The sequence below is a fragment of the Hoplias malabaricus genome, chromosome 14, assembly GCF_029633855.1.
Source record: "Hoplias malabaricus isolate fHopMal1 chromosome 14, fHopMal1.hap1, whole genome shotgun sequence".
In the NCBI taxonomy this organism is placed as follows: Eukaryota; Metazoa; Chordata; class Actinopteri; order Characiformes; family Erythrinidae; genus Hoplias; species Hoplias malabaricus.
In genome coordinates, this window is record NC_089813.1 from 28920041 (window position 1) to 29064219 (window position 144179).

The window sequence follows — 144179 nt, forward strand, 5'->3', positions numbered from 1 at the left end:
GTTGGTTTAACTAATGTAAACTTGGGTGTATAATGGAGGGGATTATTTATGATGTATGTTGCAGTACATTCTGTAAATTCAGACTATCCTGAATTTAACAGGATTCTAATGAAAGCACACTTGTAAAAAACATTTCTAAAACCTAATTTCTACAAATGTAGCTGGGCCCCTACATGTATGAAAACATAGCTAGTGTTTCTGACAGAGCTTTACACTAGAAATCCTAGCCTCTTGCAATTGTTTGCTGCAAGCTGGAACAATATCAATTTCCAAGTCCAGATATTAACAAATGGGAATCAAACATAACCCTGTTATAAGTGCAGAGTAGCAAAATCTGTATGAGGTCAAAACATGGACCACAGCAGCTGTAGCTTCCCTGGAAATTGATATCACAATAATATGTAATGTCATTCTAAAACAATTTACACAGAAATGCTGGAGGTAAGTGGGAGATCTTGTTTGTGAAACTGAACAGTGTTCTAGTGCCTACCAGCCCAGATGCATTTATATAAGAATGTACACAGAGATACACTACCACTCTCTGGTTCACAGCTGACTTAAACCAGACCACCTCTGGTCCTCACAGACACCAAGCAGACTCCGGCAATGCAGCTGTGATCAGAAGAATGGCTTCTAGGTTCACTCATGCTGCTTATAAAGGCCTATTAGCAGCAATTAAAATGGAGATGTCACACGGGACGCAAAGTACATTGAGAACTCATGCTGCTGCTATGCCTGCTGATGGTGCGTTTCAGAGGTGGCTGACTGCTCTGTCACATCATTACACTCCCATCAGAAAAGAGGCAGCCTGAAACCGACAGTGCTGCTCAAGTGCACATGCTAATCAGGCAGGCTATTTATGGGTGAGAACCAGCTTTCAGCAAGGCATGGCTCTGACATGCAAGAGCTTAATCATTTCTACATTTTTTTGAAGATGAGCAAATATTTGCAGAGCCTGTTCTCTGTAAAGATCAAGATGACACCATGAATAGACTAAAGGAATTTCAATAAGAAATCAGCATTAACAACACACATTTAATACAGAGTTAGGCCCAGACTATGGCCATATGAAATTATGTGTGCTGTTGGCCATTAACAATGAGCTGAAACTGGTGCTATAGAAGAATGTACTTCAAATCCTACAACATCCAATGGATTAATAATAATCAATAATGTAATGAAGACATTAAATACACACCAGTTTTCAAATAATTTCACTTCAATTTTTACTTAGTATTGTAGTAGTATTCTGATTTTATTGTTAAGTTTGAAACAAATGGCTTAAAAAAAACAAAAGAGATTTGTCCAGTCAATTATATTCAAGTAATCCCATTACTTTATGTTGCATTGTTATTATACAGTCATGGCCAAAAGTGTTTGCACTCCCGCCCAGAAAATTATTGCAGTTACATGTGTTTTGTTATACATGTTTATTTCCTTTGTGTTTATTGGAACAACAAAAACAAACAGAGGGGGAAAAAAGCCAAAACTGATATAATTTCACACATTTCAAAAATGGGCAGGACTAAATTATTGCCACCTTTTCGAAATTGTGGGTAAATATCTTTGCTTCAAGCATGTGATGCTTGTTTAAACTCACCTGTGGCAAGTAACAAATGTGGGCAATATAATAATCATACCTGAAACCAGATGAAATTGAGAGAAATGAACCCAATCTTTGCATTGTTTATATGTGTGCACCACGCTAAGCATGGAGAACAGAAAGAGGAGAAGAGAACTGTAATGTTAAGGTTACAAGTCCATCTCCAGAGATCTTGATGTTCCTTTGTCTATGGTATGCCACATAATCAGTTTACAACCCATGGCACTGTAGCTAATCTCCCTGGACGTTGACGGAAGAGAAAACTTGATGAAAGGTTACAATGAAGGCTAGTTGGGATGGTGAAGCAGACCCAATCATGTTCAAAAGAACTTCAAGCTGTCCCGCAGGCTCAGGGTGCATCAGTGGGGACTCAGGAGGACCCCACTGCTGACACAGAGACATTAAAAGCTAGACTGCAGTTTGACAAAATGTACATGAGTGAGCCAAAAACCTTCTGGGAAAACTTCTTGTGGACAGATGAGACCAAGATAGAGCTTTTTGGTGAAGCACATGATTCTACTGTTTACTAAAAACCTACAAAGGAAAGAACACAGTACCTACAGTCAAATATGGTGAAGGTTCAAAGATGTTTTGGGGTTGTTTTGCTGCCTCTGGCACTGGGTGTCTTGACTGTGTGCAAGGCATCATCAAATTTGAAGATTACCAAAGGATTTTGGGTCACAATGTAGGGCCAAGTATCAGAAAGCTAGGTTTGTGTCCTAGGTTATGGGTCTTCCAGCAGGACAATGACCCCATACATACTTCAAAAAGCACCCAGAAATGGATGGAAACAAAGTGCTGGAGAGTTCTGAAGTGGCCATCAATGAGTCCTGATTTAAATCCCATTGAACATCTTTGGAGAGATCTTAAAATTGCAGTTGGGAGACGGCATCCTTCAAATATGAGAAACCTGAAGAAGTTTGCAGAAGAAGAGTGGTCCAAAATTCCAGGTGAGAGGTGTAAGAAGCTTGTGGATGGTTATAGGAAGCAATCGATTGATTATTTTTTCCAAAGGGTGTGCATAATAATCTTCTGGGAGAAATAATTTTCTGGAAACATTTCAGGGGTGCAAACATTTTCGAACATGACTGTAATTAGCAAGTGACAGCAAAATCATTCATTGTCTGTAACCACTTATTCAGTACAGGGATAGGGTGGGTCCGGAGCCTATCTGGAATCACTGGGCACAAGGCAGGAACACACACTGAATGGGGCGCTGGTCCATTCCAGGGCACCAAACACTCACACGTTCACACGTACGGACAATTAAGGATGGCCAGTCCACCTACCAACGTGTATTTTTGGTCTGTGGGAGAAAGCTGAGGCACCTGGAGGAAACCTGTGCAGACACGTGGAGTTCACATCAGACAGTCTCCATCACAGACAGTCTCCCAAGGAGGGGCTTGAACCCACAACACCAGGACCCTGGAGCTATGTGAAAGCAACACTACCTGTTGTACCACTATGCAATTTACAGTGAAATCAGCCAAACAATTTTTGATTTACAATGATTGAGCAAACAAAATCACTACTGTAGTCTTCAGGAATGTTGTATATCTGTAAATTTTTATATTTTTGTTACACAAACTAAAGGCCTATCTCTAATAGTATTGGTTCTCCACTAACTTTTACCACACTGCATTGTAAAGACAAAGTGTAGTAACTATGCTAACAAGGTACCCGAGAAAAACAACTTAACATAAGATTATTGTTGTGTAGACACATGCTTTAAGTGATATTGAACTGTTAAACTGTTTACACAGTTACTGCTGTTTTCATTTGTGGGACAGAACAGGTGTTTTGAGTGGCAAGACTTCTTTATTAATAGAAACATCGCGATTTTGACGTGCCGATGCTTTCTTCGACCCCAGAGGGTTAAAGATCAGTAAATTTGGAAATAACATGTCTAATGATGTCTAAAGAATGGCATTCAGAGGTCATTTACTGACAAGGCCAAAGCAGCCACTGCTGCTGCTGCCCAGCCCTTCTATTGATTCTCCAAACACATCTGTCTCAGCACTGGCAGGGGAAATTACACAGCCTTTCTAACAGACCAGAAATCAACCGTCATAGCGTGTCTGAGCAAGTTACTCGCCTTTTGCTAGAGTCGTCTATGATTGGAGGGGAGCCACAACATAACAGTGTGGCTGGATAAGATACCATTCAGATTTTAATTAAGCACTGTTTTGAGCCAAAGTCTAAACACTAATGAAGGAAGGACACCATGTGCATCCTTAAAAGGTGCTTTACTACTAAGAAAAAAGTCATAAACAATGGAACATTTTAAGAGCTGTAGACAGGATATTTATGTTGGACTAGCACTAACAAAACAGAGTTAATCATTTCTAGGAATTGCAAATGGCAGCAGATCTGACTACATAACTCTTCCCAGTTCTCTTTATTTTCATGCTGTTTGTCATTAAAAGTCACAGCTGGTGGGGTGGGTGTGTGTGTGGGGGGGAGGCATTCTCAAATATTCAAACATAAAAACTGATGCTAAAATTCTACTGAAGCTGATACTGGTCTTTGAATACAGACCAGTAATCTATGTTGATACTGTACAGGTATGCAGCTGTCTTATGAACGTGTATTTGTGTTACCCATGTGTAATTCATAAATGTTTATGTATTATCTCTGCACATGGTTGTGCCAAAATGTTTTTTTTTTTTTTTCAATTTCTCCAATGAAATTGTCCCCACAAATTATTTAAGAAATCTTATTGAACCTGTAGGCTTAGCCATTTGTAGGAGTAAATGAAGAGAGATAAATGACATTGCTTACTTGTATTTATCAGCTTTTACATTAAACATAATCTACAGGGATCATACATAGAACAAGGATTTGTTTAATACACAATGACCAAGGAGTCAGACTATTATAAACCTTGATATCCTGGCTCAGGTTTGTTGTAAAGGAAAAGAGGACCTGCAATATCTTGGAAACCTTTGGTCTGCAGTATGTCAATGCTCAGGATGTAGAAAGGTGCAAAAAGCATATTTTGCTATTTTGTTTGTATACAGATTTGGCCAAGCATTGCAGACATTTAACTTTTCCATTTCCTTTTACCCAAGAGATATCTTGAATTGTGATAAGTGAATGTTTAGGTTACAGCTGAACATTGCTAGCATGCCTATCAAATTATTAAACGGAAACACTGCTCATGACTAAGCTCCCTAAAATTGTTGATATTCAAGCACATTACCAGAGGCATCAGCAGGAATTTTGGGCTTCCTGAAAATTGAACATTCAGTTCATTTGATTTAGCAGAACCTATCAAAAACAGTTAAATGTATTAATGTTATAGCGCCATAATTATAAAACCTAGCAGACAGACTGCAGTGAATATGATAATAAACAGCATGAGAGCAATCAACGGTGTGCAACTGGCAAAACGTTGATAATAGCATTGTGTCCTGGGTCTGCAGTGAATCTTGGCTCTCAAAGCAAAAGACTATTATGAACTAAAGTGTTTCATCATTATAAAATACATTCCATGTGCAACTGGCTTCTAACTCATTCACACACTCACATACATACTCAATCATGGATAGGAATTGCACCTGGGTGCTACATGTCACACATATTTAGGGACTGCTCCTGAAGGGGGAGCTTTTTATCATTGACTATTTGTGTCCTTGTTTAACACAGCAATATTTAGACTAAACATGAAACATGCAGTTTATTACACTTAACCAAAACATTTGAATTAATCTGCACAATATTTCCCTGAATCAATTACCATTATGCTTTGAGTTAGAATCCTGATTTGTGCCTGTAGCCTTGTGGCTGTACCTGTGCGGATTGTGGCATCAGCTCCACAGGAAAAGTCTCCAGATGTCAAGAGGAAGCAGGTACCCTCTTTCTTGCCCTTGTCCCGGTTGCGTGAGCGGCATAGGGACCACTTCTCACTGGGGGAAAGTGGCTGAGTCAGACTGCAGCCCTCCTCATCTGACAGAGCAGCATTAGCATCCCCATTTTGCTTTGAATCTGACAGAAAAAACAAGAAGAAAAACACAGGGATGTCAGTGTTAAAGGTTATTGTATTCATTAAAGACAATGATTTCAGTTTCATGGGTGTGTCCTATATTTGATTATTTTTGTAGGGGTTAATTTTATTAGAATTACCTGAACGGTTCCTCACAAGGATCTCTTCTGGCGCGAGAGGGCACGTGTCACTTTGTGTGCTGTTCCTATGTGAGTTGCTCTCTGATTTTCCGAAGGAGGCAGAGTCCAGCACTTTGTCAGGGTTGGGTTGGTGTTTCTTCTTTTTCTTGGGCAGCTTCTGCTTGGCCATTGCCAAGGAGTAGTACATTCCAAAATTGTTCACAATAACAGGGACAGGCATGGCAATAGTTAACACACCTGCTAGAGCACACAGAGCACCAACCATCATACCTAGCCAGGTCTGAGGATACATGTCCCCATAACCCAGTGTTGTCATGGTGACCACTGCCCACCAAAAGCTGATTGGAATGTTCTTGAAATGAGTGTGTTGGCTACCGCTAGGGTCATTCGGGTCTGCTCCGATACGCTCAGCATAGTAGATCATGGTGGCAAATATGAGGACTCCAAGGGCGAGGAAGATGATAAGGAGACAGAACTCATTTACACTGGCCCGTAGGGTGTGGCCAAGCACCCTCAACCCCACAAAGTGTCGAGTCAGCTTGAAGATCCTCAGAATCCTTACAAAACGCACTACTCGCAGGAACCCCAGGACATCTGCAGCGGCTTTGGAGGACAGTCCACTCAGACCCATCTCCAGATAGAAGGGCAGAATGGCCACAAAGTCAATGATGTTCAGAAGGTTCTTAATGAAGACTAGCTTGTCAGGACAGCAGATAATGCGCACCAGGAACTCAAAGGTAAACCATACCACACAGATGCCCTCTACCTGGTTCAGCACAGGTTTGGTCACCACCTCCAGGGTGACAGTTGTGACATTGCCATCAGGAGTCTTTTCAGTGCGGTTTTGGAGATCATTGAAAGCCTCATGGGTCTCTAGGCAGAAGTTGGTGATGGAGACCAGGATGAAAAAAAGAGAGACAAAGGCAATGACCTGCAAGACACCAACAAACTAATGTTAGTTCAAAATGTCTCAATGGACTTAGAGATACATTTTTTAAAATTATGTTAGAGAAGGGAATTTCAAATTTTTCATATCAGAGCTTTCCTAAAGATGTTCAAGATGATTTTAATGTTTGTTAAAATGAATGGAAATAATATAATAAGGTGAAATAGTTGCCATTTAATATACATGGTTCAAAAGGATCAAATTTGACTTCAACATTTTTATTCGCAGACAATATCTGAACTCTACAAACAGATGACAGAAAAACACATAAAAGAATTTGATATCCTTGTCCGTTAGCATTTTCCAGATTAAAGTTTGCATGAAAACTTGAACAGTCTATTTTCAAATTGAACCCTTTAGTTTACAGTCCTTTATTTAACAAAATCAGTAACAGAGTCTACAAAATTGTATCTAAACTAATTATTGCAGTAACACATTTGTTGCCATTTGAAACAGTTACAGTTAACAGTTACAGCTTGGTTAGTTTGGTCAGGTATAGCAGGTAGGCCTTTTTTTCAGCTCAACAACAACAAAGACCACTAAGACAAAGAAACAGAAATAAAGAATACAGACAACAGATGGCAGCCAAGTGGCTCTTTGCCCTAAGGAGAGAATCACATATAAAAAAAAAAGGCTACTGAAAAATTCAGGGGACTTTTATATTTAAATAATTTGTCCTAAAAAACAAGGAAATGAATGAAAGTTAATGTCTTTACCCTGAGGCCCTGTAGCTTTGGAAAGGATAGTTAAGGATAGAAGTGGCACTACTATAAAAACCATATGGAGCATGAACAATATTAACATCATCGGAATAATAATTTGAATCTTTTTTTTAACTCCGGCAAGAATATAGAGGGAGTTGTTCTTGGTGAATGCACATATTTAAACCAACTACCACAAAAAAAATTCATACACTGTTTACAATGTTAAAAAAATAAAACGGCACACAATATTATAGAAAATAAGGTTCAGATATACAAAAGAGCAGCTAAATGAGATCCGAGTGAAAGGAGCCAACAGAGATGTGTACATAAGAGTAGTACTGTCATTTACAGCATATCACAATCTGATACTGCACAAAAAATTATGTGATCATGGTGGAGCAGTGTATATCTTATTGAATCACATAAACATTCAGGGTATGTGCAAATATGCATTGGAGGGTTGTTAGACAGTTGTTGAAAGTGTAAATGGTGGTTATTTAAGCACGAGAAGTGGAATTAATGATATTTTGTTTGTGAGGCTAACACTACTAGACTGATGGTTTCAGGAAATAGCAGCCATTACTCATTTCTAACTAGGTTAGCATGCCATGGCTAGCTCTCTGTATGACACTGTTAGCTGTGTGTAGAGACATTAATGGATTTTGAGAGAAGAATGGGAGAGGTGGAGTGCATGAATGGAGGGGTGGGGAGGAGAAAAGAGAAGGAATCGAGAAAAGAGGGCCGTGACATTGATTCTTGTGTTTCTCAGCAGGAGATGCTCCTCATAATGAGAGCATTGAGCCCATGGGCACCACATGGAGCTCAGTGTGTTGGAGTTTGTTTATGTTTACACATGTCCACAGCCCAAAGCCTAATTGAAAATCATGGTGACAGAAGCACTTTAAATCTGTCAACTCTTGGCCGATTTTATAGCCACCCCACCCTATGCAGCCTTGATTCACTTCCATTGTGGGTTTGCTTTGAAATAGATAGCCTAATAGAGCATCCATCATTCTACTATTGACCATGTCATGAACACAATACCTGCAGCTCTATTCTTCCGCTCTCGACAGCTGTCTAAATATACACTGCCATTCACATTCACAAATTTCACAAAGTCAAGAAATTTGTATTTGAAAATCCCAACTCCAGAAAACACTTTTTATTGTGCATATATAAGTATATATAGAAGGAACCTGAGACAGTGAGGTCAGTTGTGCTGTCTGGAAATCTAAGCTGTAAGGACAATCTGGAGCTCAGTGGCAGTATTTTGACAAGCTTCAAAATTGTTGAAAAGGACATTTCAGTATTCTAATGAGCTAGAGCTTGTCTCATCTGCTTTTATAGCCTTATAAGTTTATTTCTAATGACTTTTATATTGTTTATTTAAAGGACTATTGATATTTTAACTAAGGTAAAGATTTCTGTGATCAGTTCTTTTCAAGTCGCCAATCCACCTACCAAAGTGTGTCTTTGGACCGTGGGAGGAAACCAGAACACCCGGAGAAAACCCACGCAGACACAGGAAGAATATATTGTTCTACCACAATCAGAATCAAAAATATTTAAATCTGTCCTGCACAAGAAAAGTTTTGTTTTTGAATAATATTCATTATGCATAGCAAGAAGCGATTAATCAGGTAGTACCAATTCAACTGTACTTAGCTGAGAAAGTGAGTTTGTTTTAAAGGTTTGCTCGTTAGTGTGAAAAATTCATCCTGAGTGGTTTTCCTCATTACTGTGAAAAGTTGTATCCTTGGTAATTACAACATATTACAAAAAGTCTATATACTCTAGAAAACAAGAAAAAACCAAAACAGTACCAATATATCAGAATTAGCAGCTGTTATTACACAGAACTTCATCACACACACACACAGACACACAAATGCACACAGAGAGAGAGTCTGGTCAAGGTCAACATGTCCAGATGTTTCTAATCTGGGCTCAGTCATCAATACAAGGGCTAGCAGAAATGCACACAGAAAAATTGCCCAGAGCAGAAAGTGACAGACAAAGCACTGTGTGCGTGTGTGTGTTTTGGGTGGGTGGGGGTTGTTGGGGTAGCTGTATCAGCTGATCATTACACCATCTCTGTACCTCGCACTGCCACTTATACAGATATTACTCAGCAGGTTAAACACCTGCTGCTCATACTGTGACAGCTGACTGTGCTTAAGTTAGTCTTTATAAACCAGGCTTCACATTTATTCATTCATTCATTATCTGTAACCGCTTATCCAGTCCAGGGTCGCGGTGGGTCCAGAGCCTACCTGGAATCATTGGGCGCAAGGTGGGAATACACCCTGGAGGGGGCGCCAGTCCTTCACAGGGCAACACACACACACTCACACCTATAGACACTTGAGTCACCAATCCACCAACATGTGTTTTTGGACCGTAGGAGGAAAGGGGAGCACCCAGAGGAAACCCATGTGGACACAGGGAGAACACACCAAACTCCTCACAGTCACCCAGAGGTCCCTGGAGCTGTGTGACTGCGACACTACCTGCTGCACCACCATGCCGTCCAGGCTTCTAATTCGAAACTTCAATAAAAAGCTGACTCTGGACCAGCTGTGAATGAGCCAATCAGAACACTATACAGATAAGACAAATCAGCCACGCAACCTCTGAAGTCATGTATTTGTTCTGTTGCTGATGTTTTTCCCATAGGAATTCCAGGTATAAACTGTTTAGAACCCTAGGGCTGTGTGTCAGTGACCCTACCAATTGAACCACCTATGCCCTATATACACTAAAATGACACTTTAAATAAAAGTATAGACCACAGCCCCCAAACCAACTTTGCAATATGTTTGACAATGTTTGCTTACGTTTGGGTGATATTTCGTTGAGACGGTCTGTTTTATGATTGTTGCACCCATACAGAAAACCGGCTTAGACCCAGAGTTCCTAATATGGGCATGATGCTGACTACAGAATAATGAAACATTAGCAGGTTACATCCTCTAGCCTCCAGCAGCACTTCTGTGTCTGATCCATTCGTACTAGCACAACACACACTAACACATCACCATCATGTTAGTGTCACTGCAGTGTTGAGAATGATCCATCACTCACCTCATACCTGCTCTGTGGTGGTGTTGTAGGGATCCTAAGCATTGAAGAACAGGGTAAAAGTGGGGTACCAAAGAATGCAAAGTAAAACATGAAGTCTAGTCTGTAACTGTAGAACTAGTAGCATTTCCGAGCAGTAAAGGTAAATTAAATCTCAGTTATTTTGTCTGTTAAATAACTGCTTCATGGGGTTGGGCATGGTAGCTGCAGTGGGTCTATACAAAAAGCATTTTTAACTTCAAGCCTATGGACAAAACCACTAGTGGTTAACACACAAAACTGTTTCTGTCCTGAACTCTAACTAATAAACTATTAAGAGCTGTTTCATTTTGAACAGTTTGTTTGTTTTAAGTGGTGTGACTCTGCCTATCAGACCTGTGCACTATGATGAGCGTTAGTACTTGGATGAGTGACACACAGGTAATGACTCCAGATGACCTGTCCTGGGGTCAATATCAATAGCCCAAAGAATGTGATTAAACTTATTTTGGGACACTTTCTGGACGACAGTGTTGGCACCGGAGGAAACGTACGTGGACAGAGGAGAGAACACACCAAACTCCTCAGAGTCAATTACCAGGAGTGGGACTTGAACCCACAACCTCCAAGTCCCTGGAGCTGTGTGACTGCAACACTACCTGCTGAGCCACTGTGCCGCCCCTAGAAATAAGTTGAATAATCTTATTATATACTTACAATACATTTCCAAATGAGTAGTACTAGTTATTTAGACTAGATTTAAGTAAATTTTACTTGCTTAGATTTAATTTTTTGCAGTGTGACTGAATGTGCCCCCTCCAGGCTTTCGCCCAGTGATTCTGGGTAGGTTCCGGACCCACCAAACGGGTTTAAGCGGTTACAGACAATGATTGAATGAATGAATGTTTTATTTGTAAATTTTATTTGAAATGAGAAAATGACATTTTATTTAGAATATCTGTTATTATAATTATTCATAAATCTTGAAATATATTGAAATTTAATTGAAAGTAAAATTTGACTTGACATTCAGTTGTTAACTATATAAAATGAAGTTATAATTATAAAGCTATTTTAATGTACAGGATATTGCAATGATCATAATGCAAGTTATACATTATGTTTCGGACCTTGGCGTGGGAAACTTCACTAACTTGACCTTAATGAATTTTAATTAATTACCCATGCTCTATAGAATAGATTTATAATGGTGTCAAAGACATTTTATATCGCAGCTGGATTATTTAAAAGTGAACTCTATCCAAATGAATACTGTGAGAAAGTAAATAGAAAGAAAGGAAATGAACAGAATTAATTATCTTTTGATTTTTGCATTTTTTCCGCATTTCTCTTCATGTCTGAAACCATGCTGAGTCTTCCACAAAGCTTATGGAAATATAAATAACTTGTATTTTCCATTTGTGCATGGATTTTGTTATATAACATGTAACAGATTTCTCAAGCTTGCCTGTTTATTTCTATAGATTTTTTATCTTTTACTCAGAACAAACCCAGCAGGAAAAACACCAATATAATTTAATAGTATTAGTAAGAAAACAGAAATATAATGCAAGTGTTGTTGTTTATTTATATAAAGGTAAATGCCCTTACAGTTCAGTGCTAAATCTGTTAACAAGAAAACATTTACTGGCTTTAAGATAAGCTACACTTTATCCAGATTACTAGCTGGAGTTTTTTAGTACCAATAGGTAGAATGTATAAACGACTAATGGCCCCAATAAGAGTAAACAGTGAGATAGGATTTTTTTTTTTTGCAGTGGGTGCTTAAAGAACTGTTGCACAGCATACAGAGCAGCTGCGTCAGTTATGGAGTGAGGTAGGGTGTGGTCACAAGATGAAAGTCTGCGTTTATCCAACCGCCAAATGGATTATACTAGAACAGACAGGGGGGTGATGCCCACAGCATTTCCAAAGCACTTTGTGAATGATGGACAAATGTTTGGCACAGCAAGACGACACCATCATCATGCTCATAAAAGACTCCTGCAAGGACTAATCATAACATACAGTACACAAAGAGCTGCTCATGCTGCTTCTGGAGTGTTTGTGCATGTGTGTAATTATACATAAAGATGACTTGAAAGAATCATTGGGACAGTTGACTGTGTACTCGTGATCCTGCCATAAACACTTCTGAGGCCCTAGCCGTCTTTTCCACTGTGTACTATTATATGACATTACATTTACAGTTAGGAATTCAGATTCAGATTTATTCTGGTCTGTTGGTCTGTCTACAAATATGAGAGAATATCAAAATCAGGCCTACAGTTAATCCAGTGTAAGGACCAGCATATTTTCATAGAATGAGTCTGGATGGCTTCTATGGAGGAATATTAATGAGCAAATATATGTAAAACTGTAAAACTAAAGAGTGTTTGAAGATATTTTCACCATATTCACTTCCCAATTGATAAACTCTATACAGGGAATTGTTTTCAATTCACTGTTTTGTGATGTCACAAAAATGACCCCCTTTACACAAGTACAGTAACTTGGCCCCACACATTTTAACACATGAATGAATACCATTTACCTAAAAAGGGGTTTGTTCTAAAATGTAAAAGTTCCACCTTCATGAGGTTTTATTTTTGGTGATATATGAGAATGTTTACATGCTCCAATAACTGCAGAAAATCTGATTTTGTCAGTAATCTAGTCAACATGTATACATGCACTTGCGTAATCAAATCATGGAAAAAATCTGGGTTTACATGAGTCAGGCAATAATTGGATTTCTCCTTTGCAACCAGCCAATGATTTCACAGAAGAATGCGATGTAAACTTCAATCTTCCTGCCATGGCCTTTAGTAAACATGGAACCATTTTACCTGCAAGTATAGATCTTAGTTTTTTATGGTTTCCTGTCATCTAGTTGACAAAGAATATTTAATTTCCTCATTTCCTCTAGTATGGACTAGATTTCAGAGTCTACCCAAAAGCATTTATTTCTGCTAGTCACTTACAGGGCAGCACTACACTTAATCTGGTGTCCACACACTGAGAAAAGCAAAAGAATCTTGGTAAGGGTAGACATGTGCTGAGAAATTTTACTGCTGAGCTAAAATACCACTCTTTTTATCTGATTTCTAAATCTGATTTCTATGCCTTTTAAACCATGTTAAGTAATCTGATTGTAATCTGATTAATAAAGCAATGTTCACGATTTTAAACAAAAACTTTTTCTAAATTTCTGAGCGTATATCCTCACCATTTGTTAGCTCTCTGGTCTATTTGAACGCTGGAAACCAATTTGTAATTTGTTTATGAAGCCCCAGTGTCTTAAATGGATAAAAAAAAAGGGTCTCTGTCTGACATGCTAGGCTTTCTCTTTCTGCTCATAGCCGAGAAATGGTATCTGGAGGTGTTTACACAGCAAAGAGACCTACAAACATTGAAAATCGTGATTAAGGAGGATATTGTTCAAATCCCGCTCTATAGGTGGATAACATTGGCTTATTTTTTGCTGTTTTGGATAAAATTAAGGTGGAACTAACTAACTAACTACATTAAAGTAACCACAGACCGAATGCGCACAAAAACTAAACAACAAATATTTACAAATTACACAGTTATTTTACAACTATTAAATTGTTACAAATTAGTTTCTGTGGTAATTCAGACAGTGAATACAAACTTACAATTTAAACTTCAGCCACAATATTCAAACAACAGTCATTTTTTTATTTCAAACATAGGGTTCCATCACTGAATTATTACTGTTTTGGAATTTACAAAGAAAAGCACACATATGTCATGAGTGGTTTTCAGGGGAAAACCTTATATACCACAAAATAGATGACATGGTCCACTCTCCCACACATCAGTTCAACAGTGTTCAAGGAGGTCTGCACAATATGTTCCAGTGTTTTACTGATATAATAAGTTACATCATTTCTAATTTACATTCCATTTTCTTTAGAGAATGGTATTATCCTCTATAGCTTGGTGTAGAGACCTATTATTTTGTTCTACAGAGTTCCGATCACAATTTACCACCAAACTCCAGATACGAAAATTCAGATGCTCCTCTGTAGCCTGATTATATAGATCAAGTGTGTAAATAAGAGTTGAAAGTCAACTGTGTATCTAAGGGCAGTGTTGGCCTGCTGTTAGACAGCAGCCTTGATACTGGATGATGAGACTGAAAATCTCATAACGGTAGACAGAGAAGACGTTGACCTGGCTCAAAGAAAAAGTCAAAGCAGCAATGCCAAAGGCTTAACTGCAAGCTGAGTCATGACTGTTGTCCACATGAACACAAGGAAACTTTATCACTCACACACAAGCTGTTTCTCAGTTTTCAGAAAACCACTTGCTTTGACACTAATGCAGAGTTCATGCAGGTTACAGGAGCAGAACATTTCTTCATGTTTGATGCTCAAACCTCCGTATGATGCATTCCAAATGGTGCCTTTTAACAGCTATACACTAATGTTTTCCCTAACAACCTAAGTGGCTGGTAATGACTTGAAATGGACTTATGGTATACCATGCATTGCTGCCTGTTCCTCTCACACTGCTATCTACATTCATGAAAGCATTGCTCTCATATTCCCCAGGGCATAGAAAAGCACTCTGAACACACAATCCAGATAGGGAGGAGTGGATGATATAGCCCCAGCATAAACTTTATACTTTTGTTGTGGTCATATAGATCAGTTTTAAAATCCTGTCCTCAACTATACAACACAAATGTCCATAGGTTTAAAGACATCTCATTTATGTCTTTAGAAATCAAGGGTATCAACTAGGGTTAATTCCCCTTTGCATGCAGTAACAGCTGCTACGTTTCTGCAAAGACATTACTTTAGATGTTGAGAATTTGCTTTAGTGATTTGATAGCATTCAGCAACATACACATTAGTGTTTTCAGACACAGACTTTTGATGATTAGTCCTAGATCAAAAACACTATTCCAATTGTTCCCAGAGGAATTGGAGGGAACTTTATAACTCCAGAAAACACAATTCCACTACTTCACAGCCCAGTGTTAAAGGCTTTATACCACACTAGCTGATACTTGGCACTGAAATGAATTGTTAGTTTAGCTAACTGACTAAGCACTACAACACCTTATACTAGTTATTTTAAGCCTTGGTCTAACTAGCACTCTATTTAAACTTGATATATCACTATTTTGGGAGATTATAAACCATGTTCTTTATTTGGCAACCACACCATGAACCAACAGTGAAATTATGTGTAATTTCAGAAAAGGGCTGAACATGTCCCCTTGCTCTCCCTAATATTGTATGAGTGTAAATAGCCTTCGTAAAAGCAGCCTGGAACAGTCTAACAGAGCAGCCATGTTAATTTGGGTTTGTGTTTATTACAGATAAAAGGAGCTTTGATGCCAATAAATGAAGCGCAACAGGCTATGGATTCTTTCATTATGCTGCAAGCAGACACCTGGCTCAGGATCCTTTCAGTGTGGCAGAAGAGCAGTCAACAGAGCAGCCAACGAGAGAACGTTCCTTATGCTGTAGCCAATTACCCAGCCGGTGATTAATTACTGCTGAGCCAAGCCATGAACACAGTAATGATGAGGTAGGGCCAAAACAACAACACACGCAAACACATAAACAATTGTGTAGTATATCTCACTAACATCAGCTGTTGAGATGGATCAAAGTCACCTGCAGTAGAATAATTGTGACTCATGCACTTTACAAAACCACACCTGGTTGCAGTGAGTCCAGAGTCTATGCGGAATGAATGGGTGAAAAGCACACTCCGGACAGTGTGCCAGTTATGATGGACATCACATACTCACCCTGTCACTCAGACACGCCAACATGTGGAGAAGTTTACACAGCCATTTAACCTACCAACATGTGTGTATGGATTGTTAGAGGGAATCAAATCACTCAAATACAAACGTAACACACACATATGGCGTTTTAAAAATGTATGACTTTAAAGAATCTCTTTAAAGTTTAAGGAATCTTTACATTAGAAAATGATTCTATACCAATTAACATTATTTCTAGACCTATACAAACAAGCCAGGAGTGTAAAAATATGTTATTGGTTAGTTCACTAGGAGCAGAACAAGCTTAAATCTGGATAAAATTGCTTTCCAATTCATTATGTAAGCTTTCAGTCAGGACGTCTTCAATAAAATGTTTTTATTTGTGTCTATTATGAATAATTATAAATGTTTATGTAGTTATCTAGACAAAAATAAAGCATAGTCTAAATCTAAAATCTGTTGTACTAAAATAAAGCCCTGGATCAGCATTTTTAAAAATGTAGACACTTATAATCTAATCATCCAGTAATAATCTAATCATCCAACCCTTGTCTGCATCTGGAAAACCAAACAGTAATATTTTTCACCATCCTCGCTCTGTATGTGCAGCTCTTTTTTCTTCATCACCTCTCATTTACAACACTTCTTACAGACTGATTAACCTCCTGAATTCTGCCTCTAACAACATTAGACAGACTGAGAAGCAGCTATTCAAGAAATATGAGCCCTCTGGCCCATAATGCGCCAGCAGTGAATCTGAGAGGACCAGAGAGCCCAGCAGACAGAGCTTCCAGACTGGACCCAAGTAGAAACTGAGCTACATCTGTTCCCTGATATTATTGAGAGATTAGAATACACACTGGCATTTTATATATCACAAGGGCTCTTATCCGGAGAAGTGAATGTATTCTCTCTCTCTCTCTCTCTCTCTCTCTCTCTCTCTGCTTGATTTCATGTGTTTCAAGAGGGCTCAACCCTGCTGTAAACTGTCATGCTTGCACACACAATGCCTATATTAATTAATTAGGAAAAGAAAAACACAGGGAGGATGATTGTGAAGCAATGAATAAAGTGTGTGTGTGTGTCTGTGTGTGTGTGTGTGGTTATGTGCTTAGCTGTAGCACTGCTATGAGAAAAACACAGCATAGGAAAGAACCCCTAACAACTGCACCATACCTGGAAGTCTAGATTAAAAAAATATTTAAGATGTAAATTTCTGGGTAAAAAATTTAACTCAGCTTTAGCTTCAGATCTGAAAACAGTCAATGTGTTACTCTCCATCCTTGCACTATTAGAAACCAACTCAATGACAGCAGTCAACAGCTCAGAACCCTGGGTCTGATGTGGAACTGTTGTTTTTTCTTAAAATAATGAACATCCCACTCCAGAATCCAAAGCACATAACTGGATGTATTTGAGATTACTTTCATTCATTCATTCAATTAATTCATTCATTATCTGTAACCACTTATCCAGTTCAGGGTCGCGGTGGGTCCAGAGCCTACCTGGAATCATTGGGCACAAGGCGGGAATACACCCTGGAGGGGGCGCCAGTCCTTCACAGGGCAACATACACACATTCACACATACGGACACATTTGAGTCTCCAATCCACCTATCAATGTGTGTTTTTGGACTGTGGGAGGAAACCGGAGCACCCGGAAGAAACCCACGCAGACAACACACCAACTCCTCACAGACAGTCACCCGGAGGGACAACCTCCAGGTCCCTGGAGCTGTGTGACTGCGACACTACCTGCTGTGCCACCGTGCCGCCCTATTTGCGCTTACTTGAACTAGAAAAACAAAAAAGTAACCAAATTCTAAGCCTTTAGAGATGTGGAAAATATATCTTGCAAAAAATCTCATGAAAAAAGAGGAAGCTGTAATGAAGGTGAAGAATACATTCTGAAAAATGTATAATTAATTGTCAAACTTTCGAGATATAACTTAATAAAAAGTGGTCTCTGCCTTTTGCACTGTAGGATAATATATTGTTCAGGACAAAGTTAAATGAATGAATGAATGAATGAATAAATAAATACATTGCTGACTCCTAGGGAGCAAATGATTAAAATATAATTTTTAAACAGATGAAAGTTTTATTTCATACAAATCTAATCCAAAATACTACGCTCCCTGTAGCAGAAATGCATTTTTGTGCTCAATAAAAAGCTTTCTGACCTGAAATTGTTCTAATTCTAATTTGCCTTTAATGCAATTTGATGCAACTGAACCCAACCTTGAAATTTGTTTCAGTGTGCTGTGTCTTTGACGTGAATCCATTAGATATGAAAAAAGCACACCCATGGGAAATCTGATTCAGGAACCAAAAACACTTCAAACTGTAATGCACATTTACTCATAGAAATGTCATATTATCCAGTATATAGATGGACTTGGCTGTGTTTGCAGCAAAGGTCTGGCATGCTGCCTACTGACACACATTTGTTAAAGAAACAGTAAGCAATCCATTGCCCAAATAGTATGTAATTAAATATATAAAAGAGCCGTACTGAGGTGTAGGTACAGAATACAGAGAAATGAATTGAGGCATCATCAAAACTAGAAAAACTACAACAAAGGCAACAAAGGACGGTGGCAATGATTTATATCACAAAAGCAACTGTAGAGGCCATCGTATGTGACAGCTCTGACTTGTCTCAATCTGATAGACTCAGAGGTGTCTGTACAGACACATTACACGCACTATCTTGCCCTTTTTCTCTCTCTCACTCTTTCCCTATCTCCCTCTGTCACTCACAACTGCTCTTTGCTGGCTTATGAATACTCATGGCACTATCTCAGCAGAATGTCGATTGCTGAGGTGGAAACTCTTTAATTTACCACAGGGGAGAAATCCAAGCCCCAACCTAGGGCTGGTGTAATGGATTCTCTATGCACTTCTATACAGTGACTGATTAGTTTTACCTTGTACATCGCACAATGAGACTCCTTCAGCATGTGTATCATTCATGTGGGCTTTTAAAGCTGTATAATATCAGTGGACCTTTTAAGCCTGCTGATATGACAGTTATTGACAGGCATTCTGTCATCAACCAGCATCAGTATTTTAGGTCTAAGAAAATGATCATTAGGATTCTAAGATTGTTTTGTCAGTTAAAAATCTGCCTGTCGTATATGAAGACAGTATAATTATAAATTTTACAGGGTTCTTTTATACTGATATTTAAAAAAAACAATACAGTGTTCTGGGTAGAGTGCTCAGCGCCTACTGTACCAACAAAGGATCTAATGATTGGACACCTCACTAGCAGAACACTTCTGTAGAGAGAAAGTTTTCCATCGTGTGGCTGAAAAATATTTAACCAAGAAAAGAAGCATTTTGCCTTTAGCTAAACTTATTTAGCTAGTATTTTTTATTTTATTTTATTATTATTATTGAAATGTTTTGACATTTCTGACCTTTTAGATAATGGAATTAATTACTTATAGCATTAATCTGAGTACACTGTTGCTCAGACTGCTTATAAATCTCAGTATAACTTGAGCTGTTTGAAGGCAGCTCACATTGTATCTGTGGAATCAGATTTTTACAGCTGTGAACTATGCTTGACAGCTCATCTGCCTCTGTGCCTGATTTCTGTCCAGCAGCTTTAAATAGTTTTGTGCTGGATGGTGTTTCAATTAAACTGTGATGCAAATACAAATAATGACCCTTTATATTTACTCTAAGGCTACTCTAAGAGTTAGGAGAATCATGTTGATGTTAATTTGAACCTTATTTAATCAGCACTATGGAAAAACAAAGATAAATTGATTGAATTTTCACCTGATATTGTTAAATTGTCAGACAGATTAATTGTCTGTTTCATTTCAAATTGCTCAACTAAATTAATCAAATGAGCTTTGGGAACCTCTTTGATATATTTCATGTATTCAGTTATTATGTGTGTAGCTATTAGCAGCAGGAGTGATCAGGAGAATCTCTGTTGCACTTAGTTGCATATTGGTTGTGTCCTTTCTAATCATCTAACTTTGTGGAGGTTGGCTAAAAAAGTGAAAGCCTACTAATAAAGCAAGTTCATTTGGGCAGATGTAAATTAAAGGAATGCTACATGGCAAACTAGGAGTTAATTAATGAATATGTTTACAATGTTACACCAATAAGAGTCCTTGGGCAAGACACCAATCACTACATTGACTAACATCTGTAATGGTTACAATTTAAAAGTTTTTCAAGCAAAGAAAATACACTACAAATGTAAATGTGGAACTCAATTCCTCCATAATTAATTATCTAAAGGTTATTATTATTATTATTGTTTATATTTTTTTGTGGCTTACCCTTGCAGCTCTAGAGCTGTAGGGGTCCTCAAAGAGAGCCCATATCTTGGGCTGGCAGCCAGCAAAGCGTCCTCTGGTTCGCTCAGGTGTGTCCTCGATGGCCAGACGCTCGTCATCATCATCAACCTCATTGTCAGGTTCGGGCGGCTCAAAGATGTCAAGCGCCTCCTCTGCATCGCGATGCTGTCGGTACGTCATCCAGCAGCATGGCTCCACATCTGTCTCATCGATGTCCCAGAAGGCAAGCTCCTCCTCAAACAGAGGCCCACACACATCGGCCGGACAGTGAAGCTTGCCCGTGCGGTAGTAGTTGAGCACATAGGCGAAGATGGCTGGGTGGCGGTCGAAGAAGAACTCGTTGGAGTTGGTGGTGGTGGTAGAGGTGGTGGTATTGTTGGAAGTGGTGCATGTTCCCCCAGCATCCCCCTGGGGATCAGTTTCTGCAAGCCTTGCCAGCCGCGTGCCCGGCAGGCTCCTAAGCGTGCTCTTGTACGTCTCGTGGCGTGTGCCGCCCACGTTCAGGATGATCTTTTCCGAGTCCTCGGCCCTGGCCATCTCCTCCTTCAAACATGTTTTGGATGGAGGTTTGTTGCCCGACTTGCGCCCGCGGTAAGATGAAACACACACCGAGCTGATCATAGATTTGGAAGGGAGGGCCGTAAGCCGATGGTGAAACGTGCACGCTTTCCAACGTCTATCATCTGCACGAGTGAGAAGAGCCTCTGGCAAGAGGGGCCGAGAAAAGCATTAATGGCATTGTGTAATCTGCAGAGAGACTCCAAGGGTCACGAGGGATACAACACAAAAACCACCTAATGCTCTCCAGTTGGTAGAAGAAGATTGAAGTGCCGGAGAACTTGTAGACAACTTTGAACTTTAGAGATCACATTTAAGAATGATAAGTGACCGTCTCTTTCATGGGGTTGGCATCCAAGGTCATATAAAAAAAAGTTTCCCAACCTTCAGTTCAGATGCTCCATTACGTGGATTTAAGTATCCTAAAGACCGCAAAGATATGAGAGAGTTTAAAGTTTCATAATACATTAACAACCAACTTCAGAGTTTTAGATGTAAAGCACTTAATGGCCCTGGCCTTGGCAAAAACACCCCATGCTTTCCAGTCAAAACACTGGACAAGTTGGAAACTACATGAATAAAATGCAGGCAAATGATGATATTTCATCATAGTTATAATTAACAAGATTATTTTCTAAGCATATGGTTGATGGTGAAAAATGTTATATGCTATTTTCGCCATAGTTGAAATATAGTCCTACCATCATAATACATTCAGAATCTAGCTTTTTTTATATATTAACACTGAAAACTCAACTAATATCAGAACCTAATCAGAAGGAAACTCTAGATGACCTTATATTCATAATTAGAAATGGGTAAAATGTCAATAATGATTTTTATGGCAGTTTTAAAGGCATTTACACTACAGTGATACTATTACAAGCAAACATATACATTACATGTGTCCAAAAGTTTAAGGGCACATGCTCAACCTGCTCATTATAAGAGTTTGTTCCCTTTGTCACACTAACAGACTTTACGTTTTTTTCCTAGAAGAGCTTTACACCAGATTTAGGAACGCCTATATGACTTTTCCATCAGTGAAGTGTGGTACTGATGCTGAATGATTAGTTTTGGATCACAGATGCCACGCCAACTCATTCCAGAGGTTTTGGATAATGATCCATCACACTAAAGAATGCAGTTTCACTGCTCCACCTCTGTATGCTGAGGGACTTATAGCCAACCCTCATGTGACCTGAGGCTCATCTGCTGCTCCAGATTACACAAGCTGTGCATGCACAAGTCTATCCATAATAGCAACACCTTAAAGTAACGTAATTCACTTATTATATGGGTATGTGCAAACTATTGCATATAATGTACTGTCTCTTTCTAGTTGTGTGCTTCAATAGTCCATATAAGGGGATATTTCATGACCTCAGAATCTCCATCATGTAGTTGTGTGTTCCCGAAAAACATAAAACATTTCTATGGTGAGAAATAATCATAAATAAATGTTAAATAACTGGTAACCTGACGCACTCCAGTTGATCAAACCTGAAGAATGAACGGGAAGAAACTTGTGCTGAATCAGACGAGGCAATATCACAATATTTTATTATCAATTTTGTTGTGATAACCAATAACCTTGCTTGTCTGACCAGAACTTCAAGAACACAGAACAACTTAATGACCTTTGTATGTGAAACAGTATATAAAATTCCTGGTATCAACAGTTTGTGGTAGTTTATTTTTTTTATGTTTTGCATTTGTAAAATACCTTGACACTCTGATGTATGACATTAAGTATCACAATATTATTACCATTTCACCCACTCCTACTCCAGAATATTTCGGAATTATTGTGATTAAAAAATTCCTATATCCACCTGCAATTCGCTTCAAATGTCCAAATCGAGGAATATTTTACGACCTTGGGCACAAATGCTTCATCATGTAACGTTTACGAATTCTCAGCCTATTTTAAGCCTCGTTATTCGCATTAACAGTTCAGCTTTACTCTCTTCAGTGAAGGAAATCTTCGTACATCCAACTTCGTGCGTTACAAAAAGAGGATAAAAATAATGAACTCTCACCTCAGTTTCGTCTGCATCCCCTCTATCGCCCTCAAATATGTTTGTACGTATATTAGGACACAGCGGGATGAAAAAACGAGAATGTCGACAGCGTTGCTGAGAATTATCCAGGGTTTGTGTACCGGCGGAGAACGAGACGATGGCAGTTTGTTGGGAAAAGATCTGTTGCATCTCCTGAAGTATCCTCCCTCAGCTCGGCCAGGAAACCAACCAGCTCACAGAAACGCCTTAACCCTTTCCCTGCTGCAGGAGAACCGGCAACAAGCGGCCAAAATGTTAGCTCTGAATTTCTGCTGCTTCCATTTTGAGAAAGTCATCTCAGACAGAATTGTAGAGCTCACGCGCTTCTGCTTCTTCGGATATTCAGGAATATTACAGTACGTTTTCAGTACATATTGATTTCTCTGGGAACGTTCAGATGTTTAAAGAAAACAGAAGGTATATTTCTCCAAACATCCAAAGTTCAGTATCAGAAGTTGGTCGCATTTTCTACTTCTGCCAAGTAACAATACAACACTTTCAGAGACGTTGAGGTTTGGGCTTTGGGCTTTGGGGTGCTCAGTCCATTGCATTTATTTATTTATTTATTGTCTAGATCCTTTTCTCACTAATAGCCTTTTGACCAATACACATTCTTTCAGACCCTATAATTCTTCACTGTAGAAGAATGGACTTTTTTTGTCAGATTTGCAAGAGAAGAGCTTTATTTTCTTACATCTCTCAAAGACAAAAGCTTTAACTGCTGTTGCTGTGATGGGGCGTTTTAGAGGTCTACCACAATTTTAGGAGACACCTTTCTTGATATATTTTAATCATTTCTAAAGTCCAGTTTTGGAAACTGCTGGTGAATTCTTATTGATGTCCAATCCAATTAAAATATTTATTATTAATATTTCTTCAATGGTGAGGAACCCAACAGAGTAAGTTTGATTTGGGTGGTGGAACATTCTCAATGCTGCAGTAACACTAAACTGATGGTGGTGTGTTAGTGTGTGTTGAGCTGATATGAGTAAATAAGACACATCAATGCTATTGGAGTTTTTAAAGAGTGTCCACTCTATTAGGTAGTTGGTCTACTTCGCAGATGTAAAGTGAGAGACAGGAGCTCATCCGTTTCTGCAAAGTTTGTGTTGATTATCCTGGGACTATTTTCACTCCAGTAGCAACATTGATTGGTTTTTAAACACCAGCAGAGCTTCTGTGTTTAATCCACTTGTACTTTAACAACACACCACCACCAGCACACCAGTGTCACTGCAGTGCTGGGAATTATCCACCTACTAAATAATATGTGCTTTGTGGTAGTCCTGACCGTTGACGCAAACAAAGTATGCAGAGCAACATGTGGACTAAGGTCTAATTGCAAAACTACACTGTCAGTGGAGCTGAGACAACTGTGAGTACAGAAATGAGGTGCTTACAATGTTATGGCTGATCAGTGCACACACACACACAACAGATCATATTTAATGTATGAATTTTATAACTGGACACACCCTTAGTCCTCCTAATGTAAAAGAAATGTAGATTGGATATCTGTATTTTGCTGAATGAAGATTCATACCGTGAGAAGAGTATGGAAATTTACTTAGATGTATTCCACATTTCTACTCATAATTTGGCGTGAAGTCCAGATTTACTTTGAAAAGAATATTTGTTTGGCGTGACAAGCGACCTCTGTCTTGACATTTGTGTACGCCTGGTGCTATTATACGCCCATTTATTGCCTTCCAATACCGTGAATCTGTTCTGATTTACTTTTCTGCTAATGTTTTGGTCTGAAAAGGCAAAACTGTTGAATCCTCCTGGAGTCCTCTGAATGTTTTATTGAATGTAATTTTGTTGTAGGTAATATTTTGTGATACCCTGAATATCCAAACAGCGAAGGAACTACTTATTATGTATCTATGAAAACGTAATATACTTATATTATTAATAGGTGTATTACGCTGTACTACTATCACCTGAGTCCTGGACGCCTATGTGACATTGTGTTCAACCTGTCCTGTATTGCCCTCTAGTGTAGAGAAACGAATTGTAGGGCTTTTATATGACTTTTATATTTTATATGACGATGAGTGAGGATATGTTGTTTTGGGTATTGATTTATAGTATTTTACATTTGTATTTTACATATAAAAGAATATCATAATTCCTATGTAATTCAAATCTGTATATGTGTGTGATGTGGTTTCTTGCTATTTTCAGAGTGTTATAGGATGATGGGCTAAAGTTTGTTATGCTTGACTTCGGTTTAATGAAATATTTGTGTATATATTAAATTAATTTAGGTACCACAAAAGGAAAATAATCTTTCAGTTATTTTATTTCAAATATAATATTATTACAAAAATACTCAATTAAGTTAGTACAGAGAAACATTTTTACAAAAGGTATAGACATTACGTGACAGTGCAAAATGTGTTCACTTCATCAGTTAACCATATCATCATTTGATTTGGCACCAGAACAAACAATTTTCTAGATCAGTTCCCTTCTCGTCTTCTTTAATCCACTTCTTCAATTGTGGGGCCGTCTGTGCTGGGCTCTGCTTGGGCTCCACAGCTGCCCATAGGCGGCATTCCTCCCTGATACAGTTTAGAGAGGATAGGATTACATACACTTTCCAGTTCCTTCTGGTGATGCTCATACTCTTCCTTCTCAGCCAGCTGATTGTTCTCCAGCCATGAAATAACCTCCTTACACTTTCCAAGGACCTTCTTCTTATCATCCTCGCTGATCTTCCCTTTCAGCTTTTCATCCTCAACACTGTTCTTCACGTTAAAGGCATAGGATTCCAAGTTATTTTTGGCTGTGATTTTCTCCCTCTGGATCTCATCCTCTGCCCTGTACTTCTCCGCCTCCTGCACCATCTTTTCAATCTCCTCTTTGCTCAAACGTCCCTTGTCATTTGTGATGGTGATCTTGTTTTCTTTGCCAGTGCTCTTGTCCACAGCCGACACATTCAGGATACCATTGGCATCGATATCAAAGGTCACTTCAATCTGCGGCACACCACGTGGTGCTGGGGGGATACCTGTGAGCTCGAACCTGCCAAGTAGATTGTTGTCTTTGGTCATCGCTCTTTCACCCTCATACACCTGGATCAAAACACCAGGCTGGTTGTCTGAGTAGGTGGAGAAGATCTGTGTCTGTTTGGTAGGGACGGTGGTGTTACGTTTGATGAGGGCAGTCATGACTCCTCCAGCAGTCTCAATGCCCAGTGAAAGCGGAGCCACATCCAGCAGCAGCAGGTCCTGGACATTTTCAGAGGTGTCACCCATGAGGATGGCAGCCTGCACGGCTGCCCCATAGGCCACAGCTTCATCTGGGTTGATGCCTTTGTTGAGGTCTCTGCCGTTAAAGAAGTCCTGCAGAAGTTTCTGGATCTTGGGGATTCTTGTGGAGCCGCCCACCAACACAATGTCTTGAATCTGGGACTTGTCCAATTTGGCATCTCTCAGAGCCTTTTCCACTGGTTCCAGGGTACCTCTAAAGAGCTCAGAGTTTAGCTCTTCAAAGCGAGCTCTTGTGATGGAAGTGTAGAAGTCAATACCTTCAAACAGGGAGTCTATCTCAATGCTGGCCTGAGTGCTGGAAGAGAGGGTTCTCTTTGCTCTCTCACAAGCTGTGCGCAACCTTCTGACTGCTCTCTTATTCTGGCTGATGTCTTTCTTGTGCTTCCTCTTAAACTCATCCACAAAGTGTTTGACCATTCGGTTGTCAAAGTCCTCTCCACCTAAATGAGTGTCGCCTGCTGTGGCTTTAACCTCAAAGATGCCATCCTCAATGGTGAGGATGGACACATCAAAAGTGCCTCCACCCAGGTCAAAAATGAGGACATTTCTCTCCCCTGTCTTGCCTTTGTCCAGCCCATAAGCAATGGCAGCTGCTGTGGGTTCATTGATGATCCTCAGCACATTCAAACCAGCAATCACTCCGGCGTCCTTCGTAGCCTGTCTCTGCGAGTCATTGAAATAAGCTGGAACGGTGATGACAGCATTGTTGACGCTCTGCCCCAAATAGGCCTCTGCAATCTCCCTCATTTTGACCAAAACCATGGAGGAGATCTCTTCTGGGTAAAATGTCTTCGTCTCTCCCTTGTACTCCACTTGGACTTTTGGTTTGCCACCATCACTAATTACTTTAAAAGGCCAGAGCTTCATGTCAGTCTGAACTATAGGGTCATCAAACTTTCGACCAATCAGACGTTTGGCATCAAAAATAGTGTTGTTGGGGTTCATGGCAACCTGGTTTTTGGCAGAATCTCCGATGAGTCTCTCAGTGTCTGTAAAGGCCACATAGCTTGGGGTTGTTCTGTTGCCCTGATCGTTGGCAATGATTTCAACTTTACCATGTTGGAACACCCCCACACAGGAGTAGGTAGTTCCCAGGTCAATTCCAATGGAGAGTCCTTTAGACATCTTGTTTTTATAATGTATGTTGCCTGAAATTAATGTAGAAAAGAAATGCATAAACATATAAAAAGAAACATAATGTAATGGTTACTCAAATGCTTTATGTGAAATGTTTAATAAGTTGTGCATACTTGTCACACTAGTTAAAGGAGACATCATTTCGAACTATTGTGTATAACCTTTGTACTGCATTAATCAGCTGTAGAGATGTAACCCATTTTCAGTGGTTTCATGATACAGGTATATTTTATAGGTGCACTATTAAATTCTTTCTGGGGTCCTAAGATGCCAAATCCTGAAAATAATCCAGTACAGTGATAATCCCCTCTTAGTGCAATTAATTTTTTAACAGCACTGAGCTGAAATCAATTGGGAGGCGGATAGAGGGCATATGCTATGGTTAACAATGATATATGCTACGGCTAAGAAATCTGACAGTCTATAATAACACGTCCTCGCTGTGAATCTCCTAAGGACCAGTGTGGAGCACTACAATAAACATTAGACTTACAGATGAGGTGAAGTTGTTTTCCCGCGTTTCTGAGAGTAGCCTCTCCTTTAGTCCTCGCTTCTCGCTGTCGTTGAACTTTCCTGTGTTCGTGTGTCTCTCAGTGTGAAGCTCCATTACTTTTATACACTCCATGTTGTTTCTAGAAGCTCTAGACTGCTCTCCGCTCTGACGACACCGATAACTTTAGAGTCTGACAGGGCGGGCTCCTCCAGAAGTTTCCAGTTGAGCACAGCTCTCAGTGCGGTGAAGGTGCAGGACCAAATTAGAGCAGTGGGCGGAACATCCACACTTATTGTCCAATCAGAAAAGAAAGCCCCGAAGCGCTACACACCCAAGTTCACTCTCAGGTTGCTCCCTACTCCCTCTGTTGTACAATGTGTTTGTCTCACAACACTGGCGCCTTCATTCAAATTCTGTACTACAGGTCAAACACAGACCAATTATAGATTTCTCTATCTGTCTAAAATCCATTCACGGTGCAACAAATATGAGTTAAATCTCAAACAAAACATAAATTTACATAACTATATAGACATAATAAGTATATATAGTATATATCCCACAACTTTGGCTAACATTACCCAAAATTCTAATAAAGTTTTACAGAAAACATTTTAGCCTAATTTTCAAAGTGTGTTTTATGCTAGTTGGTGTGTGTGTGTGTGTGTAAAAGTTTACATGGGTATTTCAGACAATGAACGAATGCAGCTTAGAACAGAAGAGACGTTTAATGATATAACAAGGCAGGGAAAACATGTCATTCGACAAAGAGAGGCATAATAACAAAGATTAAATATAGATAAGATAAACAGGTAGGCCTACCTAAATGTCTGCATTCACAGTGATATTTATTTAAGACTTTTAATTATTGGTTTTTATATATTAACCAAAATGGGTGTCTAACCAGGCCTGGGAAACACCTATTAATCAAAATCTCCTGGAACACAAAAATTAAAAAGCTGAATCATTCAGCTAATCATTGAAGGCTATGAAACCCTTCTTAATTATCATTGCATAAGCTGATACCTAGCTCATTTATTAAAGTTCTTTTTAAAATGAATGAAATGAAAAATTCAAACAAAGGCCACTGACAAAATGTAAAACAGACAAACAATTAAAGCATAGAGACCACCTGCCGGTGTCTATTGGTATAAATATCATGCCAACTACTGACTGTGCTGATACTCCCAGATAAGTGTTTACAGAGTTTACAGGATCTAGCTTCCAGAATATTCTAGCCCTTGGGAGTAAAATACAGTACACACTGCAGCTTCAGTAGCAGAAAAAGTAGGCCTACATTCATTTCTTCTTTAGAGCTAATATTTTTATATATACTTCTGATCATTTCTCAGGAAGAAAGTGCAGATTATTATGACAGAATATAAGGAGCTGTTCAGTTGGCATTTTGTGCGTTTAGCCAAAGACTGAATTAAACAGATGGAAACTTGTACACTGAAGCATGCTCCCACGATAAGGATTTGGTCAGAGCTCCATCAGTGAACCCACTGCAGAAGCATAATTCAACATACAGGCTTTTTTCCTTTTTCCAAAAACAAAAAAGACAAAATCATGTAAGAACCAAATAAAACAAGCACTGAAATGTATGACCACAAAGATATAGTACACTTACCCCTCAAACGTTTCACTACCACCAATATATGGCACAATTTCAGACCTCTAGACAATGGTCCTCTTATAATGTGGTTAAAATATAAGAAATACATACAGTATAATCCAATGAAGTGCTAGCAGAATATAATCAGGTCTACATGTGATAAAACATGTATTTGGTCACTATATGTTAATAACACTATAAATAAGAATTCACTTAAAGTCAGTCTCCTTTTAGAAATTTACAGTAAATAGAAAATAAATCTCTGGCTTCTCTTGGTTAACGTAGATTTCTCCATTCCTGAAGAAGGTCGTTGTGTGTCTTACACATTAATATCTGTGAAAGTAAACAAATGATTATGATCACTGTAATATTTAACATATAAACAAATACAAGTCAGTGATTTGTACATGTTTTTATTAATATTCCATAAATTATTAACTCTTTTATTATGATATGGAACTAGAAAGTCCTTCTTTGACACATGCAGGTGGTAAAAGTTAATTATTTATAGAAACACTAGAGGGCGACAAGTGCTTTATTTTTCATGTTTTTATCTGTGTATTATTATTATTATTATTGACATGTTTTAGTTATAATAAAAAGAACTAAATAAGACAATAAGCCAATGTATTAGATGCAATTACTTGATATCCACAGTCATTATTCATTTAACACGTCCAGTTAATCTAGATGCCCTATATACATCTACAGCTATGAATTGTTATTTATCTCTATTTCCTTATAATTTATTAGACTTCCTTCACTCATTAAACACATAACAGATAGTGTTTCTGCAGTGATCACTACTTAATTGTACAGCTACAAAGTGCAGTCAGACTCCACCTTTCGTTTTTTAAATTTCCAGTGAAAATGATCAATAAATACGATTAATCATTTTTTCAGAAAATATATAGCATTTGTCAGAAATTACACAACAAAAGTTTCAAAAATTAAATAAAATATCAAATCTATTAGTACGGTTAGTTCTCAAATCAAATATGAAATAAAGTCTTAGAAGAGAAGTTGGTTATATTTTTTGCTTTTTCATAATCCATGTAATCACAAACATATTCAGTGATGCTGATCTTTTCTCTAATCTTCCTTTCGAAGTTCATATGAAAATTTAAAACATTTGACTGAACATTAATTGAATTATGGCCCTTTGCTTAATAATGGTACATTGTACAGTAATGTAAAAGCTATCAAGGTTAACAGACAAGACCTAATAAACATATCACCTAATAAAGTGGCCAGTGAACTATTACCTGTAATAGTTTGGTTTGAATGGTCCATTTTTATTAAGGCCCATGTACTTGGCCTGCTCATCTGACAGTTCTGTGAGGTGAGCGTCAAAGTTGGGCAGATGCAAACTTGCCACATATTCATCTGAAACACAGGCATACACAATTTACTGTTGGACATTATGTATTCCAAATTATGTCCATGTCTTTAATGCAAAGGACTATCCCAGTGTGAGTAAAAAAGGCTTACCCATCTTTTTGGGCAGTAGGTACACATCCTGTCTGTAGCGTCCCTCTGGTGCATTATAGAGCTCTATTAAAGCCAGGGCCTAAACAGACAAACAGTAGCATTAGAATCTCTTAGTTTTGCCAAGTTTTTACATATAAAAATTGTCTTTATTTTATAATTAAAGAAGACAGCAGGACATGTGCATGCTTGATGCAGTATGTAACAGTGTGGAGTTGTGGTACAGTATATTACAGAATTATTTGAACATCGTACTATTGTGCAAAACATATGTTAGAACAGGCTTTGATAGTCAGCAGAGCATTGTGAAATATCACATTTTTACACCAGTAAGTATGATGCAAATTTACTGTCATCATGCAACTGCCTTGTCATGCCTGATCATGAGTGGCTTAAACAGACTTGTATATGTGGTTCCTGACATTGTACGACATACTGGTCAGGCTTCAAGCTGACTGCCACTAGTGTTTTTAGCCATTTGTTATAGCTTTACCCATTTTCAGCACTCTAGATAACAATATGCCATATAGGGTCAGTGTCCACCACATATAAAACTCTCAGAGATTTCTTCATATCCTGACGCAAGTTTAGGCAAGTGACAATTTATGTGTTTAGCTTACAAAATTCTGGTGTAAGTGGTGCAGTAAGAATCCACTACTTGTTTTCTATTTTAGTGTAATTTGGAAAACATAAAACACTTTGTTAATCAACAGCCTATGGAATGATGGGACAAGTTTATATGAGGTCATTTGCACCTAAACATTCTAGAAAAATGTTCATATAAACACACCTGTGTAGTGGCTGTAATGGAAAGCACAAAGGAGGGCACTGTGGAGCAGCTTAGGTTCAGGAGACGGCCCTGAAAACAGAACAGAAAAAAATAGTGTTTTGTGACAGGCTTTATTTGACCATTTCCTACTGACAAAAGGGAACGTGATGAATCACCTCTGCCAACAGGATGACCCTTTTCCCATCAGGCCAGATGATGTGGTCTACCTGAGAGCGGACCCTCTCCCAGGTCAGCTCTGGGGTCCGCAGACTTGCCTAGACACACAGAACATCCATGAATATATGGAAACAACTGCAAAGCAGTCAAATTTCTAACTAATAGAAAACACATTCATAAAATGCCTACACAAAAATACTCATATACTTATGTATGTCCACATAAACCCTCTGTTAAAATGTTAATTATAATACCCTTGAAATTTGAAACAGGCAGTTAAGAGGCTTTAAGAATGTTTAAGTAAAGCCCCTCAGTCCCATACCCTCACAAACATACACTGCTTAATTCATGAACATGTTAAAGCAGCCTGCAGTTGGAAATAGCTTAATTACTTCAATTAAATCAAATAAATACATAAGGTAGGCTTTTATTCATGAGATAACTTAAGGTAAAGAAGGAGAGAGAAAAGGACAGAACAAACATCGAGTGAAACTGGGAGAAAGAGAAAGAGACAATCACAATGGGCTAAGGTATGGGATCAATATTAGTTCCAATAATAATCTCATTAAATTTGTCATATGTCCGGCAGATGTGACCAGTTCACATTCAGTACTGTCTCTTAATCAAAGTGCTTTCAAAGTTTTAACCATAATATTTTTTAGAATGTTATAAATATAATGTGTACAGTCCCGTAAATGAATGTTGGTGAAAGATATACAAATGGGTGAGCACTAATACCCTTCGTTTCAGAAGAAATGTTGAATAAGCAGATGACCACAAACTATTGACCACAGTGTATTTTAATTTGCTAAAGTAGTAAAATAAAGAAGTGTAGATCCTAAATAGCAGCTCCAGAACTCACCACATCAATCTCTGTGTTGGAATGGCCCATATTACACACAATACAGCCATTCTTCATACGATCCAAATACTCTCGGGTAACCACGTTTTTGTTCCCTGTGGAGATAAGGATCACCATTCATAAATTAGTCTCTGGATACTGTTTTGTATCCTTCAAGTGCATAAAATCAGTGCCATAGTCAGACTCCATTTAAAAAATAACTTTTATAACAGTTTTCACACAATTCTATCAAGCCAGGAGGGTGAAGGTTAATACATGCTTCCTCTGAAACATGGTAAGTCAGCCAGAACCACTTCCAACACATCAATGAACAGCTCAACACTCTTGCGGAAGTACATGAAATTCCCATTTTTGCATATGCTAGAAAACGGACACCTGCAGTGAATACCCCTGGACTGATGGGCTGTGTAATAAGTGATGTGAGAAAGAGAGAGCCAATCTACACACACAGAGAATGGACAGTTTTACTCTCATAGACTCCTGGTCATGGATGGCTTTGCCAATCCTAGGCACTGAACTCGTAATTCCCAGATGAAAGCACTACTATCTATACGACATTTATAAATTCCTGCTGCCCTTTATATTGTTTAAATTTTTTTTCACAAATTGCCAAGGAGAATGGCAGCACAGTGTTGCAACAGATAGTCACACTATTACACAGCTCCAAGCTCCAAGAGTTGTGGGTTAGAGCCCCGGCTCAGGCCACTGTCCGTGAGAGGTTTGGTATGGTGCTCAGGTGTCCTCGCACAGTCCAAAACACATGTTGTTATGTGGATTGGCCATTCTCAAATGTCCATATGTGTGAGTGTGTGGTTCCCTGGGATGGACTGGCACCCCAGGAAGAGCATGCTCCTGCCTTTTTTCACATGTACAGTAAAACAAATACAAGGTGAGATTATGAGCACCCACTGATTTATATTCTGGAAAAAATGACATCTAATGATTATGTTCTCAAGCAGTCACTGTACAAACAGCAGTCACCTTCTCGGTCACTTTCACACTTCCTGACACACTGATTCATAACACATGGAGTGCAAACATTGGTTTTCCCAAGACAGTTCAAACAAGTGCTGCTAAGCGGCTGGAAACAAGGGCATCAGGTGTAATGTTTGAGCTCTGATTAGAGAGTGAAGTCACATGGGAGGAGTGCTTTGGAAGCGGATCCGGCAACACTTGGAAAAACACAAGCTGTTAACATCTGGAGACAGCTACCTGTGCAGGTTATCACCATGTCCATCTGGCGGACCACTTCATTCAGCTTCACCACTTTGAAGCCATCCATGCTGTGGGAGAAAACATGACGTGGCTTTAGTAGATCCTAAAAGTTGCACAGGTAATCCGAAATCTCATGATGACTTGGACAAATTAAATATTATTTAAATTAATTTGATTTCAGCTGCGGGCGGCACGGTGGCGCAGCAGGTAGTGTCGCAGTCACATAGCTCCAGGGGCCTGGAGGTTGTGGGTTCGATTCCTGCTCCGGGTGACTGTCTGTGAGGAGTTGGTGTGTTCTCCCAGTGTCCGCGTGGGTTTCCTCCGGGTGCTCCGGTTTCCTCCCTCAGTCCAAAAACACACGTTGGTAGGTGGATTGGCGACTCAAAAAAAGTGTCCGTGAGTGTGAGTGTGTGTCTGTGTTGCCCTGTGAAGGACTGGCGCCCCCTCCAGGGTGTATTCCCGCCTTGCGCCCAATGATTCCAGGTAGGCTCTGGACCCACCATTACCCTGAATTGGATAAGCGGTTACAGATAATGAATGAATGATTTCAGCTGTGTATTTTACCAACACTTCAAATGAGTGATGCTACATAAAAAGACGTTTATTGGGAATATATGGTCTTATTCAAATGTCTGATAACCCCTGATAAAATTAAACATTTTGTTCATTCAGTGAAAATAAGTTCTTCTGTGAACAAACTAACATAGGACATGAAAATCTGGAAATATTAGTGAACACATTTTTTAATGAGTTAATCATCTTGGCTAAAATAAATGAATAAGAATAGGTTATGATTTATGCCCCACCCAGGACTTGTGTATGAAATTGTGCAGATGCCTGTTTTGCATATAAGACATGGTTATTTTAGAAATTCAACAAAAAGTCATTTGAACAGACTGTGGCTGTAGATATGATAAATCTGTTTCTATTATTGTGACCACAAATTTTTCATTTGGGCCAAAACAAAATGGACATGTTTGCTTGAATGGCTAGTGGATTTATTTTTATAAGGCTACGCTGTTTGTGCTGCCATAAGGATATTAAATAATATTTTTTACTAAGCAAACCATAATATTGATCAGGGTCACATAGATTGGCATGAATTGTCTGTCTTTCAGAAAGTGTTAGAGAAAGAGAATGTGTGTGTTTGTGTTTGTGTGTGTGTGTGTGTGTGTATGTGTGCGTGTGGGTGTATGTCTCACCAGGCCTGGAGGGCACAGATAGGGTCAATCTCTGTCACACACACAATGGCTCCCAGAGCTTTCAGAGCAGAGCAACAGCCCTTGCCAACCTATATAACAGTAGATATCCACTTAAATCCTCATTCAAACCCAGTGCAAACGAGACACACACCATCATCACTTCACAAAGAAATCCATAGAGATATTTTTAAAACACAACACTTTTTATGTCTACTTCTTCAAAAGATCTGACATTGACCCACCTCTCCATAACCACACACTACAACCTGCTTCCCACCAAACATCACATCTGTGGTTCTTTTAAGTCTAAATAGGAAATAAAAACAGATCATAGAGATATGCTGTCAGCACAGAGCCTTGACTGTGTGAAATCATGGCAGGAATAGATGACACGCCAAGCTAAAAATAGCATTGTAGCATCAGTGGGCCTCACCCGTCCAGGATGGACTCCCTGCAGCAGTAGAGGTTATCGAACTTCTGCTTCGTGACAGAGTCATTAACGTTCATGGCAGGGACACAGAGCTTTCCAGCCTTAGACAGTTGGTAAAGCCTGGAATCATGAGACAGACACAATTAAATCTAAATGTGAATAAATATACGTGATGTAGATGAAGACATGCACGGTTGCTGCATGTTATGTCCATATATAATCATGGAAATTAAAATGACTGCGGAAACCGCACACACTGAAAAATAGAGGGTTTTAATGTAAAATGCATACATGTCAAATTGATGTATCCCAGTATATATTTGAAATTATTTTGTGTATATAAATTTTACAAGCATTGTAACATATATCCATGTTTCCATCTAAATATATCAATGTTTAATTTAGCATTAGTTTGGCAGCTGAATATGCAACCAGTTCATTCTGATTGCTGTGATGTAAACATACAGTTAAAAAATCTGTAGAAAATATCTGAAGAAAGCTTCAGCTATTGGCTCCTCAGATCTCACCTATGAACTCCAGTGACACTCTCCTCCACAATCCCCTGAACCTTCTTAAATACGCTGGGGTACTTCTTATAAACCCAGTGAGTCAGGTCACCGCCATCATCTAAGATCTATCAAGACAGCAATAACAATCAGTTATTAATCAGCATGCTTCATACTACCAAGTCTGAAATGCCATCATGTCTTCCAAGGAAGTTAAAAACAACATTTCAAAGTCCTCAAAGTCCCCATCAATAAAACATTCAGGGTTGTAAAATGATTATTTGAATTATTCTGTCTGGTCAAAACAAAAGCTCTGTGTACCATGTTTGCCTGCCAGCCTTCAGTGTTCACACAGCGGTCAATGCACCACCAGAAATCGTCTTCAGACTCTCCTTTCCAAGCAAAAACCGCCACACCTTTATAAACACACAGAGATCAAAGGGAGGTTTATTCAAGCATCCGAAGTTGGCCCTACAACAAACACCTGGTGACCAACATCTACCTCTGAAGTACATGTTTAAGGGGCACAAACATGTTTCTTTATCCAGGCCTAAGCACTGGTTCGGATGGCTCTGGCTACTACTTGCATTCCACAGATGCTTGTACGCATGTGTAGGGGGTCTCTCTGTAGAAGAATTAATGTGTTATTGGGAGCAAAGTCATAGAGCTTGGCAGTGTGTACTGTTTAATTTGCCCTAACACAAATAAAACAACTCTGTTATTGTACACTTCTAATCAATTTGACCGTGCTTACATTTTTGCTCATGTGCCTGGTCAAATTAATCATGATTTATCATGTGATCATATGATTAATTATTCTTTTCCAGTTAAATGAGAGATTTCTTTTTTTAACATCCAAGAGGTCTTCTAAAAAACCTCAGCCTACACTGTAGTGCATCAGCAGGAGGGAAATATAATATTAACCCATAGCATTAAATGCCACCTCCACCCCACATATCTTCTAGCACAGAGACCCTCATAAATGCAGTATACTTTCTTATTCCCACTGATTTTACAGTTTAGATAATTAGCTGACAAATCTCTGCAGCGCTGCAGTCTTTTAGTATCGCAGGCAGACACTGGTGCTTTATGGTGGTTTATAGATTATTTTACCAAACTCTGCCAGGGCTGCGGCAACTTCATTCTGAGTGGAGTAGATATTACATGCTGTCCAGCGACACTGAGCACCCAGAGCGACCAAAGTCTCAATCAGGACCTGAGTGAAACCAGCAGTCAATCAAATATGCAAAAAAGCAGAAAAAAAGAGAAAAATTTTTAGAGATACATTCATACATCTATTTTTCTTTTTAAATATGTCATAGTACAAGACAAAACACAGTGACAACACAGTAATAACTAGGCTGGGGAAACATAGAATAGACCCCTTTAACAATGTCTTGTATGAAAATAAAACTGTGAGTAAAACATTTAGAAATACCATTTGTTGTTTATATTATTTTGATTTGTAATATTACTCCAAAGTCCAAAGGAATAAAACACTTTTATTTATCTTCAAAAATAGAAAGAAACCTGTAAAAATCTAAAGCATATAAGAATATTTATGAGCAGAACTTACAGCGGTTTGTGCAGTGATATGGGTACAGCCCACCACTTTGGCTCCAGCAAGTGGCTTCTCTCCCTGAGCTCGCTTCCTCAGAGAGATCAGAGCAGACATGTCTGAGGAGAAATCAGAGAGGAGGATTAAAACTGAAGAAGAGGACCAGTTTACCACACTAATATGCCACATCCGAGAAAGCTAAATATAATTGTAAAAGGTGTAAGGAAACAACAGAGCCAAATAAATAAATTAAATAATAAAAAAATAAATAAACCTCCCACTGACTGGTGCTGCCATAATCAGCAAGTAACCAGTTCTGGCAGCACAGCAGAGAGCACTTTCTGTCCAGACATCTTAACAGACAGCTATATATAGACATGCAATAGAACTTTCTTAATAGGCTTTATTAAAAATGTCTGATTGTGACAATGGAGATTTTCAACAGGGCTATCCATCAGCATCATTAACAGAGATCCAGAAACTATGGCCAAGTGCACACTGTTCTGAACAACTGTGGTGGGCCAACACCTTACTAAGAAATGTAAGGGGTGTTTTTTTGTCACCCATCCAGTGCTTTAGTCTTTGTGACCAGTCACTTTTACAACAAACTGGTATACAGACCGAAAGTCAGAACTGTCAAAGACGTTATCTGAAAATTTAGGCAATCTGTGTGAGTGGGTAGAAAATGAGGTCACAGGTTGTTAGCAACCACAGCTATGTACTACAAGGTAATGACAACCAAAACTAAGTAGGACCCAAGAGGAGATCATTTTCCATTTCTCTTCCTGGGAGAGCTCCTCTCACCCTGCTCTGCGATCTCAATTTCCCTCCGTCCAAACTCAGCCTGCTTTATGTTCTTTACACAGAAGTCACTGCTGCCTTTGGAGTTGACCTGAGTCTTCTCTCGAGGAGACATCTCATCGTCTGAACTGTCCGTATATGAGGCAGCTGTTCGGCAAGAGCGCGCACACACACACACACACACAATATCTTATTATAACAGACAATAATACTTCATCCAATAACTATATGCTATAATCAACTCAGATTTTTTGCTCAGCACAAAAGCTGTCTGATTTTTTTTTTTCATCAGGCACATTCAATATTTTGTCACTGTCGTAAGAATACTTTTACCTCTCATATTTTTTCTGTATGTTATTTTTATTTTATCTCAGCTTTCCTTTACACTAGTCGTTAAAGAAAAATATATTTTTTTACCTTGTCACCTTACAATGTGGTTCTTTTAAAATAGCAAAATAAGCAGTCAGTGCCTTGTTTCAGCAGACAACTTCAGTGATCCAAAAACAGTCTAATAAACAAGAATTTAGAGAACCTGTGTCTCATACCACAAACTAAAGAAAATTATCCTGTCAACTTGCATGCTGGGCCATTCCAGGTAAGCTTCATCTGCAAGTGAGTGGCAGATGTGTGGGTAGAGATAGAGGTGGCGACAAACAGCATATTCATTAAAGAGTTACGGCTAAGCAATTTTCAAATATACATATATTTATTTTTATCTTTGTAATAGCTTCTAAATATGTCACTGTGATTAAAAAGCAGAAGACATTTTGGGGTTTAATCTATGACTGGAGGGGGATTTTCAGTGATGAATGTACCAATCCCAGTTTTGTAAAATTTTCAAATTATTAAACAATCAAAGCAGATTAAATCCTTTATGATATATTCTTATGGGTGATATTCGTTTGTTGTTGTCTCTGCAGCTAGTAGCCAATCAAACAATAGCCTAACAACCTCCTTTAAGATTCATAAAAAAATCTGTGCATCAAACTTTACTTTTAATGTAATACTGTTAAACTACTACTTTTAAATGTCTAACACCCTCCAGGTGACTTTTTATCCAATGCACAGTGCATTAGGAGTGGAGAATGTGAGAGACCTGAACTGTAGCTGTCGGTGGAGGACTGGGATATGGAACGGGACAGGGAACGGCGGCCCGTCTTTGTAGGAAACTTGCTGAACTCCTGTTTGTCCTCCTGGTTGGCAAACTGAATCTGCTGCAGGGTCAGAAAAGAAATAGCAGTTAATGTGTGTCTAAATAAGACATTTAACTATTAACAAGCAACAAAAGAGCCATTACAGAGAAAATACTACATCTTATTATAGTTAGTCATTGACAGCTGGTAAATTAACTACCAGCTATAGTTGACTAACTTCATGGAAAACGGTGTTTAAAACATGGCCCTTACATCATTTAACTTTAGTGGCATCTGGTGTGTCCAGTGTGTAATGAACTGAAATGAAAACTGCAAATAGTGGAGATTCTTATAACTCGATTTAGTATTCATGCGTTTATAAAGCCTGCAAGATTTCTATAAATAGACCAACTCTCAGTGGAGCTGGAAGTTTGTACTGTTATATAACAGACTCTGAGAGAAAATCCCATCGTACAGGGGCTTCAGCTTTCCCAAATATATCATTTAAATAATGCACAACACAGATTTAATTAATGATGAGGCCATGAAAGCAGAATGCATTTCTCTGGAAATGTGTAGCCTGACAAAAGCATATGGTTTGTAACTGCTGTGCAACTGGCATTGTGTTTGTGTTAGATTGGTTTGTGCCAGTGGTTTCAGTTCCTCTGAGAACACAAAAGCGCATGCTTAGAAGTAGCTGCTTCTGTTTCTCTGCTACATTAAAATAAGGGATGGGTTATACCAGACATTATCATTTAGGACCAATGCCAAGTAAAACCATGGCTAGTATTCCCACACCAGAACAGAAACCAATGTTTTTAAAAAGCATTCCTTTGCACAAAAAAGGGGGTTAACACTGAATGCTACAGCAAAACCCAGAAATGTATCATTGCTGTCTCTGGCCTCCTTTCAATGGCCAGTGACGGGAGGGGGGGTGGGATTTTTGCTATCCCTGCCCAGCGGTGCATAGTTACACAGCCAAAACTCATCAGGCAAGTCATTACATTTGTTGGAAGGTTACAAAAAAGCATCAATCTTTTTAATGAAATGATAAGCTGAATCATGCTTAATATGAACTGGCAATGTATATGGTCCATTCTGATTTCAGGTTGACTCTAACAACTACATAAACTGTTAAGCGGAGTGCAATTACAGAGCATTCATTTCTCAGTGTAAGAAAGTCTGGGTTTGTTTGTATGTGCAAAAGCAAAGAAACGAAAAAGGGCTATATCTTATATTTACTATATTTCTGACTTTATCAGCATTAAAGACATGTATAAAAAGTGAGGAATGATTCTCAAAAAAGAAACATCCTTCAGTATAGATCAACTCATTCCTACTAGAAGAAGCTCAGTGACCCCTGACACAGTGCTCAGGCACTGCTTCATCTCCTCTGGGACCTTTCCATGTTTGCCCAGTCTTTGCTCTGCAGTGAGAGTTTGTCTAAGACCATATCAATGGGCCACAGTCCAGCCTGTTTCTCTGGGCTCAGTGCTAACTTAATGCAAGATCAGTGTGGGTTAGCACAAGCTCACATTGCCCAGAGTTAGTCCAAAGTAGGCCAGCAGAGGTATGCTTGCCTAGGTATATATATTTAAGAGAATGATTAAAAGTTTTGGGTTTTTTTTACATTAAATCTAGTGTGCATTCACTCGACAGTTATAATCAACAGCATTAAACACTTTAAGAATCTTACAGTTGACTCAGAGTATTAAAGACAGCTAGCTACAAATATTACTGGTTAGCTAGATACTCTCAGTACATTACTTTAGATTAAACAACAATATTATATGTAGAATTACAAATGCAGCAAGCAGAGGACTGAGCAATCTGTCTAGAGTCTGTCTTTGTGGAAGTAATCACTTCTGGCAAAACCGAAGGAATATGATTACGAAAAAGAAAATAATTCTAGAGGAACTTAGCTTCCCTTCTTTATGTACCACATATTGGCTCCTTTTTCACAAAATCAGTGGCCCATGCCTTGTGTTTTCCCATGGAAAAAGCACATTTACAGAATGGTGTATTCCTTCTGTGGGAGCCCCTGCATTGAAGAATCCTGTGACCTTATCATTTGACCTCTAACATAACTTGACTTATGGAAAGGAAACAGCAGATAAGATGAGTGTGTGGTTTCCAGGGGCCAGCTGTTCGTATCTTATCAATGACCATATCTTTACTATAAACAAAGCGTAAGCTCAGCATTGCCTGGAAAGGCAGTGACTCCATAAAATGAAAATAAAACCGGAAGCTCATTGAGTGGAGAAAAACGTTTGGACATTTGGGACCTATGAGATGAGATTGAGATGGAGAAGGCGTATACTGATTATTGATGCTGAGAGACAATAGGGACGAGGTGGAATTGAAAATGGTGGTAAAAGTCACAATTGCTCTTTAAATACAGAATGAATGTTGGCCTAAGGCTTTACTCCAGACAGCCCAAAACAAGCAGCCCAGAGACGTGTTTTGAGTAAAAACGGCAAGATATGCCATGTAAAGTTGACACAACATGCTGCTGGTGGTTGAAGGATACTGCCGAGGAAAAGAAAAAGGGAACTGATCCCTTCAGGGCAGAGGTCCGATGTTTCAGATTTAGAAATATATATCACTAAGAAGATGAGAAAAGTTGTATCCTGCTGGAAAATGAAACTGGAAAATGTCCTGAAATATTTTACCATGTCCAGAACTCAAGTTTAGTTTAAGACAATATCTTTTTGACGTGGGAGGAGAACTTGATATGTCTATGAAGAGTTACTGGAAATGGAAAGCCCTGTTTGAACACATTCCAAAAGAGGTGTGGAACACAGCCTAGTGGGAAAATCCATTTAACTCTATAAAGTTGTGACTCGTTTGGCTCGGTGAGCTTCGTCTTAATGAGTTCTTGGCGATGTAGCGAGATTAAAATTCCTGATAACAAAGATTTTTCTCCTAGATCTGACAAAATCTTTCCAAATACGCAGAACTAAATATCCCCCGCATGAAACACAAACTCTTGGCCAATTTTGCACTATGCACTTTTCATCAAAGGTCATAGAGCAATCCTAGCCTGCACATTGTAGCTGTGCAGGGCAGGGGTACTCCTGGACCAGTTGGAATTCTCTACTCTATGACAACATATATCAGATGCTTACCCTTGAAGAGTCATAGCCATCCATTATGCCTGCTTTCTAGCTCTAGCTCCTGGGCTGACCTCCAGCAAAATGTCAAGTCTCTATGTGCCATCCAGTGTAGTCATCCACACAGGTGGGAGGTTCTTGTGGATGGTTAATGATCCTCATAGCTGATATGCAGCTTGTAGGAGGTGTGGGGAAGTGTCTACTACCCCTAACCAGACCTGCCTACATCCTTTAGTGTCTCTTTTCCTCTGTGACCCTTCCATTATGATAGCTTTTAATGCATTGTGATTCATATATGTGTATGTATTACGAGTTTGACTTTTATAAGCATGGTGCTTAAATGGTTTCCAAATACGTATATCAGTTGGTATTTGACTATATGTAAAAAATTCTGACAAATCCTGACTCTCTTAGTTACCACTGCTACATCTGACAAAACATCTCTGTCAAACTTTCAAACGATATGACAGAATTTAAAGCACTTATGCTGACACACTACAAATGTGCATGAGGCTTTATTAAATATTTAGTGCACTCTCTGAAAAACTGTCACTGTGGTACTACCCTTAAGGCTTTATATTGAATACCTTTATTTAGGGAGCCTAAATGTATCGTATTCTATATTAATTGTAGATTTTCAGATGCCCCACTTCATCTCAAGGACTTATATGTTGCTTTTTCATTTTTTCCAGAATTTCAGAATTAAAACTAATGAAAATGAAAAATATTCTGGAGAAGAGAATGTAATGTGCCTTTAAGGAACACCATTTGACTTTAAAGGTACATGTACATTGTTTGTATATATGGTGAAAAAGAATGTACAGTAACTTTTGTTTCTGACAGTGTGCTCACATATTTGAATATGTGCCAATTTAAGGCAAGAATAGCTTCTAAAATGTATATTTACATTAGTTGATATTTATTAGGTTATGGGAAAGTTCTTCAAACATAATGCTGTCACACTCAGGCAGCTCATTTGCAAATAATTCTCTTTCTCTAAGGAATCAATCCATAAGTCTCTTTTAGACAGCTTTATTTCAGAGTGCCTATACTCAAAAACTCATAAGAGATCTAACCTTCAAACCCACCACCTCGCAACGACATACTTTTACATTCGTTTCACAGACGTTACTCAATAATTAATAGTTACTGAACAGCAAGCCTTAAGCCTAACAACTGAAAAACAGTCCTAGAATTTAAGGCATTGAATGTCATGGGAATATAAAAAGCATTGCTTTCGTTTGGCAGATGTTTCGCACAGCTCTTTGTGCAGTTTGTCAGCTTGAGCCAGTCCTGCTGAGCTTATAGTCGGCTGGGTTAATAAAAAAGGAATCAGAAGGGAATTACGCTCATGCCATAAGCCGCTAAAACATCTACTACAGGTCACACACAGCACAGATGTCAGGAACAAGCCCGGTCACTGACTGGTGTCCTGTCTTGAACTTCCAAGCTCAGAGGTGTAAAAGCTGACAACAAGCTTTGGGACAACAGAGAGCATATAGTACACGGATGCTCCAGAGCTGCTTACTGTGACCCTGTTAATACCTGCTCGACTCCTAATGTTACTGTCCTGGCCCACTGCCATTTCCCATAATCCCAAGTCTAGGACATTCAACGTAGACACCATGGTCTAAAAACACTGTAAACAACCCCAGAGATGTTATTATATCATTCACTGAGCTCTGGAAGTTTGGATCAAATATTCTGTTATTGGTTGTTACATTGTTGTATGTTCTTAGGGCTTTTGGATGCAATTTACTCAGTGACAAATATGACAAAGCATAGTCTGCTAGGTGAACCATTTTGAAATTAATGCACCATTTACAAATGAAGGCACCCAAACTTTAATCCACTTAGGCAACTGTGTTGTGCCAGGCTCATATCCACTCATAGGCCACGCATTACTATTGCCAAGCATAGCTGTCCACTTTGTTTTAGCTTTGCTTTTGCTTTCTTATACATTAAAAAGTGCAGAAAAAATCATCAGTGCAATTAAATTAGGTCATTAAAAATGTAATATTAATAAACCAAAGAATAAATACATTGCTGCAGTCATTAAAAATAAAGCAACTTCAGATATGATCCGTCATCCTCAGAAGGTTGCTCTTAGAATGCTTTTGGTTTTCAAGGTCACACTTCCTAAAGCACAGGTAAAGATGTGTCAAAGACCACAAAACACAGTAATATGACAGCACCACTCTGGGTGCGCTGGGGCAAAAGGAACAAAAACATGATCCAGAAAACCCTGACTACAGTTTTTGCTAAATAAATAAATATTATTAATAATAAATGCAGTTCAGTCTTGTGGATGCTTAAGAACTAGATACCTCAGCACCATAATAATAATCATTACCTCCTGCTTAAAAATTAATGTTACCGTTAATCATAAAACATTTAGAAGGTTTTTCAAGAATGTTCTATAATTAAAACTTAAAACATTCGGAAGCATTTCATTCAAATGAAATGAAATGAAAGCGTTCTCTGAGGACTTAAATATTTCAGAGGGAACATTTTCCTATCACAACCACTGTGAATAATTCTGACTGTTTACAATTTAATTATGCAAAATGCTTCATAATTTAAATTGTTGAACTCAGCTACTTTAAAGTGCACAAACTGTATTCTGAGGTTTTCCACTGTGCAAAAATTGATTGTAACATCTTCATATAAAAGCATTATTAGAAGAAAGGCCTTGTAGGCATTTCAGACACCAAAATTAATGTCCAAATGAACTGAAAAGTGACTTTTATTATGTTTCATAATGTATCCCCTTCAACCTTCACATATTATCTGAAATACAATATACGGGAACACACAGCAGGCTGACAACATTAAAGTACCAAAGAATAAATAAATAAATACATAAATAAAGATTACAGTTAAGAAACCTAAACAGAAATAAACAAAGAGATCTTATATTGTCTGCCTTCAGCTGATGTTCTTAGGGGGTCTTTACTCTGTGTGTGAGATTCACAAGAAATCTCACTTTCTGCTTTGTTTGCCTAAAACATCTCCTCAACAGGAGCCTATAATTACTGCAATGCAACATGACAGTGAATGGGACACTAATCACTAATTAGGTTTAGTATCAAGCATATACACATCTCCCTACTTTATCAACACTACAGTCTGTTCAGGCCACACACTGTAATAACACAATTTTGGTTTTAGACTGACTCATAAGAACAAATAATTTACCACATTCAGTGGCTCCAAAATGTATCTGGATGAGTAAACTGTTTAGTCATTAGTGCATTTTAACCACAGCTACGCAAGTCTTTCATGACAACTGAGATCAAGCTACGTAACCATAGATACAGTTGTCCAATTCTGACCAACGTTAATTATCAAAACACTTAACCTGGAGTTAAACTGACTAAGCAGCATTTGTAGGTAAAGTCATGATACATTATGTGTGTGTAGTGAAGTGGAGCTGTAAGCATTGTACAAATATTAAATATAAGTAAAAGCATCTGAACACCTGCTTCCAAACGATCCAAGATAAAAATGGTTTAAAAAAATCAACTCTTTGTTTGGCCAAAACATCCACATCGTTTTGGGTTTTGGGGACACAGTAGGCTCCTGTACATCAAACCAAACATTTCTAAGCTGAGTAGGCCCATTTGGATAAGAAAACAAATACTTTTTTGTGGCAGATCAAAAATAAATATATAAATAAAAACCCTGAATGCAGGTCTATCTGAAAAACAGAACAATGGTGACAAGGAGAAGGCAAGGTCAACGCAGAGCTCTCAGCAGGTTCAGCTGGACCGCAGCCCATAGCCAACTCTCAGCCTGAGAAGTTCAAGGGAAAATTTTCCCGAGCGAAGCAGTAGACATGTGTCATATTTCTCAGCTCAAAGCAGCGTGTTCTCCTGGTGTTACCAAAACTGGCCCACTGCTGGGGTTCAGGCCATTTGAGCCATAATGATACTGTGCATACACAGAGAAATGTTCTCCCACATTCAGGCAATGAAAGAGAATAGGGATAATGCTTGCAAAAGAAACAGGGCATGTTTTGTTTGGTCCTGTGATTTTCAGAAGAGTAATACACAGTCTACTTTTCATTAGAATGTGCCCTACATTGATGATATGATAGATGTATTGAAAATGACTTTTGTTTATGGCCATTGTTATTATTATTATTATTATTATTATGCAGTTATTCATAATATGAGTTATTAATATGCTCAATTGGCACATATTATAATAAAACATATTTATATTATCATATATCTGTCACTAAATAACAGAAATTTTAAATATTGAGAGAATTAAAAAAAATATTTTCCATGCAAACACACCCAAATAACAAAATCAGACCCTGGGGGAAGAAAATAGTAGGAAAATGTACGATACTGGTCCTTTACATAGGTCAAGGTGAGGCTGAGAAATCATGATAAAGTTCATCCAGGTAGAGATTCAACATTTGTAGTGACTCATGTACAATAGGATTTGAAAGTCTACAGAAACGTGCTGTACAAATATAGTAGCTGCTGAATTTGTGCATTATATATGATACACATTTACTGTCAGAAGATGTTTAAGACTTCATAACTATATTATCCACAATAGGCAACATTATATTGTGTCTTAGAAATGAACCTGTACATACCACAGAATGGGGGGTGTGTAAAATCTTAAATTCTCACATATAACCACACAGTCAATGAACATTTGGCACTGAATATAATTCTGTTGAGGTGCATCAGGAGTCTGCTGCTGGGGCTGTTGTATAACCAACTGACAAGCGAGTGGGATGAGTAGTGGAGCTACTTCATCCACCCACACACCCACACGCACATTTTCTGGGGGACTTGTTGCATAAATTTACACACTATGATCAGAATAAGCTGTCTGCAGTGTACTGTGGGTTTTACTGCAAAATTCATCAGTCTATCTACATTACTGAGCAAAAGTCAGAGACCACCTTTCCGTTATTTAACTTCCAAACACTACATCATTATCTACACCTTAATTCATTTTTCAGAAGCAGAAACACACAACACATATCAACGAGAATTTTACAGAGAAGCCTCAAGGCCTATTACTTATAACAAATTAAAAGATTTAAAACAACATCTGTGATATTCCAGTGGATGCTTGAGTCTTACACATGAATCTTCAGCCAAGGCCAAATGAAGACATGAGTTGCCAAGGGCAGTGAAGGCAAGCCACCATGAGAATGCTGCACTGGCGGTTAACCCATCAGCTATGTCTATCAAGTGGAATTAACAACCATATATTACCAAAAGTCGTTGTTAAAGCCTCTTTGCTATACAGGACTGTTTAGATACACGGTTCAACTATGGTCATTTCCCGTAAAGGATTTTGTAAATTTGTCCCCAAACTTTTCAACCTGTATGGAGAATTAGCAAAATAAAGGTGGAAAAGAAGCATACAGATATGTGTGTATATTCCTAACATTGCTGGTACTAATGTCTTTGTGCCAGCAGTGTTAGGAATGGACACATAGACATCAGGGTTGGTTACAGTACTGGACTGAATAAGAACACTGGCAGCTCTTTCCAGGTATGTTCTTAGAATGTGGTCAAGTCTTGACGAATCAAACTGGAATTACAGGAAACACTTTTCATTTCTCTGATATTTCATAAACGCCTTCTTTGTGTGTGGCGACATAAACACTAAGGCCAAACCAATCAAGTACTGAAATCATAAAAGGCCCTAGCATTTTTAATTTATAATTGCTGTTAGATGAAAAGAAATTGTATTAAAACTAAATGCACTGCAAACTAATATCAGTTAATCAACATGTTATATGGTGCACATTAAGGGACAATGAGTATTCAGTACCTCGGGTCACTCTCCTCTGGGTAGGTGAATGGCAATTCAAGAGTCAAAGTGGGTGTGCGTGTGCGTGGGTGTGTGTGTGTGTGTGTGTGTGTGTGTGTGTGAAAGGGAGCGAATATTTGAACATGCGATGGACTGGTGCCCAATGCAGGGTGTGTTCCTGCACGTACTGTTTCCTGGTAGGCTCTGGATCCACCGTGACCCTGGACCAGATAAAGACATTAAGGAGGATGAATGAATCAACCAACAGTTCAAGTTTAATGAAAAATATAAATGCCCATTTTGAATTTGATGTCAGCATCATGTGTCAAAAATGTTGGGGCAGGTGAAACAAAAGACTGTTAAGGTCTTTTAAAAACACCTGGTGTAACATTTCAGAAATAATTAGTTTAGCTGGCAATAGGTCAGTAACTTGATCAAGTATAAAAATAGAGCATCCCACAGAGGCTGAGCATTTTCAGAGATAAAAATGGGGAAGGGTTCACAAAAGTTCAAGAATTCAAGAGTAAGTAAGCAATGCACTTAGGAGTTTTATTATCTGGGTTACATAGTATTATTAAAAGATTCAACGAATCCAAATACATATCTGCATGCAAAGGACAAAGCAGAAAATCAATACTGGCTGGCTGTGTTCTTCGGGACCTCAGGTGGCAGTGCATTAAAACAGACATGATTCTCTAGTGGAAATTACTGCAGGGGCTCAGGAACACTTCAGAAAAAAAAACACAGTTCATTGCTGCATTCACAACTCCATTATGCACTGAGGAGAGTATATCAAAACAGGATCCAGCATCGCAGCCTCCTTCGCTGGACCCAAGCTAATTTAAGTTGGACTGAGTTGAATTGGAACAGTGTCCTGTGGTCTGAAAAATCTAAATCTAAATTTCTTTTTGAAATTATGGATCCCCTGGACTAAAGAGGAGAGGGACCACCAGCCTTCTTATTTTGCTCGTAATTCAAAAGGAATCATCTGTGATGGTATGTGTACATTTGAGGACATGGCATAGGTGACTTGCACATCTGCAAAAGTGCCATTAATATACACAACTTAGGAACAACATGTGCTGCCATCCATATGACGTCTTTTTCGGGGAAGTCCTAATTTATTTCAGCAAGACAATGCCAAACCATATTCTGCATGGAATACAACAACAAGTTGTAAAAGAGTCTGGGAACTTAACTTGCAGTACAAATATTTTATCCTGTGAAAACATCTGTTGCATTATGAATAAAAAAAATAAATAAAAGAAACCATTTCCCTTTCAAAACCACAGCTGTTGGTCTCTTCAGTTCACAAATACTTACATAATGTAGTTAAAAGAAGATTAAAAGAAGAAGCCATGTAACACAGTGTTAAACATGCCCCTGTCGCACATTTTTATACATGCTGCAATCATCAAATACAACATCTCAAGAAACAACAAAATGTGTCTGTTTCACCATTCAATATGCTTTTTGTCGCATAGTTTTAGAAATGGGTTGCACAAATTGTTTTGAAATTGTGATGTGAATTGTGTTTATCAAAGTCTTTTGAACACAATTTGTAGAGAGGAAAGCTTCAAAAGTCTGGTTGCTTTTACAGTAGAAGTATCAAAGCAATATATTTCCTCAATGATTTTGGACCAAAATACTAAGAGTATTAATTTGTGGTGTGTCTATTTTATTTTTTAATAAATTTATTGCTACCATTTTGTTTTAAACATACAGTACATGGCACAAATTTGTGGACATTGGTTTATCCAACAATTCTTCTGAATAGAAGTGCATTTAAAGGCTACTGTATTAACAGTTTCTTTGGAAAGGTTTATACAAGATGGACCTTTTCTATGAAGATTCAGTTGCATTCAGGTATTACAGAACATTACTGAAATCAGGACCTGATGATAGGTAAATCGTATTGTATCACAAACTTCACTCCAATTTGTTCAAAATGTACTGGATGAAGCAGAATCTCTCAAGAGAACATGCTACTGTTACACAGCTAAAAGCTAGGGGACTGTATACTTCTCTTGCAGACAGTTGGCTTTGGGCATCATGACCCTAGGCTTATATGCAGCTGCTCCAGAGTGCCATACTATTTCTGTATGGAGATCATACAAACTATTTTGCACTGATACTGACACATGTCCATGTCCACAGTGGGTGCACAACACAGTAGCTGAATATGCAGTGATGTCCAGTCCTGACCCTAGACACCCCGACACCCCCCCCCCCCCACACACACACACACACACACGCACCCAAACAATGTTCACCCTGTTGTTGACTTTTCTGGAAGCTGGATCAGGTGTGTTAGATTAGGGCTCAAACTCAAATCTGTAGTGTGAATACACTTCCATGACCGTGTTTTTACCCTCTGATCTTTCTGCATAGGACCCCCTGGTGGTTTACAATGTGGAATGCTTCATGTTCTCACCAGAGGCTACAATTAGATTAGTGAACAATTGAAATAACAAATCATGGGTATAAATTTACAGGAGATGAATGATTACTTTCTGAAATCATACTAATAGTCTCACAGTTGGGGTGGTTGCAAAAGACTGGTCGTACAGTAGTTATTACACAGAACACAATGGCATTTTGCTCCAATAATATATGTTAAGGTAAAATAAACTTTATTTCAGGATCAGGTAAATCACATTTTCGTACTTTGATCATTTGCTAATTATGCCATAAGTGTTAATAATCCATCCCTTTTCATAATAAACATATGTTTCATAATCACATGGGACTGTTTTGCTGTTGAAATATGGATAAAATTTTTGAAGCAGAGAGAGAAGAACATTTTGCAAGGAAAAGAAGGAATGCCACTGTAAGACAACAAAACTGAAATTCTCTACTCTATGATAAGACTAGTATTCCTATAACTAAAGTATTGGCCTTTGTGATTTAATACTGACGTGCAGCCATGTGGAAAAGTGTGGGTCCTCCTGATCAACTCCAACTGCCATGTTTTGTTGCTTTTCAAACTGAAAATATGTACCAAGCCTCTACAGAGAACACATATTTGACATATACATGGGGGAGAAAATAAACACTAAATATGGCTTGTGTAGAGTTAGGCCACGTGTAATATTCTGTGTTGGATGGTTTTCCAGTATGTCAAACTCAGATAAACAAACCGCAGTATAGCACATTTAAGCTCGTTTCCTGTAGAGGGTGTGTTCTCTCGTTTTCTCCCAGGACAGCATCAAAACATGTCATTCGGGTTCAAACTTTTGCAAAGGACCCTGAAGTGAACGTCTGCTTATGTGATAAGTTGTAGTTATAGCCGTGGACGTTCAGTTCTTTTTGTAGTTTAGTTTGAGAGCTGTGGTCCTAGACATCTGCTCTCAGCCAATTCGCGCTCTTCCTCGCGTGCAGTTTCTGCGTTAACGTAGCACTCAGCTAAACGTGATGGTGTACGGACAATGTTCGAGTGTGTGGTAATGTTTTAAGAGTCATGTGTGGACTTGTCCCGCTCTGACAGCAGATGTATTAAGTGTTTTAAACGCCGTGTCTCTCACCTTCTTGACGGACTTGTGCGCGGGGACCGCAGTGAATGCGGCGGACAGTTCGCCCACGTTCATGTTCACGTCGCTGTTCTTGGAAACGGTCATCGCCGAGTACTTCTCCGCCACGTTCTCGCTCTCCTTGAATTCTTTGCTCGCCTGTTTCACCTCCAGCTTGGCGTCGACGCCTGTTTCTGTCATGGTAAGCGGATGGTAGTCGACTCGGAAGAGCTCGTTGTACTCGCTGTACTGTAACCTTTCGTCTTGTCCTCTAGCTCCGCGCTGTATCACTTCCACAGAGGAACCCGGCGAGAGGAAGCGGAGATCACCGAGAAATATCGCTACACGAATAGACAAATTGACAGCGGGGGAGGGGGAGGGAAACACGACGTCGACCCGCGCTGAGTGTTAACCGAAGAAGTGATTTCCCCCTGTAAAGCAGCGCTGATCACAGATTATGATTCCGTTCACTGTCCGGCTCCAGGCAGCCAGCATCAGCGAGGGGCGGGGCTTACATACAAGCACCTGCACATAGGGGGCGGGGCTGGAGCGGTCACGTGACAAAGCGCCGTGCATGTTAAACAGTAGAAGGCGCGTAGAGTAGTGACGAGGAGTTCGAGTCAGTTGACTGAACCGAGTCGGTTTGAATAACCGATTCTATAGAACAGGACGGGACATCCTGCAGGGCTTCAAGGCTGCAAATGCGAGTACTGCGAAAGGACTTGAATGTAGCTGACCTCTGCAATGTTTAGGATTGTGAACACATACATATCATCGCTGTCCAGTTAAAAACATGTATTTTCTTTTTTGTTCATTTTTTTTAGTTTGATACATCATTTAAATACAGAGGCTTTTCAAACAGGCAAATTCTGACAGCCAGGGACTCGTATGTTATAAACCTAAAGAACCAATTCTGTGGGTTCTTGTGGAGAGGGGCTTTCAAGCTGTAGAGGGATCGTTGGAGATAGAGGCAGGCACTAACTTCACATTCATAAAACAGCTAGTATAGAAGGAAAGCAGGTGTTGATTTACAGCTAAATCACTTTAAAATGAAAGAGAATTTTATTCTTGAACACATTATTCTGATAAACACAAACAAGCTTTAACAAATTTACTGGGACTGAACAGGGACTTTTACAAGGAGTTGGCCCTCACCTGCCCACTTGCTATCAACTTCATTCTTCTTGGAATGCTTTCCACTGGATTTTGGACCATAGCCGGGGCAGTTAGCACAGTTGATATTTGACTGGAGATCAGCTTAAATCTTCAGACTACAGCCTCATGAACACCATTTCCTTGGACCTTAGACTATTTTCTGTGCTCAACCCCTATGCAATCACTGCTTTGTCTCATACACTAGTAGCAGCACGACACAAACTAACACACCACCACCACAACAGAAGTCACTGCAGTGCTGAGAATACTCCACCACCCAAATAATACCTGCTATGTGGTGGTTCTCCAGGGTCCTGACCATTGAAGAACGAGGTCAAAGTGTCCATACCATGTTTACAGAGCAATAGATGGACAACAGTCTGTAATTACAGAACTACAAAGTGCTCCTGTACGTTCAGTTGAGCTGAGAGAATAGAGTGTTGAAATAAGGAGGTGGTTAAAATGTTATGGTTGTTCGTTGTATAGTTATTCCTGCAGTCTTTCACATGTAAACAGAGAAGTTCATATTTATAAACTTCATCTGTCTTCGTTAGACATTCAGAGAAAAAAATTCTAAAAGCAGACTCAAAGTGGCTCAGCAATGAGTAAAAACTAATATGAGGAATCTGGCACGCACATTAGGGCATTAAAATAGGTGATTTTATTCTCCTGGACTGAGAGGATTAAAGGACTGCACTCAGCTTGATAGAATTAAGATCATTTGCAGCCTCAAATAGTCCCACAAAGTGCCCACAAAGATTAGAGAGAAAGAAAAAATATCACACACTCACGAAATGTGGATGTTTGCCATTGACCGAACACAATTTAATCAAAATACATCATGTTCAAAGATTTCAGCGTCTAACATAATTAATCAAAAAAAGTATTTACATTTGCCTTCCACAAGGACAGAGTTAAGAAAGAGGAATTAGTAATGGCTATTTTAAATTGAATGGGAAGACGTAGTGCAGAAAGACCATCAACAACGGGCACAATGGTAAGAACTGCAAATAGATTTCACTCTAATTAAAAAGTTCTTGTGAGATTATCAAAATTTGACTGTAAAAAAGTATTAATTCCACAATCAATTATGTACAAGGCTGAATAGCCCTCATGAACAGGCTAGATTGCAAAATGCTTAGCTTTGAACCACCCCTCATGCCCCACAATTGTCCCACTGAAGAAATGAATTACAACAATAGAGCACCAACACCACACTGAGCATAAGATACAAGATAAATGCAATTTTGCACTAACTAGGTCACATGACTCACTATCCTAAATTAAATAAAAAAACAAACAAAAAAAATTATATATAAGCAAAAGCACATGACCACAATAAGAAGAAATTACAAAAGTTTAAAATAAGATTTATATATACTAACAAATCAGCCACCACTGTACATTTGTTCTACTCTCTGTTCTGAGGAACATGTCACTGAAAAGCTTCATGCCTTCTGAACACAACAAACCAAATTCACTAACCTCTACAAGGTAACGTAATGTTTTTCTTTCATGCTTGTCACTTCTAGTAATGGCAGAAACCAGCGATTAAAACCAGGCCATTTCTTAGAGTGGAAGAGGGAGAGAGGGACAGGGGCAGTATTGTCTTTTGGGCTAGGGTTTGCTTTAAGCGCCGAGTTGATAATATGCACTGGTTTTATATTTGACTGCTGGTTGTGTAGGGCTTCCGAGTCACTCAAGAACAAGGAAGTTCTCGAACCTGCTGCTATGATACACGTATCATCTGGGACACTGTCTCCTCTCCTGCCTGATTCTGCTCCTGCTGCTCCTACAGAGAAGGAGGGAGGAGTAAGTGGCAGGATCAATTATTACACCAAGCACAGAAACCACTCAATTTTTAAATGAGCATTTGACAAGAGTCATGATTTTCTATAATAGTTAACAGAGACCAAGATGTGTGCAGAACGATTGTGCAGGTGGTTGAAAGCACATCTTAAGCAAGAGCAATAACTTTGAAGCCTAATAATTAACAAAATTGTTTGGTTAATATTTGTTATTGACAATGTCTTAGAATTTTCTTTCTGGAAAATGACATGAATCATTACTTGGTGAGTGGACATGCATGTGGCCTTTAACTGAGAAGCTGGTGGGTAAAATAATAAAACCATGTTCAATATTGAATATATAGACTGACAAAGATTTAGCAGACGAAACAACAAAACAAATGGCAGAATGAATGAAAATACATTTTAAAATGTCCGCTCATTCTGAAATTATTATTATTATTTTCCTTTTACACAAACACTTGGGAGGGTTTGTATGACAGTGGTCTGTTCTGAGTCATTTATTAATAAAAGAAATAATAAAAAAAAAAATCACAACATATGACAACCATGCACCAGAGTGTCAGAATTGCAAATGCAAGTATACATCAATTGAAGAAGGGGGGAAAAACAAACAAAACAAAAAAAAAAAGCGCAACATAGATGCATGCAGCATGTGTGGGGTAATACAAAGACTGGAGAAAGAGTGCAAACTGCATACAGAGTGATGCCAAGTTTTCTCTACATCAAACTTGACTGATTCCTTAAAAATGCAACATGATCCTTACAGTTTGAAATGTAAAACATTTAACCAAACATCATAATGCTTTCAACAGCCACATGATTCACATAAGTCAATGAAAACTGAAAACACAATTTTCTTCAAACTTCACATGGATATTTGAGCATTTTCATCCATTTTTTATTTTTTTTTTTAAACACAATTTCATGATTACGTAGCTTTACATTAAACTTTAAAGCACATCGCTGACCAGGCGCTCACTAGAGTCCTGATGCAGAAGAGCATCAATCTGTGTTCTGGTATGTGAGCAACCTTTAGCTCATTACCTTTGGTTTGCAGTCAAACTGTCCAAGTGTTAAAATGCTGATGAAGCACAGACTCACAGCATGACAGAGAAAATAAATCACTATAAATCCTAGAAAAAGCAATGATTCAGCTAAGCAAGAAGGCAGATGATGGGAACAGCATTGCCAACAAGAGCTCATAAGCAAGCGAAGATGCAGCCAATGAAGGCAGAGGACAGCAGCTAAGCGAGGGGCGTGGCAAGTTCAGGTAGCCAATAGAAGAAGTGAGCTAAGCAAGCTGTGGGGTGTGCTCAGGCAGCCAGTGAGAGCCAATGATTGTGGTGGCCCTGTGCAAGTCCTCCTGTTTGATTCCACCCTGTTCCAGCACCCTCACCTGCCCGGGTAGCATCTGATCATCTTTCTCCTTTGGTGAAAAGAAACGGCCACCGTCACCCCGTTTCCTCTGCATGGCGTGTCGGTGTCGTGACTCATGCAGGTATTTCTGATGAAAAAAAAAAAAAAAATCCATGGATCAGGACAAACAGAAAAAAGGGAACATACATTGTTAATCAAGAATACATTTTCTGGGCCCATTTATTCTTTAAAAAAAAAAATGCTTGACCAAGGACCATATGAGGTCAGGTCAAAGAAGATGAATTTTTTATTTTCTTTTTAAATAATACACTTTAACTAATAATTACAAAAAAGTACAAATAATTAAAAGTTATTTTAAGTGAGGGATTTGGGCAATATGGGCAACTTTTTGTAAAGCCAAAAGTCCATGTCCACATTACTGCACTTTCTGGTTATTCCTTACCCGCCTCTCTTTCGGAATTTTGCCTTCAGCCTCCAGCTTGGCACGGGCTTGTCGTCTTTTAAGGATGCGGTGGTACTGTTTGGCATTGACATAGAGTGGTTCCTCCTCTAGCATCTCAGCTCCAGGCAGAGGGATGCGCTGGATAGTGGGTACTGTGCCTCCTCCAGGGACCATCTAAAACATGTGCCAGAGCCAGATTAATTTAATCTAATACTAGGCAATATGATTAGCATTGAAATTTTGGCAAGGTCACTGGGAGAAAGCACCACCTTGTGGCAAAGACGGTCCTTGAGCCACTGTGTGCATTACTTGTTATGGAAGGTATGGCACACAAAATTGTCATTTAGAATTTATGCCATTAATCCAGTAATATTTTAACATTTCACATAAGAATTAGAGTAACTCTTGGACATTTTCCACACTAATACTAATCAAAAAATTCCTCTGATATATTACAGATTCCCCCAAACCAGAAATAACGTTATTCCAAGCCACATAAATTAAGTAATTAATCTTTAACCTTAATTTCTATTACATAAATTCTGATTATTAAGAGAGGGTTTTTTGCCTAATGAACAGCACAACAGAAACAGGAAGCCTGCACAACACACCACACCCAACTGCAGTTACCGAAATGAGGTGTATTCAAGCTTATGTAACTTGTTGGAAGGGCTTACCATAACCATCCCTCCAGCGTTGACGACATTGCCAGACACCGGCAGGGTGACTGTGACTGTGCCTTGGCCGCTATTCGTAGTGGACGTGTTGGCGCCCCCTGCTGCCTGTACTATCTGAGTGCCAGTCAGAGTGCCTGCAGGAATGGTTATCATGCCTGTAGAAATGAAAGAATTGCTATTTTTATAGAAACAATATTTGTAATATACTCTTTAAACGTAAAGCTCAATTATATTAAGTTACATTGTCTTATGCATGAGAAAAAAAAAGAATAGCTGAAGTAAAGATGCGCGTCCATTCCAACTGTTTTGTAATACTTAAGTAAACATAAGTGTACAGTAAATGATTATGACAGCAACCATGCCAGCAGGGGCCATGTGTCTGGAGAGTGTGTATGCATAAAATTGATGCAAAAGTGTCAGTGACTGTTTATGATTCTCATGGCGATGAAACACATGTACATACTACTGTGTGTGCGGTACAAGACTTCAGATAAGAGTGAGGTTTGTGTGTATTTTATTACATACCCTGCTGCAGTACAGTGCCATCTGCATTCACAGGCTGGTACACAATAGTCTGTCCTTCAGCAGTCTGAGCAACCTGCTGCCCCTGTACTGTAATCTGTTGACCCTATTAAACATGCACACAGAAACACATTAACATACAGCTAGTATACAGAAATAAATAAATAAATAAAAAATCTCATCAGTACTGCATTTCCATTAACATGGAGGAAGTTTAGCAAAGTTTACTCCAGGTTATTTTGATAAATCCCAAAGAATTTCAAAGAAGTCCTAAATCTTATTGATTCACAATATTAAAAAAAACATCTAAAGTGTCCCTGAAAATGGTAAACAGCTATAGTCCTAGTATTAAGATAAAATATATTCAAATTATTATAAATTAACTTTTGGTGCTTGAATGAGAATTTGTATGGATGCAATGAATATATCTAAAACTATTATCATTTTGGTGTTGGTCTCTGCTATAAAGGGAATATTCATACATGGAAATACAAATCAGCTTTAAGAGTGAAATGACCTGGTTCTGTCCAGCTGTAATAGCAGTCTGGGGCTGCTGGATTATGATCTGCTGGGCCTGGCCCTGCTGTCCCTGCAACTGAAGTGTCTGTCCCCCCTGCAGCTGGATTTGCCCTGGTTGTACCAACTGGATCTGAGGTCAGACAGATACAAGACAATTAATATTCTGCCATACATAATCCAAAAAGTGGAAAAGTCTTATCAACTTTAACATTTTAACTATGATTAGTGCAGCTTAGTAATAGTAATGTTTAGAACAAACCATTACTATTTTCACAGTTTTACTCAATGCAAGACCATAATATAGATCATAAAACATTGCGTCTTCTCACCTGTTGCAGTCCTTGAGCTCCAGAGACAGGTACCTGCATAATTGTCTGGCCCTGGCCTCCAGACATGGCCTGTACCATGATAGGCTGTCCAGAGGTGGTGATCAGTTGACCTCCACTGACTTGCACCATCAGGGGTTGGCCTTGTACCTATACGGAGAGAGGGAAAAAACACCCACATGCACAAATTGAGAATAAAATCATCAGTACCTGGTTGCAAACTTTTAATGCTGCTTCCAGCTTCTAACAAACAATCAACACTTTTTGTCTCTCAGATAAAAAAATAAATCCTTATCAGTTTAAACCACAGGGCAATTCTCAATTTAACAGAATTAATTTACATTTAAACAGCATGCAATGTCTTGTTGATGTTTGATCTTTGTTGATCTGCTGATAACAGAAGTGAATGAAGGGTGTGCTGTTCACATGTTTGAAGCAAACATGGTCAAATATTAGAAGAACATGCTGAACATAATGCCATAACAGTCCATAAAGAGAGCGCTTTATTCTTGCACATTCAAACTGTATATGACTCTATGCAATATGCAACTTCAATAACAGAGCAGGTTGCCGATGAAGCGGCATGCAATGTTTTGCAAATACACAGCAAAATAAATAAAATATGACAAACAAAAGCTCCTAAAAACTGCCATTCTTGAACTTCTGAATAAACAGTCCAGGACAAAACAATGATAGAATGGCCAAAAGAATAATAGTCAAGATGTAAAATGACTCACCAGTCAACAGATCAACGTAGAGTTTCCAAAAGGTTTTTTAAATTAAATTTGTAAGCCCACTTTTCAAAATGTTAGGTTCAGAATCTAGTTTTGTAGCTCATTTCACCTCAGAAATCCAAGACTTTGGAAACTCCACCCTGGTCCATTACAAACTGAAGCAATGCATGCTGGTCAGCTCGCTGTATCACGGATACAAGCTGCATGCAACAAATCAAGACTATAAAGCACAGAGCTCTCACAACTACCTGGAGGGTCTGCACTTGCTGACCCGTCGCTGTAGCAACTGGTGCTTCAGTCTGCAGCTGTACAGCTGTTACTGTGCCCTGTGCCTGTGAATAAGCCCATATATCTGTATCACTCCTAACTCTTTTATATATATATATTTGTTGAAGGTATCTATATCTATAAGCATTAACACAAACACATTTAAGTATGATTTCCTTGCGGAATGCTTGAGAACCAAACCAACAAATCCCTATTTGAAATAAATGAATAAATTACTGAGAAACTGTTAAGTACACACTTTGCGAAAAGGTGTGCTGATCGATAATCTTCTAATGAAACATTTTATGGATAAAATACAGTACTGAAATCATGTCAGTACTGTAATCACCATCGGCCGATAATTCCCATTCAAGTGTATCCCTACAAAAATCATACACTAAAAATGATCAACTGAGACCGGATTCTTAAGAGAGGGAATGTTTAGTGTGATGTTTACTCTACAAGTCTAAGATTAATCTTTGTACAGAGAAGTTTGTGGAACCCAACCTGTTTTTAACTTGAAATATTTATCATATATATATATATATATATATATATATGGAAAAATATTTTTAAGCTTTTTTCATTTCTGTCCTCACAAACAAAATCCAAGTAAAGGGACATTTCTGTTGTTTGCCCCTCCGTTTTCTTACCTGCTGCTGGACTTGCCCATTAGCTGGCTGAACAACTATCTGCTCCCCACCGCTTGTGGAGTTGTACTGCTCCATTGTTGTGCCAAATTTCTATAGTCTGGAGATAAAACAATGTTTTTCAAAACATGTCCAGCACTATTAATAAAAAATGTTGAGGTGTGGGTGATAAAATCCCGAATATGATATGATTGTTTCATTATGCATAATACATATCTTTAATATTTCAACACAGACACAATGCCCTCGTAGAGCTAGATTTTAAATGCCACCAAAAATGAGTATTCAATATTTCACCTCTTGTAATGCACTATATCCACTGCAACAAAACACGTATTTGGGCAAACATAAAATCTATTAAGCCTTTTATAAACACCAATTACCATAGAATACACATACAATTATCACATTTCACACTACAGATATGCATATACATAGATGAAGATATTTCACTGATCATTGTATTATAAATATATAAAATAAATGTCTAAAAGATAATCTGATATATGTGTGTTTATATATATATATATATATATATATATATATATATATATATATATATATTCCACTGACTATACAGGAGTACTTTGTTGTTGTACAGTTAAGATTGTTGCCCATCTGTTTTCCTCGTTCTTCATTGGTCAGTGCCACCAGAGGACCACCAAAACAGCACTGCAGTGTCTGATCCACAAAACACATTAACACACCACTGCCATCACTGCAGCTCTATAACCCACTACCCAAATAATACGTAATATGTGGTGGTCCTGAGTGTTGAAGTAAAGGTGAAAATGAGCAAATAAAGCAATATATTCTGCAAATGTAGAACTACAAAGTACCCCTCTATAGGTCAATGGAGCTGAGAGACTGTAGAGTGAGTGTAGAAACAAGGTGGTGGTCATAATGTTATGGCTGATGTATATAGAGACTGTTCAGTAAATGCCTGTCCAGATAATTTTGTGAATTTTAGCTGTGTAATTATAATCCTGTTTTACAAAACAACTGTGGTGGGCTAGACTAATAAGACTACGGTGGGGTATTTGAAGACAATGAACTGCTAAAAAGTCAAAGCGAGGACAGATATACCTTGTAAAATTAGCAGCACTTTAATATTTTATTTCCATAGTGTTTTTAAGAATTGTTCATAACAGGTGAACTGGATGGTGTAACATTACTGCAAAAAAAGACTGGTCAAATTGAAAATGTACCCGGAACGTAAGGTAATTGAAGTGATGCAACAGAATGTTAGCTCGTTAGCAAAATGCTTGTTTCTTCGGCCCTAAGCAGCTAAAACAATAAGCTATCACTACACTGAGCCTATGAAATCTATGAAGCTATGAGGTTCTGTGTATCATAGAATAGTCACTTTTCTAAACTCGTTACGTCAGCTAGCTACAGAACATAGACTGTTTGATTCCTTTGGAAGCTAGGGTTAGTTTCTGAGTCTGCAATTTATTTTAATTTGTCCGTTCCACCTTAAATAATGCATTACGATTAGCGAAAAAGCAAATGTTAACGTCGGTTTCGTGTGACTGTTACACCCTTCAAAGTGTAAGAGAATATTCGAGAAACTGCACGGTAATGTTAGCTTTATTTTCCTCGTAGAAAAATTAGCTTCATGTGACCACTGCTTTGTTTAAGGTGGAACGACCAACTGGAGTAAAAAGCTCTCGGGTAAGAAGCCAGCTACAGCTTCGTCCTTTGTTTGTCTGCTGGTGAGATACTGAGCTCAACTGCAGCACACCGACGTCCATTTTAACCCTGTTAGTTTGGCCGAGCCGTCGTTTTTCTTGTTCTCACATTAACCGATTTGAGTTCTGTATTTTGCAGAATTAGTAATTTGGTTGGTCAATGACAAACCAATCCGCGGAGTGAGCTTCATTTCAGCGGGAGAGGCGCTCTCTCTTACCGTTTCTCGTTGTCCGGTGTTCCTCTGATTGGCTCCAGAACAGCGCGCAGAAACCCAATCACCACAGCGCGCTCACAAAATGGCGCAAATGAGGGGCAGGAGCTTCACGGGAACGCGCACAGACACGCGGGGACTCGCCCCGCCCGGACACGCGCCGCGGGATCCCGCCTGTGTCGAAGTTCTCGGGGGTTGAGTTCAGCAAACATATATAACAAAATATATTTTACATGGAACGCCAAGAGAAAATACTCAGTTAAGAGTGGGAGTAAAGGACCTGTGTCCTAACTCGTCGTGGACTATTACATATAACACTTTGTTTTAAAGATGATAAAGTAAATAAACTTCCCTCAGAAGTGATTGTTGTATGGGATATGAAGGCACCAAATACAGTGAGCCGAAATAGAAAACCCGTTCCCTAATCCCTAGAAAGTGCAAGAGTCGTGAGTGAAAAAGTGGAACATTAAACAGCAGAAAACTCCCTAATATAGTGCACTAAACTGTTCATGGTATTATATCTGCACACAAAATGTAAACGACGTTGTTTAATATAATACTGCAGTTTCTATGGGTATAGCATATAGCTTTCCAGTATAAGGGATATTTGATTTTAACGGCAACATGCCTACAAAATATGTCGGAGTAATCTGATTCGCCCGCCGTTATTCCAGGACGATGAAAAGTAGTCCTTGATAGAAGGGGACAAAGCAGTAGTTACAGAAGTTGTTTAAAGGGAAATCACTTGATTTTAAACTGCAAGTTTTTTTACGGATGAAACGATTAATGAGTAAATAGCGATAAGCAGAAAATATTTTACATCTATCACCACACATCAGTCCAGAAGGGGGCGATGTAAACACTTTAATGCTTTCATTTAGAGAAGAAGAATCAGAGACAACGTGAACTGAAACTCACCGTCTTATGTTGTAGCGTTGCTTGTGAGTTGGTTTTGGTGGTGATTAACTTGGCAGCAGGAAGGAAAGAATTTATACACATTTAAAGTTTAATGAGTGAGTCTGTATTTGCATACCGTGATGTTGAAGGCCATGGTTTGGGAAACGTGTGGAAACAGCGGCTCACACTGTTAGTGCGTTGGCTGACATTTCCAAATTCTAAGCTTCTGTTTCTGGTAAAAAGGGGCTTACCACACCTTTAGACTACTTTTCGTCCGCTGATGTTTCCGGTTTATGTGACAATTGGTGATTTTATTTAGAAAATACAGGTAAGTTGCCTGACTTGTGTATTTAGCACAACTATGTTATCTCTGATAAATTAAGCCTTATCCTAAAATTCATTTTCAATAGTAAATCATACATTTAGCAATTTTAACTGGATTTGGTACTAAACCCATCACATATGTCTTTGTATTTATTTTATTTTTCTTTTTTTTCATGTACATACTTCATATTAAAGCCATACAAATGAATAATTGAATACCTGAAAATTAATACTTTTTAACACCAGGGATGTAGAGAAGATGCAACACCTATCAGCCAAACATTAAAATTACTCCCTTGTATCTACAAAATAAATCACTGGGCATATTTTCATCACCATCCTATATGTGCACTTTATAGTTCTGTATATAAAAAACTGTAGTCAGTTGCGCTGTAGAGTTTTAAACGGCCTATTACTGGTCTTTAATGGTCAGGACCACACCCTCATTTGGGTGGTGGCTCATTCTTAACACTGTAGTGAAACTGACATGGTAGTGTGTTGCAGTAGTCCCAGTGTCTCTGACAGAGCAGTGCTGACATGCACTAACAAAGCAACACCGCATCAATAATAGTGCACAGAATGATCCACCTCCTAAGTAATACCTGCACTGTATTGATCCTGACCATTCAAGAAATGTGTGAAAGGAGGTTAACACAGTATGCAGAGTAAGTTGAGGTTGTTGACAATGAATTAGACAGAGTCACGCTTGTGTAAAGAGTATGTTTTGTTTGAAAGTAGAGATAAAAAGTTTACAGAGATGCTATTAGGTCATGACTTGGTCACTATATTCCACCATCAGTGGGAGCATACACAAATTATAGAAAACGTTATCACCCCCCCCCCCCCAAGTATCAAGGTTATAGACCAATGGTAAACAGGCGGAGAAGAGTTAACAGTGACCTAACACAAAGTATAAGAGAATCAGAATAAAATATAGAATTAATATAAAATTAATCACTTTCCATCAGCACCGATATGGTAAGTGGTGCTGATTAAATGGACAATACGTGTAGACACGAGGAGGCCATTTTAATCTTATGGCTGATTTGTGCAGTTTTACTATTATATACACCTTTATCAGCAGTGCTCAGAAGACACAAAAGTAAGCAAAATCTGTTGTAGATATAAAGATATATTTTATGGTATTTAATACAAATATAATTTTTAGTTCAAATAGGCTACCTCCATCTTTGCCATTGCAAGGCTCTTTTGTTGGTCAACAATATGCTCGGCCCATTGAGACTAATCTGCTTGGTGAAGCTGGCTCGTGTTCCAGGGCCTGGAATTGCATCCATCTGCTCCAGTGCTAGTCAAAATGCCCGTGTATGGCTGGGCTCTCCTGGAAGGCGTTCCACCTTAGACAACACAAAGAGAAGCCAAGAGGATTCAGAGGAGACCCTCGATATGGATCCTGTGGAAGCCAAGCTGGAGTCCCTTGTGAAGTAAGTGATGGCATACATTTAGGGTAAGACAAGTTATGTTTTTTCTGTATTTCTTACTATAATAGACTGATTTCTGCTTTTTCTGCAGTGACGAGAGAAGAATGAGACAAACTGTCAAATTTCACAAGATCAGGCGTCAGATGAGCAAACCTGGAGCACCAGAAAGGAGATTAACTTGGGAAGCCATTGAACAGATCAGGTGTTGTATGAGTACTCTTAATATCTAAAGAAAATAAATAAACCCCATGTAATCTCAGCCAGAGTAGATTTATTTCAAAGTGTCTTTATGCCAGTATTTGGTTATCACTAATACAGACAGAAATTGTCAGTGTAGGCTATGGAAACCATTTTTTTAATAATACATTAGGAATGTTGGACCTTTTTTCTATCAACCTTTGCAGAAAAATAATAAAGGGAAAACATTTTTAAAATGAATGCAAAAGCATTATTTGCAGGAAGTAAAGTTTGTAAATCATAGAATGAATGAAACAAAAGTGTGAGACGGTATAGTATTATTTATTTATTTTTTGCAGTGCTACTGTTTCCTCCCATAGTCCAAAATCACACATTGGTAGGTGGATTGGTGACTCAAAAAACTTTTGCAAAGGCCAAAACCAGTTTTATGCAATGTGTGAGTTTCTTTGGAATTTAGTAGCTGCTTCATAAGCACTGACTTGAATGTAACCTGTTTGCAGATACCTGAAACAGGAGTCCCCACAGGAATGGACAGTACTGAGATTAGCAAACAGTTTCTCTGTTAGCCCTGATGTCATTTCCAGAATCCTCCGCAGCAAATTCACCCCTACTATAGAGAGGAGGTGTAAACAGGACTCAAAAGTAATGGCAACTGTGAGACAGCTTTCGCTTGGAGAGGATCAGACAGACCGATCAAAAAAGGACAGCCCGGGATTGCCTATGCCTGAACGTGTTGTTCCAGCCATGCTTTCCTCAGGTAACCCAGGTGCCTTGACATCAATGAGCCCTGAAGCCCTGGCACCAATAGAGTTTGAGACAAGACTGTTTCCCTGTGGCGGTAATGTTACATCAGTTTCAAGAAGATCATCTCAAATATCAACTACCCCAACTCTGAATCAGAGTACATTACAGGAACCAAACAAAGCAAAGCAAGAACCTATTGGTGTTGAAGAGAGGAAGGGTTTAGAAAAAGAGGATGAACAAGACTGGGATAGAGTGTATCTCACAGAAGAGGAACTTGAGGAACTTATCCATACACTGCATGGAAAGCCCAGTAGAGTAGAACAGAAGGGCAGGGAGTTTTTTGACAGTGAAGGTAACTTTCTTTACAGAATATGAATTTACAATTAGCAGTCCACTGCTAATAAACACCAATATCATTGCTTTTGTTCCTGTAAGACTTTAGAATAAAATATGTTTTGAAAAGATACAACAGAAATTTGCTTGTATACTAAAATTGTGATAAATAACTCACTTGTTCATGGAAACTTAAATACAGGTTAATAATCCCAAATGAAAGCCAACAAGAAGGGGACACGTTAATTTATTTCGGATTTCATGTTCCAAATATACAGAGCGAAAACAGCTGGTACAAAGGTGATGCAGGTAAATATTTACAGAGCCTGCATTAATGCCTGTTATGTACATTAATTTTAAACAACAAGAATAGTGACAACTCTGAAAGCAGAAAACTTCAAGTAGAAAAAAACCCTTTAGTTATAGCTTCCTTTTATTGTATTTATTTTTTGCACCCACTATCCCCAGCTTTAGCCCCCAGTGCAAACCAAGTGAGATGTGATCTGTTTTATAAATTAGCATGCAAAGGAGTACCATTTAAATTGGAATCTATGTGTTATCAAATCCTGTACACTGAAGCATATTGCCGAAGTCTAAAATTGCTTTAAATCTGCAAAGCAGTAGGCGAAGTCGCACTCCATGAGTCCTTGTGTTGTCATTTGTGACCTGTATTGAAAGACATTCTATTAGGCTGACCACAAGATAGATTTAGCAGTTCCGACACCTCAGGTTACCAAGTGATTCCCAAAGAAATTAGATACACAGATACACTGTGTCTGTTAATTATTTAACAATATATTATGTTTTTTTTTTTCATTATTTTTCCCTGAAGGCACTTGAACAAAGATTAAATCTCTCAAAGAATAAATAAAGAATAAATCCCATTCATTATGTAACAAAGCACTGCTGTAGGATGTCATCGGAGCAGAAGAAAAAGGAACACAGCATTATAAATTGTTTTTGTTTATCATATAGATGAAAACTATAAAAGGGTCAGGTAAGAGAACAGTGTTCTTTTACACTCAATTAGTTTAACAATAAACTAATCCAGGGTGGTACATCTAGTCTCAATCTGCCCCAATATTTCTGCTCCAGTTCTAAACACACAGTAGGTAGGCAATTACATCCCTGCAGAAATCCAATTCACTGTCTTTGTTAAGAAATGGGAAACATCAAAAATGTGGCCTGGCTTGATATCTCAGAGGACTGAATCAATAACCCATGTATTAATGTACAAAGACAACATTGACTTATATAGATCTCACTGGTAGGAAAGAAATGAACTTTCTTAGAAAAAGAGGTAAAGTGTTCTATTGCATTTGAACAGTGAAAATGACAAATTGCAGGTGCCAACGGCCTGGGTTCTTGCTTCATCCTCATTTAAACATTGAAGGGCATATGTACAAACACTGACCTCATGCTCATCTTAAAGTGGAAATTTATATATATATATATATATATATATATATATATATATATATATATATATATATATAATCACTGATTAGAAACACCTACACACATTATCCATTCTCTCAAGTCCACTGGCCTTACAGAGCTCTTTGTAATTCCACCTGTTTCTTTACATAATTTCCTATTATTCCCATTTCACCCTGCTCTTCAATGGTCAGGATCCCCAAAGAGCAGGTACAATTTGGGAGTTTTTAAAGCCCTCAGTGCCGTTGCCAACAACCAAAAATACCCAGCTAACAATGTCCACTGATTAAGGACCAAAAGATGACCAACACAAACTACGCAGCAACAGATGAGCTGGTCTCTGATTTTATATCTACAAGTACACAGTGAGTGGACTCAGCATTTAAAAATTCGAGCAACACTGCTGTGTCTGATCCACTTGCACTAGTGCAACACACACTCACACCACCACATAAGTGCCACTGCAATGCTGAGAATGATCCACCATCCAAGTCATACATGTTAATTACACACTGTAATTGTAGAACTAAAAAGTGCATCTGTATGGTCAGTGGAGCTGATAAAATGGACAAGGTAGGTGTTCCTAATCCAGTGGTCCTTCATTTTAGTTCAGAGCTGAGAAATTTAAACAACTTGTTAATTAAATTCATATATTATTTTTGGGCTACCTTCAGGAATTGGCAGAAACCTTGTAATTACGAGTTACCACAACCCTACTACAGTATCTTCAGTATTGAGTATTTCCCCACAAGCAATTACAAGATTGTGAGATCAACACTGTGCTCATAACATGTGCTGGTGCTCATAACTTTTCAAAGGCAGCTAACCTCATTTATCTGCCTCATGTTTCACAGTACAATAGCTGCAGAATGTCAAAACTTTGTTACTCTATGAAAATAATTGTCTTTTATAAAATAAAAAAATCCCTGGACATATGTACTTATAGATACAATCTCAATTTTGCGTTTCCTTACCATGCCATTACAAATTGTTTCTCTTACATGGAATTAATTAAACTTACCTTGAATAGAAATGCAGTTTACAAACTATATATCTACAAAAATTATTACTGTCATATGTCTGACACCATAGCCTTGTGCTAGGTAAATTTAATATTTCAGTTTCAAACTTCACTCAAACTACAATCCATAGAAGTGCCAATAGGGGTTGCACTGAATCTATGCTTATATTGCTGCATTAAAAAGACTGTCCAGTCACAAAAGAAGCAACAATTGTGATGTAACATTTGGCTATATATTTTTTTCTGATGAGCATTTGTCACATGAATGTAGAAGATATTTGTAACAGGACTTTAAAAATCCAAGAAATATCAAAGAACCAGTTCATTCTTCCATCTGAGATATGATATGATTAATTGGTTTTCTTGTGCTAACGTGATACTCTGAAAATAGATTCTCAACTGTATACATTTCTAAAGGGGGATTCTGTATTTCACCGTGACCCTGAAATGGACAAGCGGAAAAGATGAGATGAGATTATGTTTTTGATTAACTACATGAACAATACCCTATTGCTAATTTCATTCAGCAAAACAGTGTTCATCAATAAGCCGAAAGAGCCCTGCCTGTTCACCAGAAAAGACAAACCTGACATCATAAAAGCTCCTGCATTTTTCTGGTTTTTCAGGTTATCATCTACAGCTACATTCAGAAAATACCTTTATAATGAGATCAGTGTGAACTGTATTTCACTCAGTGAAAGAAGCAGGAACTAGAGCTGTGTTTTTGAAGGGTTAGAACACCTGGGGGCTTGGTTGTGCGAGCAGGATTAGAAACAGTAACAAATATATCTGAGGGAAAGGAGATTGAGGTATCTCTGTTCCTGCTGGTGCTAAATCATCACAGTTATTCCAATAGGTCCTAGAGGAAAAGAGAACACCAACATCATTTACAACTTCGCATATATTTGGAGAAATTATAACAGACATAACGGCTCTTAGATGCCTGGAAACATCACTTTGCCTAGGTTTTGGCCACAGTTAAACTCTATTTCTGATTTTTTAGATGAACACTAGTGGGAGTGGGATTAAGAAAATCAGTCCTACGCAGACCTCTACTTTATTAATGATGCACTTAATCACACCTCATCTGAATCATCATGGAAGCCAATCTTGGCATGTCCAGTCACTTCTGTATCCAGATCCTCATCAATTCCCTCTATGCCATTAGCCTCTACATGGTTCTGAAGATCTCTGTATCTGTGCACCATGAACCTGTAGTGCACAAAAAAACAGTGTTTTGCTGTTTTAAATCCACCTGATAAAGCAAGAATGCCACACCATAAACACAAAAAACACCTTAGTTTCATAACTGCTACTACAAGAGAGAAAAGGTTTACTTAAGTATTTTGCGAAGTACAGGGGAAATGGTAGTTCAAATCTACAGCCATAATCACATGTCTAAAAGGAAATAGGATTGATCCAGTGACATCTCACCTCATTGCTTGACTGTTGCAAATACATTTTGTAAAATGTAATGTGTGTCATTTAATGTAATTCTAACATTGGTAAAAGTACCAGAGCAAGGTGTTGTTTTTGTGGGTTATTTTGAGACCCATCTATGATGAACAGATTTTGAGACATTCATCCCTGTACTTTAAAAAGATATATCCATTTGCCTGTGTTTTATAACTAAGATACTGGCATCAGAAATATTGCATTTGAATCTCTGGAATGGAGATTATATATTGGTTTGTAGTAATACAGACAGCCTAAAAATGACCTCCTAACAGCAATAACAAAAATTGGAGGAATAAGTACATAATTATTTAGATAGACAGTGTGATGAACATAGCCCAAGGTAATGAAACACCAATAGTTATATCACATCAAGTAAAAAAAGGAAGACAATAACTCACCTTCCTCCACAGACGTATTTCTTCACAAAAATCACCCCAGCTATACAGCCAATAATTAGGATGGCTATTACTATCACAACAATAGGTGCAGAGTGTGAGGATTTCACATTATCTAGTGCCTAAAACAGAAAATGAAAAAAATATATTGCTTTTTCTTTTATTTATAAACACACAGGCATTCTATTGCTTTCCCCAACCATTGTATTCATTTATTCATTCATTTTCTGCAAAAGCTTCATTCGGTGCAGAATTGCAGTAGGTCCAGAGCCTACGCAGAATAATTAGGTGCAAGGCAGAAAACCACCCTGGACAGATCACCAGTCCATCGAAGGGTATTACACACTCTTGCAGTCACTTACATATTTATGGGCAATTTCACCAGTCCACCTACCTACATAGGTTTTTGGACTGTATAGTATTGCACTCCTGATATAAAACACTGTTATCATGTTCTCACCTGCTGCTGTGGGTCCAGCAGATTGCTGACACATTTTTTTCTAATATCAATCATTTCTCTCTTGATTTCTGTTTCTGTGCCTCCTTCACACTTATCCCCTGGAATCTTACGATACCTGAGGATAGGAACAAGACTTATAGTATTACAGTAACTCACCATCTCCCCAGACTGTATAACATCCACTTAACTGTCTTCAACAGGTCATAAATACACTTCACTAAGCAGTATACTTCAGTAGACTATAGTAAATATTCATTTATTCATTTACTGTCTGTAACCACTTATCCAGTTCAGGGTCGCAATGACAGTAGATACAGCAGCTAATAAATGATGTTTGTTACCCATTGGTCTTTAGGAGTTCTTCCTTGCCATGAATGCAGACCTCTAGATCATGGCCTTTGAGTTCAGTCTGTTCCACACACTCTGAACTGCTCTCATTTCGGTAGTATCCAAAGTCACTGAGACAAAAGAAAAAGAAAAATTCACTATTTTAAATCAAACTGCAATTTGAAAGTGTGAAAATATTCAAATCAAGCAATTTTTAATATAGCCCAAACTAAGATCAGAAATGTAATTGTGGAGATGTATATCATAGGGCTTTTAAAACACCTGTACATGTCTCTTGCATGTTGCTAGACTTCCTGTTATTTGTGAGTGTGCTGTCTTGCCATACAACAGCACACATATGGTTAACAGGAACCATTTTTTGGGGCCAGAATCAGGGCTGGACATAAAGTTAGAGATAATAATCACAACTTAAATTGCAGTCAAATTTGCTCGGAACTGGTTCATATTTTAGCTACGTTCTTCATCCCTACTTGTAATATGCCTGAGAAAAATTAACCAAAGACCTCATTAAAGAACACTAAGTCCAGTATGGCTTTTTACCACAGGAAGTCATCCAGTGTACAGGGGCATGGTGTGGGCTCCTTGGCGACAGCGTAATCTCGCCCATTCCAACACACCGAATCTTTCCTGAGCCGCAATAATTTCTCCTTATAACCAAGCATGCAGCCATCGGTAGGGTCACTGATGTCATTCGAATGTGCCAGCCACCTCACATAGTCATTTTCACCACCTAGAAATGCATGCAATATGTTGTATATTCAAACTAATATTTATTTAATAAATATATAATAAACCATATATTAACACCAGTGGTTCTGTGTGCATTATGGTCACATAAACAATCCCCAGTCATCACTCACAGTCGCGAGTTAGCAGCTCTCTGAAATCAATGGTGATGGAGACCCAGTACTGCATGATCAGATTTTCTCTGTATCCCCATATGCTGACATTCATAGAGCGTGCCCCTGGCTCAGAGGCAAGCCCAGTAAAGTAGATTGGGTCTTTGGTGAAATTATGTATGTGCCAGCACTGGCCCTCATCTGTGGAAAACCTGAAAGACAAGGTGACATGTTTAACAGTTAAAGCTTTGTTTGACCTACTTTCACACCTAGTGCTAACATTGACTGCCAGCCACAGCCACAAAACAGAAGTGTACTCACTTGATCTGAGAGATGGGCTCATTAGGTTTGTACTCCACAGCCACCATCAGGCCCCCTGAGTCTAGAATGGCATAGTGGTGGGGGCCTTCCAGTGCACGCAGCCATGTGTATCCACCATCATCAGACACATACACATCTGGAGTCAGCGCTGAGATGGCATCACCCACGGTACCTAAAAGAGGAAAAAGAGTTTTGAGACGGCAAGGACGGTCAAAACAAAAACTAATTCTTAGAAGAAAGCAGCCTTTCATCTTCATAATGTATCTTTAATTTGATACAGTGTGTCCATAGTCATTCTAAAGTTGCTTTATAAGGTTTTTGTAATGCTACTTTCAGTGTAATATAAGACCTAATTGCAGTGGCAATATATCAGCTAGAACAGTAAATCATACTGAAAGAATGTGAGCTTTAATGTAGGTTGCACTGGTTTAATGGGGACCATATTTTAAAAGAAATTATTTTTTCAATGTATTGTATCTGGAGCCTACCAACCCACAAGCAACCGAGGCAGTTTTTTTGTGGGCAACGTGAGTCAGAAAACTGTGGCTAAAAAACTGTTAGTCTCTGCTCAATCACGCCTCACTCTTATTTGCTCAGGTTGGGGTCCACAGTGGCTCATTCTCATTTAAATGAAGGATATAATATGTCTCCTTTAAAATTTGCCTTTGTTATTCAAAATTAAAATTAATTGTTAAAAACAATAATAAATAAATGCTGTTTCCATCTTAAAATCTAAGTACAAATAAATTACACTCAAATGTATGTAGTAGGTACTTATGTAATTAAGGCTTTTAATTTGTAAAATGTATTTACAAACAAATAAAACTTTAAAGAGAACATATTATACCCCTCTTTTCACAAGTTAACAGAAGACAAAATCACAATGCCTCATATTATCTCATGTTGTCAGATCACAAAACAATGACTGGGTTGTTTTATTTTACAGTTTGTGAGTTGGTATGAGTTCCAGATCCCTAAATTAATGGGCCAATGCACTCATTAAATTATTAGTTTTCATAGCATTTTAATATTTTACCTTTAAGTATAAGTAAGACACTATTTGCATAAGATTTGTCTAGAATTTTCACAAGTAGTTTTATATGGAGAAAAGTGAAAAAAGCTGTTTAATATAATTTTAATTATAAGAGTCAATTAGTCAATATTTAAGACCTTATAAATGCAATATTCTGTCAGTGCAATTAATAACTCTGCTGCTGCATGTGTGTTATAGCTTAATGTTATAGCAGACACTCATTCTTAGATAATGATAAAAGTTTGGTTTCTCATGCAGCCCTAGTGATTTTTTTTTAAATGAGGACTCTCTGTATCAGTTCTTGTGTTTGATGAGCAGTACCATGAGCAATTATCAGTCCAACAGCATTAGGCTCACTCAGCGGAGGCAATGGCACATTCATGTTTGAGATGCTGTAGGATGCATGGATATGTAGATTACACTGCAGAGCGAGAGCATACAAAAAATCAGTACACATTGGTTACACAATACACACGGACACTGATCAGCCATAAAATTAAATGAAATCATCCCCTGGTTTTTATACACATTGTCCCTTGTTGTACACTGCAGCTCTACAATTACAGACTATAGTCCATCTGTTGTTCTGCATACTTTTTAAAGCTCCCTTTCAACCTGATTTTCCGTACTCAGGAACTCCACAGAACCACCACAGAGCAGGTATAATTTGGATAAAATGGATCATTCTCAGCACTGCACTGTCACACTCTGTCACATGCATTTAAAACATGTTAAAGAGTGTAGTAAGAATGATGTCAGAGCATGTGTTTGCTAAGTTTAATGTTTCATAACTATGAACATGGGCTCTTATACTGTATATTTCATTATGATATCATGTTCACTATTGCATTTGTTTTAGTCATACAGCCTCTACATGTGTTTAATGATGAAATATGTGAAATATTTGGGAATCTCAGCTCTAAACTAATTTTTTTCTTCACCAGTGACTGACAATAAATGTATCATTCCACTGGCCCTCACCGTGTCTTTATCTTTAGCTGCGGAATAACACTTGCTGTTCTCCGGTTTCTGTAGCGAAACCCATTCGCCTCCTTGATCGAATGACACCACAGTCCTCACAGAGTCATCTACAAGGGGGCATTCCAAGAAATAACAAAGGACTGAAACTAAATATCTGACCTAAAGAGAAACAATATTGTACAATATTATGCATTTATTAGTCTTTCAACTTGTGAAAAATATAGCCTTACCTTCAGCTAGCACACTGGTCATAAATACTCCTCTGAGGGATGTGACATTGGTGAAATCATTTTCACCCATTGTGGCTGTGTAAAGATGGCGCTCCAGAGACTTGGAGTACACTATACCTCTGTCGTCTGACACATAGATGGTGCCAAAACCTGTGTCTGAGGGCACGGATGATGTTGTGATCAGCCCAAAATTCAAATATTGGAGTATCTCTGATTTTATTGTGTCTTAAGTTAATAAATACATGTGCCTATTCATAGGTAACAGAAAAACTCACCCCCTGGTTCATCCACATGCATAAAGACCATCTCATCGTTAGCTGATAGTATTGAGTAGAACTGCTCATGGCCTACAGGAGGAAGCTGTGCAATGTTCCACTCCTCACCCTGATCCACTGAAACATGGATCATTCGTGTAACCCCCTAAGAGAAAAATAATATTAGGCCCTAGACGATAATTACCCAAATATACACCACTCTATGTAAACATAATGGATACTTATTATTCAGGCTTTGTTTAATACACATATATCTAATCCAGAACACACATTTTATCACAAAAAGTACCACCTTCCTACTCAGGGCAAAATGCTTACTGTTCCACTCATGACTGAAGCAAACAAGAAACGGCCACCAATGCCAAAGGAATAAATCTTATCAGCAATTTTCTTAAATGTCTGGCCATTGTCTACAGTCTTCATCAAGACGAGCACACCTCTGTCATCTAAAAACAGAAACACAGAGAAAATTATAAACTCTTTCATCTAGTGCATTATTAATACAGTGTTACATGCAGGTCACTGAAACAGATTAATGAGAATTACAGAGGAAACACTTCAGAAAAATAATTTTATACCTATACTCGGATAACTTGCAATAAATGTACTGTATCCCAGTGTTAATAAATAAATTATTCAGATAATGGGCAAACGATCATAATCCTGCAAGGAAATCAATGGCACACATTCCCGTCACACCACACCTTAGATCAACAGTGCTACAATATATGTTACTTACAGCAGGAACCATTCAGGTTTGTGGAGAAGAAGAGAGTATTGTCCATTCCCCTGCAAGTTAGGACATAGACGTTAAGACATTAGACAACCTATTTTAACTTCTATTTAAAATATATATATATAAAATAGTCTAGGTTTTTTGGTGAGATATGCAACTGTATTTTAAATACATTAATGATATTTGTCATAGAACTTGGAAAGCATAATATTACAGAGAAAACAATACAGCACACAGTGTTAAAAGTCTTACCCTAGGGTTCTAATGGTTTGCATAGATAACTGCTGTGCTGCTATATCTGTCTATTTTGCATTATACCAACATTAAATTGCCCAAACTCATATGCAAACTTATTTGTTCTCATAGAGATGACATAATGACTTTTCTGCATACATAAAAAGGTATAAAATAATTTACAGTTCATAACTTAGAAAGCAAACCTCCACCTTTCAGCTAAGGGTAATACTACTATGTAACAAATTATACATGACCCACCATGTGACAGAGCAACTTCATTGTCTGAACATAGATTACATGGATCTTTTGTTTCCTTGCTACCAATACACAGTGACCAATTTAAAAAGCCTTTAATCATTTTTTTATTGTTGTTGTTGTTTTTTGTTTATCCCCAGATTTGCCAAATTTACTCCCCATTGTTTAGCAGTCACCAATTCCACACTTCAGTGAATCTACTCTAATCGCAAACAGTTCCACCAGCCTTGGAAAGTGGAAGTGAGCATGTGCTTCTTTCAAGACATGTGAAGCTAGCCTAGCACTTTTGTTCTATTGTTGCTGATGTAATGCCCTGAACTGTCTCGCACGCTGAAGACAAGTGCAAACTGTTCAGACCTTTCCCATCAGCACATGCCCACACTAACTAGCAACCAGGGCAGTTATGGGAGAGAGGGGGCTGTCCTGCTCACCCCGAGAGTGGGGCCATTTGTGCTATCTAGAGCTGTTTTCATATATGAATCCTGAAAACAGAGTTGTATTTTTACACATGTAGTGTAAATCTGGAGAAATTTTGACATCAGACACAATCTCACAGCTTAGGACTCCTGGCTTCAAACAGTTAAGGCATCACTTGAATTTGAACCTGCATTCTTCTGTTGATAGGGCCAATGCTTAGAACACTGCTGAAGAGCCACTCCTTAAAAGCAGGGGTACTTCAGGGCTAAGAACACTGAAATGACTATGCTGCTACATAGCAAGTACAAAATAGTTAGCTCCTTTTACAAATCTTTATCATAACATTACTTTTTACTTCTACAGCAATATTTCAGTGGTTTAAACAGGCTGCTTAATTAGCTGCATTATTTTGATTCTTCTGCAACACTAACCGTTCTAATGGTCATATTCACATGAATAACTACACTATGCGAAACTGAAAGAAACATGGCACGTTACACTGACACCTTAGCAATGAATTGCAGGAAAGTCATGTGGGCCTTTGCACACAACTAGGTGTCAACTTGCTATCCTTTGTTCTTCATATAAGCCACCCACAGCTGACTACCTGAATTTCACCCATTTTCTGAGAAGCCATGTGATCTAACCAAGGTCAAGCCAAACAGTTCAAGCTGGTTTCAGTGGTGTGGTTTTTCCTAATAAATACCTTCAGCACAGAGGCTTATACATGCACATTCACAAACAGAGCACATCTTGTATAAACACTCCTAGTGCAGTCCCTTTTATTTGTACATAAGCAAATTGAAGACTTGGCCCGTCCTTGAAAGTTTGAATTCCAAAAACTTTCCATTTAGTTGTAATTAAGTTAAACGTAAGCTAACATTAATCAATGCAAAATGGAAAATGGTCAACAAAACTTCATGAATTGACCTGAAACAATTTCTTGAAAGTGATCACACAGCTTCAAGAGACTTCACAAGGCTGTGTTGAGAATGTAGATACTTTAGATGACTCATCAGTTTATTATATTGAGGCTAAGGCAGCCATGTTGGAATCTTTATTTCTAAACTAGTCTTGTTGTTAATTACTTAAAGCCTCTTACCATTTTACAACACATACAGTTTCATGGATATTTTTCCATGTTCCACCAAAATTTTCTGAAATCCACAGTTCATTCTGAAAAAAATAACAACAAAGAGAAACTCAATGAACAGCTGGCAGGTTAATTCACTAGGCTCAGTTACAGCAATAACAGGAAGTGAAGCCAGTCTGCCTTATCAGTTTTTCACTCTTCTTTATTGTTTATGCTTTTGAGGCCCGTAAACAGCACACTGATCATGCGTTTGGCAGGTATTTTCTCAATCGCTGATATTTGAACAAGATCTTGTTTGAATATGTTATAATGAACACTAAGAGCTAGGGCAGGAATTCTTTTTTTTCACAGTAAGACCCTTTGTTATGGTCACAGACATACCACAACCTCCCAACTCGCTTAATATGTTGGTTGTGGAACTTTTGAATCTATTTTAATAACTGAAAATATTAAACTGTGCTTTGAGGCTGCAATGCAGAAAAAATGTCAACAAAACCAGTACAATTCCCCTCACTCACACAAAAAAGTGTCTGACAAAAAGAGATGAGAGATTACAAGGGATCAGTCCATATGTATAAACATTCAGGAGAGAATCTGCAGAAGAGAATCATTTAAAGGCAATAAGCTAATATCTAACAATTAAAGAAATGTATTCAAATGAATCCTCACATAATTCACAGCATTTCTAAAATGCAGACAATACAGAGTGAAACACACAAACCCTCATCTGATATGCAAATATACAGTGTGTATATCAGGAACCAGCAGCGTGTACACACAAATTATATTTACTTGAAACATGTAAATAGTGACACTAGTCTCATGGCATCAAACAACTCCTACATCTACCACCTCTCCAGGAGGCTGGGCATTGGTTTGCATCACCATGATTTTTGTAAAACCACTTTCACAACACTACAGGACTAGTGCAATAGTAAACAAGTACGATCTGCAATATAAAATGACTCTAACAACAGCGGAAACCATGCTCATACCTTGTTGCTGATGGCCACAAGTACATCAGAGTTTTGAGGATTGTACATGATCTGCATCCGAGGGCTAAAAGGCAGGTCTGAGGAAGTGAAGCTGTTTCCAAAGTTACTGGAGAGAAAAATTCTGTAGCCAGTGTTTCCAGACACATCTGCTGTAAGGATCACCTACAATGAAGACAAAAAAAGGTATGCAGGTTTATATATTTGTATACCGGAGTTGTTAACGTTACCTGTATATTTCATTAATGGTGATAATTCATCTTTTATTATCCAGATCAATTACTGAGTATTAGGCAATACTCAATCAACCACATACCTTTCCAGATTTCTCAGGACCAATGGCAATTCCAAAGTCAGTACTGATAAAGGTGTTATTGATAAGGTATGTGACATCCTCAAAGGTCTTCCCATAGTCCTCACTAATGCAAGGAGTGCAGAATGGAAAGGATAAAAAAGAAAACAAATGACAAAAACAAGATCAAATATATTATACATTGGTAAATATTAGGCATGCAAATCCAATACAACGCATAAAACAGGCATGTAAAATTAAACAGCTCACCTCCTATAAAGTCTGGACTGTCCAAATTTAAGCACAAATAAAGGCACCTGAAATGTAGTCAGGGCCAGAAGAACCTGGGAAGAATATAGTTGGCACATCAGGTAAATGCATTCATATTTTACATTGCCCAGGGGACTGGAAAAACTTAAAAGCTTAATTTTTTGTCCCCCCTGTGCAAACCAGTTTGAAATCTGCATTGTGTGCAAGGCCACAAATGAGTCAGCTAAACATGAGTCAAGTGATACATCTTCGCATCAACGAATTGTAAAAACATTCTGATGCCAGGAAAGGTAATCATCAGCAGGACCCAATGAAACACTCAATTGCACTTGTACCATACTTAAACATGTACACATGCCTAAAACATATTAAAACACTGAAATAATAAACCCATGTTTAACACTCACCCCTGTTCCATCTCCTATCCAGGCCAGAGACACAGATCCACTAAGGTCATCATCAAAAGTGTGCTAAAGTGAGAAAGTAATCATTCAAAATTCATTAAGTGAGAAATAAAATAAATACTACATTTAATGTCTCAACACATAAGTTATTATAAAGCAGTAAGCAGCTGTTATGCAGGGAATGTAACATGAATATTTAGCTTGTTAATTTGTGGCTTTCTCTACTATATGAAATAGACATATATTTACATATTGTTGCTGTGCAAAGAAAAAAAAAATGTATCTCCTGTTTTTGGCCATTTTTAATGTAATACATTCAGGTAATACATTTGAATATAGCAGCCATTCTTTATATTTTGTAAGAATTTCATGATGAATGCACCAATAGAAATGCTCCAAATTTACTTGGAATTTAAATATATAATACATATAAAATATACAGATACATGATTTTCTTTGGACAGCATAAATTTACATTTATATAAAGGTACATATTTGTATAAGTAGACAATTAATATTTTTTATTATTGGCAACACTCTTCCACAGATGTATAATGACAAATTGGTTTCCTGAAATGGTTCCTGATATTTAAAAGTACCAGACAAAAGTAGGATTTTATCTATTAATATATTAACAGCATGAAGTCACAAATCAAATCAACTTTATTTGTATAGCGCCTTTTACAGCTGACGTTGTCACAAAGCAGCTTCACAGTTTCAGAACAGAACAGTCACTAGAATACTTTCACTTTCCCATTCTAGGCTGCATCTGATTCACTGAAGTCAGGAGTTGAATCCTCTAAGCTGAAGTCGACCCAGCAAACTTGATATGATCAAACGTTATATAACAAGCATTAGATCATCTGATGCTGGCCTCTGGCTGCGTATACGATTCATATAGTAGAGGAGAAACAAATTCTGCTGGGGAGTGTTAAAGAATTTTAAACCATTGTGTTTTTAATGAATGCATAATTTCAGTCAGAGTGAACCTTCAGAGATGGATGAACAGGTTTAAAGACCTGTCCTTCAGGCTGTGCAACAAGGGAGTAACATGAGCTAATGGCTGAAATGCTAAATTTTACTGCACCTTCTTTGCAACCCATGTTTCTGGATTTAGAATTTACTGCAAAAGAAAACAAGCATTGCATCTCATCTTCAAAATATTTTCTGTGATTTTTAAGCTTTTTTATTTACCACTAAATCAGAAATGTGACCTACAGAAGTGTCTAAAATAGTCACATAAGCCTTACAATGATAATGGCTTATGTTGAATGCTTTTAAAACCACACAACTATTTAAGTTTATTTAGTTACGAATTTAAGTTCATAAGTAACATATATTAAAATCTATCTGTCAAAGATAAATACAAATGAAAAACACATAATGTAAAAACACAAGATATTTTAAAACTGGAGTATTAAAAAATCATTTCAATAACATATGGTAGCTGCCCTAACAAATGTAATAAACTTGGTGTTCTAAAAATAATTTATAGACTTGTTTTTATATGTGTATCACTAAACGGGTTTGGGATCATTCTGATTGTAAGAAGCAGAAACCCAAAGATTGTGTGAACAACAGAAAGAAACTTTAGATGGGCACAATAAGTAATATGTTGGTAAATATATTTTGGTGTTGAGGCTTCTGCATAATTGAAAAAAATACATGTTTTCTGAATTTTCTTTCTGACTGTAATGAATGATTCATTTGCACTTAGTTGCTTTTTTTGACAGTAAAATAAATAAATTAAAAATTGTTTATACATTTAACACAATATTTTCTGTATGGAGATCTACTGGATCACAGCGTTGTGTCAAAGAACTAAAAGGCTTCTGTAACACAGTCACTTCCATTTGCATTAGGGCAGCAGCAAAGTCCAATGCTCTGTTTCTGTAGTCTTACCACACTAAAGAAAAAGGGCCTGAGTCACAGGTGCAAAAACAGGAGGCAGGAAGGGGCTCATTATCAGTATTGAAATGAGATCATTTGTGGGTGTAAAATGGTTGTTAAAAACGTGCACATATTAGCTTAGTTTGAAAAGAACAGACATATCAGATATCACTTATTACACTGCTATTAATAAAATCAAATCAGAGTGCTGATTTGTTTAAAAAATAAAAACTAACTTATCCCACAATGGTTTGCTAAACTTTTTTCTCTATAACAGTTTATTGAATTGAGTAACGTGTTCATAGTCCTGTTTTCTTTTAAATACACATCACTGCAATTATTTATGTTAACAACAACATAATTATTATTATTAGTGTTGTTGTTGTTCATTTGTAGGCTATTTAGGTCATTGTGTTTAAATATCCGAAGTTCAGCTCTTGTCTACCTTCCTGACACTGGTCAGTCAGTTTGCTTCCTTGGCCTGAGCGCAGGTTTTACACTAACAAGGATATAAACCGTGTTTGAACTTACGATATGAGTGTTGCTGGATAATTTGGAGACGTATTCCTGTGGATCAGTACAAGCTGTGTCTGTGCTTCTCTTTTGGACCCTGTGATGAGGAGAAAGCCCCTCTGCGGGGTTAAGGTGTCTCTCGGCTTTGAAGGTAGTCTTCGTGTAAAGCGAGCGGGCGATGCGCGACGATCTGAACTCGCTGAAATGTAAACTCAGAGCCACCGGAAGCAGCAGAGCTGAAATTAAGTGCCAAAGCCGTCGCATTTTCTCGGGTATTAGCAGTACTGAATCTTTTAAAAGAGCATTAAATCCTTGCGGATTCCCCCTTCAGCGCCGCTACCGCTGACGACGTCAACAATAACAGAGAGACTGAGGGGCGGAGAATTTCTCCTCGTTATCAGCTCATCTCTCCGCGCAATCTCTCTCTCTCTCTCTGTCTCTCTCTCTCTGTCTCTCTTTCTCTCTCTCTCTCTCTCTCTCTCTCTCTCTCTGTTTCTCTTTCTCTCTCTCTCTCTCTCTCTCTCTCTCTCTCTGCCCCGGAGCAGACTCACACACGTACACACACACACACAACCTCCGCACTAACACCAGCTCCTTCGCTTTAAATACAGCCAACGCTTACTCGAAATTCGGATAATACACTGGAATCAGAGACGTAGCTACATCGTCAACCAGGTCACTTTAACCTCAAATTCAACCTTAAACTGGTTAAGTGTGCACCTTGCGAAGGCCGCGCCCTGATTGGCTGAGGAGGCCCGGGTCGCGCTCTGATTGGCTGCTCACTATATGGCAACGGGTAATACGCACTTGCTTGCGCTTGGTTGAGACATCTCTCTCTCTCTCTCTCTCTCTCTCTCTCAGTTCGTAAACAAACAGAAAAGTACCATAAAGGTATCAATGGGCCACTAATTAGAGCACAAACTTTATTTTAAAACGGGGGTTTTAACATGAAGTCTAAGAAAACATTCATTTATCCATTAAGAAATCTCGTTTTCTGTTGACAATGGCTTTAACGTATCAAGTCTGAATAAACACAGAGTTCTAATGCCGAGCATGTTGATCTACCTAAAATGTATTTCATTTAAAGTCTTCTTCTGGTAACAGATTTAACACGAAAATTATATCTGTTCATCAAAAATTTTTAGAAGTTACTTTAAAAGCTTATAATTCTTTAAAGGTGGCTTAAGTGTAGCTCTTTACTTTTTACATCCATTCAGTATATTCACCCACATTATAAACATTTACTTCAGCTTGAAAACTCCAGCCCACAAATTGAAAGGGTTATGACGCTTTCAACATATGTGTTTATTTTAGATATATAAAATGACGTTACTATTATTTATGGTTACACTTATATAGTACCTTTCTAGATACCCAGACGCTTTACAATCAACACTGCCCAGACGCCATTCCATGCAACACTCAATCCACACACAGACTGGAGAGAAGCAGCCAAAGGCAGCCAAACACACACAGTGTACTCTCAACCAGGAACGACAGTCTACCTGGAGGACTTTACTTTTACATTTATATTATTTAGCAGACACTCTTATCCAGAGTGACTCACCAAAGTGCTTAGTGTTCAAACGGTTTAGCTAGTACAAGGTTCAAGCCCAATCTTCCCTTGAGCTCAGACACTGCCAGGGCCAGTGCTGATACCTAGAAAGAACTAAACATAGTAGGTGCAATACACATCATCTTGTTAGTGCTATACTTAGAAAGAACAAAACATAGTATCTAGTCAGAGCTCATACCTACAAAGAAGATAAGTGCAATACAGTGGACGTAGATCCATTCCATGTTACCTGGTTAGAGCAGTCCTCCAGATAAGACTCAAACCATTTCCATGCTGGATCAGCGATTCTGAGGATCGAGGGAGAATCTTGTGGTTTACTGTGTCAAAGGCTGAAGAAGAATCAGAGCCAACTTCATCGGGCACTGGTCGATGGAGTGCCAATCCATATCTGGGCACACACACATTCACCCCTCACACATGCAGACATTCATTCGCATATACACTCATTCACTAGAGAAGCCAATTCACCTAACCTCCATGTTTTTGGATTTTAGGAGGAAAACCCACTCACACCTGGGGAGAACATGGAAACTCCACCTAGATGGGACTTGAACCCAAGATCCCAGCTTTGAGAGGCGAAAGTGCTAACTACCAAGCTAGGTGCCACCCTACTATTAGAATTAAGTACAATCTGTACATTCATTCATTCATTCATTCTCTGTAACCGCTTATCCAGTCCAGGATCGCGGTGGGTCCAGAGCCTGGGTCCAGAGGGAATACACCCTGGAGGGGGCACCAGTCCTTCACAGGGCAACACACACACTCACACCTACTGACACTTTTGAGTCACCAATCCACCTACCAACGTGTGTTTTTGGACTGTGGGAGGAAACCAGAGCACCCAGAGAAAACCCATGCGGACACGAGGAGAACACACCAAACTCCTCACAGACAGTCACACGGAGCGGGAATCGAACCCACAACCTCCAGGTCCCTGGAGCTGTGTGACTGCGACACTATGGTACAATGGTACAATACTTTAATTATCTTTCACTTGCTCTTTCTGTCAACCAGTGTTTTCCAATAATTGTAACAAAACAAAAACGGTCTCTTTTATTAAGAATTAAGAATTTTCAGTGTTAAAGTGTATTACATATGTGTTCAATTATAATACCTTTAGAGTTACCAATCAAACTTGTGTAGAGCATTCATTCTGCATTCATATTCAATAAGGAGCTGCATCAGTCATGAAAAACCTTACTGCAGTTTTCCAACAGTGTATCCAGATTCCACTGACTATTAAGATGTTTGTTTGTTTATGTGTGTTGTTGTTGTTGAAGTGTGTGTGCATGACCTAGTGCATGTGATCAGGTGGCAGACTCAAGATATCCCATGACTAAGTCATGTGCTACCTACAGAATAAGATCATGAGCACCAGAAGCAAGGCGGATCCAATTTACACCTGTCACATCTGAGTTGTTCTACAGATCCAGATGTTCCTCAGTATCTAGGTATTGAAAGTCCAGATATAATCTGCATAGTTTTATAATAAAGCTAAAAAGTTAGACTTTTCAGAACAAGTGGAAAAGATTGTGGAAGTTGTAGTCCATCCCAAATGTCAGTATCATTCAACACCACAATTTGTCATGGATTCCTGATTAGTTCTCCTTATTGATTCATGCAGACAACAGTCAGTTACTGTCTGTGCTGGCTGGCGGCAGCAGTACAGTTTTCTGTACTGAAAATAACTTGCCGATACTGTGAGGATTTGATGGCATTCAGCCATGTGAATTTTAGTGAGGTCAAGTACTGGTGGTGCATGATCAGTTCTAGATCAAAAACAACACTCCAGCTCAACCCAAAGGTTTCATGTTTTCTAGGGAGATTATACATTCTCTTTATACACAATTGAATTTCTCTGTTTACAGTAGGTGTGCCTTCAATTAGCTGAGTTCGATAATAATAATGTGTCAACAAACATTTTGACATACAGCAAACGATGACTTGCATATTTAAATGCTTTAAGGTGATAACAAAAGAGTCCAATACCACCCAAAGCATCCACAAACATTTTTGTTCCCCTCACAGTCTGACACTGTGAATTCCCAGCCTGAGTATGTTCTACCTCCCTTGTCTGCAGATGTACTACAGGACAGGTGAACTTTATTCTTATACATATGACTAATCCATTATTTTTATCTGTGATATATTTATAATGCATTTGCTATATGCTTTGTATTTAATTTTTTAAACTAGTGGCCATAGCACTTTAATCATTTACTTAATGATTGTTGTTTATGAGAAAGCTCAGAATGAAGCAGTGTAACGAAAACTGTGTTGTACAAGTGGCGCCCCCTAACGGTGTCCGAATTATACACATGCATTATTATTGATATTATACCTATTATTAACCTACCATAACTTAAAATAACTACTGAAATACCACGAGGCTAAACTTTGATATTTCTTGGATACTTAAACTTGATACTGATATCTGAATGTGAAAACAAAATTTTTAATAGAAAAACCTAAACAAATATTTATAAGATTTAATATTTATATAATATTTATAATATATATAAGACCTACAATATTTCAGAAAGTGAAAATTGGAAACAATACTGTAATAATTCGATAATTTAATCAGAAATTATATACAATTTTATTTTATATATAATCTTGGCCACAATTATTTTCGTTTGAATAAATGTTGTTATATTTTAAGATGTCAAATTTTAATTGTAAAATTATATCTCTTGGCTACTTCGCTCTTGATACGTCTCCTGCATCAACACCACACAGATATTTTAGTTTAATAATCTACTTTCACTGGGTGCATCTTAAAGAAAAATCGACTTTAATTCCTTCAAAACCGATTCTGTACAAAAGCGAGGCTGCTTTAAGCCAGTGACGTCACGGGTCACGTGAACATCGTCTTGCAACGGGAAAAGTATTAAAAAGTTTGACAAGTTTTCGGACATAACTGTCACAGACACCGAGGAGCAGCTTTCCTCCTCTTACTCCGCTAGGCCTTCTGCAAGAAAGGTGGGCACACCAGTATCTTTTTCAGATATTAGATATTATAACATGCCAGAAATGTAGTCGAGGGGGAAAAATTCGCTACACAAAAATGCGCAGTTCTGCTTTTTCCGGGAGAGCAGACGATGTAGACGGAGCTGGTTTGATGGAGGGAGTGTGGTCTAAGTTGTTGTTCATTTTCTTTCCAGAAAAGAATGACCGCCTTCAGTTTAGATTTCAGACCGCTGAAAGAGCCCCTGGGGTTTATGCGCATCATAGAATGGGTAAGTTAACTGTTCATTAGACCAACCACAGACCGGCTAATGAAAACACTTTAATTATTTCCCGACAACACGCCAATGCCGAATTAGAACCAGTTTTCAGATGTAGCGTGCTAACTCTGGCCTGTGTGGATTCTTTAAACAGTGTCTGTAAAGCTGTTTCCTTTCAGCTGAGTTCAGTTGTCTGGTTACTAAACTGTGCTGGGTTTTACTGGTATTTCTTGCTATTATTCTGGGGTAAATACTTGTGAGACTATATCAAAATATTCCAGGCTGAAACACTAATGTAACTTGAGTGTAAATAGCTGAATGTGCTGTTGTCTGAATTTAGAGTGTGTGTGTGTGTGTGTGTGTGTGTGTATAGTTGGTATATAATAAAAGGTATGAACGTGAACAGTTTTGGCAACTTAGCTTCCATATGTGGAGGAAGTTAAATAATTTAAGGTTGCATTCTATACTGTTTTATTTTATAGAAATTCTAAATATATAGACCCCCCCTTTAAAAGTCTTCAGTGTTTTGTTGTGAATGGATGAGAAATGTCTTGAAGATTAGTGATTATATTAAGTCTCTGAAAACTATTAGATACAACATATGAATAACTGTATAAGTTACACATTTCCAAGCATCTGCACTGCTTTCCATTTTACTCTTCACAACCCACACGTTGTAGAATGATTGATTTCTTTCCCCCTCGATTGGGCACAGCTCATAACACATTTTTAGTAGAAATGTTTTGACTTGAAATTACCAATTGTAAACAATTTCCTGCAGTCTAGGGTAGCATTGAGAATTACCCAACAAAGTTATTTATTCACTCTGTGAATAACTGTTCTAACTAAAGCCTCATATTGTCTTTGTGATTTATGAGTTTTTAAAGGCATTGCTTACTTGATAACACCCAAACTTGCACTTCCTGTGTGGCAGAGGATGTTTCAGTATGATGTGTTTTCATTGTAAGTCCTGGTGTTTTTGTTAACAACGGCTAAGATAGGCCGCAATCCCTAACCTTCATCAAACCCAGGCCCTTGAGTACCTAACAGCTTTTAGCGCTGACCTTACTGTAGAACTGTGATAATGAATTATTATTACATGCCATCAGTCATTTGATTTCAAGCAAGTTGCATAACATTCAAAGGCTTTTTATGAATATGTTTCTATGGACTGTGGCTTCAGGTTTTTGCCGTATTTGCCTTTGCATCGACTGGTAATTATACGGGTACCACAAGCTTCAATATCCAATGTCAAGGGAAAACTCCTAGCCTTGAGATCAACAGTTCCTTCCAGTACCCTTTTAGGTAAACATCATTAAATATTTCCATAAAACACTGTCATAAATATAAAATACCATGTTCTACTAAACTGCTGCTAATTGGTAGTCTTGTTTTATATTCAGACTCAATGAGGTAACATATCATGTCCCAACCTGCAATGTCAATGCCTCAGGAGAGACCAAGGAGTACCGCCTTACTGGAAACTATTCTTCTTCGGCTGAGTTCTTTGTTGCTATTGCAGTCTTGGCCTTCCTTTACTGTACTGCTACTCTGGTGGTGTACCTGGGTTACCAGCATGTGTATCGGGAGTCAAGCCGCGGAGCAATTCTAGTGAGTCTCTGAAGTCTGTTTAAAGGGGAATTTTGAAGTGACATTTAGGGTGTATATATGAATATATATGTACAGTATATGTGCAAAAGGTTTAGGCACCAGAGACAGAGATTTAAAAAGCTATTTATCAGAGCAGTAAGTGTTTATTTGTTAAAAAACAAACAAACAAACAACAATTAGAATAATTCCAAATAAGATTATTTCAGTAAGTGTGATAGTCTATGTGAATGTGTTAGTTTAATATTTTCCTAATTTATCCTCGGGGCGGCAGGTAGTGTCACATTCCACTCCAGGTGACTGTCTCTCACTATCTTGGTCCAGCAATGAGACCTAACACTGAGGTGTTAAAAACTCCAGGAGTCCTACTTTGTCTGATCCACTGGTCCCAGTGAAACACATAATAACATGCCCACACCACGTCAATGTCATTGCAGCACTGAGAATACTTGACCACCCAAATAATACCTGTGCTTTTGTGGTCCTGACCCATGAAGTACAGGGTGAAGAGGACTAGGCTTATATGCAATGCAAAGCATGGACTACAGCTTGTAATTTTTGAACTACAATGTGCTCCTGTATGGTCTGTGAAGCTTATAAAAAGGACAATGAATGTGGAAAGAAACAGATTGCTTTAATGCTATGGCTTTTCAATTTATTTACACTTATATACTGTATGAACACACACATACAGTACTGTGCAGAAGTCTTAGGCACCTAAGATAATTATATGTATTTAAATTAATGCTTTCTTAATAAGCGTGGTGCTTGTATAACGTTATATGTAGTCACAGTAATTTAAAATATATATAAAACAAATGAGATATATAAGGTAATTTTCTTGGTTGAGTATTCTCAGTGCTGCAATGACATTGACGTGGTGTGGGCATGTTATTATGTGTTTCACTGGGACCCGTGGATCAGACAAAGTAGGGCTCCTGGAGTTTTTAACACCTCAGTGTCATTGCTGGACCAAGAATAGTCAACCCACCAAAAATATCAGTCCAGCAGCTTCCTGTGGTTAGCTACCTGTAGCCACTTGTAAAGGCCTAGAGGTTGACCAACACAAATTGGATAGCAACAGAGGACTTTTTATCTATAATGTTGACCAACAGGCTAGCTGTATTTAAAAGGGTGGACATTGAGTGGGCAGTTAATGTGACAGCTTCTCCCAAAAATCTTCCCAGATTTCCAAATTGATCCTCAATTAGGACTGAAATGAATCAGCCATCCATTGGCATCCTGTGCTGCTACAGGGAGACTGTACTGGAATGAAGTTAAATTTGCTCACACTTTTGTGCAAATTAGGAAACAGTAGGGTGTGTTTTAGTCAACAGATGCAAGTGTGGGCTTTGCAGGCCAGAAGTTGAACCAATGGTATTTTAGCAGCCCTGGTTACAGAAGTAGCAGACACATGCTAGCTTCACGCACGTGTGATCTTATTCTGATCATATGCCTGAATGAGCCATGAGAGAGAGATCCAAAAATGGACCAAATGGCAAAGTAAAACTTTGAGAAAAGGCTTCTATTTTATGTTTTGCTGATTGTTCTTTTGTACATTCAAACATAAATGAACGGCACATACTCTACTTGTGGTTATTGTGGTTGTTTGGATGGACTGTTTTCAATGTTCAATTTTTTTTATGTTTTAAAATAATAATTATTATTATTTTTAAACCAAAAAAATTTAAATTTTCATCTTTCAATAGGATCTGGTGATAACAGCAATCTTCGCTTTTCTGTGGCTGGTGTCATCTTCTGCCTGGGGAAAGGGTCTGACTGATGTGAAAACAGCAACCAGTCCAATTACACTCGTCTCAATAGCAAAAGTTTGTAAGGTGCAGCCAAACCAATGTTCAGCTGGTGCCGTTCCTGTCTTTGGCCCCCTTAACTCCTCAGTGGTAATGGCTTTGATTTTATGTTTGTTTATGCCAGACATTTCAGAATGTTTTGTTCTTTACCCTATGTATCTGTTAAATATTAAAATTTAAACCTTTTGTTATTGTGTTCATGACTGAATGATTCTGTAACTATAAATTCATGGACAAAAATGTGAAGACTTTCTCTTTTGCTTCTTTTATAGACTGCTGGATTCCTCAATCTGATTTTATGGGCAGGAAACTGCTGGTTTATCTTTAAGGAGACACCCTTCCACAAATCATCAGCTCCTTCAGCCACTCCCCAGTAAGGAAGGCAGTTTTAACGAAAGGAGAATTTTAGTAAGCAAGTAGGTATGGTTACAATACTACTTCAAAAAACAAACAAACAAATAAATCAGTATATTTGTGACTAAGGTTTGTGGAAAAACCATGCCATCTATGACACTTTCCAGATTTAGTTACACTATACATATTTTATATAAATTGCATTTTGATGAATTAAATTCAGTATTAAATTCAGAACGATCTCCTAAACTTGAACAGAATTGAGAAGGGAAGAGGAAATTGGAAGATACATAATGCTTAGTTTAAGAAAAAAGTAAATTTTACTTTAAGGCAAACTGGTAAAACTAAGCTAATGTTAGCTAAAGGAGCTAAAACGTATATTTCCAGAGAGTAAGTGCAAATTCTATGAAGGAGAGCATAACATCCTAAAATGTATGATGAAATACAATTGATGCAAAATTGTGTAAATGGAGATTGTTTTGAGAAAGAGGAAGAAAGTTTCAACAAACGAATACAACATACATGATTTCACTTGCAGTACAGGCCCAGAGCATTACTCTGGAATGTAGAATTTATTTTTTTATTTTTCAAAATAAAATGGATAATTTAAGATGGATACAAATGCAGGGACATGTCTGTCCATCCGTCTGCCTGTCAGTCTCACAACATAGACGCTTAAAGATAGAATTTGGCCATAAACAGATAAAGATGTAGTTTATGGTTAGCACATAATATGAAGTAATAGACCACTTTGCACTGGCAGTTTCTCTTCCTTTTCAGTTTACAATAGGAAAAGAAGACAACACCCCAACTGCTCCTCCAAATGAAGCAGCAAGAAGTATAGGTGAAAATGGGCAGCCTTTACACAATATTTTGAACAAAAATCATTAAATCAAACTTTGGCAGGAAGAAGCAGGGGTTGGATCCATCCATTCATTAAATTAATCAATATACTGAATATTCTGGGGGCTAATTTAATTCCAGCAAAAGACCCACTCTTTTGTGAAATGTCATTCTTGTACTCAAAATGAGTTAAGCCACCATAAATAAGGCGGGTTAAATTAAAAATAACAGTTGTAACACAGCGTGCCTTACTCCCAGGTTTTTCCCAGGTTCAAATTATAAATTTGTTTATATTTTGTCGCTTTCCCATGAAAAACATGCATCTCCATTTTGTGGATTTTTAGTTTACAATAATTTTTGCACTCAGCAGCTCCTTTGAACATTGTGTGAAAATTTCATGATGAATGGAAGGTTAGAAATGCTCCTAAATATCATCTAATAAAATCTTTTTACATTGACTTGTTTTTTTTTTTTCCTTCTCCTGTAAAGTTGTTATTTTGGAGACACATGTTTTTCATTGGAAAGTGATGATTTACAAAATACAACCAAGTAGTTCAGTGAAAATATTGGAAGTGTCCTTTGTGCTTCTGTCAGTTACATAAAGTTTAAAGAAAATCAAAAATCATGTAATCATGTACTGGGGTTATATATTTGTTCCTGCTTTTTGTTGGTTGGATAAAATATGTAGGTCAGACCAATTGATGTTACTGTTGTGCAAAGTACTCTTTGTAAATTTGATAACATAAGCCCCTTTTGTTTGAAATACTAATTGTCTAAATATAATTTATCATGATTTGTACATCAAATATTCAAATTGTCTAAATTACTTGGTTCTTAAATTGAAAATGAGGAAGGTGTCAATAAAGGCGTTAAACATCCAAGATACAAGGCTCACGTACAGCTGCTCCAGAGCGTCCTATTTCATTACATTTCTTTAAGATTTCTGTTGGCGCACCTAAATGTATGTGACAGCTGTGGGTGCAAATTAGTTGAAATCAGTAATTATAAATGGTGTTTACAAACATTGGGACTTACAGCGTAAAATCCATTCTGTGTATAATTAAAATTCAGGGTAACATTTCTTTTGTAAAAACCTGAATGTAGTTTTGAATTTTCTTTTAAAGAAGGCCACAGCAATATTTTTGTTACAAGTATGTTTAAGATTAGGTACGTGCTGTTTGTTATTGCTGATATGGCGATATTTTTCCTAAGCTGGTAATAGAAGCTGTGATCAGTGTTCATCAGTGTTTATCTGAATCAGATAAAACTAAATGTGACTGCTGGTTAGTTTGTGCTGGATATTTGCATTACATCATGATTAAAACGTCTTTCTGGTTTACACATTACGTTTAGTCCCTACTCTGCTTACTTGCAACTGCACACAAGCAAGTACTAAAAAAATACCAGTTTCAGGTACCAAATGCCAGATTTGCCTAGTGGAAAACAAAAAAAAAAACAGTTGAGAAGGTACTGTTCCACTTTTTACGCAGTGGAAAAGTGCCGTTAATTGGCTTGTTTACTGGTAGTACTTTTAGTATTTTTTTTTATTTTTTTTAAAACTCTAGAATCATTTTTGTTAAACAGTTTTGTTGTAATGTTTTTTCCTGCGTTTACTTACTTGAATTTGAGGTTCCAAAAATGTTCAATGTTGTGTTTTCTATCGTTTTAAACCTGAACCACTGCAGTAATTGTTCATATGGTCTCTGTCATCTCAAGCCACATGACCACTGTTACTGAATGGAATTTTGCTCATGTGCAACAAGCGTATTGAAATTGTCAGGTACTTTGATTTAAAAGTATTAACTGATGGGTTTTGGTTTAAAAGATGCTTCTTGTATCTTAAATGTTGTGTTAAAGAACACATTTAACGTTTTGTGCATGCTTGAATTTATAATGTGCTTTAAAGCAATAAAACTTATTTTTAAAAAATACAGTGTATTTATGTCATCTTGTGTGTGCGTGCATGAACTCATAGGGCAAGCACTGTGTCAGCTTCCAACCAAAAGTGAACAGTGATTTAACTGGGTGTGTTCTTGTGAATGAGAAGAGGCAGGTGGGTGGTGTTTGATGGTAAGGTATTGCCCACCTTGTTTAGGTCGTGGCATTCGTGTGTTTTAGAGGAGTGGTTTCAGCAGGAGGTGGGATTTTTTTCAGTTGGATGTTTGCAAAAATAGACTTTGGCTTGAGCATCTGCAAAATCATCTATTCCTGTTTTAATTCGTTAAACTATTAACGTTTATGAAATCATTTTAACGCGGGTATTGCGTATATATGTATACGTTGAATGACTAAATATACCTGTATAGTGCTCTGTTTCTGACACTACAGGGACACCATTTGACACGAGATAAAGAAAGGTCAATTGGTTTAGTGAGGGCGAACTCGCGTTAGAACCGTGACCTCATCTCAGCCTGGTGCTGATAGTGAGCTGGGCAGCTGCGTGTGTGGAGAACCCTAAACTGTGCAGGACAGTGCCTCTTGGTCCAGGGCTGGGGAAGCTGTTGCTGGGAGAGCTGTTTCCACGGTGGGAAGCAAGACCTGAAGCTTGAGCGCAAATGAAATCCAGGCGTCGTGAACGCGCGCGGTGACGTCGCGGCTGCGCTCCTGTAGCGATGGTGGCGGAGTGAGAGAGTGAGGGAGCGCGGACAGTAATGGCTGCCCCAGATCGGCGGATTTATATTCTCAGTGAGTTTGTAGAGCAGAGCTGGAACATCTGGAGAGGCAAAGCCGACGTCTCCACGGCGGAGGGTGAGTGAAGGCTTCTCTAGGAACTCGGTCATCTCTCACAGTTGCTCTAACCGGCCACTGTCAAATTATTCTTTAAAACGGACCTGCACCCATTCGCCATCAGCCACACAAAAGAGCCGCCGGGTCCTATCGCCGCCCGGGTTCGTGCTCACAGCCTGACAAACCCTCCCAGGTCCTAGCGCGCCATTAACGTTCGAACGCTAACCTAAAAACAACACTTTAAAATGTATCGCCAGAGAGAAAGGAAAACATCTTGTGTAAAAAAATTCATATTTTATATCTAATGACTGTGGTGCACTTCAGGTGCCAAACTAGTTAACATGGAAACCAAGCTTAAGGGACGAGACTGAAATGGGCGCCAGCTTCTTAGTCGAATTTTTCTTGTCCACCTTAAACTATACAGCGGTGCTCTTGTTAAGGTGGAGCGGGAAAAATCGTACAAGACGCCCACTTTGTTTTCACGCTCAGGTGGGCAACGACAGTGACATTTAATGTAACACGCTAGCAACTAATTAGAATTTATCTTTCCACCTTAAATGAGGCACCGCTGTACAATTTAAGATGAAACGGAAATCGGATTAAAAGCCAACTTCAGCTTCAGTTTTAAGCGGTTTGGCATATAGTTTAACACAGTAAATAAGAATGTCAGCATTAAAGTTAAATCCAGTAAAATATAGAGAAAACAGTGTATGCTGTCAGCTGGGTTACAAATATATTTGTAAAGAAAATATTTAGACATCACAAAACACATGCATATTTTAGATAAATCATATATAACATTACTAAAAGACTGTTAAGTGCACTGTTTTAAACCACGTTTGACTTTATATTATAATGCTAATTAAATCTTACTTATTTTACAGTAATGTGTGGATTCTGTCAGCATTTTTGAAAGTTTTTTTTTTCTTAGCATTCTTTTAACATTCACTCCGACCTGTTACCTGTGTAAATTCACCTCCATGAAATATCTGAAATATTCCAAAACTCATATCATTGCTGTCCCGAAATGGCAACTTTAAAGGAGACCCTTTTAACTTTCATTCATTCATTCATTCATTCATTCATTCATTCATTATCTGTAAACACTTATCCAATTCAGGGTACCTGGAATCATTGGGCGCAAGGTGGGATTACACCCTGGAGGGGGCGCCAGTCCTTCACAGGGCAACACAGACACACAGACACACACTCACACCTACGGACACTTTTGAGTCACCAATCCACCTACTAACGTGTGTTTTTGGACTGTGGGAGGAAACCGGAGCACCCGGAGGAAACCCCCGCAGACAAGGGGGGAACACACCAACTCCTCACAGACAGTCACCCGGAGCGGGAATCAAACCCACAACCTCCAGGCCACTGGAGCTGTGTGACTGTGACACTACCTGCTGTTTGACCACAATGTGAATGGCAGATGCCCTGTTAAAAAGAAGTAAACTAAAAATCCACAAAAATGAAGATACGTGTTTTTAATTGGACAGCAACGATATGTAGTAGGAATTTGCAATATCTGGGTTACAGCAATGACACTAATGTAGTGATGTTGTGCTGCAATGAGTGGATCGGACATAGCAGTGGTGCTGGAGTTTATTTCGTTATTATTATAATTAGATTTTATCACCAATTATTTTACCAAATTGTCAATATTCCTCTCCAATACCATCCATCAATGAAATCCTGATTGCACACAGTGCCACTAGCACCTGGAGGGTTTTTGAACACTGTGTCCACTCACTTTTCACTCTATTAGACACACCTACCTTGTCAGTGCTTCACAGTTTGTCAGTCATCCTGTAGTCCTTCATTAGCGATTACAGGGTACTTTTGGCTGGATAGTTACTGCATATGCCTTTACAACAAAAAATAACATGCCATCCTCATGTCAGTGTGTCTTCAGTGCTGAGAATAATCCCCCACTCAAATATTACCTGCTTTCTAGTGGTTCAATAGGAGTCATGACCATTGAAGAAAAGGGTGGAACAGGGCTAACAATGTATGCAGGGCAACAGTTGGTATCATCATCATCATAATCTTTTCAGCATAATGAACGTGAAGGTCGTGATCCAGATGCTATAGAGTATGTAATTATAAAAAATGATGGTTGTACATAAGGAACAATCATTAGTCAGAAGACGTCTGCCTTAATGTATACAGTGGTATACATTACAATGTATGTATGTTACGAAGTACATTTGCAGTTTATGGGGAAGGGATTTGCAATGGTCATTAGAGTTATTTAAGAACTAAAGAAACATCCATAATTACTCACACCTTCCCCCTCATTTTTGACAAGTCTACTGGAGTACATACGCAGCAGCTGATAGTCTTTTTCATATTGCAGATTCAGCTACAAATTATTTGAAAACAACAAGAAAGGAAGATTTTGCTGGGCAAATAAGCTGCTGAGCTCAATTCCACAGTACCTTGTGCCTTACCCACTTCCCTGCTGACAAGCCAGACATTTTGCTCAAATTACTGTCTTGAAGCTATGTGACAATAGAATGAACTCTTCCACTGTGTACTGTGTCAATGAAATCAAAATTGTGCTTCCTCTCTCATTTTCCATGGACAATGCGAAAGGCATTTTGACTCTGCTGCATTTAATATGCTTTGCTTGTGTCTCACCATATTCGAGCGCTGAAATAATGTGCAGAATGGTGCCCCCATAAAACAACATCTTCACGGCTCGCTTCCCCAAATAAAACCACATTACCTGCAATTATTGTGAGGGAGATTATGTATCTCAATAACACGGCCATTAATTCTGAGGGGGAAAGAAAACACTGATCAGTCAACTCAACCTGCTTTGCCTCTTTTACCAAGCAGGCATGGTTTATGTGGGTCAGATTAGTTACATGCTTCACTGATGTACATGTATTAGGTTGTGGATATCCACACAAAATGACTTTTGCCTTCTAATTGTACACTGTCTGATCTGATTGCTGCTTTCAGGGACCCTCGGGGAAGAGAGCAGCAAAAATGTGAAAAAAAGAATGGAAACCATGACTCTTAGAAAAGAGGGTGAGAAGCTTTATCTATCCCACTTTCCAAAGAAAGCCCAGAATTAGAGAAATCAGATTTTTCTACATTTCTACGTTACGTAGATGGCAAGATATAAACAAACTTCTTCATAGTTAATAAAAAGAGATTTATTGCAGCGAAATATTGCACTGACCTAAATTTTATTTGTAGTGGTAATGACAGGACATCCATTATATTTTTGCCTGAGTGACCAATCATCCTACTTTTTTTTTTTTTTATGTGTAATTGGAATAACAGGACGATAGTGGTAATTTTCTTCAGGCACTCTTTTACCTGATAAACCCTTATATACACCAGTTTCTTATAAAGAGATAAAAATACTTTTCAGACCAAGACCTTATAAATCTCTAACTTTCTGTACCGTAGATTTTAGAGGCATTGTTCAGGTGCCTGCTTCTTACTGCCACTGCTGTGAACAGTTCTGAATGGAGTTGGGAGGGTTTCATATAAAATAACTCAATGTCCTTAACTATTTAGTTTAAAAAGAAAATCTAATTCCCTTCAAGTCAACACAGCACACTTTGATTCTTATTATAATGTACCCTTGTATACTAAAATATGATTTCCTCTTTGCAGACATGTGTATATATGGACACTGCCCATCGCAGGATGAGTTTTACCTGGTGGTGTGCAGCCACTGTGGCCAAGTCGTGAAGCCGCAAGCTTTTGAGAAGCACTGTGAGCAGCGACATGGTCCCCTCAGCAAGCTCTTTGGCTCCCACTGTCCCCTATCATCTCCGTCGCACTGGCCACAGCAGGGACGACCACCCTCCCAGCATGAGAGTCTCAATGAGGGCAGGGATATAAAGCAGCAAGGGGCTGGGCCCCCTCGATACCCACCACTGCATTCTCCCAGCCACAAGATGCCAAAAGCTCAGAAGGATGGAACTGGGTGAGGAAAACCAGCAGTCTTCCAATGATGGGGTCAAATCTTAGCTCATTGAAATGCAAGGCCTGTGAAGAACTTATTCGAATAAAACTGAGCTTAGCCTTCGACTGTCATTTTGAGCCAGCATTTAACAGGCGTGGCACAAGTGCACATTTAGTTCTTCACCCACATGATTACATGACTTTGAATAATAATTTGAATATAATGCATATTTGTTATAGGATAATGTGTCTAAAGATTAAAATGCTACATTTTTACAGATTTATGAGTTAATTAATGTGTCTCACAGGGATTAATGGCACAGTCAGCTGTAACTGCATACATTGTATACACCGAGTTGCCTATTTCTATAACTTTATCAGTAATTTTTCTTAATGCATAAAGTTTTTAAACTTTCTTCATGTATTTTTCAGTATTTCACCACTGGATGACTTCTCCCATATGAATCCTCCATCACCTCCTTTTTTTTTGTGCACACCAACTCCACAAGACCCACCATGGCCTCCAGGGTCCACGCCACCCAGAAAGACCTTTCCTTCAGTGAAGCCACTACAGAAGGGAACAGATGTACACAAACCCCCTCCTGGACCCAGAACATATAGTAGAACTTATAAAAAAGTTGCAGGTATAGTTTTATTTATGTAATTATTTATTATGTATTTTAATTATTATTATGTAATTATTTTAAGGCAATTGCTGGCTATAATTGAGGATTAGAACAAAAATGTTTGCATGAATTATGATACATTTATTAGATTTGACTTTGGAGGGGTTTGGGGGGTTTGAACCCTACCAAAGGAATTTGTGTAGGAGTTTAGTGTGTCCTCCTTGTCCTCTCACAGTCCAAAAATACATGTTGTAGATGGATTGGTTATTGTTAAGTGTCCACACATGTTAGTGTATGATGCCCTGTGATGGACTGGTATCCTTTAAAGGGTGTGTTCCTGTCTGGTGCCCAATAATTCCAGCTAGGCTCTGGACACACAATGACCCTTGACTGGATAAGTGGTTACAGACGATGAATGAATGAATGAATGAAAGATTTCACTCATGTTTATTTAGGTTAATCACTTGTAAATGACTTTGTTTCATCTAGAAAAGGAATGTGACTTGGATAAGCACTGTGGAGTACTTGATCCTGAAAGAAATAAACTCTGCACTAGGCTGCTTACATGTAATGTAAGTATAAATAAAGCATAAATAATACATGAATATTCACATGCGTTACATACCCTGTGGCCTGATTTCATGAACAGGGAACAAGCCTACGTTAGGACTGTATTTTACCAAGGGAGAATTCTTTTTATTTTAAAATTACGATTAGTTTGCTTTTGGGATACTGGGCATGTAGAGCATTAGTGGATTGATCTGTGGGCGCAGTTTATATTTCTTCATTCTTCAGAAATTTGATATTTAAACCTTAATAAAACTCCCTCTTTATGTTCCTCAGATTCATTCGATCCACCAGCGCCGGCAGGTGGTGGGGAGGAGTAAGAGCTTTAATCAGCTGCTTTTAGAGACAAAAATGAGATCTACTTCTTGGAAGCGGGCTCCTTGTCTGATTAGAAATGTGGCTGAAGATGTATCTCTGTGTCCTCAGACCTCTGCAGGACAACCCCAGCCCTGCAGGCAGCAGACTCCAAATAATGTTTCTCTCAGGTATGGAGCCAGTGCTGTAGTTAAATAAATATATATATACACAAGATGAGTCAGATTTAGGTAACAGTTAATGAAGATTTCCTCTGTGTGTGCATATGTGGTATGTCCAGGACTCCATCAGAGAGTGGTATAGACGAGGAGGAGCAGAAACTGTGCTCTGACGAGAGAGGGAGTGTGCCAGGGCAGTGTGCTCCACATCTTTCAGCCTCCCTCTCAAGTGAGGAGAGTGATGGTGAAAACCAGGAGGCCTCCACTGATCTACCACCCAGCACATGCCACCCCAAACCTTTGGGGGTGAGCTGATCTGTTCTTGCTCTTTTCATCAGAGATGAAATCTGTAGTTTGTTTAACCATTGCCCAGTGATTAAATCAATGTGACCTACATCAATATCTAGGAATAGCTTATACGTTTTATAACGTAATGAACTACTGAGAAGTAAATATATGATTTTAAACCACAGATTTTAAAGATATGAATTTTTTGTCATACAATCATAAACTGGTGTTAATCAGGCTCTTAACAGTGAAATGTAATAAAGTTTGTGTATTTCTGGTCTATTCATGTGTGTTTATAATTGATATGTAGGTTGTAGAATTAATAGTTGTAAAAAATATCAACTGCTTTTTCTAATATAGGTTTCCATTCTGTTTTTTTTTTTTTGGCAGATGTGCACTTTTGGAGCACGTTCATTGGGATGTTGCGTAGTGGTGTTTGACCGAAGACTCCTCCACCTGCGCTCTGTATTTAGCACCATGGTGGAGCACCATCTTAGTGCTCACCTGTAAGTCAGCCAGCTACATGGTTATATTATCTGAAGCTTGAAGGAGCACTGTATCTGTGGAAATTAGTAAAATGAAGTAAAACTGATAGTGGCCAATGGTGTATTAATAATTAGAAAGTGCATGTGGTCATTCTGTAAATAATTGAATGCTTTGTAAGTAGTTTCATCTTAATCCAAACTAGTAGTGATTATGTAAGACATATTTTAGCATTTTTGTTTTTAAATTAGGTTTGGAATTGTAGATAACAGAAAATATGTTACATAGCTAAACACATAATAGCAATTATCTTGTAGCCAGAATTTTACCTTAATTTTGTTTATTTTTATAGATGCCTATTTCATATGTCAATTTAGCTGACTGATTAAAAGGTTTTAAAATGCTATGTTAGCCACATTAGCCTCATAGTTCCTGGACTAAATCTGTGTGAGGAAAGTATTGATTTTTATTTGTTTGTTTTTCCCCCTTTGACGGATTCATTAAAATGTTTCTGATTCCACAGGAAAAGCCCTCAGGTGTCTGAGATGTACTCTTATCGTATTCCATCAGCCTTCACACTAGCTTCTCAATCCCACAATGCTTTGCGCAGACCACCAAGCAGAGTTCCCACCCCCAGTGCCTCGTCTTATAGGACTAGCACCTCCTCTGTCCCCAGATGTCCCCCTGGGGACACCAGCACCTCAGGACAATCAGAGCCCAGGGCCTCTAACACAGTGCCCCCCTCCAAAACCCAGACCAAAACCCCTGAGGCCTCTGGCCCCAGCCAACCTCAGAACTCTGTGGGACGCATTAACAAGCCAACTCAGCAACCTGGGCTTGGGCAGCTGCAGGACGGCCCCAAGGCCAGGCAGCGCAAGAAGTCATCCACACAGGAAGACTCTTTGGGCCATTACAGAAGCTTCTCCTGCCCCAAAGATAAGCAGCCTTCCACAATCAAACCTTCTCTTTCCATGTCTGATAGACAAATCAATGGCATCTTCTCGCCAAGCAGCAAGCCACGGTCCCAGTTGCATATTCCTGAGATGCAAGGCTTAGCCAAACGAAGCCTCACCCCCCACACATCTCCACCCTCTCCTCCTGAATCTTCCTCTAGCGATGGTGGAGGTGCCTCAGGGCTGCACCGGAAGCACAAAGGGCCCAGCCAGAAACGCAAGACCAGCGATGCCTCGTCCCTCGAGCCTCCCTCACGTCTCCCCAAACCCAACAGCCTCCTCCACCCACCCTCCAGCCTGTTCTCCTGGAGCAGAGACAGTAAGGCAAAGCCTGTCTCACTCAGTGTGGAGAAGAAACTGGATGTACAGAAGGTGAGCCCCTCAAAGCTAAACTGCCGTAGAGATCTTTTCCTCATTAGGGATTAAGTGTGCATTTTGCTGTCCAGATCCTTTAGTGTTGCACTTGAGCTATGAGGCTTATGTAGCTAAAGAGTAATATAACCTTATAGTTACCACATTTTTATATAATTAACAAGTTTGCCAAAGTCAACACTCAGTACTTAAGAAATGTGGTAGCTAATACATTTTACATTTTAATTCTAATCTATGGGTTAATCAATGGGTTATAACTTAATTATTTATTTAATCCTCTCAACAATTTATATTTGTGATTAGTTAAAAAATTCAACACAATTATTACAAGTACCTACAGACTTTTAAACAAGATTATTAGCAGTTAACAAAATTAATGCCTTTGTATTTTTATACATTTATGCATATTTTGGGCTGAAAAAAGAATGTTGTAGTACAGCTTCAAATATGTCTAGTAGGGATTAAATCATGTGAATTTGATTTTTACCCAAACTGTTCTCGTAAACGCAGAGTTGAGAGCCTTGTTCTTACTCAAAACTTTGAACCCTCTTCCTGCAGCCAAAGCTTCATCACTGAGGGCAGTCTGCCTTAAAACCCACCAGGAGTTAGAAGCCTACTGCCATGTTTTGCCACAAACTTTATGCACAGGACGTTTAAAGCGTTTTCAATTCACCCCAGGAGGATGTAAGTGTATTTGTGTGCAAGAGAATTTTGTACATTTAATATTTGTATATGACTGGATGAATTGAGTTCCTGAGTGTGAGTCTAGAAATACCTCAAGTCCTACCTTATGCTGCTACAAAAATGTCAGATGTTGATGTTACAAAATAAACATCCCATACACTTGAATGCTTTCCTCCATTGTCATACTGTGATATAAGATGCAGTAATAGGCTCTCAACACTAGATGGCAGGCCATCATCGCTTTTTTGTTTACCAGGCCTGAATAGCCTACATGCTAATAATTTCAGTGTGTGACATGGTGCGCTTTTGAGTCATTTGTTTACAGATTAAGCTTTTATAATATTTAAATTTTGGTTAGCAGAATTGTACCTGAGTGAATTACCAATGGTTCTTATTTTATTATTTACATGTATTTATACTTTGTATAATATTTTTTCTTAAAGTTTGTATTGGTTCTGTTCATATGGTATTTAATTTAACACTTAAGCTTAATTTTTATGTCTATAGTTTTAAGGACTCTAAGTCTCATTAAGTTATTATAAAAGAGGTGCAAGTCATTATTATTCTGTAAATACCAGTAGCTGGTTATTTGAGATGAGATGGGTATTTGATGACAGATGAACCAGTCTAAACGTCATGCACTGTTGTATAAATTGGAAATGCATTTCAGGGCCGGCCTGATGCCCGTTGGGATGTGCCATATTACAAGGGACTGGCAATTAATTTCTTTCATTTCTCCAGATTGTAGATGAAGACTTCAACCTAATGAAAAGCTTTTGTCGTCTTATGTAAATTCAAATTTCATTGTGTAATTCCTTTCAAATGATATTTGCATAGAATTTTTCACAAAATTTTTGTTTTCACTGTTATAGATAGCTTGTCCAACATTGCAATAATAGTACGCATTTGTGGACAGAGCATGAATAAGTTAATTGTCAATTGTTAAACAGTAAATATGAAGTTTTTTAAGCCATACAGAGACATAGACCATAACATCAAAGATGACTCCAAGAATGAGGATGTTACATATTTAAAAATTAATTTTCCGAATTTATATAAGATTTCTACATTTAAATCTCTATGGATCTGCTGTAGCCTTTACCAAACTCTTCCTCTTCAGACAACTGAATCCTCAGACAATCTAGCACACAGGCTTGTTACAGCAAGACCTCTCTAGCTCTAATATAGGGCCAACATTATGCAGCATAGTAGATGTGCTTCTTGAGACATAGGCCATGTTTGTACTATGAGGCTACTACAACCCTCAAGACATTCACTTTGTACTGATTGTGTTTCCTGGATGTGTGTGTATGTATATATATATTATTTGTCTTTTTTGTTTTAACAGAACTAAATGCAAAATATTTTGCTGTAATTATTTCCATGTGGTCAGTGATATATTTGGAATTCACCAACATCACAGTGCTGTAGAACAGTCAGAGAGCACACTTCATGTAACTACATTTTCAGTTAAAATACACAATAACTACAAGCTGCTAATTTTCTGTACGTATCTCTAAAGAGATCAGATATAACGTGATCATCTTGCATAAAAAAGGAGGGTGGCATAAGAAATGTTAACGGCAAATAAGAGACAACAGGGAAGCTACAGTTTAAAATAATTAAAAGTTATAGAGAATATCTGAGTCATAAAACCATCAAATTCAGACAAACAGTACTTAAAGCATTTATTGGGAAAGACAGGAGAAAATCAAGATTGACAGTTGCTTCAGATCTGCAAAATATCCTCATCTTATGCCTACAACAAAAATAAGAATTGCAATATTTTGCCTCCAGTCACTTTTGCATTACCAGTCACAAAGCTGTGTGGCTATTTAAAGGGTTCTGAGATGCCTTTAAAATGAAGAGAAGTTATAAGTAAGAAGTAGTAAATAATATCACAGATGCCTATACAGCAGTCTGTGGTACCAGTGCCATTACTCACAAGAAGTCGCTACTTCACGACAGCAATGAGTCCAATATGAACCACTACAAATATTTACTGGCATGAAAAATATGCAATTAAAACATTAGCAGGACCAATTTTAGGTAAATACAGAAGGACAACAATACTGTAATATTTTATTTAACTTCATCCTGATATAGTTTAAAGGCCTTAAGGGCCGTCCTTTAAATGTTTATTCTTAATCTGGTTTATTAAAGCTTGTTTTCTCCCTGCCCGCCACAATGTGTTTGAGCAGAACAGGAGTCAGCCTGTTGAATTTTTACACAGAAAACTCTCCTGTCTGCCCTGGGATCCCTGGGTTAAATTGCAGGGCACAGTGATGTCCGGAAATCTTTGCTTGCCCTATGGCCACCATGACCCTGAAATGGATAACGCAGGAAAGATGATGAAGACAAAGCTCTTCAGGGAACATGGCTGGCTGCATATGACATGTCCATACCATCACACTGTAACTAATGATTTTACACACTCACTTTAGTCCTAAATTCAGCTTTGGAAAGCATGCCATTCATGCTAGAGGTGGGCGATACCGGGAGTTTTGGTATCGATCCAATACCAAGTAAATACAGGGCCAGTATCGCTGATACCGATACCGATACAGTCTTCGCCAAGTGTAGGTGCAGAGCATGAAAATGGAAGGGGGGGGAGGGGTTGCTGTTGGTCCTCGCAATGTGCCTAAGCGGGGGATTCTGCGCAGCCTCGCTCACAAACTAGCGGGAGAGAAACAAATCTTGAGTATCGATCTTTTTCCACGAGTATTGATCAATACCAATACCAGCGTTGGTGTCGATATTATCAATATTTGAATCGATCCGCCCACCTCTAGTTCATGCAGCAGAGACTCACTTGCAGAGTATCATGAAGCTGAATGGGCCAGGGCAGGAAGGTGAAAACCACATCACACCTCACTCAGAACAAACTAAAAGCACAGCAATTGGTGTGCTTTTTTTAATAATAAAAAGACTTCATTTTGAAAAACATGAAAATAGACAGTGGAAAACAATACATAGAAAGGGAAAAACATTCTGTGGAAGGAAAATCTGTTGACGGGGAGATTTATTTTACCTTCTTCTTCATACCCTTATGTCTGGTGCTTGGTTTTGGCATCACACCTCATGTTTCTATGTGGCTGCTTCTATCAGTAGTTGCAATTAACCAACTCCTGTGTGTGTGTGTGTGTGTGTGTGTGTGTGTGTGTGTGTGTGTGTGTGTGTGTGTATGATTTAGACCATATACATTTTGTTACAAACTGAAAAGGAATTCTTTAACAGAATTTGTTTAACAGATCTATGCAACGTCTTGGGCCATCAAATAAATCTGTAACAAAATGATCTTTCACCTAGATCAAAAGGTATTTTTGTTCATTTTTACTTTAGCATGTATATTTGTTTTTGTTGTATTGGTACAAAAAAAGAAATGGTGTCCTCAGACCCCCCAGACCACAGACTATGTTTCTGTCAAGTATTGAGCAATGCTGTAGTTAAAGTATTTATACACAACAGAGGTTCAGGTAACAAATAAGTTAGATTTCTACATGTATGGTTTGTCTCAGATTCCATCTGGGAGTCGTAGAGGTGGGGGCACAGAGACTGTGCTCTGAGAAGAGTGCGCCAGGGTTGTGCCCTCAGCCTCTTTTTAGGCCTCAGTTTACCTCAGAAATATGTAGCCCACATTAACAAGCAAACTAAGCAACCTGGGCTTGGCCAGCTGCAGGAAGCACAATAAGCACAATCCCTCACAGGAAAACACTTTGAACCAGTACATGATATTCTCTAGCTTCTCACTTTAGTAGCTTATGTTGCTAAAAATGTCAGCGGCTAATATTACGAAATGAATGCTTTTTTCTCCGTTGTTATGCTGTAAGACGCAATCTTCTGCTCTCACTAGATGGCAGGCCATCATCACCTTGGTCAGGCTTTTATAGTTTTCCAGGCCTGAAAAGCCAATAAATGTGATATCAGTGTGTAACATTGTGATCTGAAGTAATTTGTTTATAAAATCTTTAAAACATTGAATTTCGTGTTATCAGATTTGAACCTAAGTAAGTTAGCAGGTGGCTTTTATTTTAGTATTTACATGTACTTACCTTGTGTAATATTCTTAAGTTTTGTATTGGCTCTGCTCATGTGGTGTTTAGTTTAACATTTAAGTTGAATTTTAGGCCTATAGTTTTCTAAGGACTATAGAAGTCCCAATATGTTGATGTAAAACAGGTGTGTCATTATTATTCTCTAAAAAATAGTATCTGTAAATACCAGTAGCTGGGTGTTTGAGATAAGATGGGTATTTGATGATGGATAAGCCCGGTTAAACATCACATATTGTATTACATATAAACTGAAAATGGGCCAGTCTAAATGCCAGTTGGATGTACCATATTATAGGGGTCTGGCAAAGGAACTGAAATGACCAATCCATGCTGTGCACACAATTAATTTATTTATATTATTAATTATTAATTTATTAATATTATTAGATCCCATTAAAATGAATATGAAATTTGTTTGAATTGTTTTTTTTTTGTTGTTGTGGGGAAATTGTTGTGCATAATGTATGTTTAATAACATTATATATGTATATATATTTCACACTCTTATAGTACTAATATATACTTTTTTGTACCAGAATGAATATCAAGCCCTAAAAATAGACATAACATATAAAAAAATTAAATTGACTCCAAGAATGCAGCTATCACCCTTTTTATTCATTTTCACAAGTTATCGTTCTAATAAGTTGTCTACATTAAAACCTCTACAGGTCTGTCGTAATCTTTACCAAACTCTTCTTCTGCAGACACTGGAAACCTCAGACAATCTATCACACAGGCTTATTACAGCAAGACCTCTCTAGCTCTAATACAGGACCAGCATTATGCAGCATATACTAGATATTGCACTCATAATATGCTTACTGAAACATAGGCCATGTTTGTACTATGAGGCTACTACTACCCTCAAGACATTCACTTAGTATTGATTGTGTTTTCCTGTAACTGGATGTTTTTTTTTCTTTCTCTTATTTATTTCATAGAACTAAAGGCAAATGTTTTTGCTGAAATCATGTCCACATGGTCAGTGGTATATTTGGAATACACCAACCACACAGTGCTGCGGAACAGTCAGAGAGCACACTTCACTTAAATACTATTAGCTGTTTTTCTGTGAAAATGGCTATTATCTACAAGTTGTTAATTTCTCAGGAGGGATTTCCAAAGAGATTAGATTTAAGATAATCCGCTTGCTAAAAAAGGAGACAGGCAAAAGCAAATATGGGACAACAGGGAAATTAAGAGTTAAAAATGACGACAATATACAGAGAGAGGAGAAAGTCAAGCTCCACGGTTGCTTCCAACCTGGAAAAAAATTCCCAGGTGTCTGTCCCGACCCTGTTAGAGAACAAATTAACTATGGGCCTGAAAGGACATACAGTTGTTAAAAGCTTTTACTGTTAAAAGGAAATAGACCAGGATAATCCAGGCTCCAGCATCATTCAATGCGTTTTGGGTTTACCTTGATCATAAAAATCACTGGGACTTTTCACTGGAAAATAAATAAAGGGTGGTCTCTGACTTTTGCACAGTTCTGTACTGAAGATACATTGTATATCCATTTGTAGGCAATGGACAATTATGTCCACTTTAAATTAATAGTCTCTAATACTTAAATATTCAGGACTAAAGAGGATCAACTAATATTCGGCATACAGAGCAAGTTGTGGAGAAGTGCATATTGTTGTGGAGAAGTGCACATTGATGGCACTTGCCAAAAGGAAAAAAAAGACACAATGTGAAAATGAGTAGGTCAGAGAAAAGTATGCTTATACACAAGTTTCAGTGTGCTTACATTTTATACGTTATCCTAGCAAAGGTATTAGAGGCTAGTAATGAAAAGTAGAGCAAAGGCAGTTCTCTAGGATTTTGTTTCAAATGTCTCTTTACATATAACAGTGTTTTCCTGAAGAAGAGCATATTTTATTATCCAACTTATACAGTGCTTTTGTTGCCTCCGTAGGTACAGTTTGTGATGGCTTAGTTTGATATATTTTACTAATTTCATTATCTAGTTTACAAACCTAAAGTGACAAGACTTCTGTAAACATATCTTCAATATAATATGACGTTAACAGCATTTACAGATAATGTTATTATAAAATCAACATCTTGTGTCACAACTGGAATCCAGACAACTGCATAAAGAACACAATATATAAAGTAGGAGGTTGCCAGATATTTCTTCTGGTGATGTACTTTCCAGCACAGTTTAGTCCCTTGATCCACCTTAATCAGGAGAGGCTCTTCAGGAGTATCTGCAGATTACAGCCCGCTGTATTCTATTACTACTAATGCTGCTAGATCTTCGGGAGCAGGCTTGAGGGCACTGCTGATAGAAGAACAAGAAATTCAGCCGTTTGAGACGCCATGGACAAGATGATCCGCTGGTTAAGGAAACACTGTCTCATGAACACTGAACACACAGCACGATGACACACGAAAGCACGAATGCACAGTCCATAAAATGCTTAAGGATGAACAGAGATTAATAGTTGAATACTGCTGCCACCTAAAAATACTCAAGGACTGATACTCCAAGAAAACACACGACAATGGCTGAAGGGCCACTAGATCTTGTTTGGGAAAGCACTTGGCTGTCAATGTCTCTCAACCACAGTTGAAGTGCGTTTGAAAAACGACAGAGACACAGGCCTCTTCCCATATATTGTAGAGATCACGATGGTGAGGACACCAACTCGTCACAGGATTTTGGCTTCAGCTGAAGAGGCGTTAAAAAAGGCCTGAAACTGCCCACTGCCTGCCACAGTCTGTCTGTCACTGCTCTTCTTTTCAGGTACTTCTTCCCTGAGAAAATACTGTGCAACCAGATGTGCTCACTGTTTGTGGATATAAGGAGAGTTGTACTTAAGCCAGAAATACATCTGATTTTCACATGTTGTAATTTAATATTATACCCAAAATCAAAGACTTCTAAGTATATTATTACCATACTCATGAGTCTCCTGCCTTTACTTTCCACCTGAAGTGTCCTTAAAGATCAGCGGGGTGAATGTGAGATTGTTCTGGCTGCCATACCACTCTAATCTGCTCTGCCTCTTTTCCATCTGAGCAAATAGGAAACCGGAGATCTCTAATTATTAATGGTGTTGGAATAGAGCTATAAGGTATCGCGCCTGAGTGCTACATGAACTGTTTGTGTTATGCACCAGTTCACCGAAAACCAGGGCATGACCAACAGTCTCAAACGTTCTGTTATTTGTTTTGGACTCTGTGGACACCTGCAATGTCTGTGCTTGTAAATTGTCATTCTCTGTCTAAATATGCAAATCAAGTCAACCAACCACATGACCGCTGGATACGGGGTCAGAAAAGCTTGGAAGCTGTGAACATTGTTAGATTGTAATGTAATCATGTAATGCATATGCCTATATAAGCTGTATACATGTAGGTGACGCTTAGAAAATATAGTACCTTACTATAGCAGTAATTATCTAGATCACCCTTAGTACTTGTTCTATTTTTATCCTGTTTTAAATCAACAAAAAAGTAAATTATCGATTAAAAACAACCTTAGGGATGCATCTACGGAAAATGTAGGCCAACTGATTTTTTTTTTCTGTCCCTGATTTTTTCCTTATTTATTTATTTATTTTTTCCCATATCTACATTTTTTATATCACTAATGTAGTCAAATGAAGAAATGTACACTAGCCCATCAGTACTTAAGTATTCATCTCTTTTACAGTACATTAAAAACCACTGCTTTTAAATACTGGGCAACCCTAAACTGCACATATCCAATATTTCACCATGCAGCCCAAGCACACACCAATGTTTTGGACTTCACCAAAATAATTAAAAACAATTTGAACAACGGCATTTAATTCACCCGGGAAATGGGTTGGAATTATTACCACTGATACAGGATGGAAACAAATGCTTGTCTCCCCCTTCATCTGTGGTCTTTGTTTCCTCCTCTGGATTACAAAGAGCCCTGGGGGTTTGAGACGTAATTAGAGATTGTCCCAATCAATTGGCAAGCATTCTGACAATGGGTGACTCAGCTATGACTAAAAGCCACCAAAACATGCAAATAAACCTGAACTTGAGAACAGGCTTCAAAAGCAGGTGTCTGGCTGCTGAATCCTAAAAACGTGTCCTTCTCTAATGCACACTAGCCAATGCGTTGTCTTATTCTATTTAAAGAGATCATTATCATTCAGGTAATATATCACTCTCTGGTTGTCATGACAGACGGCCTCATGCAAATGACGCTGTGCAAATGGTAGATTTCCTTAGAAGGGACAGCAGTCAGAACATAATTAGGAACCGCCGTTGAGAGATTAAGATTTCCTGCAGCTGTTAAATTTACGCTTAAGCAGTGGATTATAAAAAATACTGTTGTTAATCCTACATCAGTTACAAGAGATGTGTTAAAGCCCAATTATGTGGATAGCCATGGTTGGCAGCTCAGTTGGAGTTTTCTGTGCTACAAAAAGAAAAAACACTTTCAGTGACACTATTAGACTGGACATTGCAGGCTGGCGTACAAATAAGATTTATTGTTACTGAACTTGTGTTAGAAAGCTCAGCTAGCTGTAACCCTGTTTCTGTAGATCCTGACTGGGATTTTATTGCAAGTGTCTGAAATGGCAACGCACTGAAATAAACTTTGGCTTAATTTCAAACAGCTAACTAAAATCTGGTACACATGAGTCTACACAGTATTGTGGGCAATAACCCAAAGACTCGCAATCAGAGTTGCAGGTGTAATTACCTAATTTACTGTTCTTAGAGGTAGCAGCTTTTAAAAAGGCTGTGTCTCTGCTAAGAATCCAGTTTCCATTTAAGTTTTCAAAGGTGTTGAATTACTACTAAAAGCAGATGCAAACCTTGCTACGTCCCTCCAAAATTATTCAGCATTCAACGTAATGGTGTTTCTACGTAATGGCATGCCACTCCTGTAGCAGTGACTCATGACTGAAGTCTATATATAACGGGATGATGCTGGAAAGTTAGCATTTGAGGAAGGAGAGAATAAATACAGTCAATGCTAATGGCTATAGGGCACAAAGCTATATTCTTAAGATTAGCAGACTATTGGAATCATGCTTATGACTTAATTATATAGTGGATGTGTCTTTCCTTCTTAAAAAATAATAAGGCTTACTCATCATATATCCTGTTCACAGAGAAATGAATCTCGCTTTCCCATCCACTTCCCTGTTTCTCAATGATCAAGTCCACTTACCGTATATGGCAAGACCTTTTCACAGTATATAATTAAATGCTACAGATTAAAATGCTGGAAATATTGTTTTTTTTTCTACCTTGTCCTTGTCAAACTCACAAAGGAAAGTGATGCAACACTGTATATCTAATCAGCCAAACTCAAAAGGATTTTTTGTCTTTTTCCAGGGAAGTCACAATAGGTCATTGTCTCTGGATAAAGCGCTCATGATATACATCCATCAGAAAAGGCCCCTCCCGGTTTAAACACTGGACACGATCTGCTCAGACCACAATGGGTGTGTCTGAGAAGACAGAACTAATGGAGTCTGCCACTGATTTCTTCCGCTTGCCTTTCCCCTGCCTAACCTGCTCATCCAGCTCCTCTTCCCCATTGGGGTTCACTTTCCCATTCTGGCCCTGAAGGTCCTTGGGGTCTATGAAGGCCACATGCCTGTTGAGCTCTGCTTTGGTTGCCAGATCCTCGTGAGTGGGTGTGGCACTGAGCATAGAAGAGTGGATGCTGTCCTCATGATGGTTCTTAGACTTGCCTTGCCCAGGACAGCAAAAGCATCGGCAAGGGGTCAGGTAAAGATAGATGAGTACTAGGACTACGCTGGCCAAGCAGCCAACTAAAGTTGTGTACGCTGTGTTGAGGGTCTCACCGTGTCCACTCAGAGTGAAGTTATATACTTTTACCCAAACGTACACGGTTTCGTTAAGGAACTCATTCACAGCAAAGCAGGTGTATTGACCAGAATCCTCAAGCTTTATTGAAGGAATCTCCAGACTGCCATCCGTGAGGACCATCGCACTTTGGTTGCTGTTAGGGGACACTACTATGTTGCCAGGAAGCATCCAAGACTTGGACACATTCCGGTGCCTGGTGTCGCAGCTGAGAATCAGTTTCTGCTCCAAATAGGCTTCCACTCCAGACTCATTGAAAGTGCTGCAGTTCATGTTCATGTTTAGCTCAAAAATGCGCAGTATCTTCTTTTCAGGTCCTGGGGATACGCAGGTATATTCGTCTTTGTAATCCACTGCAGAGTTTAGTCGCCGCATATACCACTGGGCCATCAAGCTGTATAGGTTACAGTCACAGTTTAGTGTGTTGTTGTGGAAGTAGAGTCCATTCTTGATGTATGCTGGCAGGCTATGCAGCTCTGAGACAGGGAGGACTTTGATCCGATTGGAAGACAAGTCCAGCAAGCTCAGACTCTCCAGCCGCGTCTTGTCCTTGACCAGTTCCAGAGGGAAGCGGGACACTTGGTTCTGGCTCAGGTATAGCTTCTGCAGGCTGCTGAGGCCGGAGAAGGCGGTGCGGTCAATTTGAGAGATTTGGTTGTTGTAGAGAAGAAGCACTTCCAAGTCGTCCAGCTCCCCAAAGATGTATTCGTCGAGTTGGCGCAGGCTGTTGGAGGAAAGGTCCAGGTAGCGCAGATGTTTAACGTACACAAACGCTTCGGTGGAGATGAAATTCAAGCCGTTGTGACTCAGTAAAAGGTTGTGGAGTTTGGGAAGTTTGTACTTGGTCCATCCCGCCAGCAGCCGGGTAATGTCGTTATAGCTCAGATCAAGCACCGATGTGTACTTGGGCAGTTCCGGAGGAACATCAGTCAAGTTCATCTTGGAACAGCTGATGATGTTACTGGCGCATATGCAAGTTTTGTGATAATTCATTTTTGAGCCAGCAGTCTCTGGTGTGTACAGAAGGACCAGGGCCATCCAAACTGTCCACCTAATACACAGTCCTGTAGAGGATGACATACCTTCCACTCTCAAGGGATGGTTTTGTGCTATTACTTTCTGGATTCCGCTTTTTAAGTCCTCTCTATGCGCACAGCAGGTCAGCCAATGATGTCTGAGCTGTAACAGAGAAACAAAAACAAGGCAGCTGGAGTAATGTAGGAACTGAGGTTCATCAGGAGAGCGTAGCGTTACAGCGTGGTCTTAAAAAATAAGAATGAGTCATTTATGGCATTGCCAGTGAAAAGACTGGCAAGCCTCTCACTCATGCATGCATAATGACAGGTTTACAAACAACAAGCAGTTCATTCACTCACATTAAACCCAGCATTAGAAACAGCTTTGCAAAGTATAAAGTCATGGTATATGTGGGTGAGATGTTATGGCCTCTAGTGCCCCAAGACAGTCAGTAGTGTTGCATTGCACCATTTCATCAATACCCAGTCTCGTCCTTTAAGGTGTAAACAGTAACGTTGGGAATATATGTAGGGCCTATAGGTACATTACCTCCAGAATGTTTTGCTTCAGATTATGATATATCAAGGTCTGCCACAAAGCAATTCCCAGTGTGCTCTCTGTTTATCCATAGCTCATCACAGTAACGCGACATGTCTTTCCAAGACAGAAACAGAAGCCAAGCGGGAACGCCGAGGGAAGAACGGTGTTTTCTTCCAGGACGAGGGGAAAAAGCGTTCCCCAGACCGATGTGCGTTCGCAGACGAGGCGACCGAGGACGAAGTGGCGGTAAAATTACGTAAAGAAAACGACGCAGGCGATGCCAATCTTATTACAGTCCTCCAGTCGTTTCACAAACAATTCCGCAGGCGCTGGTCCTTTCGCAGCGGGGGTCCACGCGTCTCGGTCATGGTGCAGTGTTATAAGAAGGAACGAGCTCGCGAGGAGACGCAGCACGGCTGTGTGCTCAGCATCTCTCCATGCTCCATCACTTAAAGCGCATGAGCAGAGGCGCACGGGGAGGGGGGAATTCTCGGTGGTCCCTCCTCAGATCGAAGAAACCACTGGAGCAGCTCCTAGCACCGTGGCCAGCGTTTCAAACGTGTCGTCCTGCCCCAAAAGCCCACCAAAGACCAAAACACACACACGTCACAGGCTCATGCTGCTCCATTTAATGTACAGCCGCGCACGCGCCCGATAAAACGCTCCGCATGCTTTGTGCCGCTCGCGCATCTCAGCGACCCGCACGTATGCTTGAGCCACGTCACGTGCACTCCAGAGGCACCGCACTGAAGATGGCCCCCTTTGGACGTTTGTTTTGCTTCTTGTTTGTGCTCGAGGGGGGCTGTACAACCTCAACACGTGGAACAGTTTCACGGGAGGGCTCCAAATTATTCTGTGTAGGCTGCTACACTACACCAAGGCACCGTCCATTTTCTAGGGTGTCCTAATGTAGGAATCGCCCTTGTGTACTTGACCTTTAATTGTCCTTAATGGTAATATCCTAACAATGGACCTCAAAATATAACCAACGGACACATCATCTAAACAAAAGCTCATTTCCAACGGAATAAAAAGGCCATTCAAAGTTAAGGAGGAGCTGTCAACATTTTATAGCATTTTATTTAGCAAAAGCACACAGTCATTTAATAAAATTGTTTTCTAAATCTGAGTGGGTTTAAATGCTGAAATGTAAATGGTAATCAGTTTGTTAACAGGGAATGAGTGAATTTCCCTTTAGAGATGAATACATTTGTAACTGTAAGTATACTCTGACTGCTTAAACAAATATATTAATATTAATTATTATTCAGCTGCTCGTTATGTAGCTGCCTGTAATAGCTAATAAGCTCATATTTGCAACTAGAAGTTATATAAAGGGTTCATTTATGTTTAGAAGCATTGTATCTCCCATCCATCACACTTTAGTGGGGGCCACAGGGACTGAACATGGGATAGCTAGGTTTAAGATGGTTTCTGGGTGGACTGGTGCATGGGCTGTTAGTGGGACTCAGGTGTGCTCCCTGTATCAAATAACTAGGCAGCTCAGCAACTTTCTATATATGTGGCCCATATTTTTGTGTTTTAAAGTGGCCATACTGGACCAATGTTTAACTCATCCTGGTGCTAACCAGTCATATGTGGGGACAGCATGTAATAAGACAAAACTTGCTGACACATAAAACACTGCCTATAGGCAGGGGGCATCTTCATCTTGGAGAACCTCTGGTATGCAAATATTGGCTGTAGAGAGAGTGGGCGCATCCTCCCAGTGGTTGCTCAGCAGGCTCACTTGTTAGAGAGTGGCAAAATCAGCGCTTTTCCCGCCTCTTAAATCTCTAAAGGCCAACTTGAAGGGTAGGAGTGTGGGGACAGCTGAAATGGTGCTGCTCGCAGCCCAGCTTGCAGGGCTGTATTTGTAAACATGCAGAGGTGCTTCCTGGCAGACGTTCCCTTTCTGCTCAGGGGTGATGTTCATTGCCCTTTACTCACTGTTATGTGTCCTGCTACATAGATCCAGCTGTACCATTCACAACTTACTCAAGACAGACACAAAACGTCCACAGATACAGATTGCTACATGGGGAACATGTAATTGATTTGAGACCCATTTTCTCGAATTTTTCTAGTCAAATCCATTAGTGAATGGTCACAGAGGAGCTCAGGAAGCTATTTAATTTTATTTAATTGCAGCATAATTTAGTTGGGTCCAATACTGAAGCCTTACTTTCACATTAACGGAGAAAAGAGGAGTTCCCACAGCTTGCTTACACTGCCTGGCTCTCATGGCGGTTTGTAATTACACCCTGCTAGACAGCATTACATTAGTCTAAATATGGCCATGGTCTTTGTTGACTGCATTTCTCCCCTTTATTTCTACAGTGTTAGCATCCTTATCACACACCAATGACAAAAATGTCAGAATTGCAGCTGGAAAATTGTACATTTATAAATAGAATGATATCTTTTAGATTTTGTTATTAATATTCATTAAAGCAAATGGCTCATATCATGGAAAAACAATCCTAGATTTGTTGAAATTAAAAATACATGACATAATATATATTTAGCCATTTTAAGCAAGTTTCAGAATGTAATATTCATTTTCAAATCCACTCCATCCGTATATAGAAATAAACCTGAAAATTTGTTTCTTTTCATTTTAACTGTTTTTGTGATGTCACTTAAAAAACTTAATTACATCTCGCTATTCAGCATATACCTTTCCATGCTGAACCTATAAGAAATGCATCAGTCTGTTCTGCCTTTATCAAAAAAGGCAGAAATAAAGGACTAATGGAGATATGAAATAACTAAAATATGGGAGAATCTCCTCATCTCCAATTTAATGCACATAAAAATCAATACACTCACATTTCCATGATGACAATTCACACCCACCATTACCTCAGCTCATCCACCTCTTCCAGTTCATTCTCAGTCTCTATTCAGCAAGGGGTGGACTGACTTCATCATCTGAAGCTGCTCAGAACTCCTGCCCAAGCTTCTCAGAGTTCTCCTTCCTTGCCACAGCTCACAGTGAGCACTGTCTCCTCTTTGCAAAAGAGAGGTTTAAAAATGGTTTCAGAAAACTTAGAAGCTCAAGACTATTTTTGCTTTCTCTGTGGTGGAGAAATGAGGCTTATGTCCACTATATAGGATTTTATACAATAGTGAACAGCAGATGTGTCCTAATCCTGAACAAAATGTGTCCTATCTTTTCCTTGACCCTCAGATGAATGACACTAAATGTAATTCCAGAAGATGACACAGACACATTATATAATTTTTGGGAGGGCCATTGACAACATCTGCCACTTAACTGTTTATTAAGTAGCAAGGTCCCTTAACACACCTCCTCTTCATGCTGTGGCTCATTAGGTGTAGTGTAAATATGCATTAATTAGTGATAATGAGAGAGGGATTCCCCTGAATGATTGAAGGGTCCAATGTACTTGTAGGGAGACTTGAGAGTTAAAAGAGTGTCAGGTTGCTAGAGCTAAGCCAGGCTCAGTTCCAATCTCTACAGTCTGGCAGGATTTCCTCTAGCTGTCTGTATGTAAGGGTTGGTCTCTTAGGACCTGTATGAAAAAGAAGTAATATGTTTTGTATTATGGAATAGTTTTACTGCTATTGTAAACAGTGTTTTAGTTTTTAAGGAATATATATATATATATTCCTATCCTATATATTCATATCTCCTTCCTCTTGTGTTAGGGTCAGTTTCGACGGTATAATTTTAAATCAGAAAACAAAAACAAGTGCCAAATCTAGAATCATAAACACACTATACACCAGCAGCCTACAGCTCTTCCTACAGCCACTTCCCTGAGAGCAAGGAGACAGCGGACCACTGTTGGCCCACTGAGGACAAAGTTGGAGGTCCACTAGTGTTTTCTAGGCAGACCGCTGGTGATTAAACAGAATTTTAGACAAAATGCCACATTTTAGCACTTTTCCTTTCACAGTCCAATTTACATTTTTTCCTTCATTAGGTTCTTTTGTTATCTTTTATAAATAAGATTAGTAAATAATTTTAATCCAGCACAGTGTCAACATTTTTATCATAATAATTTTATATCAGGCTTAAACTCATTATTATATCCCATATTTGTTGGTAATATTTGTATTGGTTTGTTTTCCAGAATAAAATTCTCTGTGAATTTAAAATCTGTTTGAGGAGATTAAAAATGAGTTCTATCCTGTACAGGACAGTAATCTGAGTGATCCGATGGTGGACCAGCAGTGGTCTACAGTCAGTGGTTTGCCAGCTTTTTATGCCAGTGGACCGATATACGCTCGCTGTCTGGGTTGAGCTTCAGTTAAGGGCTTCTATCTTTGCCTGTTTCACAGAACAAGGAAAGACAGACATGTCCAGACATGTAAGGTCAAGTCAGTTTAGAGTTTGTGTTTTGTCGAGTATACATCTCCAGTTTACAGTATGCAACAATGAAAAATTAAAACCAATACTTTCATGGATAAGGAAGCCAAACAAGGTAAACAAGAGGTAAGAAACAAATTGGTTGATAATGAATTGTTTTTAGGGGATCTTATGGCTGATTTAAGACACGGGTCAAAACTGATCCATTAAACTTTAATCCATTAAGAGATGGTAACAGAAAGCTAACACAGGAGGAAGGATATATACTCTTATTTTGAAAACACGTCTCAATAAAATGACATAGTAGTCTCGCATTTATAGTTTATGAATTTTGATTTAAACATGAACATGTTATGAAATATTTTTGTAAAGCATTATAAATGCATTATGTACAGACTCTTCGAGTAAAATGTTACTAGTCTTTATTTAATTATTCACTCAGTCTTTGGGAAGGTTACAAATTTGGTGTTCAGCTTAAACTCAAGTGGATTTGATTCAGATTTGGATGGCAGTTTACACCCATATTGTGCACATTACCCACTGACTCAGAATATTGAGCCACAGGGACACTTCATGAAGAAGCCAATGTGTTTAGAACCATTTGTCATTGAGGCATTCTGATCATGATTGATAGGAAATGTCCTGAAATTAGATACATTTGTTGTACATCTAATTTTCCCTTGAAGACCACAAAAGTAAAAAATGGCTCATCTTACCTCGTCATAGCCTATATTTTCTGTACTGTATAACCATTAGATTTTTAAAGAGCACGTGAAAAACACTGGTTAAGGGGGGTGCACAGTTTCAGTTCTATCTTTCTCTCTTCCCATTTGCTCCTATGCACACTGATTCACAAGCATTTATTTATTCATGACAATTTTTGCCTACATCAGAACAGCTTCTCTTCAAACGATTCTGTACATGAATACCTATAAACCCTCACAGGAAGAAGGCCAGTTGGAATAACACCGTTATTAGGTGTAGATAATCACTGGAGACCTTAGTGAGGCAGATTTTAATGCAAAGCTTGTTGTCATGGCAGCCAGGGTCATAAACCACAACTGGTGTCAGATGGTGGTTGGGCTTTAAAAGGAGGGGGGAACACAAAAAGAGACAAATATACCATGCCAGCAGCACTTCTCTTCTCAAGCCCCCTTAATGGACACATCTGCTTCATGATTGTTTTTTGGACTCTGCGTGAACTCGAGATGAATCACTGTGGTTGGTTTTGTTTGTTTTCAATCACACATCTTATGTAATGTAACTAGTAGAAATCCTGGTCAACTAGACCCCTCCAATCCGGCTCATTTCTGTCAAAGTGATTAATAATCTGTTTGACTATGACTCCTGCTGGGGTAGTGTTGCCTGGCAACTGTTGTGGTCTCACAGTGCGGTGGTGGTTGGGCATCGTCTCTGATTGTTGATGGGATGTCTGCATGGCTGGAGTCAGCCAGGGGTGAAGACGGCCTAATACACAGAGACAAGTCAGCGGTCCTCTGTACTTTAACTTACCACTCTAACTGATGCAGCCATGATCTGCCCACGGTTCTGAACATTACTGGAGGAGCCTGTTATCCTCGCAGCTGAGCTGACAGTGTAACAAATTCACACACTCTGAACAAACAGGGTGTTTTTAGTGTAACTTTTCTTGACATTCTCTACCCTTATTTAATTTAAGTGAACACACAAATGTACATTTCTATAACATCACAAGATTGTCACATCCCCGTATTATAAGAAACATGAAGTCAGTTATAATCTTTTGGACTCCTGAATACAGGTTCCTGTGGAGTTAAGATATACTCTCCCAATGACAAGGCCTGGATTTAGATAGCACAGTTGTGCAACTGAGTTAATGTTCAGTGAAAGATTTTGGTAAAACTTTAGGTAGTGTCGCTGTCACACAGCTCCAGGGGTCTAGAGGCTGTGGGTTCGATTCCCACACCAGGTGACTGTCTGTGAGGAGTTTGGTGTGTTCTCCCCGTGTGTTTCCTCCGGGTGCTCCGGTTTCCTCCCACAGTCCAAAAACACACGTTGGTAGGTGTGAGTGTGTGAGTGAATGTGTGTGTGTGTCTGTGTTGCCCTGTGAAGGACTGGCGCCCCCTCTGGGGTGTATTCCTGCCTTGCGCCCAATGATTCCAGGTAGGCTCTGGACCCACCGCGACCCTGAACTGGATAAGCGGTTACAAATAATGAATGAATGAATGAATGAATTTTAAATATGAAAAACAAATTTGTGTTGCTTCAAACTTAGTTTTCATTAGCCATTATTAACATGGTCTAGCTCAGTAGCATAGCATTTAAACAGAGTAACATTTTCAGTGCTTTGTAAACCCTATGACTTTCTAATCTTGTAGTATATGTAAGTCTATTAACAACACATTTCTTGTGTCATCTATTTCATTTAGGGATAATGGGACACATGCACACTTGGAGATGGACAAGGTGCTTTATGAAAATAGGGCCTTATTGTGTCTTAAAAAGATACTTCATGCTTCATTATTCAGTAGCTGCATTTAAATATTTACAGCATTTCAGAGCATCTTTTTTTGCTGAACAAGAACCTGAATGTTCAGATTTCAGTGAACTGATTCTTCAGGCCTGTATAAAAATCAGAAAAAGTTCAGACACATGTGAGTCTGGAGTAATGCTGAGTCCATTCCTGTTGGCTTTAATTGGCACCATCTCATTCCATGGAACAGACAGAGTTTATTTTGGGGCACCTTAATACATGTGACATGTCAGGCTATTTCCCTAATTTACACCGGTATGCGACAACTCCTACTCCTGGTATGTTCAATGGAAGGTCAGATTACAGTGTTACTCATCTTCCTCCAGCATGTACACAATGGGTTAAATACAAAGAACCCTAAAACAATGCACTGATCAGAGAGAGAGAGAGAGAGAGAGAGAGAGGAAGACAGATCTGGTACATATAGGGCAAAAAACTAAATAAAAATCATATGCGGAGATTAAAGAGGAATGTCCAATATCCATACTTCTGATGTATATTGTCCCAGTGTTCTGGAATACTCCTGTCTAACGGTACTGGGGCAACTGCAATGGCTGTCTGTAGAGCTGTTTGCACTCATCCATTCTTTCTGGACAAATGTTAAAATTACAACATTTTAAATACTCAGGTAAAGTCAATGATTTAACTCTGAACTTTAATGAGAAATTGGATGAAAATTACATATTCAGACTCAGTGTGTTCAAGTACAGTTGTATAATTGTAGAACTTTTTCACCCTCTTCACTTACAATTTAAGTCGTTCCCATCTGGCCAGTGCTCCTGGGAGTACACCAGGAACACAATGTATCTAAAACAGCTTATGAACCATGTGCTGCTCAGGTGTTAGATGTAAAGTTTAAAGTGTGACTTTACATACTGATTAGTCCAAGCTGTTATTTCTCAGTTGTTGCATTGTGTTTCAAAAAGATCATTAGTTATATGTATTTATTTGTATTTTACGTGCAGCACTAGGTCTCAGTATCTAGTGAACTGGCTCCATAGGCACCATTTGAAAGCATCAAAATGTATTTTACATTTATTTATCTTTTTATATATAGTTGTTTTATTATAGGCGGCACAGTGGCACAGCAGGTAGTGTCACACTCACACAGCTCCAGGGACCTGGAGCTTGTGGGTTTGATTCATGCTCCGGGTGACTGTCTGTGCGGAGTTAGTGTGTTTTCCCAGTGTCTGTGTGGGTTTCCTCCGGGTGCTCTGGTTTCCTCCAACAGTCCAAAAACACACGTTGGTAGGTGGACTGGCGACTCAAAAGTGTCCGTAGGTGTGAGTGAATGTGTGTGTCTGTGTTGCCCTGTGGAGGACTGGCGCCCCCTCCAGGGTGTATTTCTACCTTGCGCCCAATGATTCCAGGTAGGCTCTGGACCCACCGTAACCCTGAACTGGATAAGCGGTTACAGATAATGAATGAATGAAGGAATGAATGTTTTATTATATATGCATATTAGCATGCTAGCTAGTTTTGTATAAATGTATAACTAAATTGGCTTGTGCTTGTTTTTAACACAGAAGGAGTGCCATCATTTGTAAGCTATCACATCGTTTACATATTCAGGAGAGGATTCAGGATTCCTCTGTACGAGGAAAATGATATTGAATGACCCACCTCCCTAAGTCAGTTGGATTTTGGCTATGAGAAGCAGAACTCTGACAAACGCACAAGCATCTTAAAACATATGTAATTTGCTTCTTATCTTTTCCAAAAGCGAGAAAAACTGTCCTAAGCTATGAAGTTATGTCTACCAATGGACTGAAAATCCATTTGCCTTTAGTCTACACTGTGAAAATGACTGTAGAACTCTCTAAATATTTACCATATCACAATGTCTTTGTGTGCTTTTCAGGAACTGAATATTGAGCTGTTTGGATTGCTGGTAAATGAGCATATCCCACTGCACCTGCAGTCAAGGTAACGTGAATAATACATTGCTCCTAAATGTATGAGACAAATGGGTTTTTATGACTCAATTAGGCGGCCTCAGGGAACAATAATATGGCAGGTGTTTTGTTCATGGAGTCGCTTCTCTCAGTGTTTACAGGTTTGAGTAGAGCTCTCACAGAGACGGCTGCAGTGGAAAGAGGAGAACAGAGGTAAAATTATCTGGAAGGGTCTGTAACTTTATCAGCGTATCAGAGTAGATCTAGTGTTTCACATCCAATCTGCCATTTCCAACAGATTAATATAAGACTAGCTGATAGTTTCTAATAATTTTGTGCATTCTTCAGAGGAAGTAGAAGGTTTAATTTAATTTAACAGAGCAAAATGTTAACACACATGTAATGGATGATGTAAACTCCTAAAAATATAGCTGCCACAGATAGTTCTTTGGAGCCATTCCATAGAAGAACTGTTGGTTCCCCCACCTGTCCAGGATTTTCCCAGAAAGAAAAATTCCGTTCCTGGACATAAAATGTGCTAGACACGGTGTGAAAGAGGGACAGTGTGTGACAACAACTCTGCCACAATTTGCAGTAATTTCAGCTTATGGAGAAGCAAGACAAATGTATTTCCATAGCACAATTTATACACACACACACACACACACACACACACACAGTAATCAGTAAGCTTTAAAATAATGAAACAAATTGAAATGAAATACAAGATATGTAAATTAGGGTGGCACGGAGGTGCAGCAGGTAGAGTCGCAGTAACAGCTCCAGCGACCTGGAGGTTGTGGGTTCCAGTCCCGCTCCGGGTGACTGTCTGTGAGGGGTTTGGTGTGTTCTCCCCGTGTCTGCGTGGGTTTCCTCCGGGTGCTCCAGTTTCCTCACACAGTCCAAAAACACACGCTGGTAGGTAGATTGGCAACTCAAAAGTGTCATTGTGAGTGAATGTGTGTGTGTTTGTCACACTGTGAAGGACTGGCATCCCCTCCAGGGTGTGTTCCTGCCGTGTGACCCGTGATTCCAGGTAGGCTCTGGACCCACCGTGACCCTGAAATGGTTAAGTGGTTACAGGCAATGAATGAATGAACGAATGTTTAAAATATACAACAAAAGAAAATTACTCAAAATCACCTCTGAAGCATTGTCAGTTATTTTCCTAAAGATGGTTTTATAATCTCCTGGACTCTCTAACAACTATGGATTGAAATTGCAATCTTTGGATTTCAGGGGTTTTAGTGTTTAAGGGTTAAAGAAATTTCTGTTCGAGCAAAGAATCACTTAAAAACATTATTCTTAAGAGTTTTGTAATATGGTTAATGGTTAGCCATGCTAACATCTGCAACTCTGTTTACAACATTCATTGCTAAGCAACCAAATTTAGCCCTCCATCCCACACATCTCAGTCTTTAGCACTAGGTCCCTTAGGCATGAAATGTTTTGCATTTGTCATTATTTCTACCTCAGAGTCCATTCTATCCGATGGGAATTAGATAACGTTATCATAAACAACTAAGTTTTATAGCACCAGCCCTGAGCTACTCAGACTAAGCCTCTGGTCTCTTAGTGCTAGTCCTTCAATGCTAATTTCTTTTTCTTTTTCTTTTTTTTTAAGTGGTTTTCTTTCCCGCAGAACAGATCCATCTCTGCCCATTAGTGAGGGAAGACAGGAAACCAGCAGCTGTATCAGCTACACTGTCTGGTCACTCACCCTCATCTGCTGCTAATGGCTGGTACTTGTCTGAGTGAACAGAGCTTGGCACCTGCTCTGATTCTTGACCTGGGATCACAGGTAAAAGGTGGTCTTTTATCTCATTGTCCAGCTTCAAAAGAACAACAGAAGTGCGGATTTACTATAAGCTGAAGCACTAAGAAGCTACTGAAGCACAGGCAAGGTCAATAAGCCACGGCATGCTTGTATTTAAATAGACATTTCCCTTGATAGATTCCTAATGGCTTGATCATCTGTCCCTATGGAAAATGTGTTCTTGACATGGGGCAATTGTGCTTACCAGTGTTTACAGTAAAGACTGATGGTACAAGAGACATTAAACTAATCCTATTAGCACAGTTGGTCTTTTAATCTGTGTTGTAGGGCCATTTGCTGAACCCTTTAAACACATCAACGTGTTCATCACAACAGTGAAATAGTTTGATTTCCAACACATATCATAAATAATATGACTTATTTTTGTGAAGTCTATTTGTAATATGCATTCAAGGTATTAAGAAATAATGTGACTCTTTTGTGGATTCCAATAGTATGAAATACATTACCCTGTTAGCACCAGTGCTGAGAACTTATGTTTCCCATGTTCATGTATGTAAATACCCAGTAGAAAGTTATATTGCTCATAGGTTGCTCATAGGACACATAAAGGTGATTTTTAGGAGAAAATCAGTGAGAGAAAAAATAGACCTGAGACATGAGAACCATAAAGGATCAGGTTGGGATTAGTTCATCTGGCAAATTTCAGCACACTTAAGGAGAGAAACATGAAGTCTTAGTCCCTGGACACATATTTGAGCAACTAAAATCTCATTTGTCTTTCTATATGCTCTCATTGTGGTCTGGGAGAAACTACTGAGATATAAAGTAATCTCATTTTTTAATTTTTCTTTCCTCTGGGTATTATTTTATCCTACCTAAAAAGGCCAGATTTAAACTCTGTAATCAATGTAAACTATGGAAAGATTCACATACTTTATTTTCACATCAGAACAAATGAAGAATGCATTTAAGAACGTCTGGATGTTTACATGTAAACTTTAAAAAAAATGCTGTAGGGTTTAGGGCAAGAATTGGGACAGGGCCCACTGGAACCATAAGCAAACTTTAAAGTTGCTTTCACCATTATTCCAATTGCAGTAATCTGTATGGGGCTCCCTAGTGGCTTGGAGTCATTGGCTTGGCTTGCAGACCCACTAAGTCCACTGCATTAGTACAACACTGACCATTGCTGTGGTGTTGGATGTGTAGTATAGTCAGCTGCCTGTATCATGTATTTTTCAGAGAGAGTCATCTGGAAAGGAAGTCACATGAATACGTTACCATGGGAATGTAGCAAAAATGGGAAAATATTGAACGCTTCATATTTGTTTGAAGCTAGAGATACTTCTCAAATGAAAGAGCACCAAGAACACAATAGATGCATAAATAAAACTCAGCTGCACATCTCCACCAAGCTGCATTTTTAAAACAGCATCTTTTGCTAACATGCTAATAATAAGCTTCAGGGTTACTGAGTAAGAATAAATTGCATTCATGTCATTGTGACAAAGGCAGCTAAGTCTTCTAACCTGAGCTCAGGATCTTTAATAAGTAAGCAGCCATCAGCGAATGGAGAGAAATGATGACAGAGATGGAGGGCCACATCACTCATGCCAGCGCTGTAGTGCTCCATCAGCTTAATGAAGTCCCCTCAACCCCACCTTCCCCCACCTACTGGGGGATGTCACCTCTTAAAACACATGTCAGTGGAGAGAAACATGGTCATGTGTTGCAAGAGCACATTTTCCATGTAAATATATATGAAGATCTCACATGTGGATAACACACATGTTGCACTAGTTACACAGCATGAAACATTCAGTTAAAAAGTGTTTAGGTTTCACCCAATACATGGTAAGATATGAAGATTATGTGTTGAGAATACAAATAATACACTCTTAACCAGGAAATGAACCTTCTCAAACAATATCCAGGTCTTAATTAAGATCATGTATGAGTTAATGTGGTTAAGGAAACAGTATGATATTCCATTGAATTAAAAAAATGAACAAAATCTCACTGGGTATCCAGCCATTTTAAATAACAGCAGTTGTGCCCACAAACTCCAACTTCCCTTCATGTTCACATCTGCACATGGCACATGGATTAGTTTCTGTACATAAACATATACCTCAGTCAGCCTCAAGATATCTCACATAAGGAATATAAAATGATACTGTGTCCACATTATAATACCAATGTGACCTTATCTAAGGAATTGGATGTGTCTTGATCGGGTTAAGAGCAGTTTGGGTGATGTATTTATGGGAAAGATTAGGGGGTCAATTGACAATCTACAAAGAGAGAGAATCAGGTCCTGAAGATTCGGGTCACTGCAGGTTCAGTGTCTCATTGCATCCTTGGACTTCTCCTTACCCTCAGTGTTGATTTATTTATCCATGTGACGTAACTAGGGAAGGACAGATATCTGCTTTATATGCACACTGAGGAACGTGAAACAAGAGCCAGTGATCCATGTTTCCTCATCTCAGGGGTTGATTTCAGTGCTGTAAATAGGGCTCTGCTGATTTAGAGTGGAGTTTCTGATTGGAAACTCATTGTAGAAAAGGTGACAATCCCTCTAACGATTTATTTCATAAGAAACGTTGGATGAGGAAACATCTACAATAGATTTTAATTTGTTTAAAATCATGGGTAGTTTATGATTAAACTTGTATATTTACATTAAATATATAGCAGGGGTGCACAACTCCAGTCATGAAGGGCCGGTATCCAGCAAAATTTGGTGCTTCCTCTGCTAAAACACAACCTTTAAACATGTCAATTAACAGATGAGTTGAATCAGGTGTGTGTGAGCAAAGGAATCACCAAACTTTACTGGATGCTGGCCCTCCAGGACTGGAGTTGTGCACCCCTGATATATAGTGTTCAACCAAAAATTATATCAGTGTGTCTCTCTGTAACTTTCAATGTTTTCTTAAATTAACAGAACAACATTTTCATAAACTGGTATGAAGTAAATGATTTATAGCATTTTCAAGTTATGTACAAAAAATCTGCAAATAACAAAAATGACTAGTCAGTCTCTGTTTCTCGCCATTTCTCCATCCCTGTTCTTTCTGTTCTTTTGCTGTAGTCTGTACTCTCTCCCCTGTCCCCAGCTGCCATACACTCACAGACAGACCACAACAGATGCTCTGAGGCCTAGAATTCAGCAGACGTCCGACAGCATTCATCTCAGAAACAGATTCTTTCCTAGTAATATTTTTAAGGCCTGAGCTTCTCTGCTTCCCTCTTGCAGCTAATGACTCTACAGATTCACTTATGTAATAAGTCTTGTTCCTCTCTACCCACTGCTGATGATCAAAAAATAACCCCACTGTCCTCCAAGACTACCGAGCATCTAGCTTTATAAAATGTTTTAATACAAATCAGCATTTTTTTTGTTATGCAACTTCAACTGTTTTTTATGTAATAGGGAGAACAGAGAACAGAGCGGTAGATAATGGATGGATGGAAGGGAGAACAGAGCCTCTGTCATTCCTATTTTAGTCTAAGCACTGAAGAAACTGCACTATGTAACTTTTAGAGGAGGGTAGGAAATGACCCCCCCACCCCTCTCTCCAACTCTAGGGGAGCCCAGGAAAATTGATTGTATTATTTAATGTGAAATTGTGCTTTAAAGTCATTGTACAACACAACAATAACATTGTACCTCTGCATTTAACCCAACCATGGCAGTGACCACACATACATTAGTGATTAAGGGTAGTAAACACACTCCTGGAACAGTGGGCAGCCACCCTTGAGGCCCATTGAGCATTTTGGGAGTTAGATGCTTTGCTCAATGGAACCTCAGCTGTGGATGATCCTGACAATTGTGGGCATATACTTTTTATCAATTTGTTGTGATATCAGGTCTCAAACACTTCATGCATCATTCATTCATCCATTCATCTTCTGTAACTGCTAAATCCTCATCAACTTACTATTTCCTATATATCTACTTACTCAGTCACTCACAGCTGTGGACAATTCTACACTGCCAGTCCACCTGCCAATGTGTATTATCGGATTGTGGGAGCATCTGGAGGAATCCAACAAAGACACAGGGAGAACACACCAAACCCCTCACAGTGACCCAAGGTGAGGATTGAATGGACCACAAGATCCTGGCACTGACTGACCATGACTGAGTGGACTGAAATGTAGTAGTAAAATAGAATGAAGTAGAAATCTTATCTTCCTGTACATGGTTTTATAACTATAATACAAGTTTAGATAAAGATGATTTTTTTCTTTTTTCACTTTTCTCAGTACATTACTGCAATTGATGCTTTCCTGGCAGCTGTTCTGGGCAGCAGCAAAGCTGACAAAGCAGACCCACAGCCAAAGTGCTATTGATCATTACATACAGCCTAATGATCAGTAACTTAATGTTCTCATTACCAGTAATTTGTACTGTGTATGTGCAAGATAATTAGACCAGTAGTGCAATTTAATACTGTAAAGGGCAGCCCCATTTCACTCATATCTGTGTTTTTCCAGATGAAAAATGCATGTGGCTTAATTTGGTTTTAATTTGTGAGTAAATGTTTTAAATTAATCACATATTAAATGTGATTAATATAGGGTCATCACTTGGTTAGCAACATGTCTATTCCCTCAATGGCTTACAACTGCTTTTGAATGATTTTAAGGTGTTATGACATCATAATAAAAACCCATAAACAAGCTAATTATAAACCATTCATAACTCTTAATAAGTATTACTGTAAGTAATTAGTTAATAGTGGCCCTCATTAGTATATTAGTCTGTACTGTTTCCTATCATCAATATAATTTCCACTGACAGGTTTTATGTAAATGTCCAGTCAATCCTGTGTGTCATAGAAGCTGTTGTTTATGTTTCACGACCCAAAACCCAAGCAGAAGGTACATCCAAAATGACAGTTTTTTCAGTGTCTTTAAAAATCCATTTCCAAAAAGAATAGGCTCAGGAGGAGGACATTGTGTATCCCCGATTGTCCAGTGCTGCTTACATAATCTGGAGGCAAATTGTTTAGGCAGAATGGTGTGGTTTTAGGTACAGAATCGTCATGTAATCACTATGCCAGACTTGTCAGATTTTCAGATTCAGGGAACAGCTGCTTTTTTTCTTGTAATTTTTCGTGTTTATTTATAGAACACTGTGAGATTCTACTTTGGTTCATTAAAATCACATGCATTTCCAACTGGTTTTGGCCTGTTCTGACCTTTTGCAGATGAGTGTTTTATTTCCCTGGTCTCTTTACTCTGGATCCAGTATCCACTGGGAATGACACAGTGGTTTTACTATGTTTTAAAAGTGAGTAACCTGTCCACTTTCACATTATCCGGAGAAGTTTTGCTGTGTCATGTAGTGCATGACAGTCTGTGGTATGGCACCACATGGTGAGAAAAGTTTGGCAAGATTAAACTTTATGCAAATGAATGCATAACCTCAGAAAAACACCCATGCAGTGAGCAGAGACATGTAACACTGTGAAATATGGTGAGAGAAAAAGAAAAGCAAATAGATGCCTATCACTGAATATCTGGCAGCAGAAAACAGATTCTGTGCTCATACAAATACTTGCTGTCTGACATTCAGAAGACTTATTCACACCGATAACTGCACATGGTTTAAAAAATTCCCTGTAAAATGTAACTTAATTTTCTGGCAGCTTACTTTCCAGAAAATACACAGTAGAAGGTTATAAGGTCATATAGGTGTCTGTTTCATTTGGAATTATGTATGAAAACCTACACTAAGGTGTTAACCAGAATCTCAAAGATAAAGATTAGCAAAACACTGAAAGGCAATTAACTCTTATCTGTATTCTAATGCCATAAAAAGTAAATAACTGAATCAGATTTGTTTAAGGGCGTAGCTGTAAGAGTGGAGTCATCTGCAGTAATCTTGTGCTCAGCCTCAGGGCCGTATGGTGTGATTTAAGGGATTTAGCACATACTCCACAGCCAGAGTGTTCTCACTTAATCTCGTCTACCACATTGCAATACTTAGATATGAACACAGAGCCTATTCACTCTTCCACTTGAATTGCCCACTGTTTTTCACTTTAGGACATAGCTTTAATTCTTAAATAGGATATGGTATAATTGTATTTATTCCCCTTAGAGGCACAGATAAAATTAAATATATTTTTTCCTTGAAAGTTCTACTTATGATATCTGGGTTATAGTTTCATGATCATTTTCCAGCCTCACTTTACAGGCAGCCTCTCTAACACAGATACATCACTGCTGTCTGAACAAATCTTTGTATCTCAATTTTGTATCTTTCTTTCTTTCTTTCTTTCTTTCTTTTTTACATAATTTAAATCTCCACACTTTTGATTGTATAAAAAATTAACGATGAATGAACCAACCACAATGGGCAAAAGTAATCCTCCTATTAACATTCACTGAAATGATAGAATGTCTTTTCATCTCCTGAACAGAATCCATTTTGGAAATTCAAGTTCATTTGAACATTATCAAAGATTTTCTTTGTTTTTCTGAGATATGGATTCTTTAAAACAATGCCTACCTGAAACCTGATGCTATGTGGACTTTGCAGAGAATAAATACATTGATTTTGTAACGGTTACATGGAAACATTGTTATGGTAATGAAATGTATTTCAGGGAATATTGCAATGCTCATTGTCCACTGTACTGACTGCACACAATCAGAAACACAGCAAAGTCAAATCATCTTTTCATACTTTGTAATGGGACAGAAAAACAATAATCCTCTAATCACATTGGTGGATCAGTTTCCATTCAGATGCAATGATTTATGCAGTGGATGTTGCACATGATCATTCATATATCATTAAAAATATGTCATATGTACTTTTGTGCATAGCACACTATATCCCTTAAATGCTGCTACTGTTTGAGATTTGAGCTTCTCTGAATGTGTGCAGTGTGTGAAGGCAGTGTGTATGTGCGTGTGTGGGTGTGTGCAGTATTCTGAGAGGAAACAGCTGGTTTGTACCAACCTTGAGTGGTCTCAGTGTTATTATTAACCTGCCAACATCTGCAAGAGCTTAATACCACTGTCCTTCCCTGGACCATCACTTTCTCCTCCCTCTCTCTCTCGGTCACAAACACACACACACACACACACACACACACACACACACACACACACACACACACACGCATCACTATGCACCTACACACACTAGGGATTAGGATGGTGACACACAATGTACTTTAAAAAGCAAAACTCAATGTCAAAGACCACATTAGCATGTAATGACATACAGTGAGACCTAAATTTCTGTGCAAAACTGGGCTCTGGGGCGGCCAGTACATCTTTCTAAGAACACAAGCTTGATTTGCAGGTTTTTTTGGTCAATTTTTTTTTACATATATTTTACAATTGTTTATAGCTCCTTAAATAAATAAATAAATAAACTGGACTCACTGTAACCCTGAAATGGATTAAGTGGAAAAGAAGATAAATACGACTTTTGCACAGGAATGACCAAATAATCCACTTATATTTGGCACAGAAACAACTGGAAGTATTTAATCATAGACCTTTACGTCAAAAAATATTTTTTACACTTAAAGAATAAAAAAGGAGACATTCATTTATAGCTGAAGGGTGGTCTCTGATAGTAGAGGACTGTACAAGCCTCATTGAACCTTATTATATGATGACATTTTGAGAGCCATGTGAATGTAACTGAGACTAAAGACTAATAAACTCACAATCAACAATGTCATCAGAGGACACAGATGAATAATACAGCACAAGCTCACATCGCAGAAACCTTTTCATGAGAGAGACTGTGTTTGTGTGTGTGTGTGTGCTACTAAGAAAGTAGCTCTCCTTCACCTGTACCTGAACACATTGTACAGCACTGCAAATGTCAAATTCTGAGCACAAGAAATATCACATGCTCATGTTGTACCTTCCACCATTGTTAATGTGGTGTGTGCCCTGTACAGCTTTAGGAAAATGGTGATGTTACATTTGTTTCTTCCCCATTATTTCATATCAATATAAAAATAAAAAATAATAATGAATTTCTCTCCCCTTTGCTGCAGTAACCTCTACTTCACGGAGACGGCTTTAGACTAGACGTTGGAACATTACGGTGAGGATTTGATTGCTTTCAGCCACATAAACATTAGAAAAGGCCAGGTACTGATTTTGGATGATAGTTTGTGATCACAAATATCACTCAAGTTCATTCTAAACATATTGCATGTTGTTCAAACACTCCAGAGAACACAGTTTCACTGTTACACAAAGGTTTCCAGATACTCACCCAATGTTAATTCTGAATTTAAAAACACCATTTAGTTATTTGTCTCCATTTTGCTGCAGGAACAGGAAGGACTTCTTCTTTTCTGGAAACGTTGTATGCAGTAGAAATACTAGTGTAAGGATTATAATACATTCAAGCACATTAACATTGGTGAGGTCAGGTACAAATGTTAAATGATTAGTTTTGGGTCACAAATGTCACTCCATCTCATTCCAAAGGTATTGAATGGTGTTCCACACTTCCTAATCTTCAATAGTTAATTTGGCAAATCCTGAAAACTGGAACTGATGATACTGTTACTCTATTGTTTTGCTGTTCTTTTGTTGTTTACATTCTGAAGCTAAGCATATTTTAAGGTGGAACGGTGTGTTTGGTTTTGTAGCATTTTCGGTAATGCAGTTAGCCGTCTCCCGAATTTGGAGACCTTAAGTGATCCAAAACATCAAAAATAAGTCAATATTGCCCACCTATGGAGCAGTCATTAGGAATATCTTCATTTTGGTTCATACTTTTCAACATTTGGAGTTCTCGCTGTTGTCTAAAAATACTCCAAATGCCAGTGAAAGAGTGAGAGAGAGAGAGAGAGAGAGAGAGAGAGAGAGAGAGAGAGAGAGGAAGAGGGAAACTAGCATACTGGACCAAGCCAGTTTGTCTTTTTACCCATTTATAGACAGGGCTTTTTAAATGTCAAAGGGCTTTTTTTGATTACAGTCGTGAACTAGTAGTATAAAAATCATGCTACTAATTGTTAAGAGGGTCCATCTCATGTTTTATTGCTTACAGAAAAAATAGATAAAGATTTCATTAAGTCAAACACTCAAATCTGTGTCAATTTTTATCTTGCATTTTATAATATGCTCAGTACTATACAAATCTGCCTACATCTTTCTAAACATGTGGGCATGAAACAACAGTAGTCTCTGCTGCACAATAAGCAGTTCAGCTGTTCAGATGGTGATATGTTCCAGAGATTTCCAAGGCAGCCGTGGCCTTGAGCCTTTGTGAGAAGAGCTCAGTACATCACATTTGCAGCCAAGCTCTGCCCTCTTTCCTCCTCCTGATTTATGCTTGTGTTCAGGGTTCACTGATGTACTGGTTTGCTTCCTTTGAAATACTCCCTCCTCTGTAAGTTCCATCTGCACTTCTTCTTGATAGTGTTAGATAACAGTATTCCGACTCCAATTAATACATCTGTCACATACTGAGCTTCCTTATGCACTGAATAATCACTGGATTAAGAACACCCACCTTGTATCAACATTCTTTGTCCAGTTTATCAGCTTCACTGACCATACATGAGCACTTAGTTCTACAGTTACAGTGTGTAGTCCATCTGTTTCTCACTGCATACTGTCTTTTCCCATTTCACCCTGTTCTTCAATGGATAGGACCCCCCCCTATAACCACCACAGAGCAGGTATGATTTTGCTAGGTGGTTGTTCTCATAGCTGCAGTGGCACTGACGTGGTGATGACATGTTAGTCACCAAATCATACTTGCTCTGTGGTGGTCCTGTGGGTTTGAAACAGAACATGTTTCTCAATTATGTCCAATTTTGAAGTTTTCTATGTCCTTTCCACACAGGAGATATCCTTCACACATTGTGAATGGACCAATAGAAATGCTCCAAAATGTCTTTAGACAAATTCACTTTACGTAAACTCTTATTAGATTAGTTTAAATTTGGGACAGTCTTATCTATTGAACTTACTGAACTTCCTCACTTCTGTTTCCTCACTCAGCTCCCTAGCTTTTGTCTCCTGTCAGTATAATGAGCTGTGTTTCTGCTTTGTGGAGCTGGCTGTGGAGACAGGTTATTGATGCTCCAATGTCCTGAGGGCATGTTCTAGCCAATCCTCACCTACTCATTAGTCACAGTGTCTCTGGTGTGGATAAAATCCTGTGTACCTGCCATCCCTTCTAAAGGGCGATGCTTGCTGCATTGCAATGTCACATCTCAAGCAGATCTTTATCAGGAGACACAGGAGACTGTGAGGTGGCAATAATTCTAGGGAAAGATAACAAGTCCCTGAACCTCAGCCTTTTCCTACACCAATGGTCTTCACAATATGTTTTACACTGAGCACAGCTTTAATATAGTTGCCATCTGGTGGGTAAATACCTTTTATCAATAATCAAAACAATGTTTAACATACCACATAACTCCAGGGTCCTCATGTTGTGGGTCTTTAGCCCCACCTCTGGTCACTGTCTGTGAAGAGTTTCAGGAGCTTTGGCTTCCTCCCACAGTCCAAAAAAAAATCCTGTTTGGTGGATTGGCTGTGCAAACATCAGGTGTAAGTGAATAAGTGTGTGTCCAGGGAGTTTGTATGCCTTAATTGTGCCCAGGTAGGCCCTGAAAAAGGATGAAGCAGTTAAAAAAGATGAATGTTTTCAGTCACTTAATCTTAAACATTAATGGCCATACACTGTTAATATTTAGTAGGCTACAATTTGTCAAATAATTTGGAATTAAAGTATATAGCCTTGTGTTTTTCTTTCATTGCTGTTTACTAACTGAGTTAGCATGTTTATCTATTAGCTCTCCTAAGCTAGCTATGCTAAAGCGATAGATAGATAGATAGATAGATAGATAGATAGATAGATAGATAGATAAGGGTGACCAGACGTCCTCTTTTACCCGGACATGTCCCCTTTTTTAGACTTGTCCGGGCGGAATTTCACAAACATCCAGGATTTTGTTTTTCTAGAGCTTAAATAGAATTTCGAGAACCGTTTCACAAACTAGTCACGCCCTCCCCTACTCCGTTTGGTTCGCTTGAGTGAGAAGAGGGCGTGGTGAAGTAGCCTAAAATCTTCGGATTGCACAGTCTGACTCTAGAGCTACTGTTATTGGTGGATAACCTTCTGTGTAAACATTTAATTGGTCAGTCTGAACATCAGTAGTCATTGTTTACGTCAGGCAAAGCTCATGTACCTACCCTCATCTCGAGCAGCTATGCTGAAATGTAATTGTAAATTCTCGGATGAATTAAAAAATAAATTCCCATGTTTTGTGTAGCAAATAAAGGTGTAAAGGACCTAAAAGCACACATAGGTTCAGCTAAGCATACAACGGCAGCGAGGGGCGTGACCTCATCACCCCCCCCCCGCTGAGTTTTAGTGTCAGTATTAATATATATATAAAATTATTTATTTAATCAATGTATAATTAAATAAATTAATGGGCACAAGCCAGCAACAGTGCACCGGGCATCTCACGCTCACCCAGTCGAACTGTACTTTGCCATCCCTAGTAAAAATCTCTCTCCACCTTTAGTTACGTAAAAGGTCAACTACATAACTAAACTGTATTTTTTTGTAATAATAAAATATACCAGCCTTAAAATTTGAAAATATATTTCCAAACTGCCAAAAAATTTTTTTATTGTGGTCAGTTTTTTCCTCTGTTGTACCACTGAGCACAGATTATATATCTCTAATGAAGTACAAAAACTCCGGTATTGTCACTTTCAATGTCTTTGCTGCGTTCTACTGTGTTGTACTGCTCTGTCTTTATGGAAATAAAACAAACAATGCAGCAGAGCCTCTCCCTTGTGTACAGCTCCCCTTGCAATGCCCTACAACACTTTAGAACATTTTTCAAAATTCCACAAGGGGTAGAATTACTGGTCCATTAGCCTGCTGTGACTATGGCGCCCCCTAGGAAAAAGTGATGGCTGTAAGGAATCACATATTTCCATCTGAGAATAAAACTGTGTTGTCACATATGACACTTGAAAATCACATTTTGTACTGCCAGGTTAAAATGACATTTTTTCTGTGAATGAGTTCATTAGTTTCATGCCAAAAGAAAATGAACTGGAGCATCATCACACCTCAGGGGAGACACAATGAGCTGGGAAGTGTCTTTGTCCAGCACAGGCTGTCTGTCAGTTCTCCTGTGAATTCTCCTCACACTGAGCTTTCAGGGCCTTTGGATCTGGATTAGAGCCAGCACCCAAGACGACTAATGGCCCAGCCTCTTATTTTCTCTCCATTACTGTCATCGGGTAAAACCTGAGATGAGCTTGTTTTCTCACTGCCGTGCTCTCAAATGTGGACTACTAACATGCTTTTTTTCTTCACTGAATGGCGCCATTTTAAGTCTCCAGAGAAGGCCGCAGTCTCAAAGAGCTTGAGGCCAGTAAAACAAACCAAACACACAGCTCGCCCACTCTCCAGCTTCCCCGGCGCTTTCATTGATAACTGACTGATTTTACATTTGAATGGCGGGATCTGCTTTGGGTTTCCAGTGTAAATCCATCCACCCCCTTGTTTTGGGCCGATGTTCTATTTAAAGTGCTTCCCTTTTTCTGCCTTTTTCCTTTTTTGCACTTTTTCCACAGCCAAGTAGTGGTGTAAAAGTGTGTCAAGGAAATAAAAAACAAAAACATTTGTTTGTATTCAGTGTTTGTATTCTGCTCCCACTCCAAACAACCCACTACAAGACAACGCAATTCTAAATATCAGCAAAGAAATGAACATGAGGTTCTTAGGACAGACTACATGTTTATCTAAGCATTTCCACTTAAAGGAATGGTACCACTACATAATCAAGCACTCAGGATAAGTTGGACTTCTTCACTTTGAACTGTGATTCTGAAATTCTGGATGCTAGTGTAGATGTAGTTGTAGCTCAGTGGCAAGCACCCTAGCTTTAAGCAGAAAGTGGTGGTGTCATAGACTTCACATTAGGATCATGTTTGTTGCTTTGCCGCTAATCTGCGATCATTATCTCTGTGGTTGGGAAAAAAAAAATGACGTCCAGGTTCATCAAGCTGGGAGCAGAGAGTGAAGCACTTAGCCATTTCCGCAGCAATGGATACAGATGATCATCTGACTGTGTTTGGAGCTGTAACAATGATGTCTTACAGTGTTTTCTAGTTCTAGTCCTGAGGGCAGTCCTATGGGGCAGGGTTTTAGGACAGGGCTTAGTCTTTCACAGCATTAACCTAAACCTTTTAAATGTCTGCTGTTTTTATGTTATGAGGATATTCTAAAATGTGTATTTAAGCCTAAATTTTCTATCTGTTATAAAGTTTGGGTTTTTAAAAAAAACATAACATATCCAATGTTTTATACAAATTTCTATAGAAAACAATTTCTGGCAGGAAAAAAAAAAATATCTAAAGCCATGTAGTATATCATAGTAATTAGGATGTGTTGCAGAATTCTGACTTAGTATCTTGTAATAATATCTTAGTTTTGTCCAGTGTTGATTAGCAACAATGAATATTGACCTAACATCACCAAAAAAAGGAACTGGTTCATAATTAGCATGATTAGCATCGCATAATTATGACTTGGAGAGATCCTGTTCTTTCCCATTCTGAAATCTGCAGTATTATGGGGAAAAGTCCCATTATAAGATATCATGTCGTTATCATGATATACTCAGTCATTGCAATGAGATGCTGTTTCATTATTGTTTGTTACTAAGGTGCTTGTTCAATGCCTGTTTATTAAATGGAGAAAGGATGAGAAAAAAGTTTGGATAACAAGTAATCCGCTAATAAGTTTGCAAGTTCTGACGCCCCGAGGACTGGGAGGTTGAGTGCTCTCTCTGAAAGTGTGTGTGTGTTTGTGTGTGTGTATGCTGTAATGCTGTTCACTGACTCAGTCACATCTCTCTTTTTGCTGTAGAAGCTAAGTGGGTCAGAGACTGAGCTGCTCTCCTCACTGTTGCAGAGTCGGAGCAGAAGAAAAAAGCCTTCAGCAGCAGCCACACAAACCCCAGAGTGCTGCACTCAAAATGTCAGAAACGAGGATTTTCTGTGGACATCTAAAGACCTGAGTGCTTTGTATGAGGCCTGCTGTTACATAAGTCAGTCATGATTGTTTCTCAATAATAATAATAATAATAATAATAATGCATTCAGATTTTTACATTTATAACAAAAAAAACAACAACAATGATTAGTTGTTAGCATGCAAGACTGATAATGCTAATTATTAGTTCTTCTGCTGTTCTCTTTTAAAATAAGAAACAAGGTGGATATTGACATATACCGTCAATATTTCGTAGATAACTTGATTACTAATGTAATCAATAGTGAGAGGCTTACTGCAATTTCATCATTTCCCCTGAGACACTGATTGCCCTCTCAAAGACATGGACCTAGAAAATGAATTTACACCCATTGGTCTAGGTGTCAAATAAAGCCAATAAAACGACCTCTAGCCTGATCATCCAAACAGTCTTAAACTAGCCTCATACACACTTCTCTCACACCCACTACTCGCATGCATACTCCTCACAAGCCCTTAGTCATGCAGCATTCTGACGAATAAAAATGAATGGGGATATATGACAAAAGGTGGATTGGATATACTTTTAATTAATACCCTTGATTCCTTGATTTTAGAGGAAATACCGGATGAGCCCGTGTCCAATCCTGTGGCCGTATGTATTTACTATTCAGATCCCATCAAAGACTACTGCAATAGAAATAATGCAGTAGAGGAGCGTTTAGAGAATGACGGGGCTTTGAGACGAAATCTTTTTAAAATGATTAAGGAAATGCTTTGATACGTTTATTGACATATGATGGCCACATTTGGCTAAAGCACAGTCATTGCTCTGTGTTCTCATGGGTCATTCCAAGCACCTAGTTCTGATGTAACAGCGCCCCCACCTGGCTGTCTAACGTATGGACTCTGAGCTGAGAAATCAAATCAGGGACCTTTAGAAAGAGTAAGAGTTCAGTTCAGACACTTTACGTGAAATGCTGCAATTGGTAAATCAACATTATATTTTTAAGCGTTAATAATAAACATATAAGGAAAATCTTTTTTTGTTGTTAGCAGTTGAAAGCAAAATGACGTCAAAGTAATGTTAACATGCAGTGTCAGGTGCAGCAGTGACCATGTAAGATAACTAAGGGTAGACCACTCAGAATCAAATAGCTGAACTGACAGAAATCATTGCTGGTGAAATAGCTTGTTGCTTTGTTTTTCTGATGTAGTTGGATCATGCTGTATGAGTCATATTTCTCTATGTGTGTGTGTGTGTGTGTGTGTGTGTGTGTATGTGTGTGTTTATTTTTGGGTTAGTCTTGCTACGTTTGTAGTCATTTATAAGCGGCTGTCGCGCGGGGAGATGGTTGAACTGTTATTTCTCAGAGGCAGCTCAGAGTCTATGGTCTCCAGGGTTGTCATGGAGACCATTGTATTTTGCCTCTTCTATGATTGGCGCTGCTGGGGTGAGCAAGTATGTGCTATTTCTGTCTTTATTCAACACCTTCTGCGCGCACACACACACAGACACACACACAGAGAGAGAGAGAGAGAGAGAGAGAGAGAGAGAGAGAGAGACACACTTAAGAAGGAATGGTGGCTGTTGATGTTAAAAATGCATGTCATCAGTCAGTCCACCATAAAACTCTTAAGGGTGTGGTTTCTAATATGTGTCCAACTGTCCCTTACCTAAGATTCCCCAGTTAGTGAAGACATTGAAATACTTTTCTCTCGGTGACAATCAGTAAATCAAAAGCCCTGATTAAAATATAGTTATATACCATTTTTGTGGCATCTGCAAAAAAAAAAAAAAAGAATATTAAATCATATTATTCAGACTGTATATAATGATTGTAAGGCCTGTTTACCTGCCTGTTTACCTACCTCTCAACCTGCTCACATGTGCACATCCCAGCAAACACAACCTTTATACTTACTTACCACATTGCAAATATGCTACAACACTGTCAACATAACATTGTCGTTTGGTATAAAGTTTCCTACTTAAAACATATGTTGTCAGAATCCCCTAGCATGTGTCAGACAAACATTATTTCAACCTTCATAGAAGTTTGAGCACCAAAACAATACATTGTCACAACATAATTGTGTTTGCAGGTATATGTACACTGATACCTACATAATCTTGCAGTACTAAACAAATAAAGCAAAGAAAGACAGAAGTAGAAAAGGCAGTGTTGCATTTTGGTCTCGTGCTGCTCGATTTTTTTTCTCCTTTAGATATCAGAATGTCTCCTCTTGAGATTAAACAGAGATCTCACTAGATGAGCCAGATGAACTGAAGCTTACTCTCTCCTTTATGTCTCTTTTGTGTGCCAGGTTTCTCCTAAGGAATTTTAGGAGCATTATTTTTATGTCTCTGAAGTCAATATAGAACAACCTTTGAGCAAAAAAAAAAAAATCCTCTGGGCACCTACTCAAGGTTTAAGACTTTAGACAACTATACCCTTATAAGCCAGATTTTGGAAAAGTGTAAACATACAGAGGAAAATTCTGTTGCTCACAGGTTGCTCTTTAATGGTTCAAAAGTAATAGAGATTCTCCTGAAATTCCTTAGAAGAAAACAAACAAAAAAGAGAAAACAGTGACCTGAGACATGTGCGAGACATACAGGAGACAAAGAAGGAAGTAGGGTTTTGTTCATTTGTCAAATCTAAACAGTTTGTGACTTCATAGAGATCTCCACTAAAACTCAAGAGGAGACCCCTGCAACATTACTCTGGTCCCAAGGACTTAATCACAGGAGGCACATTTGAGCAGAAGGAGACTTGCGCTGAAGTCCCCTTTGTCTTTCCATCTGATCTCACTGCTGTTTATAAGAAAATACTGAGATATTAAGGAGATCTAGTTTTTTTCTTATTTATGGGATATTAAAAATATCAAAGGTGTAGTTTCCCAGAAAATGTTTTCCCCTTAACCCAAGACTGACAAATCAGTCAAGGTATTATTTTGCTCAGAAGTTGGCTTTTTATAAACTGTCTGACATAAAAGCAAAACTAAAGAAGCGAACTTCTGAAAATAAAGGTCTCCTGAATGATCCAATGTGCTTGAGTTAAGGGAAAATATGTGTCAGTCTGACATTTCAGTGTACCACTCCTTTAATGGCAGTCACTCCACAAAGTTCCAAGGGCCTTTAGATGGAGCTCAGTATTGATCGACTGATAAATCAATGCTGCTCTCGTATGTAAGTGGGCCTTTATCATGGTGTCCTTGTTGTGGGTGGTGGAGGAGGATCAGCTCTAATGAATTTCTCCCTGGAGGAGCAGAGCAGTGGTGAGGAAGAGAGGAGATGTATCACTGCCAGATGATCCACTCTTCACACCCTCTGGTTTCAGCGTGCAACATCAGTCTGCCCAATGGCACGACTCACTCAATGAGCAAACGTTACGCACTCCAACTGGCCACTCGTACACATGAGGACTACTGAGCTGCACTTACACAGCAGTGAGCAGGGATTCCAACAGGACAAACAGCCTCTTACTTACTTAATTAGCTGTTAAAGTTTTCCAAATAAAGGTAATTAACTTCAGGTTCATGCTAATAATTATTTTGAAAGTTTGTATCCAAAAGGTCTAAAAATGTGTTTAATTGGAGGGTCATTTACTGCCTCATTTTCCGTTTTCCTAACGGCATTTTCTGGTGTTGTTTAAGAGTGCAGTAACTGAACAATCCAAAGTGTCCAAAAAGCCTCTCAGATAATCTTAGGTTACCGTAAGTGTTCTGTGTGATAATGGATCCCTGGTTATTATTCTAACATCATGTTAGGATCAGATTTGATTCCTGATTTATTTAAGGGACTTTTTATCAAGACGTTTGACCTTACTAATACCAAATCTCACAACATAATTCTGTGTGAACACATCCTGGACATCAGGCCACAGCCAAGAAATGGGATCCATTCATTCAAGACAAAATCTGTTAAATTGCCTCTCAAATCTGTGATGCAGATTTGACCCCATTGTCTGTTCAGTACTGTGCAAGGCTGTTCAGGGCCTTTATTAGCATACATTTGTTTTTACATTTTTCTATCCCTTTTCTGGCAGAGTGCAGAGAGCCACAAATAAGCTGGGCCTTGTGACAGGCTTTTGAAGGATTTGGCATTGGCTAGCTACCAAGGCCTTGTTTGTAGAGGTAAAGACTAATTGATTGTTGTGGTGTATTGTGAAGAAGGTGGGTTTATTTCCAGTGTGGCTCTTTTTGTGCCTTGCGTTTTGGGAGCCAATCCGAACCTTTGAGAATATAGCTATCAGCGCTGAAGGACCGCTTTGATCATTTGATTTCTAAAAGCTTTTTATAGGCAGTTCTCTTTGTTTATAAGGCATTAGATATCCATGTGATCTGCACGTTTGGGACAGTTTCTGTATTTACATGATCAAGGACTAGAGGGACATTTCGTGTGACAACAAATTGAGAGTTAGATAAACAAATAAATGTGGGCCAGTGAAATTTTAAAAAATTTTGGCTAAAATTATGAAAACCCAAACCAAAAACCAAAGCCAAAAACAGAAAAAGCTGGTTGTAAATCAATAGCTAACATACATACAAAACATAAAATAAAATGACAGAAATTACTACAGTAAAACATGGGCTACAGAACATGCCAAGAAATCTAATGTTTTTGACAAAACTGAACTGTCATCCAAAGCCATTTTTATAAAAGTAGGAAAGCAGCAGGAGAAGATTGGCCTCAAAAAATAAACAAATAAATAAATAAATAAATAAAATTAAAAATGTAAACCAATATAAGAGAACACTAACAATACAAAACAAAAATTACAGAGTCTGGCTTCATGTCTGAGGAAGCATGTTCTGGCTTTTAATACCCACCTCTGTGTGATTAGTGGTGCTTTTCCACCACTTGGTATTTACTCTACTCGACTCTACTCGCTTTTTGATCTGTTCCTCTACCAGCTAAAGTTAAGTGCTGTTCAGGTCCGTGTACAAATTACAGAATGAATTCCTGCAATATCTCAAGTATCTTTTATCATCCACCAATCCACGACGCATTTGTACTGCTTCAAAAGACCCCAGTGTAAGAGGTTTTACAGAGGTTGCCTAGTTTGTGCTGTATGTCTACATTTCATTTATATTGACAAGTCTTTCTGGCCACAAGCTTTAAACACATCACAGCTTAGTCTCTACTTGGCTCGCTTGGAACCAGGAGTGAGCATGGATTAAAGAAAGTATA

The 144179-nt window shown here is 38.6% G+C and overlaps 9 protein-coding genes across 19 annotated transcripts in view; 3 read left to right on the forward strand and 6 right to left on the reverse strand.

Moving 5' to 3' along the window:
- Positions 1-23276, reverse strand: part of kcnc4 (potassium voltage-gated channel, Shaw-related subfamily, member 4) — a 27268-nt gene extending 3992 nt beyond the window's left edge. Inside the window, exons 1-4 of the mRNA XM_066644492.1 lie at positions 23138-23276; positions 20520-21517; positions 5729-6659; positions 5396-5590 (exon numbers count right to left, since the gene is read on the reverse strand). Coding sequence (XP_066500589.1) covers positions 5396-5590; positions 5729-6659; positions 20520-21158 — 1765 coding nt within the window. The 5' untranslated portion in view covers positions 21159-21517; positions 23138-23276. The remainder of the gene's footprint in view (positions 1-5395; positions 5591-5728; positions 6660-20519; positions 21518-23137) is intronic.
- Positions 23277-25511: 2235 nt separating this feature from the next.
- On the reverse strand, positions 25512-28193 carry hspa1b (heat shock protein family A (Hsp70) member 1B). Its single transcript, XM_066643638.1, has 2 exons — positions 28067-28193; positions 25512-27584 (listed from the first exon to the last, which is right to left on the reverse strand). Exon 2 carries the CDS (start codon positions 27559-27561, stop codon positions 25645-25647), a length of 1917 nt encoding a protein of 638 aa, XP_066499735.1. The 5' UTR covers positions 27562-27584; positions 28067-28193; the 3' UTR covers positions 25512-25644.
- Positions 28194-28786: 593 nt separating this feature from the next.
- Positions 28787-52721, reverse strand: ahcyl1 (adenosylhomocysteinase-like 1). Of its 3 annotated transcripts, none has more exons than XM_066643821.1 (17): positions 52253-52721; positions 39786-39903; positions 38693-38836; positions 37907-38007; positions 37444-37546; positions 36652-36746; positions 36352-36458; positions 35828-35944; positions 35637-35700; positions 35395-35483; positions 34190-34260; positions 32978-33072; positions 32115-32213; positions 31960-32028; positions 31173-31251; positions 30947-31067; positions 28787-30014 (listed from the first exon to the last, which is right to left on the reverse strand). In XM_066643821.1, exons 1-17 carry the CDS (start codon positions 52436-52438, stop codon positions 30008-30010), a joined length of 1665 nt encoding a protein of 554 aa, XP_066499918.1. In that variant the 5' UTR covers positions 52439-52721; the 3' UTR covers positions 28787-30007. The 3 variants fall into 3 exon arrangements, with proteins under 3 accessions (XP_066499918.1, XP_066499920.1, XP_066499919.1); XM_066643823.1 differs by lacking the exon at positions 52253-52721 and adding an exon at positions 42951-43037; XM_066643822.1 differs by lacking the exon at positions 28787-30014 and having other exon boundaries at positions 30943-31067.
- Positions 52722-54194: 1473 nt separating this feature from the next.
- nfyal (nuclear transcription factor Y, alpha, like) lies at positions 54195-62986 on the reverse strand. 7 transcript variants are annotated; one of them, XM_066643151.1, is made up of 10 exons: positions 62627-62986; positions 60721-60817; positions 60046-60132; positions 59070-59216; positions 58739-58870; positions 58225-58327; positions 57700-57854; positions 57023-57196; positions 56600-56707; positions 54195-55184 (listed from the first exon to the last, which is right to left on the reverse strand). In XM_066643151.1, exons 2-10 carry the CDS (start codon positions 60793-60795, stop codon positions 55122-55124), a joined length of 1044 nt encoding a protein of 347 aa, XP_066499248.1. In that variant the 5' UTR covers positions 60796-60817; positions 62627-62986; the 3' UTR covers positions 54195-55121. The 7 variants fall into 7 exon arrangements, with proteins under 7 accessions (XP_066499248.1, XP_066499251.1, XP_066499247.1 ...); XM_066643154.1 differs by lacking the exon at positions 60046-60132 and having other exon boundaries at positions 62627-62818; XM_066643150.1 differs by lacking the exon at positions 54195-55184 and having other exon boundaries at positions 55670-56707; positions 60049-60132; positions 62627-62984.
- Positions 62987-63273: 287 nt separating this feature from the next.
- ngrn (neugrin, neurite outgrowth associated) lies at positions 63274-67271 on the forward strand. Its single transcript, XM_066643155.1, has 4 exons — positions 63274-63845; positions 65010-65283; positions 65372-65482; positions 65979-67271. The coding sequence occupies exons 2-4, from the start codon at positions 65066-65068 to the stop codon at positions 66595-66597; spliced, it is 948 nt and encodes a 315-aa protein (XP_066499252.1). The 5' UTR covers positions 63274-63845; positions 65010-65065; the 3' UTR covers positions 66598-67271.
- Positions 67272-68446: 1175 nt separating this feature from the next.
- On the reverse strand, positions 68447-83012 carry sort1b (sortilin 1b). Its single transcript, XM_066643146.1, has 20 exons — positions 82471-83012; positions 80053-80115; positions 79646-79719; positions 79400-79502; positions 79087-79248; positions 78101-78174; positions 76093-76142; positions 75672-75799; positions 75354-75498; positions 75079-75234; positions 74849-74955; positions 74189-74288; positions 72835-73006; positions 72535-72725; positions 72215-72404; positions 71668-71784; positions 71327-71441; positions 70870-70988; positions 70096-70225; positions 68447-69872 (listed from the first exon to the last, which is right to left on the reverse strand). Exons 1-20 carry the CDS (start codon positions 82714-82716, stop codon positions 69858-69860), a joined length of 2457 nt encoding a protein of 818 aa, XP_066499243.1. The 5' UTR covers positions 82717-83012; the 3' UTR covers positions 68447-69857.
- Positions 83013-86816: 3804 nt separating this feature from the next.
- On the forward strand, positions 86817-93778 carry sypl2b (synaptophysin-like 2b). Of its 3 annotated transcripts, none has more exons than XM_066643859.1 (7): positions 86817-87013; positions 87196-87270; positions 88442-88563; positions 88662-88869; positions 90576-90767; positions 90950-91093; positions 91795-93778. In XM_066643859.1, the coding sequence occupies exons 2-6, from the start codon at positions 87202-87204 to the stop codon at positions 91052-91054; spliced, it is 696 nt and encodes a 231-aa protein (XP_066499956.1). In that variant the 5' UTR covers positions 86817-87013; positions 87196-87201; the 3' UTR covers positions 91055-91093; positions 91795-93778. The 3 variants fall into 3 exon arrangements, with proteins under 3 accessions (XP_066499956.1, XP_066499957.1, XP_066499955.1); XM_066643860.1 differs by having other exon boundaries at positions 86818-87013; positions 91812-93778; XM_066643858.1 differs by having other exon boundaries at positions 86818-87013; positions 90950-93778.
- A 494-nt stretch (positions 93779-94272) lies between these two features.
- On the forward strand, positions 94273-104325 carry atxn7l2b (ataxin 7-like 2b). The gene is made up of 10 exons (XM_066643857.1): positions 94273-94622; positions 97575-97643; positions 98241-98556; positions 98967-99178; positions 99650-99732; positions 100004-100212; positions 100323-100506; positions 100879-100994; positions 101495-102296; positions 102855-104325. The coding sequence occupies exons 1-10, from the start codon at positions 94526-94528 to the stop codon at positions 102870-102872; spliced, it is 2106 nt and encodes a 701-aa protein (XP_066499954.1). The 5' UTR covers positions 94273-94525; the 3' UTR covers positions 102873-104325.
- A 3326-nt stretch (positions 104326-107651) lies between these two features.
- amigo1 (adhesion molecule with Ig-like domain 1) lies at positions 107652-114857 on the reverse strand. Its single transcript, XM_066643203.1, has 2 exons — positions 114443-114857; positions 107652-114055 (listed from the first exon to the last, which is right to left on the reverse strand). Exon 2 carries the CDS (start codon positions 113954-113956, stop codon positions 112475-112477), a length of 1482 nt encoding a protein of 493 aa, XP_066499300.1. The 5' UTR covers positions 113957-114055; positions 114443-114857; the 3' UTR covers positions 107652-112474.
- Between the last annotated feature and the right edge of the window lie 29322 nt (positions 114858-144179).

Bases quoted from the DNA above. Each gene is read 5' to 3' on its own strand.
- hspa1b (XM_066643638.1), bottom strand. From the start codon at position 27,561: ATGTCTAAAGGACTCTCCATTGGAATTGACCTGGGAACTACCTACTCC.
- ahcyl1 (XM_066643821.1), bottom strand. From the start codon at position 52,438: ATGACAGAAACAGGCGTCGACGCCAAGCTGGAGGTGAAACAGGCGAGC. The intron at 39,904-52,252 runs GTGAGAGACACG...CTGACCCTGCAG, and splicing joins CGCACAAGTCCGTCAAGAAG to CAGATTCAGTTTGCCAACCA. The intron at 31,252-31,959 runs GTGTGTTTATAT...TTGTCTGTTTAG, and splicing joins CCATTACAGCCACTACACAG to GCCCTGGCTTTAATAGAGCT.
- nfyal (XM_066643148.1), bottom strand. From the start codon at position 60,795: ATGGAGCAGTACAACTCCACAAGCGGTGGGGAGCAGATAGTTGTTCAG. The intron at 58,871-59,069 runs GTGAGAAGACGC...GTCTGACCTCAG, and splicing joins GAGCTCAAGGACTGCAACAG to ATCCAGTTGGTACAACCAGG. The intron at 57,855-58,224 runs GTATGTAATAAA...TCATTTCTACAG, and splicing joins TGGCACTGTACTGCAGCAGG to GCATGATAACCATTCCTGCA.
- ngrn (XM_066643155.1), top strand. From the start codon at position 65,066: ATGCTCGGCCCATTGAGACTAATCTGCTTGGTGAAGCTGGCTCGTGTT. The intron at 65,284-65,371 runs GTAAGTGATGGC...CTTTTTCTGCAG, and splicing joins AAGCTGGAGTCCCTTGTGAA to TGACGAGAGAAGAATGAGAC. The intron at 65,483-65,978 runs GTGTTGTATGAG...ACCTGTTTGCAG, and splicing joins GAAGCCATTGAACAGATCAG to ATACCTGAAACAGGAGTCCC.
- sort1b (XM_066643146.1), bottom strand. From the start codon at position 82,716: ATGCGACGGCTTTGGCACTTAATTTCAGCTCTGCTGCTTCCGGTGGCT. The intron at 75,800-76,092 runs GTAAGTAACATA...TTCTGTTTTTAG, and splicing joins AAACCTGAATGGTTCCTGCT to ATGACAGAGGTGTGCTCGTC. The intron at 70,989-71,326 runs GTGAGAACATGA...TTTCTGTTTTAG, and splicing joins TGCTGGACCCACAGCAGCAG to GCACTAGATAATGTGAAATC.
- sypl2b (XM_066643859.1), top strand. From the start codon at position 87,202: ATGACCGCCTTCAGTTTAGATTTCAGACCGCTGAAAGAGCCCCTGGGG. The intron at 88,564-88,661 runs GTAAACATCATT...TTTTATATTCAG, and splicing joins TCCTTCCAGTACCCTTTTAG to ACTCAATGAGGTAACATATC. The intron at 88,870-90,575 runs GTGAGTCTCTGA...ATCTTTCAATAG, and splicing joins CAAGCCGCGGAGCAATTCTA to GATCTGGTGATAACAGCAAT.
- atxn7l2b (XM_066643857.1), top strand. From the start codon at position 94,526: ATGGCTGCCCCAGATCGGCGGATTTATATTCTCAGTGAGTTTGTAGAG. The intron at 94,623-97,574 runs GTGAGTGAAGGC...TGCTGCTTTCAG, and splicing joins CGACGTCTCCACGGCGGAGG to GGACCCTCGGGGAAGAGAGC. The intron at 99,179-99,649 runs GTATAGTTTTAT...TGTTTCATCTAG, and splicing joins AACTTATAAAAAAGTTGCAG to AAAAGGAATGTGACTTGGAT.
- amigo1 (XM_066643203.1), bottom strand. From the start codon at position 113,956: ATGTCATCCTCTACAGGACTGTGTATTAGGTGGACAGTTTGGATGGCC.